This window comes from Aulonocara sp. 'chitande type north' Nkhata Bay, linkage group LG4, assembly GCF_057382095.1.
Source record: "Aulonocara sp. 'chitande type north' Nkhata Bay isolate Kocher_YH1m ecotype deep benthic linkage group LG4, A_spYH_male_GT1.1, whole genome shotgun sequence".
Classification (NCBI taxonomy): domain Eukaryota; kingdom Metazoa; phylum Chordata; class Actinopteri; order Cichliformes; family Cichlidae; genus Aulonocara; species Aulonocara sp. 'chitande type north' Nkhata Bay.
Window position 1 is genome coordinate 12,355,900 of NC_141347.1, and position 110,177 is coordinate 12,466,076.

General features: G+C 41.6%; 5 protein-coding genes and 10 pseudogenes across 5 annotated transcripts; all 15 read right to left on the bottom strand.

The window, feature by feature from the left end:
• Window positions 1-261: 261 nt before the first annotated feature.
• LOC147332058 (putative ATP-dependent RNA helicase DDX47) lies at window positions 262-5,690 on the bottom strand (annotated as a pseudogene).
• A 156-nt stretch (window positions 5,691-5,846) lies between these two features.
• LOC147332059 (WW domain-binding protein 11-like) lies at window positions 5,847-10,085 on the bottom strand (annotated as a pseudogene).
• A 28-nt stretch (window positions 10,086-10,113) lies between these two features.
• LOC147332060 (uncharacterized) lies at window positions 10,114-12,984 on the bottom strand. The gene is made up of 4 exons (XM_086288468.1): window positions 12,795-12,984; window positions 11,365-11,481; window positions 10,919-11,208; window positions 10,114-10,809 (listed from the first exon to the last, which is right to left on the bottom strand). The coding sequence occupies exons 1-4, from the start codon at window positions 12,840-12,842 to the stop codon at window positions 10,623-10,625; spliced, it is 642 nt and encodes a 213-aa protein (XP_086144594.1). The 5' UTR covers window positions 12,843-12,984; the 3' UTR covers window positions 10,114-10,622.
• A 9,969-nt stretch (window positions 12,985-22,953) lies between these two features.
• Window positions 22,954-28,382, bottom strand: LOC147332061 (putative ATP-dependent RNA helicase DDX47; annotated as a pseudogene).
• A 156-nt stretch (window positions 28,383-28,538) lies between these two features.
• LOC147332062 (WW domain-binding protein 11-like) lies at window positions 28,539-32,777 on the bottom strand (annotated as a pseudogene).
• A 28-nt stretch (window positions 32,778-32,805) lies between these two features.
• LOC147332063 (uncharacterized) lies at window positions 32,806-35,674 on the bottom strand. Its single transcript, XM_086288471.1, has 4 exons — window positions 35,485-35,674; window positions 34,057-34,173; window positions 33,611-33,900; window positions 32,806-33,501 (listed from the first exon to the last, which is right to left on the bottom strand). The coding sequence occupies exons 1-4, from the start codon at window positions 35,530-35,532 to the stop codon at window positions 33,315-33,317; spliced, it is 642 nt and encodes a 213-aa protein (XP_086144597.1). The 5' UTR covers window positions 35,533-35,674; the 3' UTR covers window positions 32,806-33,314.
• Window positions 35,675-45,643: 9,969 nt separating this feature from the next.
• LOC147332064 (putative ATP-dependent RNA helicase DDX47) lies at window positions 45,644-51,072 on the bottom strand (annotated as a pseudogene).
• Window positions 51,073-51,228: 156 nt separating this feature from the next.
• On the bottom strand, window positions 51,229-55,464 carry LOC147332065 (WW domain-binding protein 11-like; annotated as a pseudogene).
• A 28-nt stretch (window positions 55,465-55,492) lies between these two features.
• Window positions 55,493-58,363, bottom strand: LOC147332066 (uncharacterized). The gene is made up of 4 exons (XM_086288472.1): window positions 58,174-58,363; window positions 56,744-56,860; window positions 56,298-56,587; window positions 55,493-56,188 (listed from the first exon to the last, which is right to left on the bottom strand). Exons 1-4 carry the CDS (start codon window positions 58,219-58,221, stop codon window positions 56,002-56,004), a joined length of 642 nt encoding a protein of 213 aa, XP_086144598.1. The 5' UTR covers window positions 58,222-58,363; the 3' UTR covers window positions 55,493-56,001.
• A 9,968-nt stretch (window positions 58,364-68,331) lies between these two features.
• On the bottom strand, window positions 68,332-73,760 carry LOC147332067 (putative ATP-dependent RNA helicase DDX47; annotated as a pseudogene).
• Window positions 73,761-73,916: 156 nt separating this feature from the next.
• On the bottom strand, window positions 73,917-78,155 carry LOC147332068 (WW domain-binding protein 11-like; annotated as a pseudogene).
• Window positions 78,156-78,183: 28 nt separating this feature from the next.
• LOC147332069 (uncharacterized) lies at window positions 78,184-81,054 on the bottom strand. The gene is made up of 4 exons (XM_086288473.1): window positions 80,865-81,054; window positions 79,435-79,551; window positions 78,989-79,278; window positions 78,184-78,879 (listed from the first exon to the last, which is right to left on the bottom strand). Exons 1-4 carry the CDS (start codon window positions 80,910-80,912, stop codon window positions 78,693-78,695), a joined length of 642 nt encoding a protein of 213 aa, XP_086144599.1. The 5' UTR covers window positions 80,913-81,054; the 3' UTR covers window positions 78,184-78,692.
• Window positions 81,055-91,023: 9,969 nt separating this feature from the next.
• Window positions 91,024-96,452, bottom strand: LOC147332070 (putative ATP-dependent RNA helicase DDX47; annotated as a pseudogene).
• A 156-nt stretch (window positions 96,453-96,608) lies between these two features.
• On the bottom strand, window positions 96,609-100,847 carry LOC147332071 (WW domain-binding protein 11-like; annotated as a pseudogene).
• Window positions 100,848-100,875: 28 nt separating this feature from the next.
• Window positions 100,876-103,712, bottom strand: LOC147332072 (uncharacterized). Its single transcript, XM_086288474.1, has 4 exons — window positions 103,556-103,712; window positions 102,127-102,243; window positions 101,681-101,970; window positions 100,876-101,571 (listed from the first exon to the last, which is right to left on the bottom strand). Exons 1-4 carry the CDS (start codon window positions 103,601-103,603, stop codon window positions 101,385-101,387), a joined length of 642 nt encoding a protein of 213 aa, XP_086144600.1. The 5' UTR covers window positions 103,604-103,712; the 3' UTR covers window positions 100,876-101,384.
• Between the last annotated feature and the right edge of the window lie 6,465 nt (window positions 103,713-110,177).

The following is a 110,177-nucleotide window of genomic DNA, read 5'->3' on the forward strand; positions in this document are numbered from 1 at the left end:
TTGCTGCAAACCACTGACAAGCATAAAAAAAACCCAAAACATAATAACTATTGCAACTGCTGCTTGCATGCATTATAAAACCGCCTCAATTTGCCACGCATTGTTATTGTTGTCTAATACCTCACATGTTTTCTAAACAAAAAAGCTAGAAAACAAGAAGGGTTAAGTACTTCTTAATAAAACATAACGTGGCTTTTGACTGAAACAGCTCCCTCTTGTGTCTGAAAGCAACATCAGCAGCGGCACCAGCTCACACAATCGTGCGACTTCTTGAGTTTTATTACAAATGGAAACATGTCACCAGGGGCGAGAAAAACATGTGTTTTCTGTAATTAAATAGTCATTCACTTTACTAAGGAAGCAGTGGAAAACGTGTCATAACAATGAAAGTTTCAAAAGACGGTAAAGGCGTTGTATGTCATAGTTCTGTACAGTCTGTTAATGTTGGGGCTCTTCAGCGTCCGCCCCTCCAGGCTCCTCCGCCACGCTTCTTCTCTCCTCCTCCTCCTCCTCCTCCTCCTTTAACCTTCTTCCTCACGCCGGTCGCCTGTTCCGTGTCATCATCGTCTCCGTCCCCTCTTTTAGGCCTTTTCCTTTTGTCGCCTTGCTCCTTCATTTCCTGGGGAACACAAACGTTTTCTTAATGTTCATCTACACTAATAGCTGACTATATTCTATATACAGGCATTTTAGGTCAAGATGGAACAAGTTTAATTTTAAAAAATCAAACATTTCTAAATATGTATTTTTGAAGAAATTAGCCAAGGTTTAGCCAAGTTTCAAACATTTGTTCGTAACTTTTAGTTTATGCTTGCAGTCATTGCTCTTTTAAATATATGGTTACATTTAAATCATTACACTCCCCAACAACTTTACCACCTACACCTGCCTGTTAATGCAAATATCCAGTGTGGTCAGTTCTCTGGTCATCTGCTTCGAAACTTGAAGCAGATGACCTGCGGCAGCAGAAGACCACACAGAGTGCTGCTCTGGTCAGCTAAAAACAAGGAACTGAAGCTAGAAGCTGCATGGTCTCATGAAACAGAAGGACAACAGAAGATTGGAAAAATGTTGCCTTGTGTGATGAGTGTTGATTTCTGCTGCCACAATTGGATAGGATGGTAACAGTTGGCATAAACGACATTTTATCAACAGCTCAGGTTGCTGGTGGTGTAATGGTTTTGGGGATATTTTTCCAGCACACTTTGGGATCCTTAGCACCAACTGTTTACTGTTCATACACCACAGCCTGTCTGATCATGTCCATCTGTTTATGACCACGCTGTATCCATCTTCTGATGGCTGATTTCAAGAGGATAACACACTGTGTCACAAAGCTCAAATCACCTCATGTAGAAACATACCACTAAATACTGATGCATTGGCCAGGCAGGCTCAGACGGGTTTATGCACCATTGTTTTCACACAGCATGTTTTTTTCTTCTTCAAATTTTAGGCTATACCTGACAAATACAGAGAAAAGACACAATAAAGACAGGATGACTTACTATTTTGGCAAATCTCTGGGCCTCGCTCACCCTCTCCACCAGCATCATCACTTCCTCCTCTTGGGTTGGAAAGGCTGGAAGTTTCTTCCCAATCAAGCTTTCAATTCGCTGGAAAAGCTCCACATCATACCTATGGTTATATGGACACCAGACACATTTACTTGCTGCAGTGACCTTCCTCTCCAAACCACAGTATTGCACAACTTACTCAACCATGTCAAAATGGTATAAAAATGGCAATAAGTGGAAACAAAGCAGAGATGTTATTGTATATGGAATGACTGGTGACAATAAAAAGGCCCTTCTTACTGAGTGACGAAAGTGATGGATTTTCCAGATCGTCCTGCTCTGGCTGTTCGGCCAACCCTGTGAATATAGTCCTGTAGGATCAAACACATCCACAGATCAGCTCATCGGTGAAGTGAAATAAATCATCAAACGCACCACCAACATGATTATCAGCGCCTCGGTACCTTAGAGTGAGTGGGAATGTCATAGTTGATGACGCAGTCGACATGAGGAATATCCAGTCCTCTGGATGCCACGTCAGTCGCCAGCAGCACCGACCGAGACTTGGACTTGAACTTGTTCAGAGCTCCAAGACGTTTATTCTGCACGGCGAAGGAAGGAAGATCCAGATCACATCACAGTATCCACCAGAAAGAAAAAGGGAAAACTTTCACTTCCTTAAAAACTCCATTTGATAAATGTCTGTGTGCATATTTACACACAACTCATATCATACATTAGGTCACATTTGCTGTAATGCCACAAAACCAGAAAGAGGGCTGACATCCAGCCAAACGGGACCAAAGCTGGTCAACATTCACTTTCATTCATGAGTGAAAGAAATTTTTCTTGGTCTACAAAAACAGCATCTTAGATGGTGCAAAGAGCTCTATTCAAACATTTAAGTGAACTGCAGCCTGATTTGAATGTAGATTTGATTGTAGACTGCTTATGGTAAACTGCAGACCATGACAATGACTTCCAGATGTTTCCAAATGGTACAAAAAGTACACTAACTTGCATGTAAAGTTAATTAAGCATGACTTTAGCATGTGTTGCAAGTGTGATCATAAACCAAACTGTTTACAGGGTTTTATAGTATGCGTAGGTAATGCTGACAGAGCAGCAGGCACTATAATGAATGCTAACATCTCAGGTTAAATCCTTATACTCAACCGAGTCTCTGAAGCTTTACCTGACTCATCTGCCCATGTAGAGGGATAGCAGTGATGCCGAGGTTCCTCAACAACAGCGCCACCCGCTGGGCTGTGTTACACGTGCTGCAGAAAATAATAAAGGAGTTCCCGGCCAGCTCGTTCAGGATGGAAACCAGGTAGCAGTCCTGTTGGCAAAACCAAGAGCTAAACTTACTGAATATAAAACAGCTTCAGCAGGTCACAAACACAACTGTCAGCACATGGTCAGCACATGTACACGTGTGCACCCTACCTTGTACTTAGATGGTATAAAGATGTAGTACTGCTGCAGTTTGTCTACTGTGGAGTATTTCGTAGACACCGCGCACTTCACAGGATCTTTCAAAGCTGCTCTCTCTAGTTTCTGGACCTGTAAACATATGACAGAAGGTCAGGCAAAGGCTACTCTGGCAGCTGCTTATTACTGTCCCCCATAATGTGCAGGACAAGGACGGCTAAAAGAAACGCGACTAACATTCTCCGTCATCTAGAGTCGACAAAGAGAGAAGAACACAAAGATACCTTTTTGGTCATGGTAGCCGAGAACAAGAAAGTGCGTCTTTCTCTTGGGATCACCTTCAAGATTTTATCCACCTGGTAAAAAAATAAATAATAATAGGTATAAAAATGACAGTTTACATCAGCTACATGCTTCTTGAAATTTGTACAGGTTAAATTCTCGAAAACCTTCTCTGTTTATAGGCAAAGAGCTTCACAAATGGACACGTCACAGGCGCAAATCTAGCCTGAGGCGTTGGAGGTGTGGAGCCCGTAGCCAGCAGGTTTTTAATTTAAAGCTCAGCCTATCAGCTATTTGTAATCTTTCAAAATGCTCCACTGTCAACCAAAAAAATATACGTCAACTTGGGTTTTTACCAGCTTACGGCCAGTAATGCGAAGTTTAGGTAAATTTCACTTTTTGGATTTAAACTGCCATAAAGGTTGTCACATTCACTTTAAAATGCTTTCATCAATAACCTTTGAGCCTGCCATTTAACAGCACACTGAGGAGGATGTGGCTGAGGTGCTATAGTGAGTCTCCTACCAATAGGAAGCTACTGACCTCAGTTTCGAAGTCCATGTTGAGGATTCTGTCTGCTTCATCCATGACCAGGAACTTCAGCGCTCGTAGAGAGAAGCCCTTTGTGTTCTCGAGGTGATCGATCAAACGACCGGGCGTGGCTGGAAAAAAACAAAACGATTTTTTTACTTAAAAGTATATCATCAAAATCAGTTTATAAAGGATACAAACATTACAACAGTGGGTGAACATAAGCAGACGTGTGAAGTGTGAAAAATATGCAACGCTCTTAAAGGTAAAGTCTTACCAATAACGATGTGAGGCTTTTTCGCTAACACCAGGGACTGGGACATCATGTCGATTCCACCAACTATCACGGCTGCAACGGAAGACAGACGGATTTAGAGCACAGAGCCTCCCGCACTACTGCAAGCCGCCTCACCTTTCAAGGACACGTACCGCACTTAACGCCGATACTGGAGCCCAGGGCCTCAAACTGCTCAGAGATCTGAAATGCCAACTCTCTAGTGGGGGTGAGAACAAGTGTGTGAAGCCTCTGGGGGGAGGCCAGCAGCGACTGGAGGATAGGCAGAGCGAAGGCACCGGTCTTTCCTGAACCAGTCTCCGCCAGGCCAATAACATCCTTCCCTGCAGGTCACAAGGAGACAAGAAATGTTACGCACTTTAACCTTTAGAGATTTAAACAAGTCCTGAGATTCAGACTGAAGCGCTGCTCCTTTAGCTTCAGTCCATGTTAAATCGTAATGATTCACAGAGAAATATGGAGAAGTTTCATATGTTACACGTACAGATATGAGGTGTGTAATCACGGTATGAATTTGAGCACAAACTGATTTCCAATCCTCTGCTGAGATTTCAGATTTCAAATCCCTGGGCCATGCATTTAGCCCATCATCTCTGATTAACAGGATATTTGCTGTCATTGTTACTTCAACTAGTTTTTTTGATGGTCTAGTACAATGATGCACAAATGGTGGCTATGCTAATGCCAAAACAAAGCTGAAAAGTAGCCATACAAAAACATATAAAAACAAGTTCATGAATATTTGAACATTCAGGGGCTGGTAGTGTCGGAGTAAATCTGCCTCTTTTAATAATTCAATTTATTCATGTCCTTTCTTCACTTTGTATAATAAACATTTGTCCCAGTCTTGTAGAAAGTTTTCTTCTTTCTTTTTCTGTCTGTATGCGAGTTTGTCCATCACAAGGATCTCCTCAACAACAACCACCCATTGTCTACAGCTCATTGTTTAAAACCTTAGGGGACTTAAACAGCATGGACGCAAATGGCCTCTAAGATGATCCAAGTAGAGGATCTGAAACAATCGTTGGAATTACATAACTAAATATTTCCCGCAGAGCGAAAAGAATTTTATTCCAGAAGGGTTGTATTTTTCCTGATGTCCAAAAATGTGCGTATGGTTGTTCCGTGTGATCATGTACTGTTACTTGAGTAAAACTGACAGAAAGAGGTAAGCGTGATTTCTCACCTTGCAGAGCCACCGGTATAGCTTCTATCTGGATCTTCGTGGGGCTCTTCCATCCCAGCTGATCACAAGCCTCGCATAGGACATCAGTAACACCCTGTCGGAAGCAGACAAAAGGTAGAAATCTTTGTAACACGATCGTAATTGTGTACTAGCGCCGTATATGTCTCACAGACATATCCCATTCATATTTAAAAGGATAAAATGAGGTTTACATAACACAGCGGAGTTGTAGCTAACTCGAACAGCAGTGGTCTCTCCGTGTTAATGTGCCTGACTCTTTTCCTTCACTCGCTGAAGCAAACCTACCAGATCCTTGAAGCTCTTCACCGTCTCGTCGTTTTCTCCGCCATCACCGTGATCGCTTCCTTCATCGCTGCTCGAAATTTCGTGTTTCGTATGTGTTTGGCTTCACGCTCTCCTCGTCCGCCATGCTTTTCGCCCCAACGTGTCGTCAGTTCCGCACTGCGCAGATGCGGAAACGAGTTCGAGCTTAAGCCGCAGTGGATGATGGAAGTTTGTGTTTACGACCGAAAACGCCAGTGATTGGCTAAAAATACGACATGGGAATTTCTGTCGCGGATTGATTCACACTGAAACAAGATTAAACCAGTTTTTTGAGTTTTTATTTGGCTGAAGATCAAACAGTTTTACACTTTTACTGTTGTCAGTGGTTGGAAAACATTCTATAACTATTTTTATGTTAGGAGATCTGCAATAAAAAAAACAGAAAAAAGTAATACAAGATTGCTTCTAAGGTCAAGTTGCAAACAGGTGGTTGGAAGAAAAACAATTTCAGAGTTAAAAAACAAGACAAAAAAAACAAAACAATATGCTGGATGTGAAAAAGCACTTCTGTGCAGAGCATAGTGTTCTTCTCTTGAATTGACTATGCAAGTTACCCAGTAAAATAAACAGATTTCTTACTCTTTTTGAAATGCACATTCTTGTTGATGCAACAAAAATCTAACCCAGATCAAATGAATATGAGCCTGTAGAGAACAAAGCTGAGGGTGTAGTGGCCTTTCACTGGTAGGTGACAGACAAACTGATTCTAGCTGAAAGTTTGAAGACGGCTACCTCTATAACTCTGCACAGAAAACACAAAACAAACACACTGCTGTTGTTCAGCTTGCCACACTGATCATCATTATCGGCAGTACGCTCCCGAGTCTTAGAGGAGTCCCTCCATCTCCCTCATAAAGGCTTCATACACCTGGTCTTTAGTCTTCATGTTGGGCTGAGACACAGCACCCATCTGTGATGGATTGGCCACGCCCATAGGAGCTGTTGCTGTGCTGTGCTGTTTCTGCCACTGGCCTCCTCCCACACCTTCATCTCCCCTCCTTCCTCCAACAGAACCCCCTGCTTTCTCCATGGGCCCAGGTGCTGCTCCTGGCATTGTTCCAACCTTGTCCCTACGCACCCTCAGCGCTGTGGGCACAAAGCGGGTCACCTCTGCCTTGGGATTGATAATTTGAGGTTTGGCAGAGATGGTAGCCCCGCCTGCACCGGCACCTGCTGCCAGGTTGCCTCCTGCAGCTGCGACAGAGGTGATGTTTGCGCGTTTTTCGATGGTGGGAGGGTGGTGATGGCTGGGGGGATTGCTGCCCGGATTGGTGCCTGTGGAGGCAGCAGCTGTCCCAGGCGGAGGGGGCATCTGCATGACACCAGGTCGCATGGGCATGGCAGGGGGTTGCAGGTTGGTCTGTAAACCGTCCTGGCTGGATCCTGAGCCTTTTTGTCGCTGAACAATGTTTGGAGGAGCACTCAGCACATTGGAATTGAGAGGTGGAGGGAAGAGAGACAGAGGTGGTGCAAGAGGACGCGGAGGCCCTCCAGCTCTTGGGGGAGGAGGCGGGATACCTACAAGGAGAAAAAAAAACATAAATGAGAAATGCATTCAACAGAAGTTCTCACTATTTTATATCTTTAGATTGCCTCCACACACGTGCCTACCTGGTGGTGCTGGGGGTGGTAATCTGGGAGGTGGACCACGTGGTGGAGGGCCTGGTGGAAGGCCAGGAGGGGGGCCTGGTGGAGGACCAGGTGGTCGACCTGGTGGAGGCCCAGGAGGCAGAAGCCGAGGCATTGGAGCCCTCATTCCTGCAGGCATGCCAGGAGGCCTCAAGAACGGAGGAGCACCTGAAGATAACAGAAGATCTCTTTGAAAAAACGATGCAGAGCACTCACACTTAGAGAAGTAGAAGACCCCCACAGAACAGGCACAGGAAATTATTCTAGTATGACTTCAGAGTTGAAGCAATCAATCTTTTAGCTAATCAGAATGCGAACCTGGTGGGGGGCCAGGAGGTGGGCCAGATGGTGGACCAGGAGGCCTCATTGGTGGTGCCGGAGGTGGACCAAGTGGTGGAGGTCCTGTCATCGGTGGCCCTTGCATGTGTGGAGGCCCTTGCTGTCCCGTGGTCCCAGCTGGAGGGGGTAGTCACTGATTGGCCATGAGATGGGACTGGTTGTCCCCTGGAGGGCCTCTGTCCTCGATGTCAGAGCTGTCTGATTCATCTGTGTATTCTTCCTCTACCTCTTCTTCTTCCTCCTCGTCAGGAACTGACTGACCTGAAGACAAAAAATGAACAAATAAAAATGGCATAGCATATCATCATACAAAGAAAAGACACTGTGAGGAGCACTAGCTTAGTAAGTGCTTAGCACTAACAGTACCTGCCATCCTTAACATCATGGCTTGCAGAGGTGTAATGGCCTTGGTCTTCTTCACAACCCTCTTCTTCTTCCTTTTTCCTTCACGGGGTGCCTCTGCAGGCATATCTGCGAAACGTACGCTACGACCTGCAGTAGTTAAATAATAACAAATTCAGGAATACAACAGAATAGAAACAGTTATAAGATCAAGAGATAAATAAAGGCAACAAAGACGTGAGTTGAGGCTTAAATGTGTTGAAGCAGTCAGAAACACTCACCACCATGTCTTTCACTTCTGTCTCTATCTTCTTCTCGTTCTCTCTCATCGTCCTGCCTGTCCAAGCGCATTCTCTGTTCACCATCTCCCCCTTCATCTCTCTCTTCTTCACTGATGTCTTCAGAGTCGCTGTCGTCATCAATATCGTCCTGATCTCTGTCGCTCTCACTCCCGCTGTCCCGATCTCTCCCCAAATCCATTGCAGAGTCCTTTTCAAATCCAGGAATGGAAGGCTCTGTTCAAAGGAGAAATAGTGTAACAAGAAGAGGACAATGTGCATACAATATACCTCTCATTCCTGCATCAATTTATGCAAGAATTATTATAAACTGAGGAACCCCGCCCCCCAAAACTGTCATGTAGTTTCCAACACACCTTGACTGAGTCAAAATAAAGAGACAGCTGCCCTCTTTTAGTCTCATAGTCCAGTTCAAGTTTGCGTAGCTCTTTGTAGGTTTCAGGATTCTCTCTTTCGTACAGACGAACAATGCGCTCAAATGTCTCACGCAACTTCTTCCTCTTGTCCCGCAACACCTTCTCATTCAGCAACGGCTGCTGAACTGGGTTGAACTCTGTTCAGAAACAAAGTAATTATTTTCATTAGAAAAGCAGCAAATTAATTGTAGAATTCAGATTTTGACTGTGATTTTCTGCTGTTACCTAAAGGCCTGAAATACTTAAATACACACACTAATTATATATAGCATTAATCTACTGATACATGTGTTCCACAAGCTCAGGTCCTCTACAAGTGGCAAACATACAACTAAATAGTTACAACTAAATATATCTCTAACATCTAAATTGCATAAACTCTGCCCTGTCATCTCACCCATCTCATCCAGCTTCTCCATGTCTCTGATGATCTGTCTGGGATCCTTCATCTTCAGGACTGCTGCTCTCACCATCATCCTCTGCTTCTTGTTCTAATATTTCCAAATGAAAACGATGTTACCATCATATTATCACAGTATTGTTATCCTGTATTGCATATTTAGAAATATCTTTTTTTTTTTAAGTGAATGGTTCTAACCTTTTTTAACTCCCTTTTTCTGGCCTCCTTTCCTGTAGAAGGGGGGGAAGAAATGACCATTTTTATATCTAATCAGCAACTGAGCAATATCCAGCAGATCAATTCATGATTGAATTAGCGTCAGTTTGTTATCAGCACTTACTGGCCTGGTCGGTGGGATTCATAAACTTCCCACTCTTGGTGGAGGAGGTTGAACGTCGCCCCATTGTGACGGTAGGTCTCCTTCACGCTGCCATGTAATACAGCAAAACAGAAGAGAAGTGACTTGTAAAGGAAACCTTACGTTGTTATTTTGTGGTACGTTCAAGAATAAGTCGGATTTTGTCACAACCTAAAAATAACACTTTTAGCTCATATTTATGAATCACTGAGACTTTAAACAATGTTTGAATTCATTTTTGACAAATTGCAGCCTCCTTTTTGTTAATTCTAACTTCGATATCAAGGCAGTTTAACCAAACTATCTACAATACACGCCTTAAAGAATTTTACTGTTAGCTATTATTAGCAAAGAAGATAAGAAAGTTGACAATCAACGCACGAGTCAAACTATCTAAGCTCTTTGCACAATTAAACTATTGAATGAGCTGATAAACACCACAGAGCCAATCAAACATTTGTAACACATACATACATATGTTAAATCATGCCGGTCAAAAGCATTTGCCTGGCAGGTTAGCGGCTAACGTTAGCTTGCACTTATAGCTAGGCCCGCGTTAGCAACGAAAGCAGCACAGGAGGGAAAAATTCACTGTACCTTTTGTTCAGTAAAAACTCACAGGGCACAACGCCCTACACACACGCACACCTCCGTGTGCCAAAAGCAATGCAACACGTTTTGCGTACGTCCTGAAAGAGAAATCCAAACCCCCCAGGATTGAATATCACACCGTGGCTTCGCTAACTGTCCGCCATGTTTACTGCCGCGAATGAAAGCGGAAAGGCGATTTTGACGTCATCAAAACAAGCGAGCAGTGAAAGAAAAATAAAACTAACTGGGCGAACGGTATTATTTAAAACTTCACTTCATAGCATTTGTACATATACTAGGACTTTATCATATTCATATTGTGTGGCGCAATGTAACTCTAATGATAATGAAGGGTGATTCTCGTTACAGGTTCCAAGACTGCAATCTAGCGATACTGCCCCCTGATGGTTACAAGCAGCAATTACAACCTCGCTGCACTGATGTGCCAAAAAGTGATCGTATGCCAATCACTTTTTGCGTGTTTTTTTTATGTCTAGATCTCTTTTTATGTTTTTATATAGTTGCTTATATTGTTAAATAGGCTGCAGTAAACAGAGTTTAAAAATGGGTTATATGTTATATGTTTTGTAGCAGTGCTCCTGCTGCTCTACATTCACCTCTCCTTTGCTCTTTTGCTCGGTGGATGTTGAGGATTTGGCTAACTCGAAATGTCAAAATCATATTGTGGGATTTTGACTTTTTGCCCATACACAATGTCAATTTCTTCAAGTCCGTCCTCGCTGGTTGATGTCTCCACCATAGGACGATTCAGTCTCTCCCACAGCTTTTTTTTAATGCTTCTCCCCATCTCTAAACTGTAGGGACGTTTGCGGCCATGCTTGGACCTGCAAGAAGAAATTCAATCAAAATGATGCATGTGGTCAAAAACCATACTGTAACCATTTTAGAGCTGGTGATTTTAAAAAGTGACAGGACATTTGGAGACAAACGTACGTCAGCATGCTATCTACCACCTCATGGTAGACTCGCTGATAATCTTCCACTGAGAAGTTGTAGATTTTTAAAGTGCTGTCACTGGAGCTGGTTGGCTGGTGGTTGGTACTGCATGGCTCGGGTCTGGGGGGCAATTTTTTTGACACTGGCAGGTCATCATGGGAGATTGCAGAGGGAGGCACTGAGGTCTTTGGAGGTCGGGAAGAACTGGATGCTGGGCTTCGCTTCCTTTTCCGGGGCTGACTGACTGTTCTGTCACGGCGCCGGGGCCTCTGGGTTGAATTAACAACCTGGGGAAAGGTCAGAAGCACACAAGGGAATGTCAGTAGTTAATAGCGACCTCATTTTTTTCAAACAAGACAAAAATCTAAATTTGATGAACCACAATGAAGTCCAAACTTCAAAACCCTCAAATGATTCTGTTCCTGAAATTTTACACATCCAACCTGGTCCTTGCTGCAGCACGGTTGTTTCCTGCTGGCTCTGGGTTTCATTGCATCACGGGCCTGGCATGCAGTGTTTCTCTTACAATAATTATGGTCTTTGAGGTGAGGCACAGTAAGCTGCAGGTATACACAAAAATGACAGTAATGCAGACATCAGTTAGTAGTTCATGAAATATTTAAAAAATAACAAACCCTTTCATATGTCCATAAACTACTTAAACCACTCGCATGGTTGAATAACTTGTCCACAGTGATTGTAACGACAAAAAATATCCAACATGTTCACATAAAATCATAAGAACTAAAACCAGGACAATGCATCAAGGTCAGTGTAATAAAAGACGTGTCAACTTATGGGCTCGTCGTGTTAGAGCTTCACTGCTGCATACCCCCAAATGACATGTCAAATAATAATTTGCATAAGCTAAACAAACACCAAAGTCCATGTTGTATTAAACTCTAATTTCTGTTATAATCATTGCTGCTTATTGCCGTTTTTGAACAATGCAGATGCACAAAATACCTTTGTAACTGGCTAAGCTTGGTCACGTGTGGCACTTATATGGTTTAAAATTACGTGTAGGATATAAAGAAAAGCAAGCTGCAATAATAGGAGAGCCCTGCCTTGTGTGTGGGGGGTAATGAGTTCAAGATCATCATTAGGCTGTGGTGTAATGAGGGACCTCTACCCAGAGGTGACTGTCTTGTCAGGTGAATAATTGTAGCATAAGCCACAATGAAGAAGGAGATTAAAACTTTAGTTTAAAAAGCCCAAAAGCAGAAGCTTTGAGGATTTTAAAGATGATCACAGTTACATGTGGCTCCTGTAAACATGTGACAGTGTGTGTACATTTGAAAATTCAGATGATGCTGCAGAACATGGCTTGCATATTTGTAAATAAACATTTTGGGGATTAGCTTTTCTACAGTGAATAAAGTCTCAGTGTTTACTTGTTTTATTCCCTGATTTTAGTTTTAAATACAAAATAAAGGCCCCCAATCAGGAACATGCACAGCCCACCCCCACCCCCCCCCCAAAAAAAGCTAGAAACAGGCCTGGTGATCATTATGCACTTGAGTTAATTCGAGATGTAAGATACTCTACTTATTAGCAAAAACTGAACATTTTTATCCCAGCTGCAATCTTTGGTGACATGTCTGCCACAAGATCATTTAATACACACAAAAGAAAACGTTATTATAGGTAACATAACTGTGCATAAATGACTTTATGCACAGTTTACCCGTTTACAGCTACAGTGCAACAGTCTAACATGCAGGTATAACTCCCACGTGCACAGGCACGTTTTTAATGCTTTTTATCCACATTTGTGTCGTCTATATTTTCATGTTGCCCTGTTGCAAAGTGAACTCTTTCTGGCCGTCGAGTAAATATTCAAAACTTATTGAAAACGGTCATAAAATCTCACATTTTCCATGATGGATGATGGTTGCTGGGTCGCTTTCCTCCGTGACATGGGAGTTGGACACTTGTAAGGCTGCAAGAAGTCTTGAGCAGAAAGTTGTCTTACTTTTGCAGAAATCCCTTGTAGCTTTGCACAACACGCCGAGTGAAATCTGTCTGAACTATACCAAAAGATGCAATGCAAATAGAACCTGGAGACGCATAGCAACCACGCAACCTGTCATTTTAAATCACGCATTTTTGTACCTACTGTTAAAAATCACTGTAATAATTGTTTTTAGTGAGTTTTTCCCTCAGTTCAACCTCAGTTATGGCGGCTTTTTTTAATATTTAGGCATCCACATAATTACTCCATCAAAGTGGTGCGTAATGATCATACGAAAATACGTCAAAACAGAGCAAAAGTGGGTTTATTTGCCACAGCATATCACAGCAGCTCATTGTATTTGAAAACTACTGGATTTCATAAGTTGTGCTTATTTTATAAATGGCCCGGAGAGTAGCAAATTCTCTCTTTCTACTCACTGTACTGAACCCGCTGCACTACCCACTTTCACCAATAGGTGTCACCCTTTTACCGTGGAACCAGCTATGTACAGCTCCAAAGTCAATCGCTAGAGAGATCTGTTGCAGTAATAACTTCTTTCCAAAAGGTGTCTGTATAAAAATCTCTGTTATGCTCTGTCAGTTTGCAGTGCCTTAGTCTGTGGTGACATTTTTACTGGCTCATGCTCATGAATCCACATGCAACGCACTGTCTGTCCCAGCCTCAGAAATGGATTTAAGACGTTTTAGTTTGATATATCACCCTGTGGTCAGTTTTTGACATTCGTTTTGTTGCGGTCTTGAAAACAGAAAACAGTTACATCTGAAAGAAGATTTTAAATAAAACAAAAAGGGACAATTATATAATACATAATAATACATAAATGTCTGTTTTTATACAGCACTTTTCTGCTCCACTTGCACACTCAGAGCACTTTATGAAACATGCCTCATTCACCCATTCACACACACATTCATACCCTTTTGTAGTGTTTTTTAAATAACATTGACATGCATTCTCACTCTATACTGTTTATGGCATACAGTATCTGCTTTGTTGTTGTATCACTAAAATAACTTTTGCTTAAGCAACATGAACCCAGATGGTTTAAAAAACAAAAACAAAAAAATCGAATGGCATTACATAACAAGAGAGAAACAATGACTGGAATGTGCAATGTGGATTTCAGTAAGTGTATAAAAGAGGCAACATTTCCTTGTACCATGTGGTCATAAACAGGTTGCTCTTCATTCTAAGAAAGAGCTGGATGTTTACAAAAGATGTGACGGTGTCACCATTTAGTTAGAAAGTATTAGGCCAAACTCTTTAAATCTTTGAATTTAGATGTTTTCAGTCCTGTGGCCATAGGTGTGTAAAATGTAGTACCAAGCCATGCAGTCTGCCTTTATAACATATTGTTTGTGAATGAACGGGTTGTTCTTAAGAGCTCACTGAATTTGAGTGTGATAGTGTGATAGGATGCAACAGTTGCAACAAGTTAGTTTGTTAGTTTGTGAAATTTCTTTGGTCCTACATGTACAACAATCAGCTGTTAGTGCTATCTTTAAGCTTCTATGAGTCCACATCACAGAGAGCTGGGCATCTTGTATGCCCAGCTCTCCTCCACTCTCAACATACCCTGGAATAACAGCTCGAAGAAGGCTCACAACACCATAAATGACTCCTCCCATCCAGACTACAAACTGGATCTAAACCAGGGATGTCAAACTTATACTACACTGTGGGTCACATACAGCGTACCTGATCTCAAAGGGGTCAGACTCTTTCTGTCAGCTTAAAGAAAGTTACTACCTTTAACTTAACATTTAATCCCAGAGATATTTTAATACAAGGAAACTGCATTAAATTGGCGGGCCTAATTATACGATGAAACACAGGTGAGAGTAATGACGATGGGGCTTTCAGTCAAAAATGAGAGGAACAAAAGCAGGAAAAAGGCTTGAAAAAGACAGAAAAAAACCGAACCTACAGACTAAAACAGGAAATGACAAAAACATGAAAAACTAACACATGAAGACAAACGTTCAGGCCGGAGGCTGGAAAAACCATAAACACAGCCAATGTAACAAGGATCAAACAGAACAAATACACTGCAGAAACCTGAAACTATGACATGTTATGACATGACAGAGTGCTTTGAGTAGAAAAGCGCTATATAAGAATCAGTCCATTTACCATTTATCATTTAATCATTGTTGGCTCGCAGACAGACAGACAGGCCTTCAGGCTGGTAGCAGAAGGGTAGAAAAACACATCTTCTCTCACAGGATGGTCACATAAATCAGTCAACCTCAAAGAGCAATTAATATTACTCCCCAACATTATCATATCTGCTATACATAATAATAATAATGATAATAATTAAAAGAATGCCAAATATATCCAAGATACTGACAGGTGAGGGGATAAACTTTCAACAGTTAAAGCAGCACATCATCTGCCAAAGCCAGTGGCATATTTTTCATATTTCAAATAAGCAGTCTGAATCTGTACCAAGATCTTCATTTCCTCATGCTCCACCTCTTCACCCACTTTCAGGAAATTCGCTGACAGATATACAAACAGACAAATAGCTCTATGTGTCTGATCATATTGTAATTAAAGCATGGGAAGCCCCAAGCATCCCGACAATATGGTAATTTTACTTTTGAACACTAGGTGTTCTAGTCTTTGTGGCTGTACTTCTATTAAACTTCTCAAAAGGGATTCATGTATTTTTTCTTAAACCAACAAGTATTTATTTGTACTTCATGCTCTGTGTTGACCAGTATATCAGTACTAGTGCTGATATTAAATGGGTTCTGTGGAAACCATTCCACGTGACTGAGCGAGAAGCAGTTTGCCTCTCAGTCTAATAAACCCTTCACTGCACAAGGAGCCATTTTTGGTAACTTAAATGGACATCAACATTGACCTCGTTATGACTCACTGTGATTTCGTAGAACCAGGTGAATTTCTTCCAGTCAATCAGCAAAGATCAGGTTATGTGGCAGATAATGCAGTGAGATCACTGCATCAGCTCGATCAGCCTGAAGTATTTCAAACTTCAGCGTTCTTCAAGAATTCAGGAAACTGGGTGTTTTTGGCCTTAGCTACTCACACACTTGTCATCATCAGAGATGGGCAGTAACACATTACAAGTAATGTATCATTGTAATCCGATTACTTTTTTCAAGTAATGAGTAAAGTAAGGGAGTGTTTTACTTGCATCTATTTGAAAGAGTGAGTGTAAACAGAAAAAAATATATCTTATTTTATATTCTGGAATATGCAGAAAATAGGTTTAATTGTCAAAGACTGTTGCATATAATTTAATTTTTGCTTGATGCAATGTGCACAAAGTTAAAAGATTAAAACTAATAAAACAAGTTTTGAAAAGAGACTTTTTTATTTGATTACATTTTGTATGATGGATTATGCAGAAAAAGTAGAATTGGGCTGAAAGGTCTATTGCTTTATTGCCTATTCAGGTTGTGTATCATGTTTTTAAAAAGTAACTAAGTAACTGAGTAACTAACTACTTTTGAAAATAAGCAGTCAGTAAAGTAACGTCAGTAAATTTCTGACGAAACCACCACTAGTTAGAAGGCAATTTGTCTACTTCTTGTTACATAGTTACAATTTCTACATCAGTATTTTGCTTTCAGTCGATTTACTGTTCTTTCAAAACTGGCTGACTGACTCAAAAATGTACTCGCTTTTGTTTTGGAGCTGTCTACTGTATTAGGATGTGCTCGATTCAGAGAGTTAACTAGAATGAACTTAAATCTTTGAAAAGAAGTGTAAATGTTTAGCCACATTCTGTTATTACCGCATTATTAGAGCAGCGTCATCAAGTACTGTAACACTAGGACGTGCTACAGTTTGATATGTATGTTTGTATGTTATATTTATGAAAAATGCCAGTGAGAAGAAAAATGATGATAAATCAATGGTGCTGTAAAGGTTCTGTGTGTTTTCCCGAATGGTTTTTATATACATGCTTATTGGAAAAATGTATACCCTAAGTGGGTGAGGAACTATATACGGTTACTTCACTGACCTTGACTTGCACAATAAAAACCCCAAAAAGTCACAGAAGTACAAGAAAACACTGTAATATGCTCCAATAAGACTCTGAGGGCTAAACAGAGGACTTATTACTAAATGATGAGATTTCAGTGTTGTAATAACATCTCTCACAAATTGATTATCTGCACTTTATTGTTGAGGTTAAGGAGCAGCAAAAGAGCAGATACTGGATGCAAATACTTTACATGCATTCAAACAAAGAAACGTGCATTCAGAGTCACATGCACAGGGAGAAGACAGTGCTTTTTGGAATAGAAATATCCTTTATTGTGAAATTCAGCTGTTCCAGCAGCAAAGTGACAGGCAGATGGAGCATTATTCATTTAACTAGCATGGTTAATGGCACTGAATATGTACAAAGATGATATATTCTTGTCTTTTTAAAATGATTTTTTCGACTCACTCCTGATTTGTTATTTACAGTGCAAATTGTTGCGTGTACAGCCTAAGATTAAAACACAAATAGACACAAACAAATAATACGTCGTCACATTTATCTTTACATTTATGTAACTTCATGTAAGAAAATCAACTTTGTGTAATCTGAATCCATTCAAAAGCGTCTTTGTTGCAGTTTATTGGCTACTGTGATGGTATTGACTTTGGGTAATCATAAATGCTCAGTCGTTCCCAAGTCCCGTTTTTGGTGTCCAGCCAGTTGCTGGGAGAATAGATCCCTATCTCTCCTTCCTCCACTTTCTCATTTTCCTCAGAAGGACAAAACTCTTCCTCCTCTGAGCTGCTTTTCCCGGCGCTGTCTCCCCTGTCGCGAAACTTCTCTTCATTAATATTCTTGTAGCAGAAACTGCAGATCCTCAGCTTTTTAGTGGGGTGGATGTGATCGATAACGGCACGTTGCTTGTGTTGCCTCCCTAAGATGATGACCAGAGGGGCAACTGGTTTCCTGTTCAACAATGTGTGGTGCTGTGATAAAGAATAGAAAAAGGGACACACGTTGAGCTGATGTCAGTTTCACAACAGGAAGGTTTATTCTTCACAACAGCTTAGAACAGCTTCAGATATCACCATACTAACTGCAAAGAAATGGCCTTATGCTTCAGTCCGGTTTACCATACATGGCCACAGTTCCCTGAGCTAGAGACTGTATAAATCTCTCAATACAACTTTGACAAAACATAAACAAAATGTTGCTTAAATCCATTGATAATATCAGATCCACAATGTATCACAATAAACACATTTGTTTTACAAAGATAAACAAAACACAATAGTGTACTCTGTACTTCATTTTTAACTACATTTACAAACATCATAAAATTAACTCATTTTTAAACATTTTAATTCTTGTTCAGCACTAAATTATTTATGTGAAATGTATTTCCACTGTACTGACAATGTAACTTCTGTTTTTTAAAATATAGCTATTTTACTCTTTACAAGAAAATAATGTCTTTGACATAAAACAAACATATTCACTAGGGGTGCAACGATATTCGTATCGATATTGAACCGTTCGATACAGTGCTTTCGGTTTGGTACGCATATGTATCGAACAATACAACATTTGTAATTTATTTTATCAACTTTCCTTCTGACGATGCTGTCTGTGTTGAGCGCTCAGTGAATCTGCGTTCGACTACTCCGCCTAGGCTGCACTGTCGAGCGCAGATCCACTGAGCGCTCAACACAGACAGCATCATCAGAAGGAAGAGCGCAGGGCAAGCTAGCGAGACAGAAGTTAAGCTCTCCTTGCAACATGGACCTCCGCCACCCTCATTTAGATCTGGCGTTTGGAATTATTTTGGTTTTCATGTGACGTATGACCCTGAAGGTAAGCGAGTCATGGACTAAAGTAAAACAGTATGTTGGATGTGCCATGCAATGCTCAATTACATGGGTGGGAACTAGTGTGTTAGCGCAGTTAGCTCGTTAACGTGTTGGCCGTCTAGCCCCATGCACGGGGCGATCGGCGGTAGCTCGTTAACGGAGATTTGCCGTGTTGTGGCGTTAAGGTCATTTCAACGAGATTAACCTGAAAGCACTAGTGGGAACACAACGAATATGACTGCACATTTACGCCGACATCATCCTAGTGCAAAGACAAGTGGAAGCAGACAAAAACAAGCAAGCATGCTACTAACTTTAGCCGAGTCATTTAGACAGCTGTTTAATATGCTGCTGAGAATATAGCCCAGAAGAAGTGGATAGTATAGCTTTTATTTTGGAAAGAGACATTTCTCTGTAATAAACTCTCTTTTCCAAAGATGAGTGATTCCTCAATCAGATACAGGGCTCGCAATATCGCTAGCCCGACGTCCCGGGGCTAGCGATTTTTTCAGTCGGGCTACCAAAATCTATCTCTTCCCTGCCCGTCGGGCTATTGTAGGAAGGGAAAATATATGTCAATGCTTTTGCATTCTTTCAGAAATGTAGCTGGGTAATTATGTCATTGGCATCGGTGAGCCACTGTCAATATGTGACATATTGAAATCGCGTTTGAATTTGCGCTTGTTTTTTTGCTTTCACTTTGCAATCGTGCGAACTGTGTATAGAGAGCGACAGCACTGATCCGTGAGTGATGATAATTTGTGCACCAATTCCTCTGACATCGTCTTATCAATCGTTAGCTTACTATGCAAACATGACAAGTGAAATCTCCCGCAGCAAGCTTAAACATGTGAGAGGTTGATCGCGCAGAGAATCGCTGAGCTTATGTGAGTGAGCGTGTAAAAGCGGCAGGATATATATTTTAGTTCTGCTGAGCCAAATAAGACAGGTCAGGGTGAAGAAGTGACAGCCAAAGAAAAGCTTACCACAAAACGGAGAAGTTATGACAAATCAGACTATAAGGCAAAAAGAAAGTGCAGCTTTATGGTTTCATGGACAAAATAATTTCTGTGGCTGCAATATGACGAGCTATATAACCGGGGCTGCACATAAGTGGTCCGCAGGTGCGCATTCGCTGTCAAAATAAAAAACACGCACAAGGGTTAGGGTTAAATTTAAAAACTGTACTTTTGAGTTAAAATATATATTTATAATTTTAATAAATGACAAATTAAAAAGGCATGAACATTTTTTTTGTATCGAAAAAATATTGAACCGTGACACCAAAGTATCGAACCGAACCGTGAATTTTGTGTATCGTTGCACCCCTAATATTCACTGTTCTTATACAACCTACAACTATATAGAGTGCAATGCTCCTTTAACAGCGTTCACTACTACTATGCAGTCAGCATTGATCAAACAGTTTCCTTATAACACTTTATAAATGTCTTTGTATTAAACCACAACATCAACCAGAAGAATAAAACATAGTATAAAACCCATTTATCAGAGTGCATAATACATTACTAGTTCACAGTCCAGAAGTCTCTCACAGGTCAGATTAGCTCCCCCACACACACACTCAGTATTCCACATTAGCCAAGTCCGCTAGCATTAGCATCATTTAGCCTGCAGCCTTAACCCACAATTCAGACACAACTCAGAACGAATCCATTTCTTTAGCGAGTTGCGCTCATTACCCACATAAACAACATCGTCCGTTTGTAAGGTCTGCAGTATACATTCATTTAAATGCATTTACTAACCTGTGATAAAGAATAGAAAAAGGGACACAGGTTGAGTTGATGTCAGTTTCACAACAGGAAGGTTTATTCTTCCTCTGTGCCCCAAAACGCTACTCGATACCACTGCGCGTAATGCGCCCTCTAGCGGCTGGATGTAGGATAGCATTTTAAATGACAGGTACAAAAATACAATCACAACAAAAACCTTTGGGGGGGGGGCTGTTTTCCCCAGTTTATTTCTGATACCAGATTCTACTAGAGAGCTATTCTCAACTCTCTACATTAGGAAAGCGCAGGCCAATAAAGAGTCTGTTTTGGTAGTGTTTTTTGACATAGAAAAGGCATATGATATGTTGTGGAGGGATGGGCTTTTAATCAAGTTGCATAAGTTGGGTATTGGTGGCAGGACATTCAATTGGGTCCAAGACTTTTTATCTGGTAGGAAGATCCAAGTGCAAATTGGGTCTACAATTTCTAATCAGTGCATGGTTGAGAATGGAACGCCACAGGGCAGTGCGATTAGTCCCCTGCTTTTTGTTATAATGATCAATGATGTTTTTTCTGATGTTCCTGAGGGAATTGGGAGGTCTTTGTTCGCTGATGATGGTGTGTTATGGAAAAAAGGAAGAAATATTGAGCACCTAGTGGGCAAGGTTCAGGAGGCTGTGAATATGGTGGTTGAGTGGGGATTTGACTGGGGATTCAGGTTTTCGGTGGAAAAAACAAAAGTGATGTTCTTTACCAAAAGAAAAGTGAGTGAGACTTTCACATTGACACTGTATGACAAGGTAATTGGGAAAGTGAGCTCTTTTAAGTACTTAGGTGTTGTGTTTGATTCGAGACTGACATGGTGGGAGCATATTGATCGGATTGAAACCAAATGCAACAAAGTTATTAATGTTATGAGGTGTGTAGCTGGGAGGGGTTGGGGAGCGAGCTCTTCTGCTTTGAAAAGACTTTACCAGGCATTAATTAGGTCGGTCTTTGATTATGGGTGTGTGGCATATGGTTCAGCAGCTCCTTCTGTGTTGAGACGTTTGGATGTTCTGCAATTGAAAGCCCTTAGAGTATGCTGTGGAGCTTTTAAGACGTCTCCAGTCGGTGCCCTACAGGTGGAGATGGGAGAAATGCCCCTAAATCTTAGGAGGAAGCAAGTGTCGGTGAATTACTGGGTTCATCTTGGTGGTCATGGTGACGCACATCCCACAAAGGAGGTACTTTTGGAATGCTGGGAGTATGGAAGAAGTCAGAAGGCTCATTTTGGAAAGGTGGGGAATCAGTGGGCTAAGGAGTGTCAGGTGTATGAACTTAAAATATGTCCTGCAGTAGTGTTCTCTGTGGTTCCCCCATGGTTATTGGAGACCCCTCCTGTGGACTGGTACTTGCTGGAAAATTATTGTCATGAGCCAAAAGAAAGAGTCATAAAGCTAGCTTACCACAGTCTGCACTTTTTCTGTTACGTATTAAGAGTTCAGGTGTTACCAATTAACACGTTTCTATGGTGAGAGAAAAAAGAGAAAGAGTCCTCGAGGTCAACCAGAGCGCTTATGACGCCGAGCGGTGGATTTTGAACCCCGCTACTCAAATAAAGACTACAGCCAAAGTAAGTTTCCAGAGCGACCTCCATCCCCTATCCCGGAGGCTGCTCACTCACTGACGCCGTAATAATCACCACGCGCCCCATCGTTCTTCGCCCTCGCGGCTGGCGCGAGCAAACTTACCTGCAGCAGTCAGAACCTGTTCACAAAGCTCCCCCTGATTCGACCCTGAACGCAACTATACAGCTGCTAGCCACAAGAGAAATGCAGGCATGTATCTGGGCTTCGGTATGCACCACAGTGCACAGTGCTGCCTCCACACTGGGGCCCCTCCTAAAGAGAGCAGGCTTGACCACCGCTGCTCCCGCCTACGGTGGACTGTGCGCACTAGAAAGTGATCGCGCAGATCAATACGCCACACTGTCGCACTCTTGTCAGGATTCAGCCGCTAATAAATTTTTATGTGCGTGCCTTCACGCCTGTCAGAATCCCCTCAATGGCATTAATGAAGGCAGCAATAATGAATACACTGTCGGGCATTATGCTGCGGTGGATACCTTTTAAGATCTATCCCACAAATATCTAGGCACTGCACACCCACTACATGCAGCCTAGAAGCGATTGGGCTCTCGCTTTGCGGTCTTTCTCTGCCCTTCTCCACTATTGGCTGGAACAAACCAACCCCCCAATTTGCTGCAAACCACTGACAAGCATAAAAAAAACCCAAAACATAATAACTATTGCAACTGCTGCTTGCATGCATTATAAAACCGCCTCAATTTGCCACGCATTGTTATTGTTGTCTAATACCTCACATGTTTTCTAAACAAAAAAGCTAGAAAACAAGAAGGGTTAAGTACTTCTTAATAAAACATAACGTGGCTTTTGACTGAAACAGCTCCCTCTTGTGTCTGAAAGCAACATCAGCAGCGGCACCAGCTCACACAATCGTGCGACTTCTTGAGTTTTATTACAAATGGAAACATGTCACCAGGGGCGAGAAAAACATGTGTTTTCTGTAATTAAATAGTCATTCACTTTACTAAGGAAGCAGTGGAAAACGTGTCATAACAATGAAAGTTTCAAAAGACGGTAAAGGCGTTGTATGTCATAGTTCTGTACAGTCTGTTAATGTTGGGGCTCTTCAGCGTCCGCCCCTCCAGGCTCCTCCGCCACGCTTCTTCCCTCCTCCTCCTCCTCCTCCTCCTCCTTTAACCTTCTTCCTCACGCCGGTCGCCTGTTCCGTGTCATCATCGTCTCCGTCCCCTCTTTTAGGCCTTTTCCTTTTGTCGCCTTGCTCCTTCATTTCCTGGGGAACACAAACGTTTTCTTAATGTTCATCTACACTAATAGCTGACTATATTCTATATACAGGCATTTTAGGTCAAGATGGAACAAGTTTAATTTTAAAAAATCAAACATTTCTAAATATGTATTTTTGAAGAAATTAGCCAAGGTTTAGCCAAGTTTCAAACATTTGTTCGTAACTTTTAGTTTATGCTTGCAGTCATTGCTCTTTTAAATATATGGTTACATTTAAATCATTACACTCCCCAACAACTTTACCACCTACACCTGCCTGTTAATGCAAATATCCAGTGTGGTCAGTTCTCTGGTCATCTGCTTCGAAACTTGAAGCAGATGACCTGCGGCAGCAGAAGACCACACAGAGTGCTGCTCTGGTCAGCTAAAAACAAGGAACTGAAGCTAGAAGCTGCATGGTCTCATGAAACAGAAGGACAACAGAAGATTGGAAAAATGTTGCCTTGTGTGATGAGTGTTGATTTCTGCTGCCACAATTGGATAGGATGGTAACAGTTGGCATAAACGACATTTTATCAACAGCTCAGGTTGCTGGTGGTGTAATGGTTTTGGGGATATTTTTCCAGCACACTTTGGGATCCTTAGCACCAACTGTTTACTGTTCATACACCACAGCCTGTCTGATCATGTCCATCTGTTTATGACCACGCTGTATCCATCTTCTGATGGCTGATTTCAAGAGGATAACACACTGTGTCACAAAGCTCAAATCACCTCATGTAGAAACATACCACTAAATACTGATGCATTGGCCAGGCAGGCTCAGACGGGTTTATGCACCATTGTTTTCACACAGCATGTTTTTTTCTTCTTCAAATTTTAGGCTATACCTGACAAATACAGAGAAAAGACACAATAAAGACAGGATGACTTACTATTTTGGCAAATCTCTGGGCCTCGCTCACCCTCTCCACCAGCATCATCACTTCCTCCTCTTGGGTTGGAAAGGCTGGAAGTTTCTTCCCAATCAAGCTTTCAATTCGCTGGAAAAGCTCCACATCATACCTATGGTTATATGGACACCAGACACATTTACTTGCTGCAGTGACCTTCCTCTCCAAACCACAGTATTGCACAACTTACTCAACCATGTCAAAATGGTATAAAAATGGCAATAAGTGGAAACAAAGCAGAGATGTTATTGTATATGGAATGACTGGTGACAATAAAAAGGCCCTTCTTACTGAGTGACGAAAGTGATGGATTTTCCAGATCGTCCTGCTCTGGCTGTTCGGCCAACCCTGTGAATATAGTCCTGTAGGATCAAACACATCCACAGATCAGCTCATCGGTGAAGTGAAATAAATCATCAAACGCACCACCAACATGATTATCAGCGCCTCGGTACCTTAGAGTGAGTGGGAATGTCATAGTTGATGACGCAGTCGACATGAGGAATATCCAGTCCTCTGGATGCCACGTCAGTCGCCAGCAGCACCGACCGAGACTTGGACTTGAACTTGTTCAGAGCTCCAAGACGTTTATTCTGCACGGCGAAGGAAGGAAGATCCAGATCACATCACAGTATCCACCAGAAAGAAAAAGGGAAAACTTTCACTTCCTTAAAAACTCCATTTGATAAATGTCTGTGTGCATATTTACACACAACTCATATCATACATTAGGTCACATTTGCTGTAATGCCACAAAACCAGAAAGAGGGCTGACATCCAGCCAAACGGGACCAAAGCTGGTCAACATTCACTTTCATTCATGAGTGAAAGAAATTTTTCTTGGTCTACAAAAACAGCATCTTAGATGGTGCAAAGAGCTCTATTCAAACATTTAAGTGAACTGCAGCCTGATTTGAATGTAGATTTGATTGTAGACTGCTTATGGTAAACTGCAGACCATGACAATGACTTCCAGATGTTTCCAAATGGTACAAAAAGTACACTAACTTGCATGTAAAGTTAATTAAGCATGACTTTAGCATGTGTTGCAAGTGTGATCATAAACCAAACTGTTTACAGGGTTTTATAGTATGCGTAGGTAATGCTGACAGAGCAGCAGGCACTATAATGAATGCTAACATCTCAGGTTAAATCCTTATACTCAACCGAGTCTCTGAAGCTTTACCTGACTCATCTGCCCATGTAGAGGGATAGCAGTGATGCCGAGGTTCCTCAACAACAGCGCCACCCGCTGGGCTGTGTTACACGTGCTGCAGAAAATAATAAAGGAGTTCCCGGCCAGCTCGTTCAGGATGGAAACCAGGTAGCAGTCCTGTTGGCAAAACCAAGAGCTAAACTTACTGAATATAAAACAGCTTCAGCAGGTCACAAACACAACTGTCAGCACATGGTCAGCACATGTACACGTGTGCACCCTACCTTGTACTTAGATGGTATAAAGATGTAGTACTGCTGCAGTTTGTCTACTGTGGAGTATTTCGTAGACACCGCGCACTTCACAGGATCTTTCAAAGCTGCTCTCTCTAGTTTCTGGACCTGTAAACATATGACAGAAGGTCAGGCAAAGGCTACTCTGGCAGCTGCTTATTACTGTCCCCCATAATGTGCAGGACAAGGACGGCTAAAAGAAACGCGACTAACATTCTCCGTCATCTAGAGTCGACAAAGAGAGAAGAACACAAAGATACCTTTTTGGTCATGGTAGCCGAGAACAAGAAAGTGCGTCTTTCTCTTGGGATCACCTTCAAGATTTTATCCACCTGGTAAAAAAATAAATAATAATAGGTATAAAAATGACAGTTTACATCAGCTACATGCTTCTTGAAATTTGTACAGGTTAAATTCTCGAAAACCTTCTCTGTTTATAGGCAAAGAGCTTCACAAATGGACACGTCACAGGCGCAAATCTAGCCTGAGGCGTTGGAGGTGTGGAGCCCGTAGCCAGCAGGTTTTTAATTTAAAGCTCAGCCTATCAGCTATTTGTAATCTTTCAAAATGCTCCACTGTCAACCAAAAAAATATACGTCAACTTGGGTTTTTACCAGCTTACGGCCAGTAATGCGAAGTTTAGGTAAATTTCACTTTTTGGATTTAAACTGCCATAAAGGTTGTCACATTCACTTTAAAATGCTTTCATCAATAACCTTTGAGCCTGCCATTTAACAGCACACTGAGGAGGATGTGGCTGAGGTGCTATAGTGAGTCTCCTACCAATAGGAAGCTACTGACCTCAGTTTCGAAGTCCATGTTGAGGATTCTGTCTGCTTCATCCATGACCAGGAACTTCAGCGCTCGTAGAGAGAAGCCCTTTGTGTTCTCGAGGTGATCGATCAAACGACCGGGCGTGGCTGGAAAAAAACAAAACGATTTTTTTACTTAAAAGTATATCATCAAAATCAGTTTATAAAGGATACAAACATTACAACAGTGGGTGAACATAAGCAGACGTGTGAAGTGTGAAAAATATGCAACGCTCTTAAAGGTAAAGTCTTACCAATAACGATGTGAGGCTTTTTCGCTAACACCAGGGACTGGGACATCATGTCGATTCCACCAACTATCACGGCTGCAACGGAAGACAGACGGATTTAGAGCACAGAGCCTCCCGCACTACTGCAAGCCGCCTCACCTTTCAAGGACACGTACCGCACTTAACGCCGATACTGGAGCCCAGGGCCTCAAACTGCTCAGAGATCTGAAATGCCAACTCTCTAGTGGGGGTGAGAACAAGTGTGTGAAGCCTCTGGGGGGAGGCCAGCAGCGACTGGAGGATAGGCAGAGCGAAGGCACCGGTCTTTCCTGAACCAGTCTCCGCCAGGCCAATAACATCCTTCCCTGCAGGTCACAAGGAGACAAGAAATGTTACGCACTTTAACCTTTAGAGATTTAAACAAGTCCTGAGATTCAGACTGAAGCGCTGCTCCTTTAGCTTCAGTCCATGTTAAATCGTAATGATTCACAGAGAAATATGGAGAAGTTTCATATGTTACACGTACAGATATGAGGTGTGTAATCACGGTATGAATTTGAGCACAAACTGATTTCCAATCCTCTGCTGAGATTTCAGATTTCAAATCCCTGGGCCATGCATTTAGCCCATCATCTCTGATTAACAGGATATTTGCTGTCATTGTTACTTCAACTTGTTTTTTTGATGGTCTAGTACAATGATGCACAAATGGTGGCTATGCTAATGCCAAAACAAAGCTGAAAAGTAGCCATACAAAAACATATAAAAACAAGTTCATGAATATTTGAACATTCAGGGGCTGGTAGTGTCGGAGTAAATCTGCCTCTTTTAATAATTCAATTTATTCATGTCCTTTCTTCACTTTGTATAATAAACATTTGTCCCAGTCTTGTAGAAAGTTTTCTTCTTTCTTTTTCTGTCTGTATGCGAGTTTGTCCATCACAAGGATCTCCTCAACAACAACCACCCATTGTCTACAGCTCATTGTTTAAAACCTTAGGGGACTTAAACAGCATGGACGCAAATGGCCTCTAAGATGATCCAAGTAGAGGATCTGAAACAATCGTTGGAATTACATAACTAAATATTTCCCGCAGAGCGAAAAGAATTTTATTCCAGAAGGGTTGTATTTTTCCTGATGTCCAAAAATGTGCGTATGGTTGTTCCGTGTGATCATGTACTGTTACTTGAGTAAAACTGGCAGAAAGAGGTAAGCGTGATTTCTCACCTTGCAGAGCCACCGGTATAGCTTCTATCTGGATCTTCGTGGGGCTCTTCCATCCCAGCTGATCACAAGCCTCGCATAGGACATCAGTAACACCCTGTCGGAAGCAGACAAAAGGTAGAAATCTTTGTAACACGATCGTAATTGTGTACTAGCGCCGTATATGTCTCACAGACATATCCCATTCATATTTAAAAGGATAAAATGAGGTTTACATAACACAGCGGAGTTGTAGCTAACTCGAACAGCAGTGGTCTCTCCGTGTTAATGTGCCTGACTCTTTTCCTTCACTCGCTGAAGCAAACCTACCAGATCCTTGAAGCTCTTCACCGTCTCGTCGTTTTCTCCGCCATCACCGTGATCGCTTCCTTCATCGCTGCTCGAAATTTCGTGTTTCGTATGTGTTTGGCTTCACGCTCTCCTCGTCCGCCATGCTTTTCGCCCCAACGTGTCGTCAGTTCCGCACTGCGCAGATGCGGAAACGAGTTCGAGCTTAAGCCGCAGTGGATGATGGAAGTTTGTGTTTACGACCGAAAACGCCAGTGATTGGCTAAAAATACGACATGGGAATTTCTGTCGCGGATTGATTCACACTGAAACAAGATTAAACCAGTTTTTTGAGTTTTTATTTGGCTGAAGATCAAACAGTTTTACACTTTTACTGTTGTCAGTGGTTGGAAAACATTCTATAACTATTTTTATGTTAGGAGATCTGCAATAAAAAAAACAGAAAAAAGTAATACAAGATTGCTTCTAAGGTCAAGTTGCAAACAGGTGGTTGGAAGAAAAACAATTTCAGAGTTAAAAAACAAGACAAAAAAAACAAAACAATATGCTGGATGTGAAAAAGCACTTCTGTGCAGAGCATAGTGTTCTTCTCTTGAATTGACTATGCAAGTTACCCAGTAAAATAAACAGATTTCTTACTCTTTTTGAAATGCACATTCTTGTTGATGCAACAAAAATCTAACCCAGATCAAATGAATATGAGCCTGTAGAGAACAAAGCTGAGGGTGTAGTGGCCTTTCACTGGTAGGTGACAGACAAACTGATTCTAGCTGAAAGTTTGAAGACGGCTACCTCTATAACTCTGCACAGAAAACACAAAACAAACACACTGCTGTTGTTCAGCTTGCCACACTGATCATCATTATCGGCAGTACGCTCCCGAGTCTTAGAGGAGTCCCTCCATCTCCCTCATAAAGGCTTCATACACCTGGTCTTTAGTCTTCATGTTGGGCTGAGACACAGCACCCATCTGTGATGGATTGGCCACGCCCATAGGAGCTGTTGCTGTGCTGTGCTGTTTCTGCCACTGGCCTCCTCCCACACCTTCATCTCCCCTCCTTCCTCCAACAGAACCCCCTGCTTTCTCCATGGGCCCAGGTGCTGCTCCTGGCATTGTTCCAACCTTGTCCCTACGCACCCTCAGCGCTGTGGGCACAAAGCGGGTCACCTCTGCCTTGGGATTGATAATTTGAGGTTTGGCAGAGATGGTAGCCCCGCCTGCACCGGCACCTGCTGCCAGGTTGCCTCCTGCAGCTGCGACAGAGGTGATGTTTGCGCGTTTTTCGATGGTGGGAGGGTGGTGATGGCTGGGGGGATTGCTGCCCGGATTGGTGCCTGTGGAGGCAGCAGCTGTCCCAGGCGGAGGGGGCATCTGCATGACACCAGGTCGCATGGGCATGGCAGGGGGTTGCAGGTTGGTCTGTAAACCGTCCTGGCTGGATCCTGAGCCTTTTTGTCGCTGAACAATGTTTGGAGGAGCACTCAGCACATTGGAATTGAGAGGTGGAGGGAAGAGAGACAGAGGTGGTGCAAGAGGACGCGGAGGCCCTCCAGCTCTTGGGGGAGGAGGCGGGATACCTACAAGGAGAAAAAAAAACATAAATGAGAAATGCATTCAACAGAAGTTCTCACTATTTTATATCTTTAGATTGCCTCCACACACGTGCCTACCTGGTGGTGCTGGGGGTGGTAATCTGGGAGGTGGACCACGTGGTGGAGGGCCTGGTGGAAGGCCAGGAGGGGGGCCTGGTGGAGGACCAGGTGGTCGACCTGGTGGAGGCCCAGGAGGCAGAAGCCGAGGCATTGGAGCCCTCATTCCTGCAGGCATGCCAGGAGGCCTCAAGAACGGAGGAGCACCTGAAGATAACAGAAGATCTCTTTGAAAAAACGATGCAGAGCACTCACACTTAGAGAAGTAGAAGACCCCCACAGAACAGGCACAGGAAATTATTCTAGTATGACTTCAGAGTTGAAGCAATCAATCTTTTAGCTAATCAGAATGCGAACCTGGTGGGGGGCCAGGAGGTGGGCCAGATGGTGGACCAGGAGGCCTCATTGGTGGTGCCGGAGGTGGACCAAGTGGTGGAGGTCCTGTCATCGGTGGCCCTTGCATGTGTGGAGGCCCTTGCTGTCCCGTGGTCCCAGCTGGAGGGGGTAGTCGCTGATTGGCCATGAGATGGGACTGGTTGTCCCCTGGAGGGCCTCTGTCCTCGATGTCAGAGCTGTCTGATTCATCTGTGTATTCTTCCTCTACCTCTTCTTCTTCCTCCTCGTCAGGAACTGACTGACCTGAAGACAAAAAATGAACAAATAAAAATGGCATAGCATATCATCATACAAAGAAAAGACACTGTGAGGAGCACTAGCTTAGTAAGTGCTTAGCACTAACAGTACCTGCCATCCTTAACATCATGGCTTGCAGAGGTGTAATGGCCTTGGTCTTCTTCACAACCCTCTTCTTCTTCCTTTTTCCTTCACGGGGTGCCTCTGCAGGCATATCTGCGAAACGTACGCTACGACCTGCAGTAGTTAAATAATAACAAATTCAGGAATACAACAGAATAGAAACAGTTATAAGATCAAGAGATAAATAAAGGCAACAAAGACGTGAGTTGAGGCTTAAATGTGTTGAAGCAGTCAGAAACACTCACCACCATGTCTTTCACTTCTGTCTCTATCTTCTTCTCGTTCTCTCTCATCGTCCTGCCTGTCCAAGCGCATTCTCTGTTCACCATCTCCCCCTTCATCTCTCTCTTCTTCACTGATGTCTTCAGAGTCGCTGTCGTCATCAATATCGTCCTGATCTCTGTCGCTCTCACTCCCGCTGTCCCGATCTCTCCCCAAATCCATTGCAGAGTCCTTTTCAAATCCAGGAATGGAAGGCTCTGTTCAAAGGAGAAATAGTGTAACAAGAAGAGGACAATGTGCATACAATATACCTCTCATTCCTGCATCAATTTATGCAAGAATTATTATAAACTGAGGAACCCCGCCCCCCAAAACTGTCATGTAGTTTCCAACACACCTTGACTGAGTCAAAATAAAGAGACAGCTGCCCTCTTTTAGTCTCATAGTCCAGTTCAAGTTTGCGTAGCTCTTTGTAGGTTTCAGGATTCTCTCTTTCGTACAGACGAACAATGCGCTCAAATGTCTCACGCAACTTCTTCCTCTTGTCCCGCAACACCTTCTCATTCAGCAACGGCTGCTGAACTGGGTTGAACTCTGTTCAGAAACAAAGTAATTATTTTCATTAGAAAAGCAGCAAATTAATTGTAGAATTCAGATTTTGACTGTGATTTTCTGCTGTTACCTAAAGGCCTGAAATACTTAAATACACACACTAATTATATATAGCATTAATCTACTGATACATGTGTTCCACAAGCTCAGGTCCTCTACAAGTGGCAAACATACAACTAAATAGTTACAACTAAATATATCTCTAACATCTAAATTGCATAAACTCTGCCCTGTCATCTCACCCATCTCATCCAGCTTCTCCATGTCTCTGATGATCTGTCTGGGATCCTTCATCTTCAGGACTGCTGCTCTCACCATCATCCTCTGCTTCTTGTTCTAATATTTCCAAATGAAAACGATGTTACCATCATATTATCACAGTATTGTTATCCTGTATTGCATATTTAGAAATATCTTTTTTTTTTTAAGTGAATGGTTCTAACCTTTTTTAACTCCCTTTTTCTGGCCTCCTTTCCTGTAGAAGGGGGGGAAGAAATGACCATTTTTATATCTAATCAGCAACTGAGCAATATCCAGCAGATCAATTCATGATTGAATTAGCGTCAGTTTGTTATCAGCACTTACTGGCCTGGTCGGTGGGATTCATAAACTTCCCACTCTTGGTGGAGGAGGTTGAACGTCGCCCCATTGTGACGGTAGGTCTCCTTCACGCTGCCATGTAATACAGCAAAACAGAAGAGAAGTGACTTGTAAAGGAAACCTTACGTTGTTATTTTGTGGTACGTTCAAGAATAAGTCGGATTTTGTCACAACCTAAAAATAACACTTTTAGCTCATATTTATGAATCACTGAGACTTTAAACAATGTTTGAATTCATTTTTGACAAATTGCAGCCTCCTTTTTGTTAATTCTAACTTCGATATCAAGGCAGTTTAACCAAACTATCTACAATACACGCCTTAAAGAATTTTACTGTTAGCTATTATTAGCAAAGAAGATAAGAAAGTTGACAATCAACGCACGAGTCAAACTATCTAAGCTCTTTGCACAATTAAACTATTGAATGAGCTGATAAACACCACAGAGCCAATCAAACATTTGTAACACATACATACATATGTTAAATCATGCCGGTCAAAAGCATTTGCCTGGCAGGTTAGCGGCTAACGTTAGCTTGCACTTATAGCTAGGCCCGCGTTAGCAACGAAAGCAGCACAGGAGGGAAAAATTCACTGTACCTTTTGTTCAGTAAAAACTCACAGGGCACAACGCCCTACACACACGCACACCTCCGTGTGCCAAAAGCAATGCAACACGTTTTGCGTACGTCCTGAAAGAGAAATCCAAACCCCCCAGGATTGAATATCACACCGTGGCTTCGCTAACTGTCCGCCATGTTTACTGCCGCGAATGAAAGCGGAAAGGCGATTTTGACGTCATCAAAACAAGCGAGCAGTGAAAGAAAAATAAAACTAACTGGGCGAACGGTATTATTTAAAACTTCACTTCATAGCATTTGTACATATACTAGGACTTTATCATATTCATATTGTGTGGCGCAATGTAACTCTAATGATAATGAAGGGTGATTCTCGTTACAGGTTCCAAGACTGCAATCTAGCGATACTGCCCCCTGATGGTTACAAGCAGCAATTACAACCTCGCTGCACTGATGTGCCAAAAAGTGATCGTATGCCAATCACTTTTTGCGTGTTTTTTTTATGTCTAGATCTCTTTTTATGTTTTTATATAGTTGCTTATATTGTTAAATAGGCTGCAGTAAACAGAGTTTAAAAATGGGTTATATGTTATATGTTTTGTAGCAGTGCTCCTGCTGCTCTACATTCACCTCTCCTTTGCTCTTTTGCTCGGTGGATGTTGAGGATTTGGCTAACTCGAAATGTCAAAATCATATTGTGGGATTTTGACTTTTTGCCCATACACAATGTCAATTTCTTCAAGTCCGTCCTCGCTGGTTGATGTCTCCACCATAGGACGATTCAGTCTCTCCCACAGCTTTTTTTTAATGCTTCTCCCCATCTCTAAACTGTAGGGACGTTTGCGGCCATGCTTGGACCTGCAAGAAGAAATTCAATCAAAATGATGCATGTGGTCAAAAACCATACTGTAACCATTTTAGAGCTGGTGATTTTAAAAAGTGACAGGACATTTGGAGACAAACGTACGTCAGCATGCTATCTACCACCTCATGGTAGACTCGCTGATAATCTTCCACTGAGAAGTTGTAGATTTTTAAAGTGCTGTCACTGGAGCTGGTTGGCTGGTGGTTGGTACTGCATGGCTCGGGTCTGGGGGGCAATTTTTTTGACACTGGCAGGTCATCATGGGAGATTGCAGAGGGAGGCACTGAGGTCTTTGGAGGTCGGGAAGAACTGGATGCTGGGCTTCGCTTCCTTTTCCGGGGCTGACTGACTGTTCTGTCACGGCGCCGGGGCCTCTGGGTTGAATTAACAACCTGGGGAAAGGTCAGAAGCACACAAGGGAATGTCAGTAGTTAATAGCGACCTCATTTTTTTCAAACAAGACAAAAATCTAAATTTGATGAACCACAATGAAGTCCAAACTTCAAAACCCTCAAATGATTCTGTTCCTGAAATTTTACACATCCAACCTGGTCCTTGCTGCAGCACGGTTGTTTCCTGCTGGCTCTGGGTTTCATTGCATCACGGGCCTGGCATGCAGTGTTTCTCTTACAATAATTATGGTCTTTGAGGTGAGGCACAGTAAGCTGCAGGTATACACAAAAATGACAGTAATGCAGACATCAGTTAGTAGTTCATGAAATATTTAAAAAATAACAAACCCTTTCATATGTCCATAAACTACTTAAACCACTCGCATGGTTGAATAACTTGTCCACAGTGATTGTAACGACAAAAAATATCCAACATGTTCACATAAAATCATAAGAACTAAAACCAGGACAATGCATCAAGGTCAGTGTAATAAAAGACGTGTCAACTTATGGGCTCGTCGTGTTAGAGCTTCACTGCTGCATACCCCCAAATGACATGTCAAATAATAATTTGCATAAGCTAAACAAACACCAAAGTCCATGTTGTATTAAACTCTAATTTCTGTTACAATCATTGCTGCTTATTGCCGTTTTTGAACAATGCAGATGCACAAAATACCTTTGTAACTGGCTAAGCTTGGTCACGTGTGGCACTTATATGGTTTAAAATTACGTGTAGGATATAAAGAAAAGCAAGCTGCAATAATAGGAGAGCCCTGCCTTGTGTGTGGGGGGTAATGAGTTCAAGATCATCATTAGGCTGTGGTGTAATGAGGGACCTCTACCCAGAGGTGACTGTCTTGTCAGGTGAATAATTGTAGCATAAGCCACAATGAAGAAGGAGATTAAAACTTTAGTTAAAAAAGCCCAAAAGCAGAAGCTTTGAGGATTTTAAAGATGATCACAGTTACATGTGGCTCCTGTAAACATGTGACAGTGTGTGTACATTTGAAAATTCAGATGATGCTGCAGAACATGGCTTGCATATTTGTAAATAAACATTTTGGGGATTAGCTTTTCTACAGTGAATAAAGTCTCAGTGTTTACTTGTTTTATTCCCTGATTTTAGTTTTAAATACAAAATAAAGGCCCCCAATCAGGAACATGCACAGCCCACCCCCACCCCCCCCAAAAAAAGCTAGAAACAGGCCTGGTGATCATTATGCACTTGAGTTAATTCGAGATGTAAGATACTCTACTTATTAGCAAAAACTGAACATTTTTATCCCAGCTGCAATCTTTGGTGACATGTCTGCCACAAGATCATTTAATACACACAAAAGAAAACGTTATTATAGGTAACATAACTGTGCATAAATGACTTTATGCACAGTTTACCCGTTTACAGCTACAGTGCAACAGTCTAACATGCAGGTATAACTCCCACGTGCACAGGCACGTTTTTAATGCTTTTTATCCACATTTGTGTCGTCTATATTTTCATGTTGCCCTGTTGCAAAGTGAACTCTTTCTGGCCGTCGAGTAAATATTCAAAACTTATTGAAAACGGTCATAAAATCTCACATTTTCCATGATGGATGATGGTTGCTGGGTCGCTTTCCTCCGTGACATGGGAGTTGGACACTTGTAAGGCTGCAAGAAGTCTTGAGCAGAAAGTTGTCTTACTTTTGCAGAAATCCCTTGTAGCTTTGCACAACACGCCGAGTGAAATCTGTCTGAACTATACCAAAAGATGCAATGCAAATAGAACCTGGAGACGCATAGCAACCACGCAACCTGTCATTTTAAATCACGCATTTTTGTACCTACTGTTAAAAATCACTGTAATAATTGTTTTTAGTGAGTTTTTCCCTCAGTTCAACCTCAGTTATGGCGGCTTTTTTTAATATTTAGGCATCCACATAATTACTCCATCAAAGTGGTGCGTAATGATCATACGAAAATACGTCAAAACAGAGCAAAAGTGGGTTTATTTGCCACAGCATATCACAGCAGCTCATTGTATTTGAAAACTACTGGATTTCATAAGTTGTGCTTATTTTATAAATGGCCCGGAGAGTAGCAAATTCTCTCTTTCTACTCACTGTACTGAACCCGCTGCACTACCCACTTTCACCAATAGGTGTCACCCTTTTACCGTGGAACCAGCTATGTACAGCTCCAAAGTCAATCGCTAGAGAGATCTGTTGCAGTAATAACTTCTTTCCAAAAGGTGTCTGTATAAAAATCTCTGTTATGCTCTGTCAGTTTGCAGTGCCTTAGTCTGTGGTGACATTTTTACTGGCTCATGCTCATGAATCCACATGCAACGCACTGTCTGTCCCAGCCTCAGAAATGGATTTAAGACGTTTTAGTTTGATATATCACCCTGTGGTCAGTTTTTGACATTCGTTTTGTTGCGGTCTTGAAAACAGAAAACAGTTACATCTGAAAGAAGATTTTAAATAAAACAAAAAGGGACAATTATATAATACATAATAATACATAAATGTCTGTTTTTATACAGCACTTTTCTGCTCCACTTGCACACTCAGAGCACTTTATGAAACATGCCTCATTCACCCATTCACACACACATTCATACCCTTTTGTAGTGTTTTTTAAATAACATTGACATGCATTCTCACTCTATACTGTTTATGGCATACAGTATCTGCTTTGTTGTTGTATCACTAAAATAACTTTTGCTTAAGCAACATGAACCCAGATGGTTTAAAAAACAAAAACAAAAAAATCGAATGGCATTACATAACAAGAGAGAAACAATGACTGGAATGTGCAATGTGGATTTCAGTAAGTGTATAAAAGAGGCAACATTTCCTTGTACCATGTGGTCATAAACAGGTTGCTCTTCATTCTAAGAAAGAGCTGGATGTTTACAAAAGATGTGACGGTGTCACCATTTAGTTAGAAAGTATTAGGCCAAACTCTTTAAATCTTTGAATTTAGATGTTTTCAGTCCTGTGGCCATAGGTGTGTAAAATGTAGTACCAAGCCATGCAGTCTGCCTTTATAACATATTGTTTGTGAATGAACGGGTTGTTCTTAAGAGCTCACTGAATTTGAGTGTGATAGTGTGATAGGATGCAACAGTTGCAACAAGTTAGTTTGTTAGTTTGTGAAATTTCTTTGGTCCTACATGTACAACAATCAGCTGTTAGTGCTATCTTTAAGCTTCTATGAGTCCACATCACAGAGAGCTGGGCATCTTGTATGCCCAGCTCTCCTCCACTCTCAACATACCCTGGAATAACAGCTCGAAGAAGGCTCACAACACCATAAATGACTCCTCCCATCCAGACTACAAACTGGATCTAAACCAGGGATGTCAAACTTATACTACACTGTGGGTCACATACAGCGTACCTGATCTCAAAGGGGTCAGACTCTTTCTGTCAGCTTAAAGAAAGTTACTACCTTTAACTTAACATTTAATCCCAGAGATATTTTAATACAAGGAAACTGCATTAAATTGGCGGGCCTAATTATACGATGAAACACAGGTGAGAGTAATGACGATGGGGCTTTCAGTCAAAAATGAGAGGAACAAAAGCAGGAAAAAGGCTTGAAAAAGACAGAAAAAAACCGAACCTACAGACTAAAACAGGAAATGACAAAAACATGAAAAACTAACACATGAAGACAAACGTTCAGGCCGGAGGCTGGAAAAACCATAAACACAGCCAATGTAACAAGGATCAAACAGAACAAATACACTGCAGAAACCTGAAACTATGACATGTTATGACATGACAGAGTGCTTTGAGTAGAAAAGCGCTATATAAGAATCAGTCCATTTACCATTTATCATTTAATCATTGTTGGCTCGCAGACAGACAGACAGGCCTTCAGGCTGGTAGCAGAAGGGTAGAAAAACACATCTTCTCTCACAGGATGGTCACATAAATCAGTCAACCTCAAAGAGCAATTAATATTACTCCCCAACATTATCATATCTGCTATACATAATAATAATAATGATAATAATTAAAAGAATGCCAAATATATCCAAGATACTGACAGGTGAGGGGATAAACTTTCAACAGTTAAAGCAGCACATCATCTGCCAAAGCCAGTGGCATATTTTTCATATTTCAAATAAGCAGTCTGAATCTGTACCAAGATCTTCATTTCCTCATGCTCCACCTCTTCACCCACTTTCAGGAAATTCGCTGACAGATATACAAACAGACAAATAGCTCTATGTGTCTGATCATATTGTAATTAAAGCATGGGAAGCCCCAAGCATCCCGACAATATGGTAATTTTACTTTTGAACACTAGGTGTTCTAGTCTTTGTGGCTGTACTTCTATTAAACTTCTCAAAAGGGATTCATGTATTTTTTCTTAAACCAACAAGTATTTATTTGTACTTCATGCTCTGTGTTGACCAGTATATCAGTACTAGTGCTGATATTAAATGGGTTCTGTGGAAACCATTCCACGTGACTGAGCGAGAAGCAGTTTGCCTCTCAGTCTAATAAACCCTTCACTGCACAAGGAGCCATTTTTGGTAACTTAAATGGACATCAACATTGACCTCGTTATGACTCACTGTGATTTCGTAGAACCAGGTGAATTTCTTCCAGTCAATCAGCAAAGATCAGGTTATGTGGCAGATAATGCAGTGAGATCACTGCATCAGCTCGATCAGCCTGAAGTATTTCAAACTTCAGCGTTCTTCAAGAATTCAGGAAACTGGGTGTTTTTGGCCTTAGCTACTCACACACTTGTCATCATCAGAGATGGGCAGTAACACATTACAAGTAATGTATCATTGTAATCCGATTACTTTTTTCAAGTAATGAGTAAAGTAAGGGAGTGTTTTACTTGCATCTATTTGAAAGAGTGAGTGTAAACAGAAAAAAATATATCTTATTTTATATTCTGGAATATGCAGAAAATAGGTTTAATTGTCAAAGACTGTTGCATATAATTTAATTTTTGCTTGATGCAATGTGCACAAAGTTAAAAGATTAAAACTAATAAAACAAGTTTTGAAAAGAGACTTTTTTATTTGATTACATTTTGTATGATGGATTATGCAGAAAAAGTAGAATTGGGCTGAAAGGTCTATTGCTTTATTGCCTATTCAGGTTGTGTATCATGTTTTTAAAAAGTAACTAAGTAACTGAGTAACTAACTACTTTTGAAAATAAGCAGTCAGTAAAGTAACGTCAGTAAATTTCTGACGAAACCACCACTAGTTAGAAGGCAATTTGTCTACTTCTTGTTACATAGTTACAATTTCTACATCAGTATTTTGCTTTCAGTCGATTTACTGTTCTTTCAAAACTGGCTGACTGACTCAAAAATGTACTCGCTTTTGTTTTGGAGCTGTCTACTGTATTAGGATGTGCTCGATTCAGAGAGTTAACTAGAATGAACTTAAATCTTTGAAAAGAAGTGTAAATGTTTAGCCACATTCTGTTATTACCGCATTATTAGAGCAGCGTCATCAAGTACTGTAACACTAGGACGTGCTACAGTTTGATATGTATGTTTGTATGTTATATTTATGAAAAATGCCAGTGAGAAGAAAAATGATGATAAATCAATGGTGCTGTAAAGGTTCTGTGTGTTTTCCCGAATGGTTTTTATATACATGCTTATTGGAAAAATGTATACCCTAAGTGGGTGAGGAACTATATACGGTTACTTCACTGACCTTGACTTGCACAATAAAAACCCCAAAAAGTCACAGAAGTACAAGAAAACACTGTAATATGCTCCAATAAGACTCTGAGGGCTAAACAGAGGACTTATTACTAAATGATGAGATTTCAGTGTTGTAATAACATCTCTCACAAATTGATTATCTGCACTTTATTGTTGAGGTTAAGGAGCAGCAAAAGAGCAGATACTGGATGCAAATACTTTACATGCATTCAAACAAAGAAACGTGCATTCAGAGTCACATGCACAGGGAGAAGACAGTGCTTTTTGGAATAGAAATATCCTTTATTGTGAAATTCAGCTGTTCCAGCAGCAAAGTGACAGGCAGATGGAGCATTATTCATTTAACTAGCATGGTTAATGGCACTGAATATGTACAAAGATGATATATTCTTGTCTTTTTAAAATGATTTTTTCGACTCACTCCTGATTTGTTATTTACAGTGCAAATTGTTGCGTGTACAGCCTAAGATTAAAACACAAATAGACACAAACAAATAATACGTCGTCACATTTATCTTTACATTTATGTAACTTCATGTAAGAAAATCAACTTTGTGTAATCTGAATCCATTCAAAAGCGTCTTTGTTGCAGTTTATTGGCTACTGTGATGGTATTGACTTTGGGTAATCATAAATGCTCAGTCGTTCCCAAGTCCCGTTTTTGGTGTCCAGCCAGTTGCTGGGAGAATAGATCCCTATCTCTCCTTCCTCCACTTTCTCATTTTCCTCAGAAGGACAAAACTCTTCCTCCTCTGAGCTGCTTTTCCCGGCGCTGTCTCCCCTGTCGCGAAACTTCTCTTCATTAATATTCTTGTAGCAGAAACTGCAGATCCTCAGCTTTTTAGTGGGGTGGATGTGATCGATAACGGCACGTTGCTTGTGTTGCCTCCCTAAGATGATGACCAGAGGGGCAACTGGTTTCCTGTTCAACAATGTGTGGTGCTGTGATAAAGAATAGAAAAAGGGACACACGTTGAGCTGATGTCAGTTTCACAACAGGAAGGTTTATTCTTCACAACAGCTTAGAACAGCTTCAGATATCACCATACTAACTGCAAAGAAATGGCCTTATGCTTCAGTCCGGTTTACCATACATGGCCACAGTTCCCTGAGCTAGAGACTGTATAAATCTCTCAATACAACTTTGACAAAACATAAACAAAATGTTGCTTAAATCCATTGATAATATCAGATCCACAATGTATCACAATAAACACATTTGTTTTACAAAGATAAACAAAACACAATAGTGTACTCTGTACTTCATTTTTAACTACATTTACAAACATCATAAAATTAACTCATTTTTAAACATTTTAATTCTTGTTCAGCACTAAATTATTTATGTGAAATGTATTTCCACTGTACTGACAATGTAACTTCTGTTTTTTAAAATATAGCTATTTTACTCTTTACAAGAAAATAATGTCTTTGACATAAAACAAACATATTCACTAGGGGTGCAACGATATTCGTATCGATATTGAACCGTTCGATACAGTGCTTTCGGTTTGGTACGCATATGTATCGAACAATACAACATTTGTAATTTATTTTATCAACTTTCCTTCTGACGATGCTGTCTGTGTTGAGCGCTCAGTGAATCTGCGTTCGACTACTCCGCCTAGGCTGCACTGTCGAGCGCAGATCCACTGAGCGCTCAACACAGACAGCATCATCAGAAGGAAGAGCGCAGGGCAAGCTAGCGAGACAGAAGTTAAGCTCTCCTTGCAACATGGACCTCCGCCACCCTCATTTAGATCTGGCGTTTGGAATTATTTTGGTTTTCATGTGACGTATGACCCTGAAGGTAAGCGAGTCATGGACTAAAGTAAAACAGTATGTTGGATGTGCCATGCAATGCTCAATTACATGGGTGGGAACTAGTGTGTTAGCGCAGTTAGCTCGTTAACGTGTTGGCCGTCTAGCCCCATGCACGGGGCGATCGGCGGTAGCTCGTTAACGGAGATTTGCCGTGTTGTGGCGTTAAGGTCATTTCAACGAGATTAACCTGAAAGCACTAGTGGGAACACAACGAATATGACTGCACATTTACGCCGACATCATCCTAGTGCAAAGACAAGTGGAAGCAGACAAAAACAAGCAAGCATGCTACTAACTTTAGCCGAGTCATTTAGACAGCTGTTTAATATGCTGCTGAGAATATAGCCCAGAAGAAGTGGATAGTATAGCTTTTATTTTGGAAAGAGACATTTCTCTGTAATAAACTCTCTTTTCCAAAGATGAGTGATTCCTCAATCAGATACAGGGCTCGCAATATCGCTAGCCCGACGTCCCGGGGCTAGCGATTTTTTCAGTCGGGCTACCAAAATCTATCTCTTCCCTGCCCGTCGGGCTATTGTAGGAAGGGAAAATATATGTCAATGCTTTTGCATTCTTTCAGAAATGTAGCTGGGTAATTATGTCATTGGCATCGGTGAGCCACTGTCAATATGTGACATATTGAAATCGCGTTTGAATTTGCGCTTGTTTTTTTGCTTTCACTTTGCAATCGTGCGAACTGTGTATAGAGAGCGACAGCACTGATCCGTGAGTGATGATAATTTGTGCACCAATTCCTCTGACATCGTCTTATCAATCGTTAGCTTACTATGCAAACATGACAAGTGAAATCTCCCGCAGCAAGCTTAAACATGTGAGAGGTTGATCGCGCAGAGAATCGCTGAGCTTATGTGAGTGAGCGTGTAAAAGCGGCAGGATATATATTTTAGTTCTGCTGAGCCAAATAAGACAGGTCAGGGTGAAGAAGTGACAGCCAAAGAAAAGCTTACCACAAAACGGAGAAGTTATGACAAATCAGACTATAAGGCAAAAAGAAAGTGCAGCTTTATGGTTTCATGGACAAAATAATTTCTGTGGCTGCAATATGACGAGCTATATAACCGGGGCTGCACATAAGTGGTCCGCAGGTGCGCATTCGCTGTCAAAATAAAAAACACGCACAAGGGTTAGGGTTAAATTTAAAAACTGTACTTTTGAGTTAAAATATATATTTATAATTTTAATAAATGACAAATTAAAAAGGCATGAACATTTTTTTTGTATCGAAAAAATATTGAACCGTGACACCAAAGTATCGAACCGAACCGTGAATTTTGTGTATCGTTGCACCCCTAATATTCACTGTTCTTATACAACCTACAACTATATAGAGTGCAATGCTCCTTTAACAGCGTTCACTACTACTATGCAGTCAGCATTGATCAAACAGTTTCCTTATAACACTTTATAAATGTCTTTGTATTAAACCACAACATCAACCAGAAGAATAAAACATAGTATAAAACCCATTTATCAGAGTGCATAATACATTACTAGTTCACAGTCCAGAAGTCTCTCACAGGTCAGATTAGCTCCCCCACACACACACTCAGTATTCCACATTAGCCAAGTCCGCTAGCATTAGCATCATTTAGCCTGCAGCCTTAACCCACAATTCAGACACAACTCAGAACGAATCCATTTCTTTAGCGAGTTGCGCTCATTACCCACATAAACAACATCGTCCGTTTGTAAGGTCTGCAGTATACATTCATTTAAATGCATTTACTAACCTGTGATAAAGAATAGAAAAAGGGACACAGGTTGAGTTGATGTCAGTTTCACAACAGGAAGGTTTATTCTTCCTCTGTGCCCCAAAACGCTACTCGATACCACTGCGCGTAATGCGCCCTCTAGCGGCTGGATGTAGGATAGCATTTTAAATGACAGGTACAAAAATACAATCACAACAAAAACCTTTGGGGGGGGGGCTGTTTTCCCCAGTTTATTTCTGATACCAGATTCTACTAGAGAGCTATTCTCAACTCTCTACATTAGGAAAGCGCAGGCCAATAAAGAGTCTGTTTTGGTAGTGTTTTTTGACATAGAAAAGGCATATGATATGTTGTGGAGGGATGGGCTTTTAATCAAGTTGCATAAGTTGGGTATTGGTGGCAGGACATTCAATTGGGTCCAAGACTTTTTATCTGGTAGGAAGATCCAAGTGCAAATTGGGTCTACAATTTCTAATCAGTGCATGGTTGAGAATGGAACGCCACAGGGCAGTGCGATTAGTCCCCTGCTTTTTGTTATAATGATCAATGATGTTTTTTCTGATGTTCCTGAGGGAATTGGGAGGTCTTTGTTCGCTGATGATGGTGTGTTATGGAAAAAAGGAAGAAATATTGAGCACCTAGTGGGCAAGGTTCAGGAGGCTGTGAATATGGTGGTTGAGTGGGGATTTGACTGGGGATTCAGGTTTTCGGTGGAAAAAACAAAAGTGATGTTCTTTACCAAAAGAAAAGTGAGTGAGACTTTCACATTGACACTGTATGACAAGGTAATTGGGAAAGTGAGCTCTTTTAAGTACTTAGGTGTTGTGTTTGATTCGAGACTGACATGGTGGGAGCATATTGATCGGATTGAAACCAAATGCAACAAAGTTATTAATGTTATGAGGTGTGTAGCTGGGAGGGGTTGGGGAGCGAGCTCTTCTGCTTTGAAAAGACTTTACCAGGCATTAATTAGGTCGGTCTTTGATTATGGGTGTGTGGCATATGGTTCAGCAGCTCCTTCTGTGTTGAGACGTTTGGATGTTCTGCAATTGAAAGCCCTTAGAGTATGCTGTGGAGCTTTTAAGACGTCTCCAGTCGGTGCCCTACAGGTGGAGATGGGAGAAATGCCCCTAAATCTTAGGAGGAAGCAAGTGTCGGTGAATTACTGGGTTCATCTTGGTGGTCATGGTGACGCACATCCCACAAAGGAGGTACTTTTGGAATGCTGGGAGTATGGAAGAAGTCAGAAGGCTCATTTTGGAAAGGTGGGGAATCAGTGGGCTAAGGAGTGTCAGGTGTATGAACTTAAAATATGTCCTGCAGTAGTGTTCTCTGTGGTTCCCCCATGGTTATTGGAGACCCCTCCTGTGGACTGGTACTTGCTGGAAAATTATTGTCATGAGCCAAAAGAAAGAGTCATAAAGCTAGCTTACCACAGTCTGCACTTTTTCTGTTACGTATTAAGAGTTCAGGTGTTACCAATTAACACGTTTCTATGGTGAGAGAAAAAAGAGAAAGAGTCCTCGAGGTCAACCAGAGCGCTTATGACGCCGAGCGGTGGATTTTGAACCCCGCTACTCAAATAAAGACTACAGCCAAAGTAAGTTTCCAGAGCGACCTCCATCCCCTATCCCGGAGGCTGCTCACTCACTGACGCCGTAATAATCACCACGCGCCCCATCGTTCTTCGCCCTCGCGGCTGGCGCGAGCAAACTTACCTGCAGCAGTCAGAACCTGTTCACAAAGCTCCCCCTGATTCGACCCTGAACGCAACTATACAGCTGCTAGCCACAAGAGAAATGCAGGCATGTATCTGGGCTTCGGTATGCACCACAGTGCACAGTGCTGCCTCCACACTGGGGCCCCTCCTAAAGAGAGCAGGCTTGACCACCGCTGCTCCCGCCTACGGTGGACTGTGCGCACTAGAAAGTGATCGCGCAGATCAATACGCCACACTGTCGCACTCTTGTCAGGATTCAGCCGCTAATAAATTTTTATGTGCGTGCCTTCACGCCTGTCAGAATCCCCTCAATGGCATTAATGAAGGCAGCAATAATGAATACACTGTCGGGCATTATGCTGCGGTGGATACCTTTTAAGATCTATCCCACAAATATCTAGGCACTGCACACCCACTACATGCAGCCTAGAAGCGATTGGGCTCTCGCTTTGCGGTCTTTCTCTGCCCTTCTCCACTATTGGCTGGAACAAACCAACCCCCCAATTTGCTGCAAACCACTGACAAGCATAAAAAAAACCCAAAACATAATAACTATTGCAACTGCTGCTTGCATGCATTATAAAACCGCCTCAATTTGCCACGCATTGTTATTGTTGTCTAATACCTCACATGTTTTCTAAACAAAAAAGCTAGAAAACAAGAAGGGTTAAGTACTTCTTAATAAAACATAACGTGGCTTTTGACTGAAACAGCTCCCTCTTGTGTCTGAAAGCAACATCAGCAGCGGCACCAGCTCACACAATCGTGCGACTTCTTGAGTTTTATTACAAATGGAAACATGTCACCAGGGGCGAGAAAAACATGTGTTTTCTGTAATTAAATAGTCATTCACTTTACTAAGGAAGCAGTGGAAAACGTGTCATAACAATGAAAGTTTCAAAAGACGGTAAAGGCGTTGTATGTCATAGTTCTGTACAGTCTGTTAATGTTGGGGCTCTTCAGCGTCCGCCCCTCCAGGCTCCTCCGCCACGCTTCTTCCCTCCTCCTCCTCCTCCTCCTCCTCCTTTAACCTTCTTCCTCACGCCGGTCGCCTGTTCCGTGTCATCATCGTCTCCGTCCCCTCTTTTAGGCCTTTTCCTTTTGTCGCCTTGCTCCTTCATTTCCTGGGGAACACAAACGTTTTCTTAATGTTCATCTACACTAATAGCTGACTATATTCTATATACAGGCATTTTAGGTCAAGATGGAACAAGTTTAATTTTAAAAAATCAAACATTTCTAAATATGTATTTTTGAAGAAATTAGCCAAGGTTTAGCCAAGTTTCAAACATTTGTTCGTAACTTTTAGTTTATGCTTGCAGTCATTGCTCTTTTAAATATATGGTTACATTTAAATCATTACACTCCCCAACAACTTTACCACCTACACCTGCCTGTTAATGCAAATATCCAGTGTGGTCAGTTCTCTGGTCATCTGCTTCGAAACTTGAAGCAGATGACCTGCGGCAGCAGAAGACCACACAGAGTGCTGCTCTGGTCAGCTAAAAACAAGGAACTGAAGCTAGAAGCTGCATGGTCTCATGAAACAGAAGGACAACAGAAGATTGGAAAAATGTTGCCTTGTGTGATGAGTGTTGATTTCTGCTGCCACAATTGGATAGGATGGTAACAGTTGGCATAAACGACATTTTATCAACAGCTCAGGTTGCTGGTGGTGTAATGGTTTTGGGGATATTTTTCCAGCACACTTTGGGATCCTTAGCACCAACTGTTTACTGTTCATACACCACAGCCTGTCTGATCATGTCCATCTGTTTATGACCACGCTGTATCCATCTTCTGATGGCTGATTTCAAGAGGATAACACACTGTGTCACAAAGCTCAAATCACCTCATGTAGAAACATACCACTAAATACTGATGCATTGGCCAGGCAGGCTCAGACGGGTTTATGCACCATTGTTTTCACACAGCATGTTTTTTTCTTCTTCAAATTTTAGGCTATACCTGACAAATACAGAGAAAAGACACAATAAAGACAGGATGACTTACTATTTTGGCAAATCTCTGGGCCTCGCTCACCCTCTCCACCAGCATCATCACTTCCTCCTCTTGGGTTGGAAAGGCTGGAAGTTTCTTCCCAATCAAGCTTTCAATTCGCTGGAAAAGCTCCACATCATACCTATGGTTATATGGACACCAGACACATTTACTTGCTGCAGTGACCTTCCTCTCCAAACCACAGTATTGCACAACTTACTCAACCATGTCAAAATGGTATAAAAATGGCAATAAGTGGAAACAAAGCAGAGATGTTATTGTATATGGAATGACTGGTGACAATAAAAAGGCCCTTCTTACTGAGTGACGAAAGTGATGGATTTTCCAGATCGTCCTGCTCTGGCTGTTCGGCCAACCCTGTGAATATAGTCCTGTAGGATCAAACACATCCACAGATCAGCTCATCGGTGAAGTGAAATAAATCATCAAACGCACCACCAACATGATTATCAGCGCCTCGGTACCTTAGAGTGAGTGGGAATGTCATAGTTGATGACGCAGTCGACATGAGGAATATCCAGTCCTCTGGATGCCACGTCAGTCGCCAGCAGCACCGACCGAGACTTGGACTTGAACTTGTTCAGAGCTCCAAGACGTTTATTCTGCACGGCGAAGGAAGGAAGATCCAGATCACATCACAGTATCCACCAGAAAGAAAAAGGGAAAACTTTCACTTCCTTAAAAACTCCATTTGATAAATGTCTGTGTGCATATTTACACACAACTCATATCATACATTAGGTCACATTTGCTGTAATGCCACAAAACCAGAAAGAGGGCTGACATCCAGCCAAACGGGACCAAAGCTGGTCAACATTCACTTTCATTCATGAGTGAAAGAAATTTTTCTTGGTCTACAAAAACAGCATCTTAGATGGTGCAAAGAGCTCTATTCAAACATTTAAGTGAACTGCAGCCTGATTTGAATGTAGATTTGATTGTAGACTGCTTATGGTAAACTGCAGACCATGACAATGACTTCCAGATGTTTCCAAATGGTACAAAAAGTACACTAACTTGCATGTAAAGTTAATTAAGCATGACTTTAGCATGTGTTGCAAGTGTGATCATAAACCAAACTGTTTACAGGGTTTTATAGTATGCGTAGGTAATGCTGACAGAGCAGCAGGCACTATAATGAATGCTAACATCTCAGGTTAAATCCTTATACTCAACCGAGTCTCTGAAGCTTTACCTGACTCATCTGCCCATGTAGAGGGATAGCAGTGATGCCGAGGTTCCTCAACAACAGCGCCACCCGCTGGGCTGTGTTACACGTGCTGCAGAAAATAATAAAGGAGTTCCCGGCCAGCTCGTTCAGGATGGAAACCAGGTAGCAGTCCTGTTGGCAAAACCAAGAGCTAAACTTACTGAATATAAAACAGCTTCAGCAGGTCACAAACACAACTGTCAGCACATGGTCAGCACATGTACACGTGTGCACCCTACCTTGTACTTAGATGGTATAAAGATGTAGTACTGCTGCAGTTTGTCTACTGTGGAGTATTTCGTAGACACCGCGCACTTCACAGGATCTTTCAAAGCTGCTCTCTCTAGTTTCTGGACCTGTAAACATATGACAGAAGGTCAGGCAAAGGCTACTCTGGCAGCTGCTTATTACTGTCCCCCATAATGTGCAGGACAAGGACGGCTAAAAGAAACGCGACTAACATTCTCCGTCATCTAGAGTCGACAAAGAGAGAAGAACACAAAGATACCTTTTTGGTCATGGTAGCCGAGAACAAGAAAGTGCGTCTTTCTCTTGGGATCACCTTCAAGATTTTATCCACCTGGTAAAAAAATAAATAATAATAGGTATAAAAATGACAGTTTACATCAGCTACATGCTTCTTGAAATTTGTACAGGTTAAATTCTCGAAAACCTTCTCTGTTTATAGGCAAAGAGCTTCACAAATGGACACGTCACAGGCGCAAATCTAGCCTGAGGCGTTGGAGGTGTGGAGCCCGTAGCCAGCAGGTTTTTAATTTAAAGCTCAGCCTATCAGCTATTTGTAATCTTTCAAAATGCTCCACTGTCAACCAAAAAAATATACGTCAACTTGGGTTTTTACCAGCTTACGGCCAGTAATGCGAAGTTTAGGTAAATTTCACTTTTTGGATTTAAACTGCCATAAAGGTTGTCACATTCACTTTAAAATGCTTTCATCAATAACCTTTGAGCCTGCCATTTAACAGCACACTGAGGAGGATGTGGCTGAGGTGCTATAGTGAGTCTCCTACCAATAGGAAGCTACTGACCTCAGTTTCGAAGTCCATGTTGAGGATTCTGTCTGCTTCATCCATGACCAGGAACTTCAGCGCTCGTAGAGAGAAGCCCTTTGTGTTCTCGAGGTGATCGATCAAACGACCGGGCGTGGCTGGAAAAAAACAAAACGATTTTTTTACTTAAAAGTATATCATCAAAATCAGTTTATAAAGGATACAAACATTACAACAGTGGGTGAACATAAGCAGACGTGTGAAGTGTGAAAAATATGCAACGCTCTTAAAGGTAAAGTCTTACCAATAACGATGTGAGGCTTTTTCGCTAACACCAGGGACTGGGACATCATGTCGATTCCACCAACTATCACGGCTGCAACGGAAGACAGACGGATTTAGAGCACAGAGCCTCCCGCACTACTGCAAGCCGCCTCACCTTTCAAGGACACGTACCGCACTTAACGCCGATACTGGAGCCCAGGGCCTCAAACTGCTCAGAGATCTGAAATGCCAACTCTCTAGTGGGGGTGAGAACAAGTGTGTGAAGCCTCTGGGGGGAGGCCAGCAGCGACTGGAGGATAGGCAGAGCGAAGGCACCGGTCTTTCCTGAACCAGTCTCCGCCAGGCCAATAACATCCTTCCCTGCAGGTCACAAGGAGACAAGAAATGTTACGCACTTTAACCTTTAGAGATTTAAACAAGTCCTGAGATTCAGACTGAAGCGCTGCTCCTTTAGCTTCAGTCCATGTTAAATCGTAATGATTCACAGAGAAATATGGAGAAGTTTCATATGTTACACGTACAGATATGAGGTGTGTAATCACGGTATGAATTTGAGCACAAACTGATTTCCAATCCTCTGCTGAGATTTCAGATTTCAAATCCCTGGGCCATGCATTTAGCCCATCATCTCTGATTAACAGGATATTTGCTGTCATTGTTACTTCAACTTGTTTTTTTGATGGTCTAGTACAATGATGCACAAATGGTGGCTATGCTAATGCCAAAACAAAGCTGAAAAGTAGCCATACAAAAACATATAAAAACAAGTTCATGAATATTTGAACATTCAGGGGCTGGTAGTGTCGGAGTAAATCTGCCTCTTTTAATAATTCAATTTATTCATGTCCTTTCTTCACTTTGTATAATAAACATTTGTCCCAGTCTTGTAGAAAGTTTTCTTCTTTCTTTTTCTGTCTGTATGCGAGTTTGTCCATCACAAGGATCTCCTCAACAACAACCACCCATTGTCTACAGCTCATTGTTTAAAACCTTAGGGGACTTAAACAGCATGGACGCAAATGGCCTCTAAGATGATCCAAGTAGAGGATCTGAAACAATCGTTGGAATTACATAACTAAATATTTCCCGCAGAGCGAAAAGAATTTTATTCCAGAAGGGTTGTATTTTTCCTGATGTCCAAAAATGTGCGTATGGTTGTTCCGTGTGATCATGTACTGTTACTTGAGTAAAACTGACAGAAAGAGGTAAGCGTGATTTCTCACCTTGCAGAGCCACCGGTATAGCTTCTATCTGGATCTTCGTGGGGCTCTTCCATCCCAGCTGATCACAAGCCTCGCATAGGACATCAGTAACACCCTGTCGGAAGCAGACAAAAGGTAGAAATCTTTGTAACACGATCGTAATTGTGTACTAGCGCCGTATATGTCTCACAGACATATCCCATTCATATTTAAAAGGATAAAATGAGGTTTACATAACACAGCGGAGTTGTAGCTAACTCGAACAGCAGTGGTCTCTCCGTGTTAATGTGCCTGACTCTTTTCCTTCACTCGCTGAAGCAAACCTACCAGATCCTTGAAGCTCTTCACCGTCTCGTCGTTTTCTCCGCCATCACCGTGATCGCTTCCTTCATCGCTGCTCGAAATTTCGTGTTTCGTATGTGTTTGGCTTCACGCTCTCCTCGTCCGCCATGCTTTTCGCCCCAACGTGTCGTCAGTTCCGCACTGCGCAGATGCGGAAACGAGTTCGAGCTTAAGCCGCAGTGGATGATGGAAGTTTGTGTTTACGACCGAAAACGCCAGTGATTGGCTAAAAATACGACATGGGAATTTCTGTCGCGGATTGATTCACACTGAAACAAGATTAAACCAGTTTTTTGAGTTTTTATTTGGCTGAAGATCAAACAGTTTTACACTTTTACTGTTGTCAGTGGTTGGAAAACATTCTATAACTATTTTTATGTTAGGAGATCTGCAATAAAAAAAACAGAAAAAAGTAATACAAGATTGCTTCTAAGGTCAAGTTGCAAACAGGTGGTTGGAAGAAAAACAATTTCAGAGTTAAAAAACAAGACAAAAAAAACAAAACAATATGCTGGATGTGAAAAAGCACTTCTGTGCAGAGCATAGTGTTCTTCTCTTGAATTGACTATGCAAGTTACCCAGTAAAATAAACAGATTTCTTACTCTTTTTGAAATGCACATTCTTGTTGATGCAACAAAAATCTAACCCAGATCAAATGAATATGAGCCTGTAGAGAACAAAGCTGAGGGTGTAGTGGCCTTTCACTGGTAGGTGACAGACAAACTGATTCTAGCTGAAAGTTTGAAGACGGCTACCTCTATAACTCTGCACAGAAAACACAAAACAAACACACTGCTGTTGTTCAGCTTGCCACACTGATCATCATTATCGGCAGTACGCTCCCGAGTCTTAGAGGAGTCCCTCCATCTCCCTCATAAAGGCTTCATACACCTGGTCTTTAGTCTTCATGTTGGGCTGAGACACAGCACCCATCTGTGATGGATTGGCCACGCCCATAGGAGCTGTTGCCGTGTGCTGTTTCTGCCACTGGCCTCCTCCCACACCTTCATCTCCCCTCCTTCCTCCAACAGAACCCCCTGCTTTCTCCATGGGCCCAGGTGCTGCTCCTGGCATTGTTCCAACCTTGTCCCTACGCACCCTCAGCGCTGTGGGCACAAAGCGGGTCACCTCTGCCTTGGGATTGATAATTTGAGGTTTGGCAGAGATGGTAGCCCCGCCTGCACCGGCACCTGCTGCCAGGTTGCCTCCTGCAGCTGCGACAGAGGTGATGTTTGCGCGTTTTTCGATGGTGGGAGGGTGGTGATGGCTGGGGGGATTGCTGCCCGGATTGGTGCCTGTGGAGGCAGCAGCTGTCCCAGGCGGAGGGGGCATCTGCATGACACCAGGTCGCATGGGCATGGCAGGGGGTTGCAGGTTGGTCTGTAAACCGTCCTGGCTGGATCCTGAGCCTTTTTGTCGCTGAACAATGTTTGGAGGAGCACTCAGCACATTGGAATTGAGAGGTGGAGGGAAGAGAGACAGAGGTGGTGCAAGAGGACGCGGAGGCCCTCCAGCTCTTGGGGGAGGAGGCGGGATACCTACAAGGAGAAAAAAAAACATAAATGAGAAATGCATTCAACAGAAGTTCTCACTATTTTATATCTTTAGATTGCCTCCACACACGTGCCTACCTGGTGGTGCTGGGGGTGGTAATCTGGGAGGTGGACCACGTGGTGGAGGGCCTGGTGGAAGGCCAGGAGGGGGGCCTGGTGGAGGACCAGGTGGTCGACCTGGTGGAGGCCCAGGAGGCAGAAGCCGAGGCATTGGAGCCCTCATTCCTGCAGGCATGCCAGGAGGCCTCAAGAACGGAGGAGCACCTGAAGATAACAGAAGATCTCTTTGAAAAAACGATGCAGAGCACTCACACTTAGAGAAGTAGAAGACCCCCACAGAACAGGCACAGGAAATTATTCTAGTATGACTTCAGAGTTGAAGCAATCAATCTTTTAGCTAATCAGAATGCGAACCTGGTGGGGGGCCAGGAGGTGGGCCAGATGGTGGACCAGGAGGCCTCATTGGTGGTGCCGGAGGTGGACCAAGTGGTGGAGGTCCTGTCATCGGTGGCCCTTGCATGTGTGGAGGCCCTTGCTGTCCCGTGGTCCCAGCTGGAGGGGGTAGTCACTGATTGGCCATGAGATGGGACTGGTTGTCCCCTGGAGGGCCTCTGTCCTCGATGTCAGAGCTGTCTGATTCATCTGTGTATTCTTCCTCTACCTCTTCTTCTTCCTCCTCGTCAGGAACTGACTGACCTGAAGACAAAAAATGAACAAATAAAAATGGCATAGCATATCATCATACAAAGAAAAGACACTGTGAGGAGCACTAGCTTAGTAAGTGCTTAGCACTAACAGTACCTGCCATCCTTAACATCATGGCTTGCAGAGGTGTAATGGCCTTGGTCTTCTTCACAACCCTCTTCTTCTTCCTTTTTCCTTCACGGGGTGCCTCTGCAGGCATATCTGCGAAACGTACGCTACGACCTGCAGTAGTTAAATAATAACAAATTCAGGAATACAACAGAATAGAAACAGTTATAAGATCAAGAGATAAATAAAGGCAACAAAGACGTGAGTTGAGGCTTAAATGTGTTGAAGCAGTCAGAAACACTCACCACCATGTCTTTCACTTCTGTCTCTATCTTCTTCTCGTTCTCTCTCATCGTCCTGCCTGTCCAAGCGCATTCTCTGTTCACCATCTCCCCCTTCATCTCTCTCTTCTTCACTGATGTCTTCAGAGTCGCTGTCGTCATCAATATCGTCCTGATCTCTGTCGCTCTCACTCCCGCTGTCCCGATCTCTCCCCAAATCCATTGCAGAGTCCTTTTCAAATCCAGGAATGGAAGGCTCTGTTCAAAGGAGAAATAGTGTAACAAGAAGAGGACAATGTGCATACAATATACCTCTCATTCCTGCATCAATTTATGCAAGAATTATTATAAACTGAGGAACCCCGCCCCCCAAAACTGTCATGTAGTTTCCAACACACCTTGACTGAGTCAAAATAAAGAGACAGCTGCCCTCTTTTAGTCTCATAGTCCAGTTCAAGTTTGCGTAGCTCTTTGTAGGTTTCAGGATTCTCTCTTTCGTACAGACGAACAATGCGCTCAAATGTCTCACGCAACTTCTTCCTCTTGTCCCGCAACACCTTCTCATTCAGCAACGGCTGCTGAACTGGGTTGAACTCTGTTCAGAAACAAAGTAATTATTTTCATTAGAAAAGCAGCAAATTAATTGTAGAATTCAGATTTTGACTGTGATTTTCTGCTGTTACCTAAAGGCCTGAAATACTTAAATACACACACTAATTATATATAGCATTAATCTACTGATACATGTGTTCCACAAGCTCAGGTCCTCTACAAGTGGCAAACATACAACTAAATAGTTACAACTAAATATATCTCTAACATCTAAATTGCATAAACTCTGCCCTGTCATCTCACCCATCTCATCCAGCTTCTCCATGTCTCTGATGATCTGTCTGGGATCCTTCATCTTCAGGACTGCTGCTCTCACCATCATCCTCTGCTTCTTGTTCTAATATTTCCAAATGAAAACGATGTTACCATCATATTATCACAGTATTGTTATCCTGTATTGCATATTTAGAAATATCTTTTTTTTTTTAAGTGAATGGTTCTAACCTTTTTTAACTCCCTTTTTCTGGCCTCCTTTCCTGTAGAAGGGGGGGAAGAAATGACCATTTTTATATCTAATCAGCAACTGAGCAATATCCAGCAGATCAATTCATGATTGAATTAGCGTCAGTTTGTTATCAGCACTTACTGGCCTGGTCGGTGGGATTCATAAACTTCCCACTCTTGGTGGAGGAGGTTGAACGTCGCCCCATTGTGACGGTAGGTCTCCTTCACGCTGCCATGTAATACAGCAAAACAGAAGAGAAGTGACTTGTAAAGGAAACCTTACGTTGTTATTTTGTGGTACGTTCAAGAATAAGTCGGATTTTGTCACAACCTAAAAATAACACTTTTAGCTCATATTTATGAATCACTGAGACTTTAAACAATGTTTGAATTCATTTTTGACAAATTGCAGCCTCCTTTTTGTTAATTCTAACTTCGATATCAAGGCAGTTTAACCAAACTATCTACAATACACGCCTTAAAGAATTTTACTGTTAGCTATTATTAGCAAAGAAGATAAGAAAGTTGACAATCAACGCACGAGTCAAACTATCTAAGCTCTTTGCACAATTAAACTATTGAATGAGCTGATAAACACCACAGAGCCAATCAAACATTTGTAACACATACATACATATGTTAAATCATGCCGGTCAAAAGCATTTGCCTGGCAGGTTAGCGGCTAACGTTAGCTTGCACTTATAGCTAGGCCCGCGTTAGCAACGAAAGCAGCACAGGAGGGAAAAATTCACTGTACCTTTTGTTCAGTAAAAACTCACAGGGCACAACGCCCTACACACACGCACACCTCCGTGTGCCAAAAGCAATGCAACACGTTTTGCGTACGTCCTGAAAGAGAAATCCAAACCCCCCAGGATTGAATATCACACCGTGGCTTCGCTAACTGTCCGCCATGTTTACTGCCGCGAATGAAAGCGGAAAGGCGATTTTGACGTCATCAAAACAAGCGAGCAGTGAAAGAAAAATAAAACTAACTGGGCGAACGGTATTATTTAAAACTTCACTTCATAGCATTTGTACATATACTAGGACTTTATCATATTCATATTGTGTGGCGCAATGTAACTCTAATGATAATGAAGGGTGATTCTCGTTACAGGTTCCAAGACTGCAATCTAGCGATACTGCCCCCTGATGGTTACAAGCAGCAATTACAACCTCGCTGCACTGATGTGCCAAAAAGTGATCGTATGCCAATCACTTTTTGCGTGTTTTTTTTATGTCTAGATCTCTTTTTATGTTTTTATATAGTTGCTTATATTGTTAAATAGGCTGCAGTAAACAGAGTTTAAAAATGGGTTATATGTTATATGTTTTGTAGCAGTGCTCCTGCTGCTCTACATTCACCTCTCCTTTGCTCTTTTGCTCGGTGGATGTTGAGGATTTGGCTAACTCGAAATGTCAAAATCATATTGTGGGATTTTGACTTTTTGCCCATACACAATGTCAATTTCTTCAAGTCCGTCCTCGCTGGTTGATGTCTCCACCATAGGACGATTCAGTCTCTCCCACAGCTTTTTTTTAATGCTTCTCCCCATCTCTAAACTGTAGGGACGTTTGCGGCCATGCTTGGACCTGCAAGAAGAAATTCAATCAAAATGATGCATGTGGTCAAAAACCATACTGTAACCATTTTAGAGCTGGTGATTTTAAAAAGTGACAGGACATTTGGAGACAAACGTACGTCAGCATGCTATCTACCACCTCATGGTAGACTCGCTGATAATCTTCCACTGAGAAGTTGTAGATTTTTAAAGTGCTGTCACTGGAGCTGGTTGGCTGGTGGTTGGTACTGCATGGCTCGGGTCTGGGGGGCAATTTTTTTGACACTGGCAGGTCATCATGGGAGATTGCAGAGGGAGGCACTGAGGTCTTTGGAGGTCGGGAAGAACTGGATGCTGGGCTTCGCTTCCTTTTCCGGGGCTGACTGACTGTTCTGTCACGGCGCCGGGGCCTCTGGGTTGAATTAACAACCTGGGGAAAGGTCAGAAGCACACAAGGGAATGTCAGTAGTTAATAGCGACCTCATTTTTTTCAAACAAGACAAAAATCTAAATTTGATGAACCACAATGAAGTCCAAACTTCAAAACCCTCAAATGATTCTGTTCCTGAAATTTTACACATCCAACCTGGTCCTTGCTGCAGCACGGTTGTTTCCTGCTGGCTCTGGGTTTCATTGCATCACGGGCCTGGCATGCAGTGTTTCTCTTACAATAATTATGGTCTTTGAGGTGAGGCACAGTAAGCTGCAGGTATACACAAAAATGACAGTAATGCAGACATCAGTTAGTAGTTCATGAAATATTTAAAAAATAACAAACCCTTTCATATGTCCATAAACTACTTAAACCACTCGCATGGTTGAATAACTTGTCCACAGTGATTGTAACGACAAAAAATATCCAACATGTTCACATAAAATCATAAGAACTAAAACCAGGACAATGCATCAAGGTCAGTGTAATAAAAGACGTGTCAACTTATGGGCTCGTCGTGTTAGAGCTTCACTGCTGCATACCCCCAAATGACATGTCAAATAATAATTTGCATAAGCTAAACAAACACCAAAGTCCATGTTGTATTAAACTCTAATTTCTGTTATAATCATTGCTGCTTATTGCCGTTTTTGAACAATGCAGATGCACAAAATACCTTTGTAACTGGCTAAGCTTGGTCACGTGTGGCACTTATATGGTTTAAAATTACGTGTAGGATATAAAGAAAAGCAAGCTGCAATAATAGGAGAGCCCTGCCTTGTGTGTGGGGGGTAATGAGTTCAAGATCATCATTAGGCTGTGGTGTAATGAGGGACCTCTACCCAGAGGTGACTGTCTTGTCAGGTGAATAATTGTAGCATAAGCCACAATGAAGAAGGAGATTAAAACTTTAGTTTAAAAAGCCCAAAAGCAGAAGCTTTGAGGATTTTAAAGATGATCACAGTTACATGTGGCTCCTGTAAACATGTGACAGTGTGTGTACATTTGAAAATTCAGATGATGCTGCAGAACATGGCTTGCATATTTGTAAATAAACATTTTGGGGATTAGCTTTTCTACAGTGAATAAAGTCTCAGTGTTTACTTGTTTTATTCCCTGATTTTAGTTTTAAATACAAAATAAAGGCCCCCAATCAGGAACATGCACAGCCCACCCCCACCCCCCCCCCAAAAAAAGCTAGAAACAGGCCTGGTGATCATTATGCACTTGAGTTAATTCGAGATGTAAGATACTCTACTTATTAGCAAAAACTGAACATTTTTATCCCAGCTGCAATCTTTGGTGACATGTCTGCCACAAGATCATTTAATACACACAAAAGAAAACGTTATTATAGGTAACATAACTGTGCATAAATGACTTTATGCACAGTTTACCCGTTTACAGCTACAGTGCAACAGTCTAACATGCAGGTATAACTCCCACGTGCACAGGCACGTTTTTAATGCTTTTTATCCACATTTGTGTCGTCTATATTTTCATGTTGCCCTGTTGCAAAGTGAACTCTTTCTGGCCGTCGAGTAAATATTCAAAACTTATTGAAAACGGTCATAAAATCTCACATTTTCCATGATGGATGATGGTTGCTGGGTCGCTTTCCTCCGTGACATGGGAGTTGGACACTTGTAAGGCTGCAAGAAGTCTTGAGCAGAAAGTTGTCTTACTTTTGCAGAAATCCCTTGTAGCTTTGCACAACACGCCGAGTGAAATCTGTCTGAACTATACCAAAAGATGCAATGCAAATAGAACCTGGAGACGCATAGCAACCACGCAACCTGTCATTTTAAATCACGCATTTTTGTACCTACTGTTAAAAATCACTGTAATAATTGTTTTTAGTGAGTTTTTCCCTCAGTTCAACCTCAGTTATGGCGGCTTTTTTTAATATTTAGGCATCCACATAATTACTCCATCAAAGTGGTGCGTAATGATCATACGAAAATACGTCAAAACAGAGCAAAAGTGGGTTTATTTGCCACAGCATATCACAGCAGCTCATTGTATTTGAAAACTACTGGATTTCATAAGTTGTGCTTATTTTATAAATGGCCCGGAGAGTAGCAAATTCTCTCTTTCTACTCACTGTACTGAACCCGCTGCACTACCCACTTTCACCAATAGGTGTCACCCTTTTACCGTGGAACCAGCTATGTACAGCTCCAAAGTCAATCGCTAGAGAGATCTGTTGCAGTAATAACTTCTTTCCAAAAGGTGTCTGTATAAAAATCTCTGTTATGCTCTGTCAGTTTGCAGTGCCTTAGTCTGTGGTGACATTTTTACTGGCTCATGCTCATGAATCCACATGCAACGCACTGTCTGTCCCAGCCTCAGAAATGGATTTAAGACGTTTTAGTTTGATATATCACCCTGTGGTCAGTTTTTGACATTCGTTTTGTTGCGGTCTTGAAAACAGAAAACAGTTACATCTGAAAGAAGATTTTAAATAAAACAAAAAGGGACAATTATATAATACATAATAATACATAAATGTCTGTTTTTATACAGCACTTTTCTGCTCCACTTGCACACTCAGAGCACTTTATGAAACATGCCTCATTCACCCATTCACACACACATTCATACCCTTTTGTAGTGTTTTTTAAATAACATTGACATGCATTCTCACTCTATACTGTTTATGGCATACAGTATCTGCTTTGTTGTTGTATCACTAAAATAACTTTTGCTTAAGCAACATGAACCCAGATGGTTTAAAAAACAAAAACAAAAAAATCGAATGGCATTACATAACAAGAGAGAAACAATGACTGGAATGTGCAATGTGGATTTCAGTAAGTGTATAAAAGAGGCAACATTTCCTTGTACCATGTGGTCATAAACAGGTTGCTCTTCATTCTAAGAAAGAGCTGGATGTTTACAAAAGATGTGACGGTGTCACCATTTAGTTAGAAAGTATTAGGCCAAACTCTTTAAATCTTTGAATTTAGATGTTTTCAGTCCTGTGGCCATAGGTGTGTAAAATGTAGTACCAAGCCATGCAGTCTGCCTTTATAACATATTGTTTGTGAATGAACGGGTTGTTCTTAAGAGCTCACTGAATTTGAGTGTGATAGTGTGATAGGATGCAACAGTTGCAACAAGTTAGTTTGTTAGTTTGTGAAATTTCTTTGGTCCTACATGTACAACAATCAGCTGTTAGTGCTATCTTTAAGCTTCTATGAGTCCACATCACAGAGAGCTGGGCATCTTGTATGCCCAGCTCTCCTCCACTCTCAACATACCCTGGAATAACAGCTCGAAGAAGGCTCACAACACCATAAATGACTCCTCCCATCCAGACTACAAACTGGATCTAAACCAGGGATGTCAAACTTATACTACACTGTGGGTCACATACAGCGTACCTGATCTCAAAGGGGTCAGACTCTTTCTGTCAGCTTAAAGAAAGTTACTACCTTTAACTTAACATTTAATCCCAGAGATATTTTAATACAAGGAAACTGCATTAAATTGGCGGGCCTAATTATACGATGAAACACAGGTGAGAGTAATGACGATGGGGCTTTCAGTCAAAAATGAGAGGAACAAAAGCAGGAAAAAGGCTTGAAAAAGACAGAAAAAAACCGAACCTACAGACTAAAACAGGAAATGACAAAAACATGAAAAACTAACACATGAAGACAAACGTTCAGGCCGGAGGCTGGAAAAACCATAAACACAGCCAATGTAACAAGGATCAAACAGAACAAATACACTGCAGAAACCTGAAACTATGACATGTTATGACATGACAGAGTGCTTTGAGTAGAAAAGCGCTATATAAGAATCAGTCCATTTACCATTTATCATTTAATCATTGTTGGCTCGCAGACAGACAGACAGGCCTTCAGGCTGGTAGCAGAAGGGTAGAAAAACACATCTTCTCTCACAGGATGGTCACATAAATCAGTCAACCTCAAAGAGCAATTAATATTACTCCCCAACATTATCATATCTGCTATACATAATAATAATAATGATAATAATTAAAAGAATGCCAAATATATCCAAGATACTGACAGGTGAGGGGATAAACTTTCAACAGTTAAAGCAGCACATCATCTGCCAAAGCCAGTGGCATATTTTTCATATTTCAAATAAGCAGTCTGAATCTGTACCAAGATCTTCATTTCCTCATGCTCCACCTCTTCACCCACTTTCAGGAAATTCGCTGACAGATATACAAACAGACAAATAGCTCTATGTGTCTGATCATATTGTAATTAAAGCATGGGAAGCCCCAAGCATCCCGACAATATGGTAATTTTACTTTTGAACACTAGGTGTTCTAGTCTTTGTGGCTGTACTTCTATTAAACTTCTCAAAAGGGATTCATGTATTTTTTCTTAAACCAACAAGTATTTATTTGTACTTCATGCTCTGTGTTGACCAGTATATCAGTACTAGTGCTGATATTAAATGGGTTCTGTGGAAACCATTCCACGTGACTGAGCGAGAAGCAGTTTGCCTCTCAGTCTAATAAACCCTTCACTGCACAAGGAGCCATTTTTGGTAACTTAAATGGACATCAACATTGACCTCGTTATGACTCACTGTGATTTCGTAGAACCAGGTGAATTTCTTCCAGTCAATCAGCAAAGATCAGGTTATGTGGCAGATAATGCAGTGAGATCACTGCATCAGCTCGATCAGCCTGAAGTATTTCAAACTTCAGCGTTCTTCAAGAATTCAGGAAACTGGGTGTTTTTGGCCTTAGCTACTCACACACTTGTCATCATCAGAGATGGGCAGTAACACATTACAAGTAATGTATCATTGTAATCCGATTACTTTTTTCAAGTAATGAGTAAAGTAAGGGAGTGTTTTACTTGCATCTATTTGAAAGAGTGAGTGTAAACAGAAAAAAATATATCTTATTTTATATTCTGGAATATGCAGAAAATAGGTTTAATTGTCAAAGACTGTTGCATATAATTTAATTTTTGCTTGATGCAATGTGCACAAAGTTAAAAGATTAAAACTAATAAAACAAGTTTTGAAAAGAGACTTTTTTATTTGATTACATTTTGTATGATGGATTATGCAGAAAAAGTAGAATTGGGCTGAAAGGTCTATTGCTTTATTGCCTATTCAGGTTGTGTATCATGTTTTTAAAAAGTAACTAAGTAACTGAGTAACTAACTACTTTTGAAAATAAGCAGTCAGTAAAGTAACGTCAGTAAATTTCTGACGAAACCACCACTAGTTAGAAGGCAATTTGTCTACTTCTTGTTACATAGTTACAATTTCTACATCAGTATTTTGCTTTCAGTCGATTTACTGTTCTTTCAAAACTGGCTGACTGACTCAAAAATGTACTCGCTTTTGTTTTGGAGCTGTCTACTGTATTAGGATGTGCTCGATTCAGAGAGTTAACTAGAATGAACTTAAATCTTTGAAAAGAAGTGTAAATGTTTAGCCACATTCTGTTATTACCGCATTATTAGAGCAGCGTCATCAAGTACTGTAACACTAGGACGTGCTACAGTTTGATATGTATGTTTGTATGTTATATTTATGAAAAATGCCAGTGAGAAGAAAAATGATGATAAATCAATGGTGCTGTAAAGGTTCTGTGTGTTTTCCCGAATGGTTTTTATATACATGCTTATTGGAAAAATGTATACCCTAAGTGGGTGAGGAACTATATACGGTTACTTCACTGACCTTGACTTGCACAATAAAAACCCCAAAAAGTCACAGAAGTACAAGAAAACACTGTAATATGCTCCAATAAGACTCTGAGGGCTAAACAGAGGACTTATTACTAAATGATGAGATTTCAGTGTTGTAATAACATCTCTCACAAATTGATTATCTGCACTTTATTGTTGAGGTTAAGGAGCAGCAAAAGAGCAGATACTGGATGCAAATACTTTACATGCATTCAAACAAAGAAACGTGCATTCAGAGTCACATGCACAGGGAGAAGACAGTGCTTTTTGGAATAGAAATATCCTTTATTGTGAAATTCAGCTGTTCCAGCAGCAAAGTGACAGGCAGATGGAGCATTATTCATTTAACTAGCATGGTTAATGGCACTGAATATGTACAAAGATGATATATTCTTGTCTTTTTAAAATGATTTTTTCGACTCACTCCTGATTTGTTATTTACAGTGCAAATTGTTGCGTGTACAGCCTAAGATTAAAACACAAATAGACACAAACAAATAATACGTCGTCACATTTATCTTTACATTTATGTAACTTCATGTAAGAAAATCAACTTTGTGTAATCTGAATCCATTCAAAAGCGTCTTTGTTGCAGTTTATTGGCTACTGTGATGGTATTGACTTTGGGTAATCATAAATGCTCAGTCGTTCCCAAGTCCCGTTTTTGGTGTCCAGCCAGTTGCTGGGAGAATAGATCCCTATCTCTCCTTCCTCCACTTTCTCATTTTCCTCAGAAGGACAAAACTCTTCCTCCTCTGAGCTGCTTTTCCCGGCGCTGTCTCCCCTGTCGCGAAACTTCTCTTCATTAATATTCTTGTAGCAGAAACTGCAGATCCTCAGCTTTTTAGTGGGGTGGATGTGATCGATAACGGCACGTTGCTTGTGTTGCCTCCCTAAGATGATGACCAGAGGGGCAACTGGTTTCCTGTTCAACAATGTGTGGTGCTGTGATAAAGAATAGAAAAAGGGACACACGTTGAGCTGATGTCAGTTTCACAACAGGAAGGTTTATTCTTCACAACAGCTTAGAACAGCTTCAGATATCACCATACTAACTGCAAAGAAATGGCCTTATGCTTCAGTCCGGTTTACCATACATGGCCACAGTTCCCTGAGCTAGAGACTGTATAAATCTCTCAATACAACTTTGACAAAACATAAACAAAATGTTGCTTAAATCCATTGATAATATCAGATCCACAATGTATCACAATAAACACATTTGTTTTACAAAGATAAACAAAACACAATAGTGTACTCTGTACTTCATTTTTAACTACATTTACAAACATCATAAAATTAACTCATTTTTAAACATTTTAATTCTTGTTCAGCACTAAATTATTTATGTGAAATGTATTTCCACTGTACTGACAATGTAACTTCTGTTTTTTAAAATATAGCTATTTTACTCTTTACAAGAAAATAATGTCTTTGACATAAAACAAACATATTCACTAGGGGTGCAACGATATTCGTATCGATATTGAACCGTTCGATACAGTGCTTTCGGTTTGGTACGCATATGTATCGAACAATACAACATTTGTAATTTATTTTATCAACTTTCCTTCTGACGATGCTGTCTGTGTTGAGCGCTCAGTGAATCTGCGTTCGACTACTCCGCCTAGGCTGCACTGTCGAGCGCAGATCCACTGAGCGCTCAACACAGACAGCATCATCAGAAGGAAGAGCGCAGGGCAAGCTAGCGAGACAGAAGTTAAGCTCTCCTTGCAACATGGACCTCCGCCACCCTCATTTAGATCTGGCGTTTGGAATTATTTTGGTTTTCATGTGACGTATGACCCTGAAGGTAAGCGAGTCATGGACTAAAGTAAAACAGTATGTTGGATGTGCCATGCAATGCTCAATTACATGGGTGGGAACTAGTGTGTTAGCGCAGTTAGCTCGTTAACGTGTTGGCCGTCTAGCCCCATGCACGGGGCGATCGGCGGTAGCTCGTTAACGGAGATTTGCCGTGTTGTGGCGTTAAGGTCATTTCAACGAGATTAACCTGAAAGCACTAGTGGGAACACAACGAATATGACTGCACATTTACGCCGACATCATCCTAGTGCAAAGACAAGTGGAAGCAGACAAAAACAAGCAAGCATGCTACTAACTTTAGCCGAGTCATTTAGACAGCTGTTTAATATGCTGCTGAGAATATAGCCCAGAAGAAGTGGATAGTATAGCTTTTATTTTGGAAAGAGACATTTCTCTGTAATAAACTCTCTTTTCCAAAGATGAGTGATTCCTCAATCAGATACAGGGCTCGCAATATCGCTAGCCCGACGTCCCGGGGCTAGCGATTTTTTCAGTCGGGCTACCAAAATCTATCTCTTCCCTGCCCGTCGGGCTATTGTAGGAAGGGAAAATATATGTCAATGCTTTTGCATTCTTTCAGAAATGTAGCTGGGTAATTATGTCATTGGCATCGGTGAGCCACTGTCAATATGTGACATATTGAAATCGCGTTTGAATTTGCGCTTGTTTTTTTGCTTTCACTTTGCAATCGTGCGAACTGTGTATAGAGAGCGACAGCACTGATCCGTGAGTGATGATAATTTGTGCACCAATTCCTCTGACATCGTCTTATCAATCGTTAGCTTACTATGCAAACATGACAAGTGAAATCTCCCGCAGCAAGCTTAAACATGTGAGAGGTTGATCGCGCAGAGAATCGCTGAGCTTATGTGAGTGAGCGTGTAAAAGCGGCAGGATATATATTTTAGTTCTGCTGAGCCAAATAAGACAGGTCAGGGTGAAGAAGTGACAGCCAAAGAAAAGCTTACCACAAAACGGAGAAGTTATGACAAATCAGACTATAAGGCAAAAAGAAAGTGCAGCTTTATGGTTTCATGGACAAAATAATTTCTGTGGCTGCAATATGACGAGCTATATAACCGGGGCTGCACATAAGTGGTCCGCAGGTGCGCATTCGCTGTCAAAATAAAAAACACGCACAAGGGTTAGGGTTAAATTTAAAAACTGTACTTTTGAGTTAAAATATATATTTATAATTTTAATAAATGACAAATTAAAAAGGCATGAACATTTTTTTTGTATCGAAAAAATATTGAACCGTGACACCAAAGTATCGAACCGAACCGTGAATTTTGTGTATCGTTGCACCCCTAATATTCACTGTTCTTATACAACCTACAACTATATAGAGTGCAATGCTCCTTTAACAGCGTTCACTACTACTATGCAGTCAGCATTGATCAAACAGTTTCCTTATAACACTTTATAAATGTCTTTGTATTAAACCACAACATCAACCAGAAGAATAAAACATAGTATAAAACCCATTTATCAGAGTGCATAATACATTACTAGTTCACAGTCCAGAAGTCTCTCACAGGTCAGATTAGCTCCCCCACACACACACTCAGTATTCCACATTAGCCAAGTCCGCTAGCATTAGCATCATTTAGCCTGCAGCCTTAACCCACAATTCAGACACAACTCAGAACGAATCCATTTCTTTAGCGAGTTGCGCTCATTACCCACATAAACAACATCGTCCGTTTGTAAGGTCTGCAGTATACATTCATTTAAATGCATTTACTAACCTGTGATAAAGAATAGAAAAAGGGACACAGGTTGAGTTGATGTCAGTTTCACAACAGGAAGGTTTATTCTTCCTCTGTGCCCCAAAACGCTACTCGATACCACTGCGCGTAATGCGCCCTCTAGCGGCTGGATGTAGGATAGCATTTTAAATGACAGGTACAAAAATACAATCACAACAAAAACCTTTGGGGGGGGGCTGTTTTCCCCAGTTTATTTCTGATACCAGATTCTACTAGAGAGCTATTCTCAACTCTCTACATTAGGAAAGCGCAGGCCAATAAAGAGTCTGTTTTGGTAGTGTTTTTTGACATAGAAAAGGCATATGATATGTTGTGGAGGGATGGGCTTTTAATCAAGTTGCATAAGTTGGGTATTGGTGGCAGGACATTCAATTGGGTCCAAGACTTTTTATCTGGTAGGAAGATCCAAGTGCAAATTGGGTCTACAATTTCTAATCAGTGCATGGTTGAGAATGGAACGCCACAGGGCAGTGCGATTAGTCCCCTGCTTTTTGTTATAATGATCAATGATGTTTTTTCTGATGTTCCTGAGGGAATTGGGAGGTCTTTGTTCGCTGATGATGGTGTGTTATGGAAAAAAGGAAGAAATATTGAGCACCTAGTGGGCAAGGTTCAGGAGGCTGTGAATATGGTGGTTGAGTGGGGATTTGACTGGGGATTCAGGTTTTCGGTGGAAAAAACAAAAGTGATGTTCTTTACCAAAAGAAAAGTGAGTGAGACTTTCACATTGACACTGTATGACAAGGTAATTGGGAAAGTGAGCTCTTTTAAGTACTTAGGTGTTGTGTTTGATTCGAGACTGACATGGTGGGAGCATATTGATCGGATTGAAACCAAATGCAACAAAGTTATTAATGTTATGAGGTGTGTAGCTGGGAGGGGTTGGGGAGCGAGCTCTTCTGCTTTGAAAAGACTTTACCAGGCATTAATTAGGTCGGTCTTTGATTATGGGTGTGTGGCATATGGTTCAGCAGCTCCTTCTGTGTTGAGACGTTTGGATGTTCTGCAATTGAAAGCCCTTAGAGTATGCTGTGGAGCTTTTAAGACGTCTCCAGTCGGTGCCCTACAGGTGGAGATGGGAGAAATGCCCCTAAATCTTAGGAGGAAGCAAGTGTCGGTGAATTACTGGGTTCATCTTGGTGGTCATGGTGACGCACATCCCACAAAGGAGGTACTTTTGGAATGCTGGGAGTATGGAAGAAGTCAGAAGGCTCATTTTGGAAAGGTGGGGAATCAGTGGGCTAAGGAGTGTCAGGTGTATGAACTTAAAATATGTCCTGCAGTAGTGTTCTCTGTGGTTCCCCCATGGTTATTGGAGACCCCTCCTGTGGACTGGTACTTGCTGGAAAATTATTGTCATGAGCCAAAAGAAAGAGTCATAAAGCTAGCTTACCACAGTCTGCACTTTTTCTGTTACGTATTAAGAGTTCAGGTGTTACCAATTAACACGTTTCTATGGTGAGAGAAAAAAGAGAAAGAGTCCTCGAGGTCAACCAGAGCGCTTATGACGCCGAGCGGTGGATTTTGAACCCCGCTACTCAAATAAAGACTACAGCCAAAGTAAGTTTCCAGAGCGACCTCCATCCCCTATCCCGGAGGCTGCTCACTCACTGACGCCGTAATAATCACCACGCGCCCCATCGTTCTTCGCCCTCGCGGCTGGCGCGAGCAAACTTACCTGCAGCAGTCAGAACCTGTTCACAAAGCTCCCCCTGATTCGACCCTGAACGCAACTATACAGCTGCTAGCCACAAGAGAAATGCAGGCATGTATCTGGGCTTCGGTATGCACCACAGTGCACAGTGCTGCCTCCACACTGGGGCCCCTCCTAAAGAGAGCAGGCTTGACCACCGCTGCTCCCGCCTACGGTGGACTGTGCGCACTAGAAAGTGATCGCGCAGATCAATACGCCACACTGTCGCACTCTTGTCAGGATTCAGCCGCTAATAAATTTTTATGTGCGTGCCTTCACGCCTGTCAGAATCCCCTCAATGGCATTAATGAAGGCAGCAATAATGAATACACTGTCGGGCATTATGCTGCGGTGGATACCTTTTAAGATCTATCCCACAAATATCTAGGCACTGCACACCCACTACATGCAGCCTAGAAGCGATTGGGCTCTCGCTTTGCGGTCTTTCTCTGCCCTTCTCCACTATTGGCTGGAACAAACCAACCCCCCAATTTGCTGCAAACCACTGACAAGCATAAAAAAAACCCAAAACATAATAACTATTGCAACTGCTGCTTGCATGCATTATAAAACCGCCTCAATTTGCCACGCATTGTTATTGTTGTCTAATACCTCACATGTTTTCTAAACAAAAAAGCTAGAAAACAAGAAGGGTTAAGTACTTCTTAATAAAACATAACGTGGCTTTTGACTGAAACAGCTCCCTCTTGTGTCTGAAAGCAACATCAGCAGCGGCACCAGCTCACACAATCGTGCGACTTCTTGAGTTTTATTACAAATGGAAACATGTCACCAGGGGCGAGAAAAACATGTGTTTTCTGTAATTAAATAGTCATTCACTTTACTAAGGAAGCAGTGGAAAACGTGTCATAACAATGAAAGTTTCAAAAGACGGTAAAGGCGTTGTATGTCATAGTTCTGTACAGTCTGTTAATGTTGGGGCTCTTCAGCGTCCGCCCCTCCAGGCTCCTCCGCCACGCTTCTTCCCTCCTCCTCCTCCTCCTCCTCCTCCTTTAACCTTCTTCCTCACGCCGGTCGCCTGTTCCGTGTCATCATCGTCTCCGTCCCCTCTTTTAGGCCTTTTCCTTTTGTCGCCTTGCTCCTTCATTTCCTGGGGAACACAAACGTTTTCTTAATGTTCATCTACACTAATAGCTGACTATATTCTATATACAGGCATTTTAGGTCAAGATGGAACAAGTTTAATTTTAAAAAATCAAACATTTCTAAATATGTATTTTTGAAGAAATTAGCCAAGGTTTAGCCAAGTTTCAAACATTTGTTCGTAACTTTTAGTTTATGCTTGCAGTCATTGCTCTTTTAAATATATGGTTACATTTAAATCATTACACTCCCCAACAACTTTACCACCTACACCTGCCTGTTAATGCAAATATCCAGTGTGGTCAGTTCTCTGGTCATCTGCTTCGAAACTTGAAGCAGATGACCTGCGGCAGCAGAAGACCACACAGAGTGCTGCTCTGGTCAGCTAAAAACAAGGAACTGAAGCTAGAAGCTGCATGGTCTCATGAAACAGAAGGACAACAGAAGATTGGAAAAATGTTGCCTTGTGTGATGAGTGTTGATTTCTGCTGCCACAATTGGATAGGATGGTAACAGTTGGCATAAACGACATTTTATCAACAGCTCAGGTTGCTGGTGGTGTAATGGTTTTGGGGATATTTTTCCAGCACACTTTGGGATCCTTAGCACCAACTGTTTACTGTTCATACACCACAGCCTGTCTGATCATGTCCATCTGTTTATGACCACGCTGTATCCATCTTCTGATGGCTGATTTCAAGAGGATAACACACTGTGTCACAAAGCTCAAATCACCTCATGTAGAAACATACCACTAAATACTGATGCATTGGCCAGGCAGGCTCAGACGGGTTTATGCACCATTGTTTTCACACAGCATGTTTTTTTCTTCTTCAAATTTTAGGCTATACCTGACAAATACAGAGAAAAGACACAATAAAGACAGGATGACTTACTATTTTGGCAAATCTCTGGGCCTCGCTCACCCTCTCCACCAGCATCATCACTTCCTCCTCTTGGGTTGGAAAGGCTGGAAGTTTCTTCCCAATCAAGCTTTCAATTCGCTGGAAAAGCTCCACATCATACCTATGGTTATATGGACACCAGACACATTTACTTGCTGCAGTGACCTTCCTCTCCAAACCACAGTATTGCACAACTTACTCAACCATGTCAAAATGGTATAAAAATGGCAATAAGTGGAAACAAAGCAGAGATGTTATTGTATATGGAATGACTGGTGACAATAAAAAGGCCCTTCTTACTGAGTGACGAAAGTGATGGATTTTCCAGATCGTCCTGCTCTGGCTGTTCGGCCAACCCTGTGAATATAGTCCTGTAGGATCAAACACATCCACAGATCAGCTCATCGGTGAAGTGAAATAAATCATCAAACGCACCACCAACATGATTATCAGCGCCTCGGTACCTTAGAGTGAGTGGGAATGTCATAGTTGATGACGCAGTCGACATGAGGAATATCCAGTCCTCTGGATGCCACGTCAGTCGCCAGCAGCACCGACCGAGACTTGGACTTGAACTTGTTCAGAGCTCCAAGACGTTTATTCTGCACGGCGAAGGAAGGAAGATCCAGATCACATCACAGTATCCACCAGAAAGAAAAAGGGAAAACTTTCACTTCCTTAAAAACTCCATTTGATAAATGTCTGTGTGCATATTTACACACAACTCATATCATACATTAGGTCACATTTGCTGTAATGCCACAAAACCAGAAAGAGGGCTGACATCCAGCCAAACGGGACCAAAGCTGGTCAACATTCACTTTCATTCATGAGTGAAAGAAATTTTTCTTGGTCTACAAAAACAGCATCTTAGATGGTGCAAAGAGCTCTATTCAAACATTTAAGTGAACTGCAGCCTGATTTGAATGTAGATTTGATTGTAGACTGCTTATGGTAAACTGCAGACCATGACAATGACTTCCAGATGTTTCCAAATGGTACAAAAAGTACACTAACTTGCATGTAAAGTTAATTAAGCATGACTTTAGCATGTGTTGCAAGTGTGATCATAAACCAAACTGTTTACAGGGTTTTATAGTATGCGTAGGTAATGCTGACAGAGCAGCAGGCACTATAATGAATGCTAACATCTCAGGTTAAATCCTTATACTCAACCGAGTCTCTGAAGCTTTACCTGACTCATCTGCCCATGTAGAGGGATAGCAGTGATGCCGAGGTTCCTCAACAACAGCGCCACCCGCTGGGCTGTGTTACACGTGCTGCAGAAAATAATAAAGGAGTTCCCGGCCAGCTCGTTCAGGATGGAAACCAGGTAGCAGTCCTGTTGGCAAAACCAAGAGCTAAACTTACTGAATATAAAACAGCTTCAGCAGGTCACAAACACAACTGTCAGCACATGGTCAGCACATGTACACGTGTGCACCCTACCTTGTACTTAGATGGTATAAAGATGTAGTACTGCTGCAGTTTGTCTACTGTGGAGTATTTCGTAGACACCGCGCACTTCACAGGATCTTTCAAAGCTGCTCTCTCTAGTTTCTGGACCTGTAAACATATGACAGAAGGTCAGGCAAAGGCTACTCTGGCAGCTGCTTATTACTGTCCCCCATAATGTGCAGGACAAGGACGGCTAAAAGAAACGCGACTAACATTCTCCGTCATCTAGAGTCGACAAAGAGAGAAGAACACAAAGATACCTTTTTGGTCATGGTAGCCGAGAACAAGAAAGTGCGTCTTTCTCTTGGGATCACCTTCAAGATTTTATCCACCTGGTAAAAAAATAAATAATAATAGGTATAAAAATGACAGTTTACATCAGCTACATGCTTCTTGAAATTTGTACAGGTTAAATTCTCGAAAACCTTCTCTGTTTATAGGCAAAGAGCTTCACAAATGGACACGTCACAGGCGCAAATCTAGCCTGAGGCGTTGGAGGTGTGGAGCCCGTAGCCAGCAGGTTTTTAATTTAAAGCTCAGCCTATCAGCTATTTGTAATCTTTCAAAATGCTCCACTGTCAACCAAAAAAATATACGTCAACTTGGGTTTTTACCAGCTTACGGCCAGTAATGCGAAGTTTAGGTAAATTTCACTTTTTGGATTTAAACTGCCATAAAGGTTGTCACATTCACTTTAAAATGCTTTCATCAATAACCTTTGAGCCTGCCATTTAACAGCACACTGAGGAGGATGTGGCTGAGGTGCTATAGTGAGTCTCCTACCAATAGGAAGCTACTGACCTCAGTTTCGAAGTCCATGTTGAGGATTCTGTCTGCTTCATCCATGACCAGGAACTTCAGCGCTCGTAGAGAGAAGCCCTTTGTGTTCTCGAGGTGATCGATCAAACGACCGGGCGTGGCTGGAAAAAAACAAAACGATTTTTTTACTTAAAAGTATATCATCAAAATCAGTTTATAAAGGATACAAACATTACAACAGTGGGTGAACATAAGCAGACGTGTGAAGTGTGAAAAATATGCAACGCTCTTAAAGGTAAAGTCTTACCAATAACGATGTGAGGCTTTTTCGCTAACACCAGGGACTGGGACATCATGTCGATTCCACCAACTATCACGGCTGCAACGGAAGACAGACGGATTTAGAGCACAGAGCCTCCCGCACTACTGCAAGCCGCCTCACCTTTCAAGGACACGTACCGCACTTAACGCCGATACTGGAGCCCAGGGCCTCAAACTGCTCAGAGATCTGAAATGCCAACTCTCTAGTGGGGGTGAGAACAAGTGTGTGAAGCCTCTGGGGGGAGGCCAGCAGCGACTGGAGGATAGGCAGAGCGAAGGCACCGGTCTTTCCTGAACCAGTCTCCGCCAGGCCAATAACATCCTTCCCTGCAGGTCACAAGGAGACAAGAAATGTTACGCACTTTAACCTTTAGAGATTTAAACAAGTCCTGAGATTCAGACTGAAGCGCTGCTCCTTTAGCTTCAGTCCATGTTAAATCGTAATGATTCACAGAGAAATATGGAGAAGTTTCATATGTTACACGTACAGATATGAGGTGTGTAATCACGGTATGAATTTGAGCACAAACTGATTTCCAATCCTCTGCTGAGATTTCAGATTTCAAATCCCTGGGCCATGCATTTAGCCCATCATCTCTGATTAACAGGATATTTGCTGTCATTGTTACTTCAACTTGTTTTTTTGATGGTCTAGTACAATGATGCACAAATGGTGGCTATGCTAATGCCAAAACAAAGCTGAAAAGTAGCCATACAAAAACATATAAAAACAAGTTCATGAATATTTGAACATTCAGGGGCTGGTAGTGTCGGAGTAAATCTGCCTCTTTTAATAATTCAATTTATTCATGTCCTTTCTTCACTTTGTATAATAAACATTTGTCCCAGTCTTGTAGAAAGTTTTCTTCTTTCTTTTTCTGTCTGTATGCGAGTTTGTCCATCACAAGGATCTCCTCAACAACAACCACCCATTGTCTACAGCTCATTGTTTAAAACCTTAGGGGACTTAAACAGCATGGACGCAAATGGCCTCTAAGATGATCCAAGTAGAGGATCTGAAACAATCGTTGGAATTACATAACTAAATATTTCCCGCAGAGCGAAAAGAATTTTATTCCAGAAGGGTTGTATTTTTCCTGATGTCCAAAAATGTGCGTATGGTTGTTCCGTGTGATCATGTACTGTTACTTGAGTAAAACTGACAGAAAGAGGTAAGCGTGATTTCTCACCTTGCAGAGCCACCGGTATAGCTTCTATCTGGATCTTCGTGGGGCTCTTCCATCCCAGCTGATCACAAGCCTCGCATAGGACATCAGTAACACCCTGTCGGAAGCAGACAAAAGGTAGAAATCTTTGTAACACGATCGTAATTGTGTACTAGCGCCGTATATGTCTCACAGACATATCCCATTCATATTTAAAAGGATAAAATGAGGTTTACATAACACAGCGGAGTTGTAGCTAACTCGAACAGCAGTGGTCTCTCCGTGTTAATGTGCCTGACTCTTTTCCTTCACTCGCTGAAGCAAACCTACCAGATCCTTGAAGCTCTTCACCGTCTCGTCGTTTTCTCCGCCATCACCGTGATCGCTTCCTTCATCGCTGCTCGAAATTTCGTGTTTCGTATGTGTTTGGCTTCACGCTCTCCTCGTCCGCCATGCTTTTCGCCCCAACGTGTCGTCAGTTCCGCACTGCGCAGATGCGGAAACGAGTTCGAGCTTAAGCCGCAGTGGATGATGGAAGTTTGTGTTTACGACCGAAAACGCCAGTGATTGGCTAAAAATACGACATGGGAATTTCTGTCGCGGATTGATTCACACTGAAACAAGATTAAACCAGTTTTTTGAGTTTTTATTTGGCTGAAGATCAAACAGTTTTACACTTTTACTGTTGTCAGTGGTTGGAAAACATTCTATAACTATTTTTATGTTAGGAGATCTGCAATAAAAAAAACAGAAAAAAGTAATACAAGATTGCTTCTAAGGTCAAGTTGCAAACAGGTGGTTGGAAGAAAAACAATTTCAGAGTTAAAAAACAAGACAAAAAAAACAAAACAATATGCTGGATGTGAAAAAGCACTTCTGTGCAGAGCATAGTGTTCTTCTCTTGAATTGACTATGCAAGTTACCCAGTAAAATAAACAGATTTCTTACTCTTTTTGAAATGCACATTCTTGTTGATGCAACAAAAATCTAACCCAGATCAAATGAATATGAGCCTGTAGAGAACAAAGCTGAGGGTGTAGTGGCCTTTCACTGGTAGGTGACAGACAAACTGATTCTAGCTGAAAGTTTGAAGACGGCTACCTCTATAACTCTGCACAGAAAACACAAAACAAACACACTGCTGTTGTTCAGCTTGCCACACTGATCATCATTATCGGCAGTACGCTCCCGAGTCTTAGAGGAGTCCCTCCATCTCCCTCATAAAGGCTTCATACACCTGGTCTTTAGTCTTCATGTTGGGCTGAGACACAGCACCCATCTGTGATGGATTGGCCACGCCCATAGGAGCTGTTGCTGTGCTGTGCTGTTTCTGCCACTGGCCTCCTCCCACACCTTCATCTCCCCTCCTTCCTCCAACAGAACCCCCTGCTTTCTCCATGGGCCCAGGTGCTGCTCCTGGCATTGTTCCAACCTTGTCCCTACGCACCCTCAGCGCTGTGGGCACAAAGCGGGTCACCTCTGCCTTGGGATTGATAATTTGAGGTTTGGCAGAGATGGTAGCCCCGCCTGCACCGGCACCTGCTGCCAGGTTGCCTCCTGCAGCTGCGACAGAGGTGATGTTTGCGCGTTTTTCGATGGTGGGAGGGTGGTGATGGCTGGGGGGATTGCTGCCCGGATTGGTGCCTGTGGAGGCAGCAGCTGTCCCAGGCGGAGGGGGCATCTGCATGACACCAGGTCGCATGGGCATGGCAGGGGGTTGCAGGTTGGTCTGTAAACCGTCCTGGCTGGATCCTGAGCCTTTTTGTCGCTGAACAATGTTTGGAGGAGCACTCAGCACATTGGAATTGAGAGGTGGAGGGAAGAGAGACAGAGGTGGTGCAAGAGGACGCGGAGGCCCTCCAGCTCTTGGGGGAGGAGGCGGGATACCTACAAGGAGAAAAAAAAACATAAATGAGAAATGCATTCAACAGAAGTTCTCACTATTTTATATCTTTAGATTGCCTCCACACACGTGCCTACCTGGTGGTGCTGGGGGTGGTAATCTGGGAGGTGGACCACGTGGTGGAGGGCCTGGTGGAAGGCCAGGAGGGGGGCCTGGTGGAGGACCAGGTGGTCGACCTGGTGGAGGCCCAGGAGGCAGAAGCCGAGGCATTGGAGCCCTCATTCCTGCAGGCATGCCAGGAGGCCTCAAGAACGGAGGAGCACCTGAAGATAACAGAAGATCTCTTTGAAAAAACGATGCAGAGCACTCACACTTAGAGAAGTAGAAGACCCCCACAGAACAGGCACAGGAAATTATTCTAGTATGACTTCAGAGTTGAAGCAATCAATCTTTTAGCTAATCAGAATGCGAACCTGGTGGGGGGCCAGGAGGTGGGCCAGATGGTGGACCAGGAGGCCTCATTGGTGGTGCCGGAGGTGGACCAAGTGGTGGAGGTCCTGTCATCGGTGGCCCTTGCATGTGTGGAGGCCCTTGCTGTCCCGTGGTCCCAGCTGGAGGGGGTAGTCACTGATTGGCCATGAGATGGGACTGGTTGTCCCCTGGAGGGCCTCTGTCCTCGATGTCAGAGCTGTCTGATTCATCTGTGTATTCTTCCTCTACCTCTTCTTCTTCCTCCTCGTCAGGAACTGACTGACCTGAAGACAAAAAATGAACAAATAAAAATGGCATAGCATATCATCATACAAAGAAAAGACACTGTGAGGAGCACTAGCTTAGTAAGTGCTTAGCACTAACAGTACCTGCCATCCTTAACATCATGGCTTGCAGAGGTGTAATGGCCTTGGTCTTCTTCACAACCCTCTTCTTCTTCCTTTTTCCTTCACGGGGTGCCTCTGCAGGCATATCTGCGAAACGTACGCTACGACCTGCAGTAGTTAAATAATAACAAATTCAGGAATACAACAGAATAGAAACAGTTATAAGATCAAGAGATAAATAAAGGCAACAAAGACGTGAGTTGAGGCTTAAATGTGTTGAAGCAGTCAGAAACACTCACCACCATGTCTTTCACTTCTGTCTCTATCTTCTTCTCGTTCTCTCTCATCGTCCTGCCTGTCCAAGCGCATTCTCTGTTCACCATCTCCCCCTTCATCTCTCTCTTCTTCACTGATGTCTTCAGAGTCGCTGTCGTCATCAATATCGTCCTGATCTCTGTCGCTCTCACTCCCGCTGTCCCGATCTCTCCCCAAATCCATTGCAGAGTCCTTTTCAAATCCAGGAATGGAAGGCTCTGTTCAAAGGAGAAATAGTGTAACAAGAAGAGGACAATGTGCATACAATATACCTCTCATTCCTGCATCAATTTATGCAAGAATTATTATAAACTGAGGAACCCCGCCCCCCAAAACTGTCATGTAGTTTCCAACACACCTTGACTGAGTCAAAATAAAGAGACAGCTGCCCTCTTTTAGTCTCATAGTCCAGTTCAAGTTTGCGTAGCTCTTTGTAGGTTTCAGGATTCTCTCTTTCGTACAGACGAACAATGCGCTCAAATGTCTCACGCAACTTCTTCCTCTTGTCCCGCAACACCTTCTCATTCAGCAACGGCTGCTGAACTGGGTTGAACTCTGTTCAGAAACAAAGTAATTATTTTCATTAGAAAAGCAGCAAATTAATTGTAGAATTCAGATTTTGACTGTGATTTTCTGCTGTTACCTAAAGGCCTGAAATACTTAAATACACACACTAATTATATATAGCATTAATCTACTGATACATGTGTTCCACAAGCTCAGGTCCTCTACAAGTGGCAAACATACAACTAAATAGTTACAACTAAATATATCTCTAACATCTAAATTGCATAAACTCTGCCCTGTCATCTCACCCATCTCATCCAGCTTCTCCATGTCTCTGATGATCTGTCTGGGATCCTTCATCTTCAGGACTGCTGCTCTCACCATCATCCTCTGCTTCTTGTTCTAATATTTCCAAATGAAAACGATGTTACCATCATATTATCACAGTATTGTTATCCTGTATTGCATATTTAGAAATATCTTTTTTTTTTTAAGTGAATGGTTCTAACCTTTTTTAACTCCCTTTTTCTGGCCTCCTTTCCTGTAGAAGGGGGGGAAGAAATGACCATTTTTATATCTAATCAGCAACTGAGCAATATCCAGCAGATCAATTCATGATTGAATTAGCGTCAGTTTGTTATCAGCACTTACTGGCCTGGTCGGTGGGATTCATAAACTTCCCACTCTTGGTGGAGGAGGTTGAACGTCGCCCCATTGTGACGGTAGGTCTCCTTCACGCTGCCATGTAATACAGCAAAACAGAAGAGAAGTGACTTGTAAAGGAAACCTTACGTTGTTATTTTGTGGTACGTTCAAGAATAAGTCGGATTTTGTCACAACCTAAAAATAACACTTTTAGCTCATATTTATGAATCACTGAGACTTTAAACAATGTTTGAATTCATTTTTGACAAATTGCAGCCTCCTTTTTGTTAATTCTAACTTCGATATCAAGGCAGTTTAACCAAACTATCTACAATACACGCCTTAAAGAATTTTACTGTTAGCTATTATTAGCAAAGAAGATAAGAAAGTTGACAATCAACGCACGAGTCAAACTATCTAAGCTCTTTGCACAATTAAACTATTGAATGAGCTGATAAACACCACAGAGCCAATCAAACATTTGTAACACATACATACATATGTTAAATCATGCCGGTCAAAAGCATTTGCCTGGCAGGTTAGCGGCTAACGTTAGCTTGCACTTATAGCTAGGCCCGCGTTAGCAACGAAAGCAGCACAGGAGGGAAAAATTCACTGTACCTTTTGTTCAGTAAAAACTCACAGGGCACAACGCCCTACACACACGCACACCTCCGTGTGCCAAAAGCAATGCAACACGTTTTGCGTACGTCCTGAAAGAGAAATCCAAACCCCCCAGGATTGAATATCACACCGTGGCTTCGCTAACTGTCCGCCATGTTTACTGCCGCGAATGAAAGCGGAAAGGCGATTTTGACGTCATCAAAACAAGCGAGCAGTGAAAGAAAAATAAAACTAACTGGGCGAACGGTATTATTTAAAACTTCACTTCATAGCATTTGTACATATACTAGGACTTTATCATATTCATATTGTGTGGCGCAATGTAACTCTAATGATAATGAAGGGTGATTCTCGTTACAGGTTCCAAGACTGCAATCTAGCGATACTGCCCCCTGATGGTTACAAGCAGCAATTACAACCTCGCTGCACTGATGTGCCAAAAAGTGATCGTATGCCAATCACTTTTTGCGTGTTTTTTTTATGTCTAGATCTCTTTTTATGTTTTTATATAGTTGCTTATATTGTTAAATAGGCTGCAGTAAACAGAGTTTAAAAATGGGTTATATGTTATATGTTTTGTAGCAGTGCTCCTGCTGCTCTACATTCACCTCTCCTTTGCTCTTTTGCTCGGTGGATGTTGAGGATTTGGCTAACTCGAAATGTCAAAATCATATTGTGGGATTTTGACTTTTTGCCCATACACAATGTCAATTTCTTCAAGTCCGTCCTCGCTGGTTGATGTCTCCACCATAGGACGATTCAGTCTCTCCCACAGCTTTTTTTTAATGCTTCTCCCCATCTCTAAACTGTAGGGACGTTTGCGGCCATGCTTGGACCTGCAAGAAGAAATTCAATCAAAATGATGCATGTGGTCAAAAACCATACTGTAACCATTTTAGAGCTGGTGATTTTAAAAAGTGACAGGACATTTGGAGACAAACGTACGTCAGCATGCTATCTACCACCTCATGGTAGACTCGCTGATAATCTTCCACTGAGAAGTTGTAGATTTTTAAAGTGCTGTCACTGGAGCTGGTTGGCTGGTGGTTGGTACTGCATGGCTCGGGTCTGGGGGGCAATTTTTTTGACACTGGCAGGTCATCATGGGAGATTGCAGAGGGAGGCACTGAGGTCTTTGGAGGTCGGGAAGAACTGGATGCTGGGCTTCGCTTCCTTTTCCGGGGCTGACTGACTGTTCTGTCACGGCGCCGGGGCCTCTGGGTTGAATTAACAACCTGGGGAAAGGTCAGAAGCACACAAGGGAATGTCAGTAGTTAATAGCGACCTCATTTTTTTCAAACAAGACAAAAATCTAAATTTGATGAACCACAATGAAGTCCAAACTTCAAAACCCTCAAATGATTCTGTTCCTGAAATTTTACACATCCAACCTGGTCCTTGCTGCAGCACGGTTGTTTCCTGCTGGCTCTGGGTTTCATTGCATCACGGGCCTGGCATGCAGTGTTTCTCTTACAATAATTATGGTCTTTGAGGTGAGGCACAGTAAGCTGCAGGTATACACAAAAATGACAGTAATGCAGACATCAGTTAGTAGTTCATGAAATATTTAAAAAATAACAAACCCTTTCATATGTCCATAAACTACTTAAACCACTCGCATGGTTGAATAACTTGTCCACAGTGATTGTAACGACAAAAAATATCCAACATGTTCACATAAAATCATAAGAACTAAAACCAGGACAATGCATCAAGGTCAGTGTAATAAAAGACGTGTCAACTTATGGGCTCGTCGTGTTAGAGCTTCACTGCTGCATACCCCCAAATGACATGTCAAATAATAATTTGCATAAGCTAAACAAACACCAAAGTCCATGTTGTATTAAACTCTAATTTCTGTTATAATCATTGCTGCTTATTGCCGTTTTTGAACAATGCAGATGCACAAAATACCTTTGTAACTGGCTAAGCTTGGTCACGTGTGGCACTTATATGGTTTAAAATTACGTGTAGGATATAAAGAAAAGCAAGCTGCAATAATAGGAGAGCCCTGCCTTGTGTGTGGGGGGTAATGAGTTCAAGATCATCATTAGGCTGTGGTGTAATGAGGGACCTCTACCCAGAGGTGACTGTCTTGTCAGGTGAATAATTGTAGCATAAGCCACAATGAAGAAGGAGATTAAAACTTTAGTTTAAAAAGCCCAAAAGCAGAAGCTTTGAGGATTTTAAAGATGATCACAGTTACATGTGGCTCCTGTAAACATGTGACAGTGTGTGTACATTTGAAAATTCAGATGATGCTGCAGAACATGGCTTGCATATTTGTAAATAAACATTTTGGGGATTAGCTTTTCTACAGTGAATAAAGTCTCAGTGTTTACTTGTTTTATTCCCTGATTTTAGTTTTAAATACAAAATAAAGGCCCCCAATCAGGAACATGCACAGCCCACCCCCACCCCCCCCCCAAAAAAAGCTAGAAACAGGCCTGGTGATCATTATGCACTTGAGTTAATTCGAGATGTAAGATACTCTACTTATTAGCAAAAACTGAACATTTTTATCCCAGCTGCAATCTTTGGTGACATGTCTGCCACAAGATCATTTAATACACACAAAAGAAAACGTTATTATAGGTAACATAACTGTGCATAAATGACTTTATGCACAGTTTACCCGTTTACAGCTACAGTGCAACAGTCTAACATGCAGGTATAACTCCCACGTGCACAGGCACGTTTTTAATGCTTTTTATCCACATTTGTGTCGTCTATATTTTCATGTTGCCCTGTTGCAAAGTGAACTCTTTCTGGCCGTCGAGTAAATATTCAAAACTTATTGAAAACGGTCATAAAATCTCACATTTTCCATGATGGATGATGGTTGCTGGGTCGCTTTCCTCCGTGACATGGGAGTTGGACACTTGTAAGGCTGCAAGAAGTCTTGAGCAGAAAGTTGTCTTACTTTTGCAGAAATCCCTTGTAGCTTTGCACAACACGCCGAGTGAAATCTGTCTGAACTATACCAAAAGATGCAATGCAAATAGAACCTGGAGACGCATAGCAACCACGCAACCTGTCATTTTAAATCACGCATTTTTGTACCTACTGTTAAAAATCACTGTAATAATTGTTTTTAGTGAGTTTTTCCCTCAGTTCAACCTCAGTTATGGCGGCTTTTTTTAATATTTAGGCATCCACATAATTACTCCATCAAAGTGGTGCGTAATGATCATACGAAAATACGTCAAAACAGAGCAAAAGTGGGTTTATTTGCCACAGCATATCACAGCAGCTCATTGTATTTGAAAACTACTGGATTTCATAAGTTGTGCTTATTTTATAAATGGCCCGGAGAGTAGCAAATTCTCTCTTTCTACTCACTGTACTGAACCCGCTGCACTACCCACTTTCACCAATAGGTGTCACCCTTTTACCGTGGAACCAGCTATGTACAGCTCCAAAGTCAATCGCTAGAGAGATCTGTTGCAGTAATAACTTCTTTCCAAAAGGTGTCTGTATAAAAATCTCTGTTATGCTCTGTCAGTTTGCAGTGCCTTAGTCTGTGGTGACATTTTTACTGGCTCATGCTCATGAATCCACATGCAACGCACTGTCTGTCCCAGCCTCAGAAATGGATTTAAGACGTTTTAGTTTGATATATCACCCTGTGGTCAGTTTTTGACATTCGTTTTGTTGCGGTCTTGAAAACAGAAAACAGTTACATCTGAAAGAAGATTTTAAATAAAACAAAAAGGGACAATTATATAATACATAATAATACATAAATGTCTGTTTTTATACAGCACTTTTCTGCTCCACTTGCACACTCAGAGCACTTTATGAAACATGCCTCATTCACCCATTCACACACACATTCATACCCTTTTGTAGTGTTTTTTAAATAACATTGACATGCATTCTCACTCTATACTGTTTATGGCATACAGTATCTGCTTTGTTGTTGTATCACTAAAATAACTTTTGCTTAAGCAACATGAACCCAGATGGTTTAAAAAACAAAAACAAAAAAATCGAATGGCATTACATAACAAGAGAGAAACAATGACTGGAATGTGCAATGTGGATTTCAGTAAGTGTATAAAAGAGGCAACATTTCCTTGTACCATGTGGTCATAAACAGGTTGCTCTTCATTCTAAGAAAGAGCTGGATGTTTACAAAAGATGTGACGGTGTCACCATTTAGTTAGAAAGTATTAGGCCAAACTCTTTAAATCTTTGAATTTAGATGTTTTCAGTCCTGTGGCCATAGGTGTGTAAAATGTAGTACCAAGCCATGCAGTCTGCCTTTATAACATATTGTTTGTGAATGAACGGGTTGTTCTTAAGAGCTCACTGAATTTGAGTGTGATAGTGTGATAGGATGCAACAGTTGCAACAAGTTAGTTTGTTAGTTTGTGAAATTTCTTTGGTCCTACATGTACAACAATCAGCTGTTAGTGCTATCTTTAAGCTTCTATGAGTCCACATCACAGAGAGCTGGGCATCTTGTATGCCCAGCTCTCCTCCACTCTCAACATACCCTGGAATAACAGCTCGAAGAAGGCTCACAACACCATAAATGACTCCTCCCATCCAGACTACAAACTGGATCTAAACCAGGGATGTCAAACTTATACTACACTGTGGGTCACATACAGCGTACCTGATCTCAAAGGGGTCAGACTCTTTCTGTCAGCTTAAAGAAAGTTACTACCTTTAACTTAACATTTAATCCCAGAGATATTTTAATACAAGGAAACTGCATTAAATTGGCGGGCCTAATTATACGATGAAACACAGGTGAGAGTAATGACGATGGGGCTTTCAGTCAAAAATGAGAGGAACAAAAGCAGGAAAAAGGCTTGAAAAAGACAGAAAAAAACCGAACCTACAGACTAAAACAGGAAATGACAAAAACATGAAAAACTAACACATGAAGACAAACGTTCAGGCCGGAGGCTGGAAAAACCATAAACACAGCCAATGTAACAAGGATCAAACAGAACAAATACACTGCAGAAACCTGAAACTATGACATGTTATGACATGACAGAGTGCTTTGAGTAGAAAAGCGCTATATAAGAATCAGTCCATTTACCATTTATCATTTAATCATTGTTGGCTCGCAGACAGACAGACAGGCCTTCAGGCTGGTAGCAGAAGGGTAGAAAAACACATCTTCTCTCACAGGATGGTCACATAAATCAGTCAACCTCAAAGAGCAATTAATATTACTCCCCAACATTATCATATCTGCTATACATAATAATAATAATGATAATAATTAAAAGAATGCCAAATATATCCAAGATACTGACAGGTGAGGGGATAAACTTTCAACAGTTAAAGCAGCACATCATCTGCCAAAGCCAGTGGCATATTTTTCATATTTCAAATAAGCAGTCTGAATCTGTACCAAGATCTTCATTTCCTCATGCTCCACCTCTTCACCCACTTTCAGGAAATTCGCTGACAGATATACAAACAGACAAATAGCTCTATGTGTCTGATCATATTGTAATTAAAGCATGGGAAGCCCCAAGCATCCCGACAATATGGTAATTTTACTTTTGAACACTAGGTGTTCTAGTCTTTGTGGCTGTACTTCTATTAAACTTCTCAAAAGGGATTCATGTATTTTTTCTTAAACCAACAAGTATTTATTTGTACTTCATGCTCTGTGTTGACCAGTATATCAGTACTAGTGCTGATATTAAATGGGTTCTGTGGAAACCATTCCACGTGACTGAGCGAGAAGCAGTTTGCCTCTCAGTCTAATAAACCCTTCACTGCACAAGGAGCCATTTTTGGTAACTTAAATGGACATCAACATTGACCTCGTTATGACTCACTGTGATTTCGTAGAACCAGGTGAATTTCTTCCAGTCAATCAGCAAAGATCAGGTTATGTGGCAGATAATGCAGTGAGATCACTGCATCAGCTCGATCAGCCTGAAGTATTTCAAACTTCAGCGTTCTTCAAGAATTCAGGAAACTGGGTGTTTTTGGCCTTAGCTACTCACACACTTGTCATCATCAGAGATGGGCAGTAACACATTACAAGTAATGTATCATTGTAATCCGATTACTTTTTTCAAGTAATGAGTAAAGTAAGGGAGTGTTTTACTTGCATCTATTTGAAAGAGTGAGTGTAAACAGAAAAAAATATATCTTATTTTATATTCTGGAATATGCAGAAAATAGGTTTAATTGTCAAAGACTGTTGCATATAATTTAATTTTTGCTTGATGCAATGTGCACAAAGTTAAAAGATTAAAACTAATAAAACAAGTTTTGAAAAGAGACTTTTTTATTTGATTACATTTTGTATGATGGATTATGCAGAAAAAGTAGAATTGGGCTGAAAGGTCTATTGCTTTATTGCCTATTCAGGTTGTGTATCATGTTTTTAAAAAGTAACTAAGTAACTGAGTAACTAACTACTTTTGAAAATAAGCAGTCAGTAAAGTAACGTCAGTAAATTTCTGACGAAACCACCACTAGTTAGAAGGCAATTTGTCTACTTCTTGTTACATAGTTACAATTTCTACATCAGTATTTTGCTTTCAGTCGATTTACTGTTCTTTCAAAACTGGCTGACTGACTCAAAAATGTACTCGCTTTTGTTTTGGAGCTGTCTACTGTATTAGGATGTGCTCGATTCAGAGAGTTAACTAGAATGAACTTAAATCTTTGAAAAGAAGTGTAAATGTTTAGCCACATTCTGTTATTACCGCATTATTAGAGCAGCGTCATCAAGTACTGTAACACTAGGACGTGCTACAGTTTGATATGTATGTTTGTATGTTATATTTATGAAAAATGCCAGTGAGAAGAAAAATGATGATAAATCAATGGTGCTGTAAAGGTTCTGTGTGTTTTCCCGAATGGTTTTTATATACATGCTTATTGGAAAAATGTATACCCTAAGTGGGTGAGGAACTATATACGGTTACTTCACTGACCTTGACTTGCACAATAAAAACCCCAAAAAGTCACAGAAGTACAAGAAAACACTGTAATATGCTCCAATAAGACTCTGAGGGCTAAACAGAGGACTTATTACTAAATGATGAGATTTCAGTGTTGTAATAACATCTCTCACAAATTGATTATCTGCACTTTATTGTTGAGGTTAAGGAGCAGCAAAAGAGCAGATACTGGATGCAAATACTTTACATGCATTCAAACAAAGAAACGTGCATTCAGAGTCACATGCACAGGGAGAAGACAGTGCTTTTTGGAATAGAAATATCCTTTATTGTGAAATTCAGCTGTTCCAGCAGCAAAGTGACAGGCAGATGGAGCATTATTCATTTAACTAGCATGGTTAATGGCACTGAATATGTACAAAGATGATATATTCTTGTCTTTTTAAAATGATTTTTTCGACTCACTCCTGATTTGTTATTTACAGTGCAAATTGTTGCGTGTACAGCCTAAGATTAAAACACAAATAGACACAAACAAATAATACGTCGTCACATTTATCTTTACATTTATGTAACTTCATGTAAGAAAATCAACTTTGTGTAATCTGAATCCATTCAAAAGCGTCTTTGTTGCAGTTTATTGGCTACTGTGATGGTATTGACTTTGGGTAATCATAAATGCTCAGTCGTTCCCAAGTCCCGTTTTTGGTGTCCAGCCAGTTGCTGGGAGAATAGATCCCTATCTCTCCTTCCTCCACTTTCTCATTTTCCTCAGAAGGACAAAACTCTTCCTCCTCTGAGCTGCTTTTCCCGGCGCTGTCTCCCCTGTCGCGAAACTTCTCTTCATTAATATTCTTGTAGCAGAAACTGCAGATCCTCAGCTTTTTAGTGGGGTGGATGTGATCGATAACGGCACGTTGCTTGTGTTGCCTCCCTAAGATGATGACCAGAGGGGCAACTGGTTTCCTGTTCAACAATGTGTGGTGCTGTGATAAAGAATAGAAAAAGGGACACACGTTGAGCTGATGTCAGTTTCACAACAGGAAGGTTTATTCTTCACAACAGCTTAGAACAGCTTCAGATATCACCATACTAACTGCAAAGAAATGGCCTTATGCTTCAGTCCGGTTTACCATACATGGCCACAGTTCCCTGAGCTAGAGACTGTATAAATCTCTCAATACAACTTTGACAAAACATAAACAAAATGTTGCTTAAATCCATTGATAATATCAGATCCACAATGTATCACAATAAACACATTTGTTTTACAAAGATAAACAAAACACAATAGTGTACTCTGTACTTCATTTTTAACTACATTTACAAACATCATAAAATTAACTCATTTTTAAACATTTTAATTCTTGTTCAGCACTAAATTATTTATGTGAAATGTATTTCCACTGTACTGACAATGTAACTTCTGTTTTTTAAAATATAGCTATTTTACTCTTTACAAGAAAATAATGTCTTTGACATAAAACAAACATATTCACTAGGGGTGCAACGATATTCGTATCGATATTGAACCGTTCGATACAGTGCTTTCGGTTTGGTACGCATATGTATCGAACAATACAACATTTGTAATTTATTTTATCAACTTTCCTTCTGACGATGCTGTCTGTGTTGAGCGCTCAGTGAATCTGCGTTCGACTACTCCGCCTAGGCTGCACTGTCGAGCGCAGATCCACTGAGCGCTCAACACAGACAGCATCATCAGAAGGAAGAGCGCAGGGCAAGCTAGCGAGACAGAAGTTAAGCTCTCCTTGCAACATGGACCTCCGCCACCCTCATTTAGATCTGGCGTTTGGAATTATTTTGGTTTTCATGTGACGTATGACCCTGAAGGTAAGCGAGTCATGGACTAAAGTAAAACAGTATGTTGGATGTGCCATGCAATGCTCAATTACATGGGTGGGAACTAGTGTGTTAGCGCAGTTAGCTCGTTAACGTGTTGGCCGTCTAGCCCCATGCACGGGGCGATCGGCGGTAGCTCGTTAACGGAGATTTGCCGTGTTGTGGCGTTAAGGTCATTTCAACGAGATTAACCTGAAAGCACTAGTGGGAACACAACGAATATGACTGCACATTTACGCCGACATCATCCTAGTGCAAAGACAAGTGGAAGCAGACAAAAACAAGCAAGCATGCTACTAACTTTAGCCGAGTCATTTAGACAGCTGTTTAATATGCTGCTGAGAATATAGCCCAGAAGAAGTGGATAGTATAGCTTTTATTTTGGAAAGAGACATTTCTCTGTAATAAACTCTCTTTTCCAAAGATGAGTGATTCCTCAATCAGATACAGGGCTCGCAATATCGCTAGCCCGACGTCCCGGGGCTAGCGATTTTTTCAGTCGGGCTACCAAAATCTATCTCTTCCCTGCCCGTCGGGCTATTGTAGGAAGGGAAAATATATGTCAATGCTTTTGCATTCTTTCAGAAATGTAGCTGGGTAATTATGTCATTGGCATCGGTGAGCCACTGTCAATATGTGACATATTGAAATCGCGTTTGAATTTGCGCTTGTTTTTTTGCTTTCACTTTGCAATCGTGCGAACTGTGTATAGAGAGCGACAGCACTGATCCGTGAGTGATGATAATTTGTGCACCAATTCCTCTGACATCGTCTTATCAATCGTTAGCTTACTATGCAAACATGACAAGTGAAATCTCCCGCAGCAAGCTTAAACATGTGAGAGGTTGATCGCGCAGAGAATCGCTGAGCTTATGTGAGTGAGCGTGTAAAAGCGGCAGGATATATATTTTAGTTCTGCTGAGCCAAATAAGACAGGTCAGGGTGAAGAAGTGACAGCCAAAGAAAAGCTTACCACAAAACGGAGAAGTTATGACAAATCAGACTATAAGGCAAAAAGAAAGTGCAGCTTTATGGTTTCATGGACAAAATAATTTCTGTGGCTGCAATATGACGAGCTATATAACCGGGGCTGCACATAAGTGGTCCGCAGGTGCGCATTCGCTGTCAAAATAAAAAACACGCACAAGGGTTAGGGTTAAATTTAAAAACTGTACTTTTGAGTTAAAATATATATTTATAATTTTAATAAATGACAAATTAAAAAGGCATGAACATTTTTTTTGTATCGAAAAAATATTGAACCGTGACACCAAAGTATCGAACCGAACCGTGAATTTTGTGTATCGTTGCACCCCTAATATTCACTGTTCTTATACAACCTACAACTATATAGAGTGCAATGCTCCTTTAACAGCGTTCACTACTACTATGCAGTCAGCATTGATCAAACAGTTTCCTTATAACACTTTATAAATGTCTTTGTATTAAACCACAACATCAACCAGAAGAATAAAACATAGTATAAAACCCATTTATCAGAGTGCATAATACATTACTAGTTCACAGTCCAGAAGTCTCTCACAGGTCAGATTAGCTCCCCCACACACACACTCAGTATTCCACATTAGCCAAGTCCGCTAGCATTAGCATCATTTAGCCTGCAGCCTTAACCCACAATTCAGACACAACTCAGAACGAATCCATTTCTTTAGCGAGTTGCGCTCATTACCCACATAAACAACATCGTCCGTTTGTAAGGTCTGCAGTATACATTCATTTAAATGCATTTACTAACCTGTGATAAAGAATAGAAAAAGGGACACAGGTTGAGTTGATGTCAGTTTCACAACAGGAAGGTTTATTCTTCCTCTGTGCCCCAAAACGCTACTCGATACCACTGCGCGTAATGCGCCCTCTAGCGGCTGGATGTAGGATAGCATTTTAAATGACAGGTACAAAAATACAATCACAACAAAAACCTTTGGGGGGGGGGCTGTTTTCCCCAGTTTATTTCTGATACCAGATTCTACTAGAGAGCTATTCTCAACTCTCTACATTAGGAAAGCGCAGGCCAATAAAGAGTCTGTTTTGGTAGTGTTTTTTGACATAGAAAAGGCATATGATATGTTGTGGAGGGATGGGCTTTTAATCAAGTTGCATAAGTTGGGTATTGGTGGCAGGACATTCAATTGGGTCCAAGACTTTTTATCTGGTAGGAAGATCCAAGTGCAAATTGGGTCTACAATTTCTAATCAGTGCATGGTTGAGAATGGAACGCCACAGGGCAGTGCGATTAGTCCCCTGCTTTTTGTTATAATGATCAATGATGTTTTTTCTGATGTTCCTGAGGGAATTGGGAGGTCTTTGTTCGCTGATGATGGTGTGTTATGGAAAAAAGGAAGAAATATTGAGCACCTAGTGGGCAAGGTTCAGGAGGCTGTGAATATGGTGGTTGAGTGGGGATTTGACTGGGGATTCAGGTTTTCGGTGGAAAAAACAAAAGTGATGTTCTTTACCAAAAGAAAAGTGAGTGAGACTTTCACATTGACACTGTATGACAAGGTAATTGGGAAAGTGAGCTCTTTTAAGTACTTAGGTGTTGTGTTTGATTCGAGACTGACATGGTGGGAGCATATTGATCGGATTGAAACCAAATGCAACAAAGTTATTAATGTTATGAGGTGTGTAGCTGGGAGGGGTTGGGGAGCGAGCTCTTCTGCTTTGAAAAGACTTTACCAGGCATTAATTAGGTCGGTCTTTGATTATGGGTGTGTGGCATATGGTTCAGCAGCTCCTTCTGTGTTGAGACGTTTGGATGTTCTGCAATTGAAAGCCCTTAGAGTATGCTGTGGAGCTTTTAAGACGTCTCCAGTCGGTGCCCTACAGGTGGAGATGGGAGAAATGCCCCTAAATCTTAGGAGGAAGCAAGTGTCGGTGAATTACTGGGTTCATCTTGGTGGTCATGGTGACGCACATCCCACAAAGGAGGTACTTTTGGAATGCTGGGAGTATGGAAGAAGTCAGAAGGCTCATTTTGGAAAGGTGGGGAATCAGTGGGCTAAGGAGTGTCAGGTGTATGAACTTAAAATATGTCCTGCAGTAGTGTTCTCTGTGGTTCCCCCATGGTTATTGGAGACCCCTCCTGTGGACTGGTACTTGCTGGAAAATTATTGTCATGAGCCAAAAGAAAGAGTCATAAAGCTAGCTTACCACAGTCTGCACTTTTTCTGTTACGTATTAAGAGTTCAGGTGTTACCAATTAACACGTTTCTATGGTGAGAGAAAAAAGAGAAAGAGTCCTCGAGGTCAACCAGAGCGCTTATGACGCCGAGCGGTGGATTTTGAACCCCGCTACTCAAATAAAGACTACAGCCAAAGTAAGTTTCCAGAGCGACCTCCATCCCCTATCCCGGAGGCTGCTCACTCACTGACGCCGTAATAATCACCACGCGCCCCATCGTTCTTCGCCCTCGCGGCTGGCGCGAGCAAACTTACCTGCAGCAGTCAGAACCTGTTCACAAAGCTCCCCCTGATTCGACCCTGAACGCAACTATACAGCTGCTAGCCACAAGAGAAATGCAGGCATGTATCTGGGCTTCGGTATGCACCACAGTGCACAGTGCTGCCTCCACACTGGGGCCCCTCCTAAAGAGAGCAGGCTTGACCACCGCTGCTCCCGCCTACGGTGGACTGTGCGCACTAGAAAGTGATCGCGCAGATCAATACGCCACACTGTCGCACTCTTGTCAGGATTCAGCCGCTAATAAATTTTTATGTGCGTGCCTTCACGCCTGTCAGAATCCCCTCAATGGCATTAATGAAGGCAGCAATAATGAATACACTGTCGGGCATTATGCTGCGGTGGATACCTTTTAAGATCTATCCCACAAATATCTAGGCACTGCACACCCACTACATGCAGCCTAGAAGCGATTGGGCTCTCGCTTTGCGGTCTTTCTCTGCCCTTCTCCACTATTGGCTGGAACAAACCAACCCCCCAATTTGCTGCAAACCACTGACAAGCATAAAAAAAACCCAAAACATAATAACTATTGCAACTGCTGCTTGCATGCATTATAAAACCGCCTCAATTTGCCACGCATTGTTATTGTTGTCTAATACCTCACATGTTTTCTAAACAAAAAAGCTAGAAAACAAGAAGGGTTAAGTACTTCTTAATAAAACATAACGTGGCTTTTGACTGAAACAGCTCCCTCTTGTGTCTGAAAGCAACATCAGCAGCGGCACCAGCTCACACAATCGTGCGACTTCTTGAGTTTTATTACAAATGGAAACATGTCACCAGGGGCGAGAAAAACATGTGTTTTCTGTAATTAAATAGTCATTCACTTTACTAAGGAAGCAGTGGAAAACGTGTCATAACAATGAAAGTTTCAAAAGACGGTAAAGGCGTTGTATGTCATAGTTCTGTACAGTCTGTTAATGTTGGGGCTCTTCAGCGTCCGCCCCTCCAGGCTCCTCCGCCACGCTTCTTCCCTCCTCCTCCTCCTCCTCCTCCTCCTTTAACCTTCTTCCTCACGCCGGTCGCCTGTTCCGTGTCATCATCGTCTCCGTCCCCTCTTTTAGGCCTTTTCCTTTTGTCGCCTTGCTCCTTCATTTCCTGGGGAACACAAACGTTTTCTTAATGTTCATCTACACTAATAGCTGACTATATTCTATATACAGGCATTTTAGGTCAAGATGGAACAAGTTTAATTTTAAAAAATCAAACATTTCTAAATATGTATTTTTGAAGAAATTAGCCAAGGTTTAGCCAAGTTTCAAACATTTGTTCGTAACTTTTAGTTTATGCTTGCAGTCATTGCTCTTTTAAATATATGGTTACATTTAAATCATTACACTCCCCAACAACTTTACCACCTACACCTGCCTGTTAATGCAAATATCCAGTGTGGTCAGTTCTCTGGTCATCTGCTTCGAAACTTGAAGCAGATGACCTGCGGCAGCAGAAGACCACACAGAGTGCTGCTCTGGTCAGCTAAAAACAAGGAACTGAAGCTAGAAGCTGCATGGTCTCATGAAACAGAAGGACAACAGAAGATTGGAAAAATGTTGCCTTGTGTGATGAGTGTTGATTTCTGCTGCCACAATTGGATAGGATGGTAACAGTTGGCATAAACGACATTTTATCAACAGCTCAGGTTGCTGGTGGTGTAATGGTTTTGGGGATATTTTTCCAGCACACTTTGGGATCCTTAGCACCAACTGTTTACTGTTCATACACCACAGCCTGTCTGATCATGTCCATCTGTTTATGACCACGCTGTATCCATCTTCTGATGGCTGATTTCAAGAGGATAACACACTGTGTCACAAAGCTCAAATCACCTCATGTAGAAACATACCACTAAATACTGATGCATTGGCCAGGCAGGCTCAGACGGGTTTATGCACCATTGTTTTCACACAGCATGTTTTTTTCTTCTTCAAATTTTAGGCTATACCTGACAAATACAGAGAAAAGACACAATAAAGACAGGATGACTTACTATTTTGGCAAATCTCTGGGCCTCGCTCACCCTCTCCACCAGCATCATCACTTCCTCCTCTTGGGTTGGAAAGGCTGGAAGTTTCTTCCCAATCAAGCTTTCAATTCGCTGGAAAAGCTCCACATCATACCTATGGTTATATGGACACCAGACACATTTACTTGCTGCAGTGACCTTCCTCTCCAAACCACAGTATTGCACAACTTACTCAACCATGTCAAAATGGTATAAAAATGGCAATAAGTGGAAACAAAGCAGAGATGTTATTGTATATGGAATGACTGGTGACAATAAAAAGGCCCTTCTTACTGAGTGACGAAAGTGATGGATTTTCCAGATCGTCCTGCTCTGGCTGTTCGGCCAACCCTGTGAATATAGTCCTGTAGGATCAAACACATCCACAGATCAGCTCATCGGTGAAGTGAAATAAATCATCAAACGCACCACCAACATGATTATCAGCGCCTCGGTACCTTAGAGTGAGTGGGAATGTCATAGTTGATGACGCAGTCGACATGAGGAATATCCAGTCCTCTGGATGCCACGTCAGTCGCCAGCAGCACCGACCGAGACTTGGACTTGAACTTGTTCAGAGCTCCAAGACGTTTATTCTGCACGGCGAAGGAAGGAAGATCCAGATCACATCACAGTATCCACCAGAAAGAAAAAGGGAAAACTTTCACTTCCTTAAAAACTCCATTTGATAAATGTCTGTGTGCATATTTACACACAACTCATATCATACATTAGGTCACATTTGCTGTAATGCCACAAAACCAGAAAGAGGGCTGACATCCAGCCAAACGGGACCAAAGCTGGTCAACATTCACTTTCATTCATGAGTGAAAGAAATTTTTCTTGGTCTACAAAAACAGCATCTTAGATGGTGCAAAGAGCTCTATTCAAACATTTAAGTGAACTGCAGCCTGATTTGAATGTAGATTTGATTGTAGACTGCTTATGGTAAACTGCAGACCATGACAATGACTTCCAGATGTTTCCAAATGGTACAAAAAGTACACTAACTTGCATGTAAAGTTAATTAAGCATGACTTTAGCATGTGTTGCAAGTGTGATCATAAACCAAACTGTTTACAGGGTTTTATAGTATGCGTAGGTAATGCTGACAGAGCAGCAGGCACTATAATGAATGCTAACATCTCAGGTTAAATCCTTATACTCAACCGAGTCTCTGAAGCTTTACCTGACTCATCTGCCCATGTAGAGGGATAGCAGTGATGCCGAGGTTCCTCAACAACAGCGCCACCCGCTGGGCTGTGTTACACGTGCTGCAGAAAATAATAAAGGAGTTCCCGGCCAGCTCGTTCAGGATGGAAACCAGGTAGCAGTCCTGTTGGCAAAACCAAGAGCTAAACTTACTGAATATAAAACAGCTTCAGCAGGTCACAAACACAACTGTCAGCACATGGTCAGCACATGTACACGTGTGCACCCTACCTTGTACTTAGATGGTATAAAGATGTAGTACTGCTGCAGTTTGTCTACTGTGGAGTATTTCGTAGACACCGCGCACTTCACAGGATCTTTCAAAGCTGCTCTCTCTAGTTTCTGGACCTGTAAACATATGACAGAAGGTCAGGCAAAGGCTACTCTGGCAGCTGCTTATTACTGTCCCCCATAATGTGCAGGACAAGGACGGCTAAAAGAAACGCGACTAACATTCTCCGTCATCTAGAGTCGACAAAGAGAGAAGAACACAAAGATACCTTTTTGGTCATGGTAGCCGAGAACAAGAAAGTGCGTCTTTCTCTTGGGATCACCTTCAAGATTTTATCCACCTGGTAAAAAAATAAATAATAATAGGTATAAAAATGACAGTTTACATCAGCTACATGCTTCTTGAAATTTGTACAGGTTAAATTCTCGAAAACCTTCTCTGTTTATAGGCAAAGAGCTTCACAAATGGACACGTCACAGGCGCAAATCTAGCCTGAGGCGTTGGAGGTGTGGAGCCCGTAGCCAGCAGGTTTTTAATTTAAAGCTCAGCCTATCAGCTATTTGTAATCTTTCAAAATGCTCCACTGTCAACCAAAAAAATATACGTCAACTTGGGTTTTTACCAGCTTACGGCCAGTAATGCGAAGTTTAGGTAAATTTCACTTTTTGGATTTAAACTGCCATAAAGGTTGTCACATTCACTTTAAAATGCTTTCATCAATAACCTTTGAGCCTGCCATTTAACAGCACACTGAGGAGGATGTGGCTGAGGTGCTATAGTGAGTCTCCTACCAATAGGAAGCTACTGACCTCAGTTTCGAAGTCCATGTTGAGGATTCTGTCTGCTTCATCCATGACCAGGAACTTCAGCGCTCGTAGAGAGAAGCCCTTTGTGTTCTCGAGGTGATCGATCAAACGACCGGGCGTGGCTGGAAAAAAACAAAACGATTTTTTTACTTAAAAGTATATCATCAAAATCAGTTTATAAAGGATACAAACATTACAACAGTGGGTGAACATAAGCAGACGTGTGAAGTGTGAAAAATATGCAACGCTCTTAAAGGTAAAGTCTTACCAATAACGATGTGAGGCTTTTTCGCTAACACCAGGGACTGGGACATCATGTCGATTCCACCAACTATCACGGCTGCAACGGAAGACAGACGGATTTAGAGCACAGAGCCTCCCGCACTACTGCAAGCCGCCTCACCTTTCAAGGACACGTACCGCACTTAACGCCGATACTGGAGCCCAGGGCCTCAAACTGCTCAGAGATCTGAAATGCCAACTCTCTAGTGGGGGTGAGAACAAGTGTGTGAAGCCTCTGGGGGGAGGCCAGCAGCGACTGGAGGATAGGCAGAGCGAAGGCACCGGTCTTTCCTGAACCAGTCTCCGCCAGGCCAATAACATCCTTCCCTGCAGGTCACAAGGAGACAAGAAATGTTACGCACTTTAACCTTTAGAGATTTAAACAAGTCCTGAGATTCAGACTGAAGCGCTGCTCCTTTAGCTTCAGTCCATGTTAAATCGTAATGATTCACAGAGAAATATGGAGAAGTTTCATATGTTACACGTACAGATATGAGGTGTGTAATCACGGTATGAATTTGAGCACAAACTGATTTCCAATCCTCTGCTGAGATTTCAGATTTCAAATCCCTGGGCCATGCATTTAGCCCATCATCTCTGATTAACAGGATATTTGCTGTCATTGTTACTTCAACTTGTTTTTTTGATGGTCTAGTACAATGATGCACAAATGGTGGCTATGCTAATGCCAAAACAAAGCTGAAAAGTAGCCATACAAAAACATATAAAAACAAGTTCATGAATATTTGAACATTCAGGGGCTGGTAGTGTCGGAGTAAATCTGCCTCTTTTAATAATTCAATTTATTCATGTCCTTTCTTCACTTTGTATAATAAACATTTGTCCCAGTCTTGTAGAAAGTTTTCTTCTTTCTTTTTCTGTCTGTATGCGAGTTTGTCCATCACAAGGATCTCCTCAACAACAACCACCCATTGTCTACAGCTCATTGTTTAAAACCTTAGGGGACTTAAACAGCATGGACGCAAATGGCCTCTAAGATGATCCAAGTAGAGGATCTGAAACAATCGTTGGAATTACATAACTAAATATTTCCCGCAGAGCGAAAAGAATTTTATTCCAGAAGGGTTGTATTTTTCCTGATGTCCAAAAATGTGCGTATGGTTGTTCCGTGTGATCATGTACTGTTACTTGAGTAAAACTGACAGAAAGAGGTAAGCGTGATTTCTCACCTTGCAGAGCCACCGGTATAGCTTCTATCTGGATCTTCGTGGGGCTCTTCCATCCCAGCTGATCACAAGCCTCGCATAGGACATCAGTAACACCCTGTCGGAAGCAGACAAAAGGTAGAAATCTTTGTAACACGATCGTAATTGTGTACTAGCGCCGTATATGTCTCACAGACATATCCCATTCATATTTAAAAGGATAAAATGAGGTTTACATAACACAGCGGAGTTGTAGCTAACTCGAACAGCAGTGGTCTCTCCGTGTTAATGTGCCTGACTCTTTTCCTTCACTCGCTGAAGCAAACCTACCAGATCCTTGAAGCTCTTCACCGTCTCGTCGTTTTCTCCGCCATCACCGTGATCGCTTCCTTCATCGCTGCTCGAAATTTCGTGTTTCGTATGTGTTTGGCTTCACGCTCTCCTCGTCCGCCATGCTTTTCGCCCCAACGTGTCGTCAGTTCCGCACTGCGCAGATGCGGAAACGAGTTCGAGCTTAAGCCGCAGTGGATGATGGAAGTTTGTGTTTACGACCGAAAACGCCAGTGATTGGCTAAAAATACGACATGGGAATTTCTGTCGCGGATTGATTCACACTGAAACAAGATTAAACCAGTTTTTTGAGTTTTTATTTGGCTGAAGATCAAACAGTTTTACACTTTTACTGTTGTCAGTGGTTGGAAAACATTCTATAACTATTTTTATGTTAGGAGATCTGCAATAAAAAAAACAGAAAAAAGTAATACAAGATTGCTTCTAAGGTCAAGTTGCAAACAGGTGGTTGGAAGAAAAACAATTTCAGAGTTAAAAAACAAGACAAAAAAAACAAAACAATATGCTGGATGTGAAAAAGCACTTCTGTGCAGAGCATAGTGTTCTTCTCTTGAATTGACTATGCAAGTTACCCAGTAAAATAAACAGATTTCTTACTCTTTTTGAAATGCACATTCTTGTTGATGCAACAAAAATCTAACCCAGATCAAATGAATATGAGCCTGTAGAGAACAAAGGTGAGGGTGTAGTGGCCTTTCACTGGTAGGTGACAGACAAACTGATTCTAGCTGAAAGTTTGAAGACGGCTACCTCTATAACTCTGCACAGAAAACACAAAACAAACACACTGCTGTTGTTCAGCTTGCCACACTGATCATCATTATCGGCAGTACGCTCCCGAGTCTTAGAGGAGTCCCTCCATCTCCCTCATAAAGGCTTCATACACCTGGTCTTTAGTCTTCATGTTGGGCTGAGACACAGCACCCATCTGTGATGGATTGGCCACGCCCATAGGAGCTGTTGCTGTGCTGTGCTGTTTCTGCCACTGGCCTCCTCCCACACCTTCATCTCCCCTCCTTCCTCCAACAGAACCCCCTGCTTTCTCCATGGGCCCAGGTGCTGCTCCTGGCATTGTTCCAACCTTGTCCCTACGCACCCTCAGCGCTGTGGGCACAAAGCGGGTCACCTCTGCCTTGGGATTGATAATTTGAGGTTTGGCAGAGATGGTAGCCCCGCCTGCACCGGCACCTGCTGCCAGGTTGCCTCCTGCAGCTGCGACAGAGGTGATGTTTGCGCGTTTTTCGATGGTGGGAGGGTGGTGATGGCTGGGGGGATTGCTGCCCGGATTGGTGCCTGTGGAGGCAGCAGCTGTCCCAGGCGGAGGGGGCATCTGCATGACACCAGGTCGCATGGGCATGGCAGGGGGTTGCAGGTTGGTCTGTAAACCGTCCTGGCTGGATCCTGAGCCTTTTTGTCGCTGAACAATGTTTGGAGGAGCACTCAGCACATTGGAATTGAGAGGTGGAGGGAAGAGAGACAGAGGTGGTGCAAGAGGACGCGGAGGCCCTCCAGCTCTTGGGGGAGGAGGCGGGATACCTACAAGGAGAAAAAAAAACATAAATGAGAAATGCATTCAACAGAAGTTCTCACTATTTTATATCTTTAGATTGCCTCCACACACGTGCCTACCTGGTGGTGCTGGGGGTGGTAATCTGGGAGGTGGACCACGTGGTGGAGGGCCTGGTGGAAGGCCAGGAGGGGGGCCTGGTGGAGGACCAGGTGGTCGACCTGGTGGAGGCCCAGGAGGCAGAAGCCGAGGCATTGGAGCCCTCATTCCTGCAGGCATGCCAGGAGGCCTCAAGAACGGAGGAGCACCTGAAGATAACAGAAGATCTCTTTGAAAAAACGATGCAGAGCACTCACACTTAGAGAAGTAGAAGACCCCCACAGAACAGGCACAGGAAATTATTCTAGTATGACTTCAGAGTTGAAGCAATCAATCTTTTAGCTAATCAGAATGCGAACCTGGTGGGGGGCCAGGAGGTGGGCCAGATGGTGGACCAGGAGGCCTCATTGGTGGTGCCGGAGGTGGACCAAGTGGTGGAGGTCCTGTCATCGGTGGCCCTTGCATGTGTGGAGGCCCTTGCTGTCCCGTGGTCCCAGCTGGAGGGGGTAGTCACTGATTGGCCATGAGATGGGACTGGTTGTCCCCTGGAGGGCCTCTGTCCTCGATGTCAGAGCTGTCTGATTCATCTGTGTATTCTTCCTCTACCTCTTCTTCTTCCTCCTCGTCAGGAACTGACTGACCTGAAGACAAAAAATGAACAAATAAAAATGGCATAGCATATCATCATACAAAGAAAAGACACTGTGAGGAGCACTAGCTTAGTAAGTGCTTAGCACTAACAGTACCTGCCATCCTTAACATCATGGCTTGCAGAGGTGTAATGGCCTTGGTCTTCTTCACAACCCTCTTCTTCTTCCTTTTTCCTTCACGGGGTGCCTCTGCAGGCATATCTGCGAAACGTACGCTACGACCTGCAGTAGTTAAATAATAACAAATTCAGGAATACAACAGAATAGAAACAGTTATAAGATCAAGAGATAAATAAAGGCAACAAAGACGTGAGTTGAGGCTTAAATGTGTTGAAGCAGTCAGAAACACTCACCACCATGTCTTTCACTTCTGTCTCTATCTTCTTCTCGTTCTCTCTCATCGTCCTGCCTGTCCAAGCGCATTCTCTGTTCACCATCTCCCCCTTCATCTCTCTCTTCTTCACTGATGTCTTCAGAGTCGCTGTCGTCATCAATATCGTCCTGATCTCTGTCGCTCTCACTCCCGCTGTCCCGATCTCTCCCCAAATCCATTGCAGAGTCCTTTTCAAATCCAGGAATGGAAGGCTCTGTTCAAAGGAGAAATAGTGTAACAAGAAGAGGACAATGTGCATACAATATACCTCTCATTCCTGCATCAATTTATGCAAGAATTATTATAAACTGAGGAACCCCGCCCCCCAAAACTGTCATGTAGTTTCCAACACACCTTGACTGAGTCAAAATAAAGAGACAGCTGCCCTCTTTTAGTCTCATAGTCCAGTTCAAGTTTGCGTAGCTCTTTGTAGGTTTCAGGATTCTCTCTTTCGTACAGACGAACAATGCGCTCAAATGTCTCACGCAACTTCTTCCTCTTGTCCCGCAACACCTTCTCATTCAGCAACGGCTGCTGAACTGGGTTGAACTCTGTTCAGAAACAAAGTAATTATTTTCATTAGAAAAGCAGCAAATTAATTGTAGAATTCAGATTTTGACTGTGATTTTCTGCTGTTACCTAAAGGCCTGAAATACTTAAATACACACACTAATTATATATAGCATTAATCTACTGATACATGTGTTCCACAAGCTCAGGTCCTCTACAAGTGGCAAACATACAACTAAATAGTTACAACTAAATATATCTCTAACATCTAAATTGCATAAACTCTGCCCTGTCATCTCACCCATCTCATCCAGCTTCTCCATGTCTCTGATGATCTGTCTGGGATCCTTCATCTTCAGGACTGCTGCTCTCACCATCATCCTCTGCTTCTTGTTCTAATATTTCCAAATGAAAACGATGTTACCATCATATTATCACAGTATTGTTATCCTGTATTGCATATTTAGAAATATCTTTTTTTTTTTAAGTGAATGGTTCTAACCTTTTTTAACTCCCTTTTTCTGGCCTCCTTTCCTGTAGAAGGGGGGGAAGAAATGACCATTTTTATATCTAATCAGCAACTGAGCAATATCCAGCAGATCAATTCATGATTGAATTAGCGTCAGTTTGTTATCAGCACTTACTGGCCTGGTCGGTGGGATTCATAAACTTCCCACTCTTGGTGGAGGAGGTTGAACGTCGCCCCATTGTGACGGTAGGTCTCCTTCACGCTGCCATGTAATACAGCAAAACAGAAGAGAAGTGACTTGTAAAGGAAACCTTACGTTGTTATTTTGTGGTACGTTCAAGAATAAGTCGGATTTTGTCACAACCTAAAAATAACACTTTTAGCTCATATTTATGAATCACTGAGACTTTAAACAATGTTTGAATTCATTTTTGACAAATTGCAGCCTCCTTTTTGTTAATTCTAACTTCGATATCAAGGCAGTTTAACCAAACTATCTACAATACACGCCTTAAAGAATTTTACTGTTAGCTATTATTAGCAAAGAAGATAAGAAAGTTGACAATCAACGCACGAGTCAAACTATCTAAGCTCTTTGCACAATTAAACTATTGAATGAGCTGATAAACACCACAGAGCCAATCAAACATTTGTAACACATACATACATATGTTAAATCATGCCGGTCAAAAGCATTTGCCTGGCAGGTTAGCGGCTAACGTTAGCTTGCACTTATAGCTAGGCCCGCGTTAGCAACGAAAGCAGCACAGGAGGGAAAAATTCACTGTACCTTTTGTTCAGTAAAAACTCACAGGGCACAACGCCCTACACACACGCACACCTCCGTGTGCCAAAAGCAATGCAACACGTTTTGCGTACGTCCTGAAAGAGAAATCCAAACCCCCCAGGATTGAATATCACACCGTGGCTTCGCTAACTGTCCGCCATGTTTACTGCCGCGAATGAAAGCGGAAAGGCGATTTTGACGTCATCAAAACAAGCGAGCAGTGAAAGAAAAATAAAACTAACTGGGCGAACGGTATTATTTAAAACTTCACTTCATAGCATTTGTACATATACTAGGACTTTATCATATTCATATTGTGTGGCGCAATGTAACTCTAATGATAATGAAGGGTGATTCTCGTTACAGGTTCCAAGACTGCAATCTAGCGATACTGCCCCCTGATGGTTACAAGCAGCAATTACAACCTCGCTGCACTGATGTGCCAAAAAGTGATCGTATGCCAATCACTTTTTGCGTGTTTTTTTTATGTCTAGATCTCTTTTTATGTTTTTATATAGTTGCTTATATTGTTAAATAGGCTGCAGTAAACAGAGTTTAAAAATGGGTTATATGTTATATGTTTTGTAGCAGTGCTCCTGCTGCTCTACATTCACCTCTCCTTTGCTCTTTTGCTCGGTGGATGTTGAGGATTTGGCTAACTCGAAATGTCAAAATCATATTGTGGGATTTTGACTTTTTGCCCATACACAATGTCAATTTCTTCAAGTCCGTCCTCGCTGGTTGATGTCTCCACCATAGGACGATTCAGTCTCTCCCACAGCTTTTTTTTAATGCTTCTCCCCATCTCTAAACTGTAGGGACGTTTGCGGCCATGCTTGGACCTGCAAGAAGAAATTCAATCAAAATGATGCATGTGGTCAAAAACCATACTGTAACCATTTTAGAGCTGGTGATTTTAAAAAGTGACAGGACATTTGGAGACAAACGTACGTCAGCATGCTATCTACCACCTCATGGTAGACTCGCTGATAATCTTCCACTGAGAAGTTGTAGATTTTTAAAGTGCTGTCACTGGAGCTGGTTGGCTGGTGGTTGGTACTGCATGGCTCGGGTCTGGGGGGCAATTTTTTTGACACTGGCAGGTCATCATGGGAGATTGCAGAGGGAGGCACTGAGGTCTTTGGAGGTCGGGAAGAACTGGATGCTGGGCTTCGCTTCCTTTTCCGGGGCTGACTGACTGTTCTGTCACGGCGCCGGGGCCTCTGGGTTGAATTAACAACCTGGGGAAAGGTCAGAAGCACACAAGGGAATGTCAGTAGTTAATAGCGACCTCATTTTTTTCAAACAAGACAAAAATCTAAATTTGATGAACCACAATGAAGTCCAAACTTCAAAACCCTCAAATGATTCTGTTCCTGAAATTTTACACATCCAACCTGGTCCTTGCTGCAGCACGGTTGTTTCCTGCTGGCTCTGGGTTTCATTGCATCACGGGCCTGGCATGCAGTGTTTCTCTTACAATAATTATGGTCTTTGAGGTGAGGCACAGTAAGCTGCAGGTATACACAAAAATGACAGTAATGCAGACATCAGTTAGTAGTTCATGAAATATTTAAAAAATAACAAACCCTTTCATATGTCCATAAACTACTTAAACCACTCGCATGGTTGAATAACTTGTCCACAGTGATTGTAACGACAAAAAATATCCAACATGTTCACATAAAATCATAAGAACTAAAACCAGGACAATGCATCAAGGTCAGTGTAATAAAAGACGTGTCAACTTATGGGCTCGTCGTGTTAGAGCTTCACTGCTGCATACCCCCAAATGACATGTCAAATAATAATTTGCATAAGCTAAACAAACACCAAAGTCCATGTTGTATTAAACTCTAATTTCTGTTATAATCATTGCTGCTTATTGCCGTTTTTGAACAATGCAGATGCACAAAATACCTTTGTAACTGGCTAAGCTTGGTCACGTGTGGCACTTATATGGTTTAAAATTACGTGTAGGATATAAAGAAAAGCAAGCTGCAATAATAGGAGAGCCCTGCCTTGTGTGTGGGGGGTAATGAGTTCAAGATCATCATTAGGCTGTGGTGTAATGAGGGACCTCTACCCAGAGGTGACTGTCTTGTCAGGTGAATAATTGTAGCATAAGCCACAATGAAGAAGGAGATTAAAACTTTAGTTTAAAAAGCCCAAAAGCAGAAGCTTTGAGGATTTTAAAGATGATCACAGTTACATGTGGCTCCTGTAAACATGTGACAGTGTGTGTACATTTGAAAATTCAGATGATGCTGCAGAACATGGCTTGCATATTTGTAAATAAACATTTTGGGGATTAGCTTTTCTACAGTGAATAAAGTCTCAGTGTTTACTTGTTTTATTCCCTGATTTTAGTTTTAAATACAAAATAAAGGCCCCCAATCAGGAACATGCACAGCCCACCCCCACCCCCCCCCAAAAAAAGCTAGAAACAGGCCTGGTGATCATTATGCACTTGAGTTAATTCGAGATGTAAGATACTCTACTTATTAGCAAAAACTGAACATTTTTATCCCAGCTGCAATCTTTGGTGACATGTCTGCCACAAGATCATTTAATACACACAAAAGAAAACGTTATTATAGGTAACATAACTGTGCATAAATGACTTTATGCACAGTTTACCCGTTTACAGCTACAGTGCAACAGTCTAACATGCAGGTATAACTCCCACGTGCACAGGCACGTTTTTAATGCTTTTTATCCACATTTGTGTCGTCTATATTTTCATGTTGCCCTGTTGCAAAGTGAACTCTTTCTGGCCGTCGAGTAAATATTCAAAACTTATTGAAAACGGTCATAAAATCTCACATTTTCCATGATGGATGATGGTTGCTGGGTCGCTTTCCTCCGTGACATGGGAGTTGGACACTTGTAAGGCTGCAAGAAGTCTTGAGCAGAAAGTTGTCTTACTTTTTCAGAAATTTTCAGAAATCCCTTGTAGCTTTGCACAACACGCCGAGTGAAATCTGTCTGAACTATACCAAAAGATGCAATGCAAATAGAACCTGGAGACGCATAGCAACCACGCAACCTGTCATTTTAAATCACGCATTTTTGTACCTACTGTTAAAAATCACTGTAATAATTGTTTTTAGTGAGTTTTTCCCTCAGTTCAACCTCAGTTATGGCGGCTTTTTTTAATATTTAGGCATCCACATAATTACTCCATCAAAGTGGTGCGTAATGATCATACGAAAATACGTCAAAACAGAGCAAAAGTGGGTTTATTTGCCACAGCATATCACAGCAGCTCATTGTATTTGAAAACTACTGGATTTCATAAGTTGTGCTTATTTTATAAATGGCCCGGAGAGTAGCAAATTCTCTCTTTCTACTCACTGTACTGAACCCGCTGCACTACCCACTTTCACCAATAGGTGTCACCCTTTTACCGTGGAACCAGCTATGTACAGCTCCAAAGTCAATCGCTAGAGAGATCTGTTGCAGTAATAACTTCTTTCCAAAAGGTGTCTGTATAAAAATCTCTGTTATGCTCTGTCAGTTTGCAGTGCCTTAGTCTGTGGTGACATTTTTACTGGCTCATGCTCATGAATCCACATGCAACGCACTGTCTGTCCCAGCCTCAGAAATGGATTTAAGACGTTTTAGTTTGATATATCACCCTGTGGTCAGTTTTTGACATTCGTTTTGTTGCGGTCTTGAAAACAGAAAACAGTTACATCTGAAAGAAGATTTTAAATAAAACAAAAAGGGACAATTATATAATACATAATAATACATAAATGTCTGTTTTTATACAGCACTTTTCTGCTCCACTTGCACACTCAGAGCACTTTATGAAACATGCCTCATTCACCCATTCACACACACATTCATACCCTTTTGTAGTGTTTTTTAAATAACATTGACATGCATTCTCACTCTATACTGTTTATGGCATACAGTATCTGCTTTGTTGTTGCATCACTAAAATAACTTTTGCTTAAGCAACATGAACCCAGATGGTTTAAAAAACAAAAACAAAAAAATCGAATGGCATTACATAACAAGAGAGAAACAATGACTGGAATGTGCAATGTGGATTTCGGTAAGTGTATAAAAGAGGCAACATTTCCTTGTACCATGTGGTCATAAACAGGTTGCTCTTCATTCTAAGAAAGAGCTGGATGTTTACAAAAGATGTGACGGTGTCACCATTTAGTTAGAAAGTATTAGGCCAAACTCTTTAAATCTTTGAATTTAGATGTTTTCAGTCCTGTGGCCATAGGTGTGTAAAATGTAGTACCAAGCCATGCAGTCTGCCTTTATAACATATTGTTTGTGAATGAACGGGTTGTTCTTAAGAGCTCACTGAATTTGAGTGTGATAGTGTGATAGGATGCAACAGTTGCAACAAGTTAGTTTGTTAGTTTGTGAAATTTCTTTGGTCCTACATGTACAACAATCAGCTGTTAGTGCTATCTTTAAGCTTCTATGAGTCCACATCACAGAGAGCTGGGCATCTTGTATGCCCAGCTCTCCTCCACTCTCAACATACCCTGGAATAACAGCTCGAAGAAGGCTCACAACACCATAAATGACTCCTCCCATCCAGACTACAAACTGGATCTAAACCAGGGATGTCAAACTTATACTACACTGTGGGTCACATACAGCGTACCTGATCTCAAAGGGGTCAGACTCTTTCTGTCAGCTTAAAGAAAGTTACTACCTTTAACTTAACATTTAATCCCAGAGATATTTTAATACAAGGAAACTGCATTAAATTGGCGGGCCTAATTATACGATGAAACACAGGTGAGAGTAATGACGATGGGGCTTTCAGTCAAAAATGAGAGGAACAAAAGCAGGAAAAAGGCTTGAAAAAGACAGAAAAAAACCGAACCTACAGACTAAAACAGGAAATGACAAAAACATGAAAAACTAACACATGAAGACAAACGTTCAGGCCGGAGGCTGGAAAAACCATAAACACAGCCAATGTAACAAGGATCAAACAGAACAAATACACTGCAGAAACCTGAAACTATGACATGTTATGACATGACAGAGTGCTTTGAGTAGAAAAGCGCTATATAAGAATCAGTCCATTTACCATTTATCATTTAATCATTGTTGGCTCGCAGACAGACAGACAGGCCTTCAGGCTGGTAGCAGAAGGGTAGAAAAACACATCTTCTCTCACAGGATGGTCACATAAATCAGTCAACCTCAAAGAGCAATTAATATTACTCCCCAACATTATCATATCTGCTATACATAATAATAATAATGATAATAATTAAAAGAATGCCAAATATATCCAAGATACTGACAGGTGAGGGGATAAACTTTCAACAGTTAAAGCAGCACATCATCTGCCAAAGCCAGTGGCATATTTTTCATATTTCAAATAAGCAGTCTGAATCTGTACCAAGATCTTCATTTCCTCATGCTCCACCTCTTCACCCACTTTCAGGAAATTCGCTGACAGATATACAAACAGACAAATAGCTCTATGTGTCTGATCATATTGTAATTAAAGCATGGGAAGCCCCAAGCATCCCGACAATATGGTAATTTTACTTTTGAACACTAGGTGTTCTAGTCTTTGTGGCTGTACTTCTATTAAACTTCTCAAAAGGGATTCATGTATTTTTTCTTAAACCAACAAGTATTTATTTGTACTTCATGCTCTGTGTTGACCAGTATATCAGTACTAGTGCTGATATTAAATGGGTTCTGTGGAAACCATTCCACGTGACTGAGCGAGAAGCAGTTTGCCTCTCAGTCTAATAAACCCTTCACTGCACAAGGAGCCATTTTTGGTAACTTAAATGGACATCAACATTGACCTCGTTATGACTCACTGTGATTTCGTAGAACCAGGTGAATTTCTTCCAGTCAATCAGCAAAGATCAGGTTATGTGGCAGATAATGCAGTGAGATCACTGCATCAGCTCGATCAGCCTGAAGTATTTCAAACTTCAGCGTTCTTCAAGAATTCAGGAAACTGGGTGTTTTTGGCCTTAGCTACTCACACACTTGTCATCATCAGAGATGGGCAGTAACACATTACAAGTAATGTATCATTGTAATCCGATTACTTTTTTCAAGTAATGAGTAAAGTAAGGGAGTGTTTTACTTGCATCTATTTGAAAGAGTGAGTGTAAACAGAAAAAAATATATCTTATTTTATATTCTGGAATATGCAGAAAATAGGTTTAATTGTCAAAGACTGTTGCATATAATTTAATTTTTGCTTGATGCAATGTGCACAAAGTTAAAAGATTAAAACTAATAAAACAAGTTTTGAAAAGAGACTTTTTTATTTGATTACATTTTGTATGATGGATTATGCAGAAAAAGTAGAATTGGGCTGAAAGGTCTATTGCTTTATTGCCTATTCAGGTTGTGTATCATGTTTTTAAAAAGTAACTAAGTAACTGAGTAACTAACTACTTTTGAAAATAAGCAGTCAGTAAAGTAACGTCAGTAAATTTCTGACGAAACCACCACTAGTTAGAAGGCAATTTGTCTACTTCTTGTTACATAGTTACAATTTCTACATCAGTATTTTGCTTTCAGTCGATTTACTGTTCTTTCAAAACTGGCTGACTGACTCAAAAATGTACTCGCTTTTGTTTTGGAGCTGTCTACTGTATTAGGATGTGCTCGATTCAGAGAGTTAACTAGAATGAACTTAAATCTTTGAAAAGAAGTGTAAATGTTTAGCCACATTCTGTTATTACCGCATTATTAGAGCAGCGTCATCAAGTACTGTAACACTAGGACGTGCTACAGTTTGATATGTATGTTTGTATGTTATATTTATGAAAAATGCCAGTGAGAAGAAAAATGATGATAAATCAATGGTGCTGTAAAGGTTCTGTGTGTTTTCCCGAATGGTTTTTATATACATGCTTATTGGAAAAATGTATACCCTAAGTGGGTGAGGAACTATATACGGTTACTTCACTGACCTTGACTTGCACAATAAAAACCCCAAAAAGTCACAGAAGTACAAGAAAACACTGTAATATGCTCCAATAAGACTCTGAGGGCTAAACAGAGGACTTATTACTAAATGATGAGATTTCAGTGTTGTAATAACATCTCTCACAAATTGATTATCTGCACTTTATTGTTGAGGTTAAGGAGCAGCAAAAGAGCAGATACTGGATGCAAATACTTTACATGCATTCAAACAAAGAAACGTGCATTCAGAGTCACATGCACAGGGAGAAGACAGTGCTTTTTGGAATAGAAATATCCTTTATTGTGAAATTCAGCTGTTCCAGCAGCAAAGTGACAGGCAGATGGAGCATTATTCATTTAACTAGCATGGTTAATGGCACTGAATATGTACAAAGATGATATATTCTTGTCTTTTTAAAATGATTTTTTCGACTCACTCCTGATTTGTTATTTACAGTGCAAATTGTTGCGTGTACAGCCTAAGATTAAAACACAAATAGACACAAACAAATAATACGTCGTCACATTTATCTTTACATTTATGTAACTTCATGTAAGAAAATCAACTTTGTGTAATCTGAATCCATTCAAAAGCGTCTTTGTTGCAGTTTATTGGCTACTGTGATGGTATTGACTTTGGGTAATCATAAATGCTCAGTCGTTCCCAAGTCCCGTTTTTGGTGTCCAGCCAGTTGCTGGGAGAATAGATCCCTATCTCTCCTTCCTCCACTTTCTCATTTTCCTCAGAAGGACAAAACTCTTCCTCCTCTGAGCTGCTTTTCCCGGCGCTGTCTCCCCTGTCGCGAAACTTCTCTTCATTAATATTCTTGTAGCAGAAACTGCAGATCCTCAGCTTTTTAGTGGGGTGGATGTGATCGATAACGGCACGTTGCTTGTGTTGCCTCCCTAAGATGATGACCAGAGGGGCAACTGGTTTCCTGTTCAACAATGTGTGGTGCTGTGATAAAGAATAGAAAAAGGGACACACGTTGAGCTGATGTCAGTTTCACAACAGGAAGGTTTATTCTTCACAACAGCTTAGAACAGCTTCAGATATCACCATACTAACTGCAAAGAAATGGCCTTATGCTTCAGTCCGGTTTACCATACATGGCCACAGTTCCCTGAGCTAGAGACTGTATAAATCTCTCAATACAACTTTGACAAAACATAAACAAAATGTTGCTTAAATCCATTGATAATATCAGATCCACAATGTATCACAATAAACACATTTGTTTTACAAAGATAAACAAAACACAATAGTGTACTCTGTACTTCATTTTTAACTACATTTACAAACATCATAAAATTAACTCATTTTTAAACATTTTAATTCTTGTTCAGCACTAAATTATTTATGTGAAATGTATTTCCACTGTACTGACAATGTAACTTCTGTTTTTTAAAATATAGCTATTTTACTCTTTACAAGAAAATAATGTCTTTGACATAAAACAAACATATTCACTAGGGGTGCAACGATATTCGTATCGATATTGAACCGTTCGATACAGTGCTTTCGGTTTGGTACGCATATGTATCGAACAATACAACATTTGTAATTTATTTTATCAACTTTCCTTCTGACGATGCTGTCTGTGTTGAGCGCTCAGTGAATCTGCGTTCGACTACTCCGCCTAGGCTGCACTGTCGAGCGCAGATCCACTGAGCGCTCAACACAGACAGCATCATCAGAAGGAAGAGCGCAGGGCAAGCTAGCGAGACAGAAGTTAAGCTCTCCTTGCAACATGGACCTCCGCCACCCTCATTTAGATCTGGCGTTTGGAATTATTTTGGTTTTCATGTGACGTATGACCCTGAAGGTAAGCGAGTCATGGACTAAAGTAAAACAGTATGTTGGATGTGCCATGCAATGCTCAATTACATGGGTGGGAACTAGTGTGTTAGCGCAGTTAGCTCGTTAACGTGTTGGCCGTCTAGCCCCATGCACGGGGCGATCGGCGGTAGCTCGTTAACGGAGATTTGCCGTGTTGTGGCGTTAAGGTCATTTCAACGAGATTAACCTGAAAGCACTAGTGGGAACACAACGAATATGACTGCACATTTACGCCGACATCATCCTAGTGCAAAGACAAGTGGAAGCAGACAAAAACAAGCAAGCATGCTACTAACTTTAGCCGAGTCATTTAGACAGCTGTTTAATATGCTGCTGAGAATATAGCCCAGAAGAAGTGGATAGTATAGCTTTTATTTTGGAAAGAGACATTTCTCTGTAATAAACTCTCTTTTCCAAAGATGAGTGATTCCTCAATCAGATACAGGGCTCGCAATATCGCTAGCCCGACGTCCCGGGGCTAGCGATTTTTTCAGTCGGGCTACCAAAATCTATCTCTTCCCTGCCCGTCGGGCTATTGTAGGAAGGGAAAATATATGTCAATGCTTTTGCATTCTTTCAGAAATGTAGCTGGGTAATTATGTCATTGGCATCGGTGAGCCACTGTCAATATGTGACATATTGAAATCGCGTTTGAATTTGCGCTTGTTTTTT

Excerpts from the sequence above, each read along its gene's own strand:
- LOC147332060 (XM_086288468.1), bottom strand. The coding sequence starts at position 12,842 with ATGTCACGGAGGAAAGCGACCCAGCAACCATCATCCATCATGGAAAAT. Across the intron at positions 11,482-12,794 it reads CATCATCCATCATGGAAAAT|CTTACTGTGCCTCACCTCAA; the intron begins GTGAGATTTTAT and ends GTATACCTGCAG. Across the intron at positions 10,810-10,918 it reads GTGGTAGATAGCATGCTGAC|GTCCAAGCATGGCCGCAAAC; the intron begins GTACGTTTGTCT and ends TTCTTCTTGCAG.
- LOC147332063 (XM_086288471.1), bottom strand. The coding sequence starts at position 35,532 with ATGTCACGGAGGAAAGCGACCCAGCAACCATCATCCATCATGGAAAAT. Across the intron at positions 34,174-35,484 it reads CATCATCCATCATGGAAAAT|CTTACTGTGCCTCACCTCAA; the intron begins GTGAGATTTTAT and ends GTATACCTGCAG. Across the intron at positions 33,502-33,610 it reads GTGGTAGATAGCATGCTGAC|GTCCAAGCATGGCCGCAAAC; the intron begins GTACGTTTGTCT and ends TTCTTCTTGCAG.
- LOC147332066 (XM_086288472.1), bottom strand. The coding sequence starts at position 58,221 with ATGTCACGGAGGAAAGCGACCCAGCAACCATCATCCATCATGGAAAAT. Across the intron at positions 56,588-56,743 it reads CGTGCTGCAGCAAGGACCAG|GTTGTTAATTCAACCCAGAG; the intron begins GTTGGATGTGTA and ends ACCTTTCCCCAG. Across the intron at positions 56,189-56,297 it reads GTGGTAGATAGCATGCTGAC|GTCCAAGCATGGCCGCAAAC; the intron begins GTACGTTTGTCT and ends TTCTTCTTGCAG.
- LOC147332069 (XM_086288473.1), bottom strand. The coding sequence starts at position 80,912 with ATGTCACGGAGGAAAGCGACCCAGCAACCATCATCCATCATGGAAAAT. Across the intron at positions 79,279-79,434 it reads CGTGCTGCAGCAAGGACCAG|GTTGTTAATTCAACCCAGAG; the intron begins GTTGGATGTGTA and ends ACCTTTCCCCAG. Across the intron at positions 78,880-78,988 it reads GTGGTAGATAGCATGCTGAC|GTCCAAGCATGGCCGCAAAC; the intron begins GTACGTTTGTCT and ends TTCTTCTTGCAG.
- LOC147332072 (XM_086288474.1), bottom strand. The coding sequence starts at position 103,603 with ATGTCACGGAGGAAAGCGACCCAGCAACCATCATCCATCATGGAAAAT. Across the intron at positions 102,244-103,555 it reads CATCATCCATCATGGAAAAT|CTTACTGTGCCTCACCTCAA; the intron begins GTGAGATTTTAT and ends GTATACCTGCAG. Across the intron at positions 101,971-102,126 it reads CGTGCTGCAGCAAGGACCAG|GTTGTTAATTCAACCCAGAG; the intron begins GTTGGATGTGTA and ends ACCTTTCCCCAG.